Raw genomic sequence first — 112488 nt, forward strand, 5'->3', positions numbered from 1 at the left:
TCCTGTCGGTTAAATTGGTCCAGTGCTACTGAAATACTCGCCCAACAGGCTAAAAAGTCGTTAATGTGTTTACGCAAGCGCGTCAGTAAATTAGGCCCCTTGCCCTATGAACATTTCTTTAGAATTTTTGATAGTATGATTTCCCCTATTTTAACTTACGGGTCTGTAATTTTGGGTCACCAGGGTTACGAAACGCTTGACCGCGTCCAGCACTTTGCATGTAGAATGTTCTTGGGTGTTTCCAAAAATGCACCAAATTGTGCAGTATAAGGGGAGTGTGGGCGTTACAAAATCTTCCTTAACACGGCAAAAAGATGCGTTAAATATTGGGCCAAGTTACTGAGTATGTCAGCACATAGATATTCCCTGAAATGTTATGTTATGTTACTTCATCTAGATATGTCCCAGACGATTGGGTGACCAATGTTAATTTTTTTTATTTTCCTGTATTATGCATGAGGTATGGGAGTCGCAAGTGGTATCGAACACCAGTAATTTGGTTAACATTGTTGTTTCCAGACTAAAATATCGTTTATACTTAGATTGGCAAGGAGATGTCACAACTTTGGACAAACTTAATAATTATTGTAATTTTAAAACACGGCTTGAGCCCGAGTGTTATTTGTTTGCTGTTTCTATTCCCTATCATAGGTTTATGTTATCCCGTTTTCGTTGTTATTCTTATTGTCTTAGGATAGAAACCGACAGGAGAAATGATATCCCAAGAGATCAGAGAGATGAACGCCTCGGCTCACTTTGTGAAAACTTAGGAATTGAAGATGAATTACACTTTTTGTTGATTTATGTCTTCTTTGATGAATTTAGAAAAACATACACCTCTAGGTAGTATTTTACCCCGCCCTCATATGAGAAGTTTTTTAACGTTGTTATTGTCTGAAGACAATTGAAATCACTTGCAGCCTTTTTCTTCATTCTGTCATGAATTTGTTTTTGCGTATCTGTTAACCGACTTTATTAGCTGATTATTAGCGAATTGCTGTGTTATGTCTGTCATCGTTTAGGCCTATTTGAAGTTTTGGACGGAACTTGGCTCAGTGATTTGGAACTAATTACCAGATAACCGTCGCGATTCTGACAGTTTATATTCATAGTTATTAATGTAGTGAACGATTAATCAAAAGATATGACGTATTCAGTACTTAGTGTGATTGGCTTTATGATTGAAGGTTACGCCCTAGAGTCTTTTACTGTTTTGTAATTGGTTAGAGTTTTGAAAATGAATAAAGAGAGTTTGAGTTGGTCTTGGGGAGCACAGCACGATAGACGCAGTAGAGAGGGAGTGCAGTCCTGGGCAGTCGAGAGTCCAGTCCAGGGGCGAGCCTTGAGGCAGTCCAGTCTTGGGCGAGTCTTGGTTCAGCCTTGTGAGAGTCTTGGGGACTTTTCCCCAGGGCGCTGTGTCTTATAGAGTGCTCCAAAATATCGACTAAGACGAGAGTTGAAACGTATTTCGTAGTGTGTGCCTTATTTGACTGTAAAGTATAAGTGACATTCCCGATCCCGTACCTCAAGGGGACGAGATAGAGAGACGAGACGAGTTTCCCCCCTGACAAGTGTGGAGAACCCAGAGGGAGAAGATTTACCCCGTGATAATTCCCTTAAATTACGTTATGAAATTTATAAACACGGTGTGTGACATTACTGTTTTTGTTACTTTATATTTTATATATAGTTTATGTATTTTGGGCCACAGGCCTTTGATTGCAATAAATACCTTATATGTATGTAAACTTATTACAAAGATATCACTAACATCTGTAGAGCATGTCGAAAAACAGATGATGTTTAGATGATTTGGGAGTTTTGTTATTTCCCCCTAAATGAATTCATTGTTACATAAAATGTTCCAAACAGATTTTTTTCACCTGAAAATCTTAAATATCATAATAAATGGTCAAAATTGGATTAAAACTTGTTTCTATATGGCGAGATTCCTTCATCTTAGAATTTTGCTTGTGACGTGGGATGAAAAATTCGTAAATTATTAATATGAAACCTAATACTAACAAAAAATGACATAGATTTCTTTATAGTACTCAGTTTCTGTATGATAATATGTGTTTGATATGTAGAGTGGGAAGTTCTCTCCTTCATTGCAACCTGTTTTGTTTGTTGAACTTCAATTTCGCACTTCGCTATTATGATAAAATACACAGTAACACATACAATTTTAGTGAAATATACATTAGTTAAAATCAAGTCGGATAAGCTAATCTCATATGCGGTTAGACAACGAATATTATGAGGTTATTACGAGGATGCCTCAGATTAGTCTTTATACACGTATGAACACAGGAACAATTAAAACCATGCATTCATTAAACTCTGTTGCGCCGTTGTCAACTGATTGTGTGCATCCAAATGTGTTGGGTTCACATTCTCTGGCTTTCCTTTACACGTCGCCTCAAGCCCGAGGTACTTGACACGAGGAAAATATAAACAATTATATCAATAAAATGTATTTGTTGTTCATTTGTTCAGTTTACGGCCGATAATAAGTCATTACGAAATACATGCAGATATCAAATACGAGGTTAAATGTATATACATATATATATATATATGTACAAATGTATATATTATATGTATTTTAGTATACTTTTCCGTGCCAAGTGCCCGTGATGTCGGCTAACTGAATCTATGGAGGGCGCCCTTACCCGCACCAGGCCCGCACGACGGCCCGCACTATAAAGTACTGGCTCCTTCTATGTATGGACGCGATAAGCCATATCTTGTTCCACTTCGCTGGTTCCCGGCGTCCTTTGCGAATGGCAGGTCGGACGCAGGTAACTAGTAATCGCCATATTGTTCCATTAGGGCCGGTTTTCCGGCCGGAAGGAACGCGACTGGGTGACGTAATTTGAAAACATTCCAAGTTCCGATTTGCGTAAACGTGTCTGTAATGCTACAATAAAGCCATGCTCATACATACTGCCTGCTTAGATTTACAGATTTGATATGTTCTGTGCAAATTTATAACAAAAGAAACAATTATTTTTATTCGCCCAACTTTCGAAAGCAAAAGGAAACCCCTGAACGGCCACAAGCGTAAGCGCTGACGTCAGGTAACTAAGGGAAATGGAACAAGCAACAAGAAAGTGATGTACCAATCAGAATGCCAGAACCGTTACTAGTTACCGGCCTCTTGTGGCTTGGTACGCCATGACACTTGAGGCGGGAACCAGCCAATTGTTCCACAAGCTCAGAGATCACGCGTGACCACGATTCACATACCTTGGCAACCAGTTACGTGATACAGGTCAAGCTTTGAGTTCAATATGGTGGCAACCACATTGCCCCGCGTGTAGTAAACCTCATCATGACAAAATATCTGGGATACTTGAAGCTATAATGGTAGTTAAAGCGGGGGAGTCGTCACCTACGAATGCGTCAGTTGGCCATAGCGTGTCATTGCGTTGTGTCGTCACAGGAAGCGCTGTCCCGCTTTTCCTTGCAGAGTCTTCTTGACCTAGGAAGCTAAAGTGAGCCGCAACAGTTGGACGTTCCCTGGCGACTACCTAGCTTAGTGATAAAAGACCAATAGTCTCAGCGACGTAGAATGGCGCTGTCCCAGCACAGACAAGGACGCCGACCTGCAGCGTCAACGGTGTCATTGTTTACAAACAAGCGCCTACCCATGAGCCTTTGCGTTCTTAACGTGTGTTGTTATAGTCGCTTGGAACTCAATTCCCGCTCGTGCACAGGTGACAACCCATTCTCTACCATCGGCCCCACGGACCTCTGTAACCACAACTTGTGCGCACAGTCACTGCGCATCTTCCTCCGCGCACTGAACCCTGAACTACATTTACATAAACACAGAAATGCAAACAAGCGGAGGCACGATCGTCATTCACTGTTTTAGTTTTTCGACTGCTGGATTATCATTTTATATCAAGCTCGGAAGCCGTAAAGCCGAAGCTGATAATATAACGACCATCTTAGAATCGTATTTAGATAAGATTTCCTTATTTTGTTTTTAATAGTATTTTGTTATGCAATCGGCGGAGCAATATTAGGAAATGTTATATCTGAACTCATGATTGCGGATAATTTGTTGGTTTTCGTAAAAACCGTGAAACTTTTAATTTAATTAATAATTATTTTTGTTGCATTGTCAAACACTAAATTTCTTTGTTGTTCGTATTTTTACATGATTTGAGACAGAAGTATGGAGTGTGTAATATCAAGACGTTAATCCACCGGCTAGGCCCAAATAAAGTTACACAAGCCATAGGTCGTGAAACAGGGTCAGCAGATGCAGTATGTCGTTCTGTGTCAATTTTAATGAAGCACTTTTCATCCACTGTAAATCCAGTAGACACACGTATGTAGTTCCGGAAGAAGTTTTACTTCGAGGTACACAAGTACTACAAAAGTTAAGGATATTTATGAAAACCCTTGGACAATCATGTAATGGATTGAAAGGAATTAATTCATCGCCATTTCAGAAATTCAACAAATATGACCTACTAACTAGAGTGGCATTACTCGTGTCAAGATTGAAAACTGGACTCTCAAGTGATAGTGATTCTGATACAAGTACAAAATTCATAACGATCAATATCTCGCGTTTTACCATTTTTTTTTTCAAACCATAGGTTGGTAATACTGCAAGTCTTGCAATGTCACTTTTATACAAATTATTTCTTTCTCTGCATGATAATGAAATTTAAAGCTAGGGTGCTAAATTGTTTTTTTTTAGAGATATGGTTACTGTACAAAGTCACCTGTGTAGCTTTATAATACTAATGCATGTCCAGTCAGTAAGCATTTATGGTAAAACATCTATAACTAGAGGATGTCTGAAATCTTACTTTTTCAGTAATAAAGTTGTAAATATTTGGAGCACTTTACAACGAATAAGCTTTAAGTGGCCTCAAACATTGTATTATATTAGTATAAGTAAAAAACAAATCATAACACAATGAAAATTTTCACATAGGATTCCAATCTTTATTAATTACCATCATTATAATAAAAATACAGTTCAATTACAACTTGTAACCTTGGGATTATAAATAATTTTTTTGATATTTGGGGACTAATAAAGGTTACCAGGGGCCATGGATATACAGATCTCTTCCATGTTGAGAAAACATCTTTAAATTGACATGTGTACATGCACTTATTTATATATTTTCTGTATAGAAGAAATTGTTGTATTAATTGGAATACTAACATGTTCATAAGTTAATGCTAATCTGATTATAAAGTAAAGGCACATCGATTGATGCAAATGTGTGGTATTATTAATTTATTATTGAATGGATAATGGACGTATATATATATATGTATAGCAAACATTCTTGTGATATACATGTATACATATAATTTTATAATAATTTTTTAATAAATTGTACTTCTAGGCAATATATTGACTTAAAAAAAGTTGGGGGTCACCAGGTTAATTTTCAAGAAAATCATGGTTGTATTTTAGTGGATAGTGGCTATTTTGGCAGTATTATAGTGCTTTTACCATAGATTCCTATGGCAGAGATATTATGCCATATGTCAAATTGTAGGCTGGTGACATAGGCTGAAAAAAATATATATTTTTAATGAGGGGTACTTTTTGTTTTCCTGAATTTTTTTAAAAACCTTGGTTTTAAAAATGTTGAAAAATGCAATTTTTGCTTAACATTGCGCTCTATGGAATTGTTCTAAAAATAGCGATTTTTGAAAAATATTAGGACAAGTTTCTCAAAATACGGCACTGTTCACACAAAAGAATGCTATTTTATGGGGCAATAGCTCCACGATTTTACATAATAAACCAATGAACACTGTCATGCAATTTATGACCAACTTTCTCAAAAAATGCTGAGTAGGCTTCTACCTTAAATCAATACTTGTACCATTATTGGTCATGTGACCTTTGTTCTGGTTGTAACTGCACTTGTGTTGATATGCAAAGTGTAGTTAATACAGATGACAATACATAACATGTAAACCACTATTGAAATTCAGCCTTACACCAATGCAGACAAATATCTGTTGAAAATTAAAAAAATATTTGTTCACAGACTGAAAATTACTAGTACTACCCTTTAAATTGGTCTTATCTTACTTGACCTACTAATTGTGAACCACATTTACTGTATTAGCTCTGTCAATAGACAAAACACTTATTTATTTACACATATATATGTGCTTCTAATAGAGCAAATATGGTATTGGATTTGAATTATCAGGAGTTTTTCATGGGGCAAAGTACCCAGGTAAAAGAGGTGTTACAAATTTAACGCAGGTATGATTATATTGGAGGTGCACTTAAATTGTGGCAGTTGACTTAAAGACAATTAGTGCAGCACATCCCTGGGGAGCACTGCTCTTTTGTGAATCCAAACACAGACAACATATATTGTTGTGCAATACATTATTATATTCTCTTGCATGCCAGGAACATTCTCAGCAATATTTTGTAACTGTGGTAACTGGTCCAGCTGTACAGCAGTCAGAGTGCCACTCAATGCCATGAAAAGAGCCATAATAAAAAAAGACAGTTGTGTGTTCAGCTCTTTGTAGGTTTTACAAAATGTTTTTACTCTGCGAAAAAAAAAATGTACATGTTTAGTCAAAATAGAATATATGAAAAATGGTACTTGTAACAGAAATACTTGAAAATGAAATACAACAACAACCAGAAACTGTGAAAGTTATTTTGCCCACTAAAATTAGAATGACATACACGTAGCAGCTATAGTGCGCATTGTGACTGAATCTATTTCAACAATAGCAGAAGCCAAGATAAAAATAAATCTAAATTAGTATCTTATTATAATTTTAATCCTTATAATATTTACATGATCAATGTCAAATTTATATTGTCAAGCAGCACACTTAGACATGCTGCATTGACAGTGGGTACATTTTGTATAGGACAAATAAAATAGTATTGTTTATGGAAACACTGAAATTAATGTAGGTAGGTATAACTTTTATTTTGATTAAAGTGTTAATAGCTGTAACTATCTTTTTTTCTCTTATTTTTGTTTTTAATAAAACATTTCCTGTGTCATTAGTGTCAATTTGTAGCGGCCATCGCCAAAATGTGGACTTTGAAAGCATAGCATATACACTATGTATATCAATGTAGTATATTATTAAAATAAATTGTAAAAAAATGAGATCTAATTGTTTATATTAGCTTATTTAAAAGACATAATCTAAAATGCACTTTGTCCAATACTTCTGAGAAACAAATTATTTATTCACCCACGGTTACTAAAAACCGTGATTCACCGACCACCACGAGTAATTTGTTTTCCTTGTATAAAAATTTTATTATATAAGGGGGCATTCCATAACCACAGAACAGTGAGCAGAAAAACAACGGTGACGATTAATATTTTACTACACTAGCAACCGATGATAAACCTCAGACAACAAATAAATGTATTAGTTATCTAAGGATAAACACACACAATTTACGGCTTGTTCCCTGAATAGTCTCTGTGGTGAATAAACAATGGTAAAGTTCTCCAAATTAACACTTACCTACATGTTGGGATTCAAGGCATCATTGCATGATTTCACAATCGGATCGGAGGCTGCCATTTTAAAATCTCCCGGGAAAATATTTACGCCTTGTAATCAATCCATAAAAATGTAGTCCTTTATCAAAATAGCCATTTACGTCCACAAAGCACGGTAAAACATAATACTTTTACTATATTTATTTAAACCAACTACTTTATGAAGTATTTGAATCATTTTGATACATTTTCCAGTTCAATTAATGCAAGAACGTATTTATTTATCACGATTCTTGATAAAATCACCGCTTGTGGTGGCAAGGGTTACCGGAGGATGGCGCGTGACCCTTGTTACGCAGGATGGTGACAACCCTGCCGCGTTAAACGGTACGCTTACGACGAATGTAAGAGTGATTCTCGCATTCAACATAAATATTCTATGAAAGGTGTTTTACGATTTCCTAAGCCAAAACAGTCTGGAAAGTGCGATCGATGAATCAGTGCCTGCTCTCGGGCAAACAATTTCGTTTGGCACCAAACAGTCGTACTAGACAGTTTATACTATAGTAGTCGGATCTATAACACATTAAAACGCGGTAGTTGTCGCGCTGCGCATGTGCGAGATATATGGGTCTCATATACCAAAGATGCAAGTCACGCCCAGGTCAAACCTCATACTTGTGATTTCCATTTGAAGAGCGCATTGGATTATGTGAAAATCAACTACCGCGCTTTAATTAACACTTTTAGCGCTAGGTAATGGCAATCATTAACCATCGTGTGACAACTACATGTAGTATGTTATGTCATGTTATTTGCCACATTAAGTTATCATATGAGTTGTAATACTTACATCTTGCTATAGAATATAGTTATTGTGTCTATAACAGTTAGTATACTAATATGCATGGTGCTATATAGCTCCATGGTACCGGTATATGCCAATGTTAGTGATGGAGAGTGCTAACGTCAAATAGTTGAAAATATCGGAGAAGCCGAATTCTGGAACATTAATTAAATCCCACTAGAGTAACCAGGCAATTTCAAAAGGTCGGTGAAATTACAACCAGGTTTTGCTAAGTCTTGTAGCGACGTCGTTTTTTAGGATCGTTGCGTAACAAATCAGGATCATCCTCGAGTTCCAAATCGTGCACTGAAAAAATATTCTTTTTATAGTTAGACGATGAAACGCGTAATTTAAGGATAAAGTCTTTGAGCTGTGGCACCGTTGTTCTTTCGAAGTCATCCATGGTCGAAAAACGTGAAACAGATACAAAAATTCACTCGAAAATTCAACGCACGACACTAGACACAGTCACGATTTAGGGTTATTTTGAATCAAATTGGTTGCTAGGCAAATCTCTAACAGTCCCGGAAAATAGGTTATTGTGTCTAGCCGATAGGCAAACATATGAGATTAGCCCGTACTTAGTGTAGCCTAACACGACTTATGCGATTGTTTTGATAATGCTATAAGCTATAATGCTATTAATCTTTCTGTCAATCTCCTCCAATTTTTATGTTGAACCGTATTTTTATTAACCACGGAGAAGCATGCCAAAATCGTCCAATACTTTACCATAGGAATTCTCGCATTTCAACTGGTTTAACGAATTTCGTCTTCGGGGCCCATGTTGATTATAAGGAATTTGCTTTATCTGTAAAGTGTGAAAACCTATTTTTTACTGCAAATAGAACTTTCATTTTATTTTTCTGTAAAAACGTAAAATGCATTTTTTTATTTTCTGTAACCTGTTCCATATAACCCCCCACTTGCCCCACTTCTCATTAGGCCAGTCTTTTTTTTGTTAAACGTTTTAACATTGCGTTAACCCCATATTCTGCTTCCCGGGCTCCAATATTAGAAAGCCCCCCCCCCTCCCCATTTCAATTCAAGAAAGGGTCTGATTTGTAATAAAAATACACATAAAATTTTTTTCATTGTGACGGAATCTTTCTCTAGTGTAAAGTTTACTTATTGTTTTGTTTGATCACGTCACAAACCGGCGTGACACCATTTACCGACCCAAATGCCGCAAGGACGATAACTGAGCACAATGTTACATAGCCCTGCGTACAGTGCCGTGTGTACAGGGACGCGGTCGGTTGACAGATGTCCCCACCACAGCCCTGCGAACTTCCATAGACAAAGTCCGGGAGCGCACCGTAATTGGTGCGCAAGTTAAAAATAAGTAGTTTCCCAGATGAAATCGGCTGAAATGACGATAGTCATCCGTAACAACCATTACAAAGTTATCTGAAACTGAAATGTCTTTAAATAACAATTAGTAAAGACGGACAAATTGTAAACGCGTAGGTACCAGAGGAATTATCCACCAAACGCCGCCATTTTTAATGTCATTCACGCGAGAGAATGCGTTTGTTTTTAGGGCAAAGTAGCCGATTTAATCCACAATTGGACTCCGAACTGGGAGTTCTGGATATACCTGGTAATCGATCATCATTTTTGGTACCTGGGCATGTTATTTCATTAAAAAAAGTTATATTTTTCAAAGTCCCGAACGTTGTCTATGGAAGTTCGCAGGGCCGTGGTGGGGACATCTATCAACCGAACGCGTCCCCGTACACACAGCACTGTACGCAGGGCTAAGTGTTACAATACTCAATGCTCGATGCTCGGTGTCATACGGTGGCCCATATATACAATTAGTCCGCTACATGAAAATCCGTCGGCTATTTGAAAATCGCTCTGCTACTTGAAAAAAAGTCGGCCAGCTACTTGAAAATTGCTCCGCTATATGAAAATTGGTCGGCTACATGAAAATCGGTCGGCTACATGAAAATCAGTCGGCTATATGAAAATCGGTCGGCTACTTGAAAATTGTTCCGCTACATGAAAATCGGTCAGCTACATGAAAATCGGTCGGCTATATGAAAATCGGTCGGCTACATGAAAATCGGTCGGCTACATGAAAATCGGTCGGCTACATGAAAATCAGTCGGCTATATGAAAATCGGTCGGCTACATGAAAATCAGTCGGCTATATGAAAATCGGTCGGTTACATGAAAATCGGTCGGCTATATGAAAATCGGTCGGCTACATGAAAATCAGTCGGCTATATGAAAATCGGTCGGTTACATGAAAATCGGCCGGCTACATAAAAATCGGTCGGCTACATGAAAATCGGTCAGCTACATGAAAATCGGTCAGCTACATGAAAATCACGGTAACACAAATTATTAATTTTAAAAAAAAAAAACAAGCGGGAAACTAAATGCACCCCAATGAGCTAAAGATGATGTATTTGTGTCTCGTATTGTTTAATTATTTTCAAATCTATATAACGGCATAGTGTAAAACTCGTATGTATATTTACTAAAATCTTGCTACACGTGACGTACGATGAAGAGTTTAAATTTAAATCGAGAGCAATGAATTGACATAAACACGTAGCTCTTTAACCAAATTTGCGAAGAAATACTACGCGTGATAATTTACGCATGTTTTGCAATAACTTGCATTATACTAGCATATATTTTTCGCTGTTATTGTAATTAACATTATTGTTGTTTAGGAGTTAAAATGGTATAGAAATCCATTTATGTATTATTATCACCACGTGTTCACGTGGTTTTGAATCGTCACCTGGTTTGTTTCTACTATTATAATACTACGTCGTACAACTTCATCTATCTAGTACTCAAATACCAATTTGATCTACGCATATATCCGTTTTGGCAATTGAGATTCTGTCATCGTTTTTAATATCCAAAGTACATGATTATTTTTTGTCCATTCTTGAGTATTACAAATCATTATTATAGTTCATATAGAAATATTTTATTTATATCACATAGTGTTTATTGGTAAATATTGCGTCATGTAACTACGACTCGTCTCAATTGGGCGTGTTGTACCGGAGCACCGAGTTACTGACGTTATAGGACATATTTTTATAGCTCCATTGGTAAGGCTGTTTTAAACAAATCTATGCCTCGTCATAGATCATTTGAAGGTGACCAAATTATGGTTGAGTATACCTCATTATAGACCAAACATCAGCCATGATATGTGCATGGGCTTTATGAGCGAGATTTTTTCTTGTCGGTTTTCGCTTTCTTTTAAATTTTAGAAATCATGTGTGCACGATATATTCACAACATGATGGTAGACCAAATTGTTGAAAATGTCCTCATAGCATGTAGGTAAGCTTTGTAAGTCGCGCCAAAATTGCAAACATTTCAATTATTTCAGATAACATATTGTTTGTTTGTGCAATTAGTTTGGTTGACCGTTCTATCACCTCAGCTTTGACAATCACACCGATTTTTTAAATAAGTCATAAACATTAGTGTGCCCGATTTACAACCCGTAGTTGCGAATCATGTGATATGACGGTCGCCAGGGGGTATTTTCGTAAGCTGTAATCAATTGTTTTTATTTTTCGTAATAATGCAATTTAAATAAATAAAAAAAACGTAATTTCGTAGACATGAGCAAGGTGTAAAACGTAATCAGCTATCCTATTCTTCCGTAATTCGTACACAAATCTTATTTTTTGTAAGTGTATAAACCATTTTCTACATTAAATGTTGTAATTCGTACGAAATTACAATCTTGTAATTCCTCATTTGAAGCCCGGTGTCATGCGAAGAATTTTCCGTGCGCTAAAACTTCCGGGTGAGGTCGTTGCACAAGCGCAATGCAGTTCTTGAATTTTCTTCGCGGTGTAGTGGATTCTCGTAAATAATGTGCATTGTTCAATGAAAATAAACGTTCTGCTGTTGATGCATCGACGGCAGATGGCTAAGTTGTTACGTATATCTCGAATGTAGGTAGTTTCGGCCACACACATGTTTTATATCTTGTTGATTGAATCTATGCAGTTCTATATATTTAGTAATCCAAAATCTAAATAAATGTATATAACAGCAAAGACTGTGTTTGAAACTATTTCCGTAAAACTATCAGTAAATACAAATAGTACATTTATAAACAAAATACAACAACCTAGCGAGCACCTCTGCTTGTGTAAACACCAGATGTATTATTTACTTAAGGATTATAAATGATTAATATTATTTTGCCTGGCGTTGTACATAATACGTGTCGCATTGTTTTTGTAATTCAACTATTCTATTGTTTTACTAAAATAAATTTGAAAAAGTTTTCTCTTCTAGTTCCCTTTTATTGATGATTCCACCTACATATCAAGCATGCTCACGTATAATTTTATTTTTCCAAACATGGAAAAATAATTGCTAAGAATTGAGAATAGTTGATATCGTCACAAAAAGAAATATCTAATAGAGATTAACACAAGATACCTACATAACATGTATCAAATGAATTGAGCTGGTAGTTTTCAAGAAATCGTCGGAAATAGCAGTTTTGACATAAATGACCCAAAATATTAAAAAAAATACAATATTGACACAAAATCTGAGAGGTAGTAGTATATTATTATTAGTATTCAGTATAAATTATTAGTATTCAAGTCGCAAATACAAAACTTGTTATAATTTATAGTTATTTCGCCAATAACATAATGAAATTAAACAATTGTTAAGTTTAAGAGCTAATCCTTACAACAGACAATGATGATCATTGTTTCGCCTCGTATATTATATTTCTGATGTTTTGTCTGGCATCAAATTTTTATTTGTCACTATAATATTATTGTAATAACTTGTCAAAAGATCCATTTCTTACCTCTGTATCTGTACAGATTATATCATGATCATTGTTTTATACGACTATAGAATTTGAACAACTCCCTGTAGTTTGTTTAGTGTTGAATTATTATTATTATTATTATTATATGCATATTTAATTTGTATGCTCATTTGCTAAAACAATGAGCGATTTAGCGTGACGTTCGAAGTTAACACGATGTTCTAAATATTCTGACTTTTACAATGACATGTACGCAATGTTATCTACACTTTATTTAATGCGGTGTGCAAGTGTACTCGTCAAGCAATGTTCTTAGTAGAACACCGGAAAATATATCAAACCGGAACTAATATCGCACGTTAACGTTCGACATTAATTCCTGGCCTGATTCGGGCATATGCGTCACACAAACCCATGAGATTTGTCACAGCAGAACGCGTTCACCGGAGGTTATTCTATGTGTGATATTCTTTGGCTCTTAAATCAAACCTATGAAAATAACTGTAAAATGTAATTATGAATTTTTATCTGTGTAAAGTGTAAAAACCCATTTTTACTATATATGGAATTTTCATTTTATTTCTTGTAAAAACGTAAAATGCCTTTTTAATTTTCTGTTAGCTGTATCAGTTATCCCCCTCGCCCACCCTCTGATATATGTTGACAGCATGAAGACGCTCGTTTTATAGGTGAACAAGCCATGCATGGCACAGTCTCCGTTAGTTATCAAATTTAAGATATGTAGTTTTGTTTATAGTAATATAGCTGGAATATAACCATGTCAGGAATATGATTTTTTAACATTAAAATGATTGACATTTGTATCTGATCGTCAAACATGTACTTGTCCATATTGAGAGATATTGCTGTGGAACAGCAATCAAAATCAACCATTTTGCATACATGTATATATATAACATGATGTATAACGAACATATAAAATTTAAATATAATAAGTCACAGAATTTAAGAGAAATGGCTCTAGAAGCCCAATCATTAAAACAAAATGACCACCAGTCAGCCATTTTGAATCCAATCTGAAAAATAAAATGACGAGCATCAGGAACCCGTAATGTCTAATGTATGTACCAAGTTTGAACGAAATCCACCCATAAATGCTTGATATTTGATGATTTTTTAGCACAAAAATGACCACCATTCGGCCATTTTGAATAGGATCATCAAACCAATATATCTGTTTATCTATGACATAATGTATAATGAATATTTAAAATTTGAACATAGTCAGTGAAAGCAAGTCAGAGATATGGCACGAGAACCACGTTCATTAATACAAAATGGCTGCCAGTCGGCCATTTTGAATCTTATCTGAAAAACAAAATTATTTACATTAAAGTCCCATAATTCTAATGCATATACCAAGTTTGAACAAAATCCATCTGTAAACAGCCGAGAAATGCTTGATTTTGATGATTTTTAGCACACAAATGGCCGCCATTCGGCCATCTTGAATCAGATCGTGAAACAAATTGACGTGCATATGTATACTATCATGTATGATGTATGTGTGAAGTTTGATTGTAATTGGTCCAAGCATTTCTAAGATACAGGTCCGGACGCACGCACAGACGCACGCACGTCCGAACGGGGACTAATAGAAGCTAAACTTAGTAGTAGTAAGGCCATGAAACTGATTTGTAGTTATGTGAACGTGACACGGTACAGTAGATTTTGGTAACGAGTCGTAACAATTTGTGGTTGTATAGGGTTAGAATGGCGCACTGACTTGTAACCTGTTTACATTCAAAGCCTAGAGTCATCATGCCAATACAATCAACACATGCAAATATGATGTTTCAAGTATACAGGTTGGTTGACTTCATTTTATTTAACAAACAGATGAATACGTTGTTTACCCGACTTCGTAAGCATACACAAGCAATGGTATACCCAATCTCCTTCCCAGAGGCCTTTGCGCTTTACGCAATAGTGCCTCTGCCACCGGCAGCCTTCAATTTTGTGGTCAATCACCTCACTACGCACGGCCATTTTCCTGTAGCTGTTACATCTGAAAACGTACTACAAAAATCATCAATAAAAGGGAACTAGAAGAGAAAACTTTTTCAAATTTTATTTTAGTAAAACAATAGAATAGTTGAATTACAAAAACAATGCAACACGTATTATGTACAACGCCAGGCAAAATAATATTAATCATTTATAATCCTTAAGTAAATAACACATCTGATGTTTACACAAGCAGAGATGCTCGCTAGGTTGTTGTATTTTGTTTATAAATGTACTATTTGTATTTACTGATAGTTTTACGGAAATAGTTTCAAACACAGTCTTTGCTGTTATATACATTTATTTAGATTTTGGATTACTAAATATATAGAACTGCATAGATTCAATCAACAAGATATAAGACATGTGTGTGGCCGAAACTACCTACATTCGAGATATACGTAACAACTTAGCCATCTGCCGTCGATGCATCAACAGCAGAACGTTTATTTTCATTGAACAATGCACATTATTTACGAGAATCCACTACACCGCGAAGAAAATTCAAGAACTGCATTGCGCTTGTGCAACGACCTCACCCGGAAGTTTTAGCGCACGGAAAATTCTTCGCATGACACCGGGCTTCAAATGAGGAATTACAAGTTTGTAATTTCGTACGAATTACAACATTTAATGTAGAAAATGGTTTATACACTTACAAAAAATAAGATTTGTGTACGAATTACGGAAGAATAGGATAGCTGATTACGTTTTACACCTTGCTCATGTCTACGAAATTACGTTTTTTTTATTTATTTAAATTACATTATTACGAAAAATAAAAACAATTGATTACAGCTTACGAAAATACCCCCTGGCGACCGTCATATCACATGATTCGCAACTACGGGTTGTAAATCGGGCACACTAATGTTTATGACTTATTTAAAAAATCGGTATGATTGTCAAAGCTGAGGTGATATAACGGTCAACCAAACTAATTGCACAAACAAACAATATGTTATCTGAAATAATTGAAATGTTTGCAATTTTGGCGCGACTTACAAAGCTTACCTACATGCTATGAGGACATTTTCAACAATTTGGACTACCATCATGATTGTTGTGAATATATCGTGCACACATGATTTCTAAAATTTAAGAAAAAATCTCGCTCATAAAGCCCATGCACATATCATGGCTGATGTTTGGTCTATAATGAGGTATACTCAACCATAATTTGATCACCTTCAAATGATCTATGACGAGGTATAGATTTGTTTAAAACAGCCTTACCAATGGAGCTATAAAAATATGTCCTATAACGTCAGTAACTCGGTGCTCCGGTACAACACGCCCAATTGAGATGAGTCGTAGTTACATGACGCAATATTTACCAATAAACACTATGTGATATAAATAAAATATTTCTATATGAACTATAATAATGATTTGTAATACTCAAGAATGGACAAAAACTAATCATGTACTTTGGATATTGAAAACGATGACAGAATCTCAATTGCCAAAACGGATTTATGCGTAGATCAAATTGGTATTTGAGTACTAGGTAGATGAAGTTGTACGACGTAGTATTATAATAGTAGAAACAAACCAGGTGACGATTCAAAACCACGTGAACACGTGGTGATAATAATACATAAATGGATTTCTATACCATTTTAACTCCTAAACAACAATAATGTTAATTACAATAACAACGAAAAATATATGCTAGTATAATGCAAGTTATTGCAAAACATGCGTAAATTATCACGCGTAGTATTTCTTCGCAAATTTAAATTTAAACTCTTCACCATACGTCACGTGTAGCAAGATTTTAGTAAATATACATACGCGTTTTATACTATGCCGTTATATAGATTTAAAAATAATTAAACAATACGAGACACAAATATATCATCTTTAGCTCATTGGGGTGCATGTAGTTTCCCGCTTGTTTTTTTTTTAAATTAATAATTTGTGTTACCGTGATTTTCATGTAACCGACCGATTTTCATGTAGCTGACCGATTTTCATGTAGCCGACCGATTTTTATATAGCCGACCGATTTTCATGTAACTGACCGATTTTCATATAGCCGACTGATTTTCATGTAGCCGACCGATTTTCATATAGCCGACTGATTTTCATGTAGCCGACCGATTTTCATATAGCCGACCGATTTTCATGTAACCGACCGATTTTCATATAGCCGACTGATTTTCATGTAGCCGACCGATTTTCATATAGCTGACCGATTTTCATGTAGCTGACCGATTTTCATGTAGCCGACCGATTTTCATGTAGCCGAGCGATTTTCATATAGCCGGCCGATTTTCATGTAGCCGACCGATTTTCATATAGCCGACCGATTTTCATGCAGCCGACCGATTTTCATGTAGCCGACCGATTTTCAAGTAGCCGACCGATTTTCATGTAGCGGAGCAATTTTCAAGTAGCCGACCGATTTTCATATAGCTGACCGATTTTCATGTAGCCGACAGATTTTCATGTAGCCGGCCGATTTTCATATAGCGGAGCAATTTTCATGTAGCTGACCAACTTTTTTTCAAGTAGCAGAGCGATTTTCAAATAGCCGACGGATTTTCATGTAGCGGACTAATTGTATACATGGGCCACCGTAGTGTCATGATAGTTTTCATGCCACGAATAAGATATCAGAGATAACTTGTCATGCATAATAGCAAATAGCTGAGTCAGCATTACAGAAGTCGATGGTCGAAACTTCGCCGTGGTATGTTGAATCCACCTGATTCATTAAAAGGATTGTTACTTTCACATGTACGTTTGGATAAACACGTACACACACACATTAACATACATGTGTGATACTTTTGGTAATTTCTTGAAATAAAACATCAGCCTTCTTTAATAAACATTGACTGCCGTAGTCAGTAGTCACAAATAAATGTGTACATATCTGTATATACCATCTGTACACCTGCCGATTCTAATTAAAGGCCAACTTAACCTAGATATCAATTAGTACCAGTGAGTTTAAGGAGTTGTCAACAACTACATATACGTAATACGTATGCACACATCTAAGGCCAGGCACCACCAACCTGTACCATCCGTACACCTGCCGATTCTAGTGTAAGTCAACATAACCCATATACCAGCCTAATTAACAATTATGTAAATGACACACTACTTAGATAATATGCTGTGTATATAATATAGTGCACTGCGACCCAATTACACAGATATCTATTATAAAGGAGTTAGGGGTGTTCACATGACTAACATACTGTAGGAGTATTACCTACATATCTATAATACATGAAACCAGTTGAGAGTCACTGTTGCGTGTATATTAAAGATAATTTGTGAATAAATAAAGGATTTGAATAAACAAACAAACATGTATATATGTATAAGACTTGGTAAAATCGATAGACGTAATACTTTTTGTGGTGTGGCCTTATTGGCATGGTTCGTAGTACGAACTAGGGCACGAGACCATTATCATTATGGGCATAATCAAATGGCCTGTCTTGATCTGGTTCAGGATGTGATAAGGTCGCCTTGGTTGTGTAATTCCGCCTTTATGCACCTGCACAAAAATGTCTTAAGATTTTGTTTTGAGCATTTTTTATTCGTACCATGCTGTGATAAGATACGGTTATTTTTTTGATTGAAGACTGTTATATTGGATATACGAAAATACAATCAAATATAAATGATCTTTTGTGCTACACACCCCCTATTTATAATGGAATCTTCTGTGTCTTTTCTTACTTCGAGCTTGTGTAATGAAATACTGTGAACTACTTTAGAATACTTTATTTTCGCTTGGAATTAATTTTCGCTGTTTTCGCTGAAGGAATGATTCGGTGAAAATAAAATCTAGCAAATATACCTTTTTTCCTATATTTTACATTCAACTCGTCAAAAATCAGTGAAAATAAATTCCATACAAAACACCCAAAATGTCTTTTCAGCGAAAATTAATTCCAGCTAAAATAAAGTATTCTACAGTATTCATTTAGTCATGACCTTATATGCTCGAACACAATTGGTTTACATTCTCCATGTTGCTATACAGTAGCTACGTTATATTCAAAAAAACTTATAATACAGTTACGTTAGTATTTGTACCATAATTGTTTTGTTTTTGTTTGCTATTTTTACCTTGTCCGTATCATCATACGTGAAGGTCAAGTTATATAAGAGTTAAATATCTGTCTCCGTTGTTGATGGCGATGTTGTTGTTGATGATGATGATGATGATGATGATGCCATTGTTGGTTGCTGTCCGTCGTAAAACTTCTCCTTGTAGTTAAAATAACTCAAATAGTTGTTACCAAATTTATTTCAAACACGGATAGTATAGTTTGGCATGACAATCAAGTCCCCTACAATAACGTTGAAATTAACATGCAATTTGAAGATGTACATGTAGGTTTCTAGGGAGAGAGGGTTTGACATTTTTGTTGTTCTATTTATACACACTGTCAAACTTTTGAGACTATATCACAACGTACCTTTACGTTGACATAAATACGTCACAAGAAGTTCACAGTACGAGTCGATAAGGGGCCGTATAAATATGTGGTCAAAAAACACGGATTTAAGCAAAGGTGGGACACTGACGAGTAGTAGTCCAGACAACCAAGTCAACTCATAAGGTACGTTATAACATTTTTTTCAAACATATCCATGTGTATCGTGGATGACATGAATCTTTTCATGTTTTGCACACAATTTGGTATGATTTCCGCTTGTATATCTTTTGTTTGTTTAATTGTCCCAATGATTATAATATATTTAAGATCCAACCAGTATTTACGATGCGGTGTGTACATTGAATGAACTCAATCTGGCGTAATGCGGAAAAAAAAACTTTCATCTGGTGTTCATCAACCGTCGGTGCGTGGAAGACGTCTCAAATCGCGATAATGTTTTTATCAAAGACACTAGAGGATACAGGGACATGTTGCTGCCTGCCGCCTCTTAGAATTTCGAGATTACTTTCGAATATTCCACAACAAGTTGCATCACTCACTCAAAATCCGTGAAAATATATTAATGACTATTTTCGATGGACGATTTTCAAAACAAAAACGTGCCTACGCAACGCACTGTTAACAGTAGGACATAGTTTAGTGGAATTTGAACGAGTTATACATCTTAGTTTCGAAAACACGTTAAAGAACGACTTAGATGCTAAAGTAACTGTTGACAGGGAAATTTTCGTGAGACTGACAGAAAAATTGTGCAAAATATGTTATTTGTTCGCTTAGTTTTGCGCTATTTTTTCCCCATGGTCAATTTGCTGTAAGTTTGCTCCCACTGTGTGAAATAGGCGACAGTTTTTTGTTGTTATTGATCCGGATTTGTTGCGCGCGTTCAGACGCTTCCGTAAATAAGACCAAGAAACGTCGCAGGAAACACCATTTCATTTTTGTATGTTTCCTACAGTTGCCTGTTCCTTAATTCTCTAGCGTATTTGGTTTGATATAGTTGTTGGTATGCGTATTGTTTTAGGTGTGCTGTTGGGTTTTTGTCAATGGTACATCATACACATTGCCAAAGACGTCATGAATTCGAAACGTCAGTTCAACTATAAACCTTGACGCGTTTTGAAGATTTAACCCGGGCATTTGGCCCGCCGGCGGCATATACAGAAGTGAACCAATGTCGTACAATTGTTTATGGTGACAGCGTTCGTATTTTTATAATTGCGCCGAAATCAAAAAAAGTTCTACGCTGTTTCTGTTGAACTGTTTAATTAAAGCGCGGTAGTCGTCGTGCTGTGCATGTACGAGATATATGGGTCTCATATAAACAAAGATGGCGACTTTGACTGTTGCGCAGATCAACGAGTATGAACTGAGACGTTTCCAAGCTTTAATTGGGTAATTTTCATGTTATTCGAAGGTATCAAGGAGTCACCGGCGGTAATCAGTGCAAGTCGCGCTCAGGTCAAACCTCATACTTGTGATTTCCATTTGAAGAGCGCATTGGATTGTGGGAAAATCAATGTTTATCAACACAAATGTCGCACATGCGCAGCGCGACGACTACCGCGCTTTATGCGACGATCGGTCACTTTATTTGTAAACGCTACGTTCTGTTGAAGATATGGGGCTTCGCTTTGCGAGTTATTACTGAAGATGATGTACAGGATATTTAGTGCCACCCATATCGATAACCGTTCATTACATAATTTTTCTACTTTGAATATTGATCGTAGGGGTCATTTGTCCTCATGTTGATAAATACAGAATTAATTGGGTATTAGTACATGTACATTATTTTATAATGAATTGTTTTTATTGGGTTTCGCGTGATAGCTGGTCTAGCCACACGTGACGGAAGAACTGTGGTCTAGCAATGTAACACATCAGTACAAATAGGAAGTTCAAGTCATGGACAACGCTGTCTCTAAGATAAGGAGTGAAGCACTATTCTGTAAAAATCAACTGTGTCACAGCTCACTTATCATTTTATTCTTTCCTGCTGCTCTGACAACATATTTCGGCACCACCTACAAAGTATATGTTAAAGGGCGGTGGTCGTCGCGCTGCGCATGTGCGATATTTGTGTTGATAAACATTGATTTTCTCATAATCCAGTGCCCTTTTCTAGTTAAATCACGGATACGAGTTTTTCCCTGGCCGCCATTTGCACTGATTACCGCCAGTGACTCCTTCGATGCCTTCCAAACACCAATAAAAAAATAATTGAAGTATGGTAATCTCAGTCAAAATCGCCATCTTTGTTTATATGAGACCCATATATCTCGCCCGCCCTTTAAAGTAAAATCTACCATTCAGTCGTTGGAGCGGCCAATATAGTTTACCATAAGTATTATAAAAAGTAATTCGAAATTATAGTAAGATTTGTAACGAATTTCATTTTCATTCATTTGTCATTAGACCTTTTAAAGTGAAACGAATCAGTTGAAAGTGTCGATGTGTTGACACTCCTGTCATTAAATCATCAATAGCACAATCCAACTAGTCCAAATGGTGGACTTCGAACTCAAGATTGTGGTCTTTCAACTGTTACTGTTATGTTAATGGATTTTAGTTATCGTATTAAAACAAAAGTATCGAAAGAACACGCTTTTTTGGGAATATCCTTGCCCTCCGAACGTACTAGTACGCGCAGATACGCGTTTTAGGTGCCCCGTAGTTGATATCTGTCTCGCAATCGTACTACGTATCTTATCGACATGTTGCGTGGTACGAAACTTATCATACTTACTGTTGTAAGGCGTTTCCTTCATTATATCAGACTTTAAAACACCGATAAGAAATCAGATTGATGTTCATATTGTCAGTTGTTTTGGCGTGTAGTCTGATCCAGTAGCGGCGTCACGGGGGATAGGTGGGAGATGGTGAGCAGATCACGCCCCATGCAAAACGTCGTGCCTCCGCCGCCTCTGTTATGTGATTTTGTTTCATGATCCAACACGATTAATTTAAAAGGAAGTTGTTTTTGTTTTTTTACTTTCTTCATGAACTCTTTTTCATAATTGTTTAAATTCCTTACAAATAATGTTGGACCAATGTCAGCCGCTATTTAAGGAACTTCGAACCAAATTCTAATGTTGCACCACTGCGCATGCTACTGTACATATATACAATGAATTTTGGAAGAAAACATAAACTCCTGGAAACTGGCTGAATTATGTCAATAGTTAGAATTTTAACAGTATTATGATTCACATCAATAATATGCGGACTTTTCATTCTATGTCACCGAGAAAAAAGTTGAAAAATAATCACAGCATAATATATATTATTATACATCTGTCACCGTAACGCCATAAGTTACAGCGTGCCGTAATTTTGCGTTATTTTACGGGGTATTTTCATCCTACCATATTAGGAAATGCGAATTACGCGCGTAAGCGTCCTCTTATAATTAAAAAAAAACATGGCTGCCACCTTGGTTTGACCAGACTCTATACAAAGAAGTTCGCTGATTCTGTCCTAAAACTTTTTAGATTTCGGCATTCCCATGATGTATCCTTTGTAGGAAAAGATGTATAATAGTAAGGTTACGAAGATACCTCAAAGTATGCACTCAGACAGTACGCTGTCGCATCCACAGTCACTGGCGCACAAATGATAATAAAATAAATGCGATATTTACTATATGGGGGCCGCCATCTTGAATGCGGCATAAAACTAAATAAGAGACAAGTTGTAAAACGCATTTTTCTGATTCCTACAAATTAGGACAAAAATGCCAATCTTTCATAGAATTACGATTAAGCAAACCGATAACAAAATTCGGCCGAATTCGTCGTTTTTGTGTGGAAAAATCCCCTAAATACGAACACCCAATCGCACGAAGATCATAGAACACTTTCCTGGGGTATTTGAAACCAAAAATTGTCATTCCAGCTCAGCAACCAATCAGCGACGGCCTTACAGTTAGATGACAATTGTTTAGGCGGCGGGCAGGACAAAACTTATTTTATCTTGTCTCTCTTAAATCGTAATGTTTTACTGATCATCTTCCTGTCTCAAGTATCAGTGGAGATGTCGAGTTGGTCAGATTCTACTATGAATGACAAGTCGTAAGATTAGTTTTAGTATATTTTATTATATGCGGGTCGATGACCTCTAATGCATTTGGATCGACTAATGGAGTTAGGCAGGGGAAGGTATATTTTACCATGGAAGGTACTAACGTTAGTACCTTCCATGATTTTACCCATTACTTTGTTATCTTTGTGTTGATAGTTTAAGTGTTAATTTCATGAAGATATCCGACATATAAGTTCAAAAATATGTTTACCAACAATTCATTATATGTTGATAATCGTAGCACGTGTGTTTGATATGGGCCCATAGCGACGCATACCAACGCGTATTTACATGAAATTCGAACACACGCGGCGCTGCGCGACGGCCACCGTCTTTTAATTGCTCCCTCAATCAAGGGTTTGAACCTGTTACTTGATTCATGTCAACAATATTCAGCTACTCATGATATATTTAACCTACCAAATGCAACATTCAATGTGTACCTATTGTTCCCCTTAATGACCGAGTCTCTCAGTCTGTCAGGTCCATGTACGAGTACCGCTACGTAGGTTATTCTTTCGTTCAAGGTGGCGTTGATAGTGATGCTGTAAAAAAAAACAGTTATGCAGACTCTTTGCTCGGGCAAATTGTTTGATTCGTAAATTTAGTAAATGTTCCCGAGATGTCTTGTAGTTGTGACCTTCTTTTGCCGAGAATGATTTTAATCACATTTATGTTTGTTTGTTTTTTGGAATTATGTGTAGGAGTTCGTAAGTTGTCTTTGTCGTCACTCATCTGGCAGCGTTCTGTGAATTTACGCGTGAATCAAATAACAATACAAAGGCATGATACGATGAAAAGATACTAGTTTCCAAATACAGGACATTATGACATAATAATATCGATTTAAAATAGTGAATAGATAGGCCAAACAAATAGACACAAAGAAACAAAAGTTAGAAGGCACATTTTATTCTTCCATACAACGAGAATATTTATCCCTGTAAATGTAATTTTTTTTATTCTCCATGTTAACACTGACCATAACAATGCCTTTTTCCGTAGGTACAACCATGGGACCAACGCAGCAACAAGCCGAAGCTGTATTAAATGATCGCGACCTTGTATTGAAACTAGTTGTCAAGATGAAAGAATATCTGGCCGACGATACCCAAGAAATCAGCGACAAACTCATGAAACATGATACAACTTTTATAAGACCATATATGGGAGCTTGGGAAAAGGCATTTGTGTACTATAACGTCAAGTTCAGTCAATCAGCGGATCCAATAATGCGAAAAATAATGCGTAAATATAACTCTGATCAAGAGGTATGTAATAAACATTGTACATTCTCTGATTGTGTTATATGTCCGCCCATCCTCCATTTGTTCAGTTATTTTTCATATTTCTGTTCTAATTACCAGTTTGGTACCGCTTATGTGTATTTTATATATAAAATATTTTTTTCTATTTTTTAATTCGAGCTGAAAGTTTAAAATACAGAAAGTGTAATTATACCATATTCAGAAGTAAACATATTACGTAATGACGTCAAACTTATGAAAGCTGCAAAAATAAAATATTTTGATAAATATTATATCAAATGGCGACTTGCAATATCATATGTTTTAAATTCGTGTAATTATTTAAGGGCTCGAAAATTACACCACTCGTTCAATAATTCCAAAATTGTAGCCTCACTCATTTATATTCATTTCTAACATGTATTTCTTGTTCCATCACGTGACATGTTTCCCCATTGCCTGGTCGCTCATCCCCGCTTGTGAAGAAATCACGTCGCCCATTTCTATAAACAGACATAGACCACTTTCCCGGAAGTAGCGAGACTGTACCCTGTTTTGTCATAGCTGAAAATATAAACATGTGAGTTTGTTGATAGTCGATAGAAGAGAATTTTATTTTTGTGACAACGATTGGAGCATCAAGAAGCATAATATCACGCATGCAAGTTTACGTTGTACCCCAAAACGACATGCGCGCGCATGAGAAACGCCGTGTCTCCGACTTCCGGGAAAATTGTCTATACAGGTTGCAACAGTTCACACACACCCAATGCCATATGGCTGTCAGTCTCCGAACATTCTACATCATACAAAAAATAATTAGTATTAAAGCGTGGGAGTCGTCACCTGCGCATGCGTCAGATGGCCATAGCGTGTTACTGTTTACAAACAAGCGTCTACCATGAGCCTATGCGTTCATATCGCCGTGTTGTCATCCTCGCTTGGGACTCAATTCCCGCGCGTGCGCAGGTGACGACCCTCCCGCTTTAAACATTTGCTAAATTAGCATACTGTAGTGATAAAGTAACATTATGTAAATATGTGCCCTCAGATCATGGACCAATTTGCAGTAAAAGGATGGTCACACTCAAAGCCTCCACTGAACGTTGGTGATGAGGCCCCAGATGTTCAAGTGCATTCGCTGGATGATGAGCAAAAGTATAGTCTCATTTCAGAATGCAACATACAAAAAACAAAACCACTGGTAATATTTTCCTCATCTTGGAGCTGACCCTTCTTGTCGGTAGGTAGTCGACGAGAAACAAACACATACTAAGTGAACACGATCACGCCGACTTTTATTCCAGTGCGAATAAATATTGACAACCACACAATTACAAATTCGTTCATATTTTGTCATAATTAAATGTACCAATCAAAATTTGATAAAATTTGAATTCTATTTTAAGAGGCAATAAAGCAAACAATGCAATTCGTGTGGTATATTTCATATCTGCTACTGAAAAATCTGTTTTGATTGTGATAAATTTCAACCAAAAGTTTCTTTGCTGATTGGCCAATTCCTGATTGTTCAAAAAGTACTGCATCGACCCTTGGACATATATTCAAGATTTTGTTATTGAATATATATTCTACAACTAATGTGTCCTCATTTATATATGTATTCCAGTTTTGTAATTTCATTTCAACTTCTATTTATACTAATTAATTTTTGAACAATTTGTAAAGCTGTTTGTTCAGCAGGGTCGACTCGCGTCGCTTTATGATACTTATAAGGAGAAGGCAGAGTTTATGATTGTGTACCAGCTAGAGGCTCACCCATCAGACGGGATAACTTTAGGTGAAAACCAAAGTACAACACCTCAGCACAAAACCATTGTTGAGAAGATAGACGCTGCAAAGCTATTGGTGGATGCTATCAATACAGAAACCGAAGACATCGCTACTACGGACATTGATTGTGCTGATAAGGTAAATTGAATTATTGTATTTATTTTATTTTATTTCCAACCGAATTTTATCATTGACAACCAATGAAACATGGTACCTACGTATATGCTCTGGGATATTGTACAGACCTGATTAGTTTTTGGTTGAAATCCGCGCGTATACAATAGACTGATACATGGTCGAGAAAAACCCAGCTGGATTAACATAATTTGTGTCATTCATAATAACCTTTCATTATGTAATTCAATTAATCTCCACAGATCCGCGTCGTCAGCGATGATATGAAACATACATTTGCTGGAACCTATGACTGTTACCTAGAAGATGTTTTCATCGTAAAAGACGGGAAAATATCAATGATTGGAAGCAGAATGGTTGAAGCTACAAGAGATCCAAATTTGATATTCTGGATGGCTGACGTAGTGGAGAAGTGGATGTCTTCAAATTAGAAACTGTTACTGTAGTATAACTGATGATAACGTCTCTGATGAATATCTTTATAATATCTGCATGCCAAATGACAAAGAAACTATACAACGCAGAAATTCAAACTTTCAAATACAGCAAGCAACTTTTACTAAAATACAATTGTTGCCTAGTTTATCTTTTAAACAACTTACACTGTCGCATGTGAACAATGTCCTATGACGTCATATGGTTAAAACAAATGAAATTCTATATGACCGAGAAAGAAATACATATGTTCTATGCGTAAATTACTTGTTATTAGATAAACAAGGGTTTCAACCATGTCTTTTATGAACAATACTGCAAACAAGCGTAGTCGCAGTAAAACATGAATTCTTTGAGTTAGTTCGGCCATTTTGCAATCAAATGATTTGATTTAATCTAGCATAGTAAATGACGGTCCAGCTTTTCTGAATAGAGCGTGCGTCTGTTATTTGACATTTAAAATGCTAGCACTCTGACTACGAATGCCAAATACAACTTTATTTAAGGTAGCAGGATAGTTTTTTTGCCTGAAAAATGTAAACACCTATAATCGGAATAAATTTTACAAGAAACCATACAATCTATATATGTTTAGAAAGCTCTTGATTTGTATTGTCCTATTATTAGTATTTTGTGAACATTGTGTTTGTTTTAGCGTCACGTGATTCTGAAGATCAGCGGGGCTGATAATTTAACTTACGTGAATAAAATTGTAATTGTCATCTCTACAGTTATTCATGCGATCAAAAACTTTACACTGTTTTGAAGCAAAAGTCATGAAGTTTAAATCTGTATTTCTATTTTTTGCATTAAGTTTTTTTTTTCTTTCCGAAAATCACAAATTTCAAGCACGTTTTTTGGTGTTAAAGTTAGAGTATACCGGTGGTTTGCGCGAGGTTTGTGAAAAAACGCAATAGAATTTTGCAAATATGTAAATACGGATATGAAGCCAACATATCCAAGAGTAAGAAAAGCTAAAAGGCGACATCGTAGAGCTATTCACTGAAACGCCATTTAAAATTAGGTCAACGGTAATTGCCAGAAACCGAACACCGAGAAATCGGCACTTTTATGATTTCAAACTTCAATCAACGTTAACTCCCGTTTTAGCAGCAAAATTTACATGGGCTAATTGTAAATGAAATGCTTTGAAAGTTGTTTTCGAGAAAAATCATGAACCGACATTTATATCTGTGACAAACTTTGTTTTTTGGCCGTTTTCTTTCACGCTATGAAGTTTTGTGACAGTCTGTGCTGATAACGAACGATGACGTCATTCATTAAAGCTTGGATTATGCAAAGTAGTACGCATGTAGTTTTACTAGTCTTTAGACCGACCCATTTCACGATTCGCAATTTAGTATATTTCAGTTTTTTGTTCTGTTGTGTGTTTTTCCCGAATGCGGCTTTCACACTCTGAGTCGAAGTATTGTACTTTAAATATCACACTGCTGAGTTAGGTCATCCAATCAGCAAGCGCTTCATTATGAATAAGTGGACGATCGAAGTTGCTAGTATGCCACTAGAATCATGCGCGCGCATCATGGGCGTTGACAATGTTGGCCTCCTTTTAATAAAGGCAATCGCTATTGGATATTTGAATGGAAGCTGGAGATCTGTATTTACAATTATTTTATAAACTAAAAGATACAGCTTCCCGACGTTCACATTTATAGTTGTGTATGGTGATAATTTGTGTCAGTGTTTGTGATTACAGTGTTCAAAGATGTTAGGTGATATATTTGTCTTTATGTCACTCGAAAAAGTGCTTCACCGATAAACATGTTGTGCACAGAGGATTAGATGGCGGGTCAGTTTTATGTGCGACGTTGGTCTGGTGACTAATGTAACATGTGTGTTATCAACACTGTCCCCGTGTTTTGTTATTTGCCGCCCTGTCTCATCTCGGTGAAAACGCTTTCTATTTTCGCGCGCTTCCTAAGTGTACGGCGCCGACCATGGTGCGTTGACAGCGCGCACAACAAACTATCTTATCCTCTATTTTAACCGTATATTACCAGTTCAAAAAGTGATGTCACTAGACCAATGGGGTAATGTCATGTAATTTAGGGTTGATGAACATAAAATAAATCTTCATGAATGCAAAAATGAACAACGTTTTTGTTTTAATCAACTTTTTTTTGTACGAATAAAGAAATATCTTCCAAACTCGACAAATGTAGCCAATACAACTTATAAGCGCAAAGGACTGCCGAGATCTCGCCAAGAACGAAGGAGCCGCGAGACTTGTATTCCCCCACAAATAGCGTTCAATTCTCGTTCGCCATCACGTTTAAAAGCGGGGGAGTCGTCACCTGCGCATGCGTCAGATGGCCATAGCGTGTCATTGTTTACAAACAAGCGTCTGCCCATGAGCCTTTGCGTTTTTGGTGAGTGTTGTTATCGTCGCTTGGGACTCAATTCCCGCGCGTGCGCAGGTGACGACCCTCCCGCTTTAATACCAGCGTACATAAGTTAGCTGAAATTATATTAAAATTTGCCTAAATTTATATGCCTGTATAGCTTATAAACTTGGCATGCTTGAAAATATATCAACCATACCTGTTAAGTATCATACTCAGTGGAAACCAAGTGGTGTGCCACCGAACCAATCGTAGTCGTTTTCAGTTTCAGTAAACTGGCACGTGAAGCTACATACTAGTTCAGGGGTTGACCATTAAAAAACTCTGGGAGCAATGGCAAAATTGAAAAAAAAAAATCCAGCATAATAGTTGTTCTGCCATACCCCCAGAGTTTCTGTTGGGTCACCCCTTAGTGGAAAAGATTGACAGTAAACTTGACATATAATATAAATCGTTCGAGGCATTTTATTTTATGAAAACAAAAGTCTCTGAGTCAGTGTTATGTTGAGTTAGGTGCAAGACTGGGAAATACGATATCAATGTGTGCACTGTATAACGGGGTGGTCACGGGTTGTACGGCTGGCTGTCAATCAGACGGTGGTCGTCGTGTAACCGTAACGCATGCGCGAGATATGGGTCTCATATAACAGTGGCGGCGGCACGGGGTCGGTACAGAGGTCGTTAGTAAGGTCGATGAGGCAGATGAGCAGATCTTGACCCCCCCCCCCCCATGCAACATTTCGTGCCGCCACCTCTGTATAAACAAAGAGAGGAGAGCTGAGAGGTTATCAAGCTTTGCCTTGCTTTACGCTCAGGCAACTAATATTTATTGTCCGAGGTTTACAATGAGCTCTTCGGGTCGCTAAAACTGTCGGGGTGAACATTTGTATAGTGCTTCCCCCTTTCTTTAGCGTGGTCTCCTTTGCTAACGTTATAGCGACACGGTCGCCGCTTCTCGTCGCGTTGTGGTCGATATTCGTCCCATGTAACGTAGACAAGGCGTGTAAAGTACAAAAGCAAGAATGTCAGACGAATTGTTTTTCGTGTAATAATAATAATGCCATTACTGAAATCATATCCTGTTCAGGATCTGGATTTTTAAAATACAATATAGTGTTAGATACATACAAAATAGCAAACACATGTGTATGTGCCATAGTATGGCGTAAACCACCGTTTGTCTGAACTACTAACAGTTTTCTACTCTGACGGCGCTAGGTCGTATTCAGATTTATATACACATATTCTTACTAGTAAATGCAACATTTCAATTATACGGACATCTTTGTATTGGTTGTTACGGTATAAATCACGCGGGTATAAATGAGTGTGGTAATTTAGTGCTTATCTCTGAAATAGCGCCACGTGCGACAGCTTTCAAAAATGCTGTACACATAGCATGTGTACATAAGGTATCTTGCAATAAACGCTCAGAATTAAATCATTAAGCGATTTCATTTAGCAATGTTTCGCGAGTATGCGACGATTCATCTATCTATTGTCTTTTAGTAATTCGCTCCTGTATACAGTACTCGGTGTGAACTACAACGACAGACGGGCGAACCTTCGACGCATGCGCAAAGCTAGATCTTCGGACACATAATACAATTCTGTTCTTCGCTTCTCCACAATTTCTTTGTCAGGCAGTCGGTATTTCTGTCGACATCGCAAGGCGAATTTTTCAAAATCACGACGCGCCGTAGAAAGTACATTTGTGTGTGCACTGGAGATGGTGCGAGACAGTGCTTTAGCGACCTGATTCGGCATCGAGGTAGCGGTAAGTATATATCAATACACGTTCTTGAAATCAACTAGAGCATCTACAGCGTCACGAGAAATCCGTTCGTCGGTGTGTCGTCTCCATGTTGAGTAGATAGATATTAGTTGATGATTGGGGAATTGTAAATATCGCGGCCATGCAAATATTATTAACGTGTCCTTTGGTACGCATTCACGGTATTAATGCATGCACTGATCTCTAAAAATAACGCAATGACAACAGCAGGGTTAATTTGGAACAATGCCTACTCAACGAAAATGACTCAAATCGTTTTGTCCTGATGACGTCATATTAACATCTGCGGAGAGAGTGGATTCACACGTTAAACAGACTCTCTGTTACGTTGCTTTCTAGATGTTTCAGTTATACCCACGATGTGATATTTCTAACCCTACATTAACCCTGCATGCTTTTCTCTCAAATTATTATAATCATATTGATCGAGTCATATTAATATCTGGGGAACAGTGTTTTTCGATCTGCTGCTGACGTCATATCTTAAGACACAGGATTGCTGCTTGCGTGACGTTAGTAACTGAGACGATCAGCGAAAGGAACAAATTCCGTTGTTATTTCATTTTCAAAATGGTGGAAATTGTTTATTTATTTATATATATATATATATATATATATATATATATATATATATATATATATATATATATATATATATATATATATATATATATATATATATATATATATATATATATATATATATATATATATATATATATATATATATATATATATATATATAAATAATACATATACATTATAAATACAGAATTGAAAACAATCAATCATAATATACAGAGTATCGATCAGCCAAGTATATTTTAACTCTTTGGCTCAGCATACCAACTGCAATTAGAGCGTAGTGTCAATGAACTGTTACAGTACTGCATTGGGGCGAAACCGAGTATTATCCGCGAGTGTCATACTATGAATATTTTATTTAGAATTAAACACGTCTATTCCTCGGGGCCTCGAGTTTGAAAACATGATGCTGCGTAGCAACGACAGTACGATTGTTGTTAATTAGGTATTCAAATGAACTCATCTAATTGGGTGCACGCTTAATATCAGCGCGTGATTGCATTACGATAATTCGTTGCCAAGGTAGCACTTGGTGAGCATGGTGTCACCCGCAGCTCTTGTACATCACGCGCAATTACGTGAGCGCTCACTGAAATGTTATTCAAACACATGTAAAAGAAACTGTGTTCATGAAATTTTAATTTCCCGACCATTTTAAATGCCTGCAGTTTTCTCGGGAATAAGCCAGAATTCGCATATCGCAATTCAGGTTGTTTCCAAGCCACTAGCAGCTAAATCACTATAATCGAATTAGTATACCATGATAATGATATGAGTTTCAGGTACGATTCGTGGATTAGCCTGTCCGTTCAGCACCTGGGAGAATGCGAATTCGACTCCAGTAGTCGGCGTCATTCTCACCGGAGAAACGTCGGGGAAAACATGCACTACTTGTAAACAAAATGTGAGACTAGAACGAAAATACTCGAACGAGAAATCCTGTCATTCCCGCAGCTTAATTGGCGAGAATATAAAATCTTTTTGGCAAAAATACAAATCACCGACTTTATTGGTGAGAATAGGCAGCGAGAGTTTGTATTGGCGAGAAGTGTGAGAAACTGACACTCCGTTCTACCGATAGTGCGCGTGTATTCTGCCAACTTACAAAGGTCTCTCGTTTAAAGGGCGATGGTCGCTGTGCTGCGCATGTGCGACGTTTGTGTTGATAAACATTGATGTTCCCACAATCAAATGCGCTCTTCTAATGGAATCACAAATATAAGGTTTGACCTGGGCGCGACTTGCACTAATTACCATCGGTGACTTCTTCGCAACCTTCCAATCATCTAAACAAATACCTAATTAAAGCATTGTAACGTCCCAGTTTGTACTCGTTGATCTGCGCTCAGACTAGTAATACATATTACAACAGTTGCGCAACAGTCAAAGTCGTCATCTTTGTTTACTTAAGATCAATATATCTCGCGCATGCGTGGCGCGACAACTACCGCACAAATTACTAAGTACCCTTGTAGCAACGACAAACGAATCAACGTGAGGTGACCGCTATCCTCATTCCATAGATCAGTAAACAGGTTTACCCATTGATATGCGTAATAGAAAGAGTCGATAAGGTTCTTACAACTAAACAGCTTTTATAGGTGGGTCTGCATGTTTTATACTAATCATGGCATACGTATTTTGTTGAACTATTTTTTTATTTTAAAGCGGGAGTCGTCACCTACGCATGCGTCTCGTGGCCAAAGCGTATCATTGTTTACGAACAAACGTCGACCCATGAGCCTTTGTGTTCTTAGCGTGCGTTGTTATCATCGCTTGGGACTCAATTCCCGGGCGTGCGCAGGTGACGACCCTCTCGCGTTAATATGCTCATTTTGGATTACCCCTGGATGTACTAGTAGTTTTTGGTTATTAATTTATGAATATTCAAAACGGGGAGGTCTGTCACCTGCGCATGCGCGGGAATTGAATCCTAAGCAATGAAAACAACGTATCCTAAAAAACGCAAAAGCTCACGGGTAAAAGTTTGTTTGTAAACAACCACATGCTATGGCCCCTACTTTAAATAAACTTCATAATTTGTTGAAAAACAGTCGGCCAATCACATTACTTGAGGGATATAGATATCTGTAGATTATTTTGAAGGATAGTAGCTCAATTATTGTTTTAACAATAATATAAAAATGCTTCATACTACAATTATTCTTTTCATTTTGAAGAGAAACAAAAAGATACAACTCTTTGTTTTTAAACTGTTTTATTTAACATGATATCAGAAAAACCAACCCCTAAATATGTGAATGGAATTTTAGCGAAAACCAACCCATTTTGAAGAGGTGGACTTTTTGATGGCCTTCTCGCGGTTTCTAAACGCGTCAAATGCTGCCGTACGAGAAGTATATTTTCAGTGGCAACATCTGACACCTTCAAAATAGACGATTTGCTAAATTTTGAAACCTGGATTCGAAAATAGCACTATTTCACACGTTTAATCGCAAGAAAGCGATAGTATAATCGTAGCACTATGTCAGTTACAGAGATGAAAAATGCCTCAAAATGCAAACAACTCTGCTAAAACAAACTGAAATTATATTGACTCAGTCGAACACGTACACACGCTCAGTATAACACTCCATTAAACTTGACACCAATATTAATTCCCCGGACTCTACTTCGTTTTAGTCTCAAGCTGAAACCGGATATGATGCAAAACCAATAATAGTTAATGGACCTTAGACGTAAATCATGGCCGCCGAGATCATGAGCGCGGGCGGAGCGAGTCACGTGTCTTGGCATTGGCTATCAAATAGTGTATCTAGTCTTTAATACGTTGATTTATGTGACCAAGGTATGTAACCTCTGCAGGTGGAAAAATAGTGCCCATTATTTATTATCGAATAGTATATATATTATACTTGTTCGTCGCAAATGTATCACTGTGATTGGATGAAAGGCAAATTTATGCAAATCAGTATTGAATAACGTGATATATGGATCACGGCATGAACTGACGTTGAATTTGAATATCATACAATTGGTCTAGAATGTAAATCAATATATTTCAATAATGTTAAAACAAAACTCTTTCACCTAATTCATCGCTTGTCACTAACGCATCAATCAGTGTACAACATATCATACATAATATCAAGAACAGTAGATGCGTTTTCTATTCTTTCTTTTTAAATTTCTTCTTTTAAAAAAAATCTAGGTCAGACGCGAAATTAACACGAGGTATTTTTGCGTCAGGACCAGATATTTTACAGTTTCATTCGTAAAAGCAGTTGTCATATAAATCAATACAATTGTCACGACTGGGCCGGTCCTAAGCTCTGTGTTTCTAATTTAAAAACAGAATCCGCGTCCGAGTCTGTCACGCAACACAGGCGGTCGCCATGGGTCCATATCCAATATGTCCATGGAAGCCTCGTGCCAACTACATTATACGATTTGTTGATTGGTTCTTCGCGCATGACTTAACGCGCTCCCCGCATGACGTCATTGGGTGCAATATCGCTTTCATCAGATTGACTCAACGAGATAACCCTGACTACAAATGCCGTCTTATGATCACATATAATTGGCTTTGACAGTTTCCTGTCTACAGTCATTATACTTTCAAATTGTTTTCAATGGTTCCGGGTGAAACATAATTACATAGTGAAAGTATAATCTGGCTTCGTGTAGAGTACGAAATAACCAAGACGGAACAATTTTCATGGGGAAAACATAGCATTAAGAGACGGCCTTTATTTCTGAAAGGTATTCCCGGAAACATTTTTAGGGGGGCTGGAATTAATAGTATGTATATAAATCATACTTCGGAGGCCTTATACTGGGGAATCAGAAAGGACAGCTACTCAGCCAAGAACAGTCAGTTGTAAATTAAATTCCATTTCATGTCCCTCTACGCCATTTCCATGTCACATAATTCCTGTGTAGCTAGAGGGCGCTGCTTGACGAAAAAGTCATTGCATTTACGAGTCATTTGAATGTTCATGTATCTACCACTGTGCGACGGGATTCGTATCAAAACATTTCATCAGAATCCAAGTCGTCATGACAACAAACACGGATCTCTCATTTAGGGTCAATGAACCAACGTGTATTGGTTAGGATATGGAGTTACTCTCTGGTTGAATGTTATTAAAAAGGATTGTTTGAAGGATTTGGGGAATAATTAACTGTAATAGGAAGAATGTGCACAATGACTATATAATGTAAAAACATGGAGAAATTGGGAACACATTATTTTTTCTTTGTCGTAATGTGAAAAAAAAATGATATGTACAATTTTCTTTCATTCTCTAGTTTTCAAATTGATATCGCAAAACAAGAATTTACACTAGAAACTGGGCCACTGTTCACATGGATTTGTATCCTCAATCTGATTAAGAATATGATCGTCGTTTGGGTTTGTTTGTTTGTTTTACTTTTTTACTTTATTTTAATTTATCATTTATTTGCTTGCTATTGTTTAAGAGTTTTGATAACCAAGAAACCCACAATAGTTAAAGTAATACAAAATAAAATGTATCACGGTAATAATAATAAAAACAATTACAAAATAATAAAAAATATCTAGTAAAAATAAAATAAAATTCACGCCATACAAGTCAGATTGCTTAATCCTATCAAGTTTATTATGACATTTTTATAGTCACTTTGATTGACTTTGTTAGATATCATATGAGCAGTGGAGTAAAATCATTTAATGAATTTGAATATTTTAGTCATGCGTACCAGGAGACTTCACCACCTTTTGTGTCCCAGGTTGTATTGCGAACGATGCTGCCACCTAGTGATGGAAAATCGGTACATGACGAGAACACGCTCGGCGAAACGCTCCAATAATACAGCAGCATTAAAAGGCGGTGGTCGTCGCGCCACGCATGCGCTAGATATGGGTCTCATATATGAGCGAAGATGGCGACTTTGAATGTTGCTCAGAACAACGAGTAGAAACTGATACGTTACCAAGCTTTAATTAGGTAATTTCTAAATTAGTGATTGGAAGGTTTCGAAGGGTCACCGGCGGTAATTAGTTCACGCAACGCCCAGGTCAAAACTCGTACATGTGATTTCCACTAGCAGAGCGCATTGGATTGTGGGGGAAATCAATGTTTATCAACACTAATGCCGCACATGCGCGTCACGAGGACTACCGCCCCTTTAATTACCCGTATAATAAATTTGTTAGTTAACATAGTTAGAGCATGGACGTACTAGAGACGTCTAGTACATCCATGGTTAGAGTCATTGGGTTTTGAGCATTTCTCGACGGTTTCAAAAATAAGGTTGTACAAAGTATATAGTCGATAACGAGGTATCTAAGTGTATTTTACTTCATTTCACATACTTTCTCATGAACGTCAATTCGCTGGCTGGAGACCTGATAGCAAACCTTAGACACTTTTCTTCGGCGAAAAACGCATTTTTTTTCTAGTCAAAAAGCGCCCGCAACGTCGGTCTTTTTGAATCCAGTTTTCAACGGGCTGCGGAGCACCTTATTTTGATTAAAATCTGGTGTATTATATATTTTATTTTATTTTTACTATATATTTTTATTATTGTTTTTATTGTTATTACGTACATCTTATTTTGTGGGCTTTCGCGATTACCAAAACTTCTAAAAAAATAAAATAAAATGAAGTAAAAAAAAAGTGTATGATGAAAATAAATAATTAGTAACATATTTTAAACAATGAGAAAAAATAAAGCCCAAACCAGGATCTTATTTTAATCATATTGCGGGGCGCCCCTCCCGGGTTCATAGATAAATGGCATAAGCAGGAATTTATGAATCGTTGACATAACATTTTAAGAGTTCTCAGTTGCGTCACGTGATGACGCACTATCAACTTGATGGAACTTTTCAGTTGAAAATGTGTTTCAGAAAACATAATTTCCTTTTTCAAGAACCTAAATTACGTGCCATTACTCCACCATGTTCATAGGACACTTGACGCAACAGAAAATATATCCTGCCAGCAATTTAGATCTGGTTTAATATCAATTTAGTGTCGGACTTTTTCTATCAAATCCATCGATTGGATGTTGAAATTTTAAAATGAAGAAGAGATTTCACGTTTTTGGATGTGTTCCGATCTCTCAATGATATATCTAAAAGGTTGGTGGTAGTCGCGCCGCGTCCTGTTCGATATGGGTCTCGTAAAATATATTGTTTGTTTACATGAAATTCGATCACACGCTGCGCGACGACCACCGCCCTTTAAAAACATTAAAACTAAAAAACGGAGCTGTAATTCATGTAATGGTTTCAGTTCTCCAAATCATTGTGTTGTTTGTTGTTGTTATTTCAGAGGCTGTTCGACGGAGATTGATGTCACACACGTCAGTCGTTGCAATATTTGAATTATCTGCGTTTCTGTGACATTCAAGGAAGTCGCCAAGTGCCAACTGCTTTCAAACATGGTGGATTCCTCAAAGTCCAGTGAGTTCCTGGTGGGCGTAGCCCAAGAACCGTGAGTATGGGAGGTGTGCCGGCCAGTCATCGTGGTGGTTGTCGAATGTATGGACCACGAAAGCGACGACCACGATGATAAAGAAGTACCACATTTTCCCCCAAAGGGCGGTGGTCGTTGCGCCGCATCCTGTTCGATATGGGATTCATAAAGACGCATATAACCACAGGGAGCCCAGGAACTATAATCAACTGTAATACGCAGTCTCTATGAGCGGGGGGGGGGGGGTATCGGCTGGTATCTTGTGTAAGAAATAGACTATTTCTATTTCTTACACTGGATACCAGTCGATACCCCCCCCCCCCGCTCATAGAGACTGCGTATTACAGTTGATTATAGTTCCTGGGCTCCCTGTGATATAACGCATGTGAAATACAATGTTTGTCCTCATGAAAATCGAACACGTTCTGCGCGACGACATCCGCCTTTTAAAGGGCGGTAGTCGTCGTGCCGCGTCCTGTTCGATATGGGACTCATAGCGACGTATACAACGCGTGTAAAATACATTGTTTATTTACACGAAATTCGAACACGCGCTGTGCGACGACTACCGCGCTTTAATTTTGAAATTAACTGAAATTTTAATGTGATGACATTTTATCGTTTCACTATAGTTAATTATATATAACAAATTTAATATGCGATAGGAATCACGTCCCGTCCTGTTCGATATGGGACTCACAGCAACGTACACAGCGCGTTTAAATACGTTTGTTTACAGATAAGATAAGATAACTTTATTGACATTATTCTTTCTATAGAAGATGAACATAGTCAAGTGAAATAAAAAAAAAGTAAAAAGGATAATCAAAAAATTACAATAACAGATTAATTAAAAGGCAATTACAAGGTAGTGCAGAATCAGGTATTTTATTAATACACACCTGTTTGCATTATAAACATACCAAGCTTAATGTGGCAGTTTGTCATAATGTAAATAAATTTATCGGGATGATCCATTGAAGTAAAATTAGGATTATCCTTATGTAAGTCTGTAAAAAGTATCTGCCTCATTTTATTGTGCTGTGGGCAGTCCATAATGTAATGGTACTCATCCTCAACTGAGTCATTGTCACATCTTGTGTAGATTCTGTGTTCCAGTTTGGTTTTTGGTCTAGTATACCTTCCTTTCTCAATCATAAGCTGATGGTCACTAATTCTTAATTTACAAATATATTTTCTATATTTGAATTATTCACATCCATCAAATACTTTTCCATTTTGAAGTTTGTTTTAAACTTCCTGTAGGTGCGAAGTTTGTTGAGCTCTCCTGAATCAGATTTTTCTAAATTAATGTCACTCTTCCACTTTTTTGAATAATCATCTTCTATTTTTTCTAAAACTCCCTTCATTAATCATTAATATTATCAACACCAGTTATTTGACTGATTGTTGTTGCCCACTTTGTTTTGTTGTCGATATTGTAAGACATTGCCTCGTGAATTAGAGTGTTTTCTTTCACAGTGCATGATCTATGCCAGTATTTTATAATCATTTTATTAATAAATACTGACAGTGGATGTCTACCCAGCTCTCCTCTTACAGCCAAATTTGTTGCAGACTGGTTAACTTGGAGGAGTAGTTTGCACAATTTTATGTTAATTTTGTCGATGACTGTTTTGTCTGTATACTTTTCTATCCCCCAAATCTCACAGCCATATGTTAATATAGGTCTAATAACATGATCAAAGACATTCAGCCAAGTTTTTATATTAATTTTGGTAGACCCACTAAGAGATTTTTTAATAAAGAAAATGCTTTGACTGCCTTTTTATATAAATTTTCTTTTGCCAAATCAAACTTTCCATTTGGCTTAAACTCCATACCTAAATATTTATAACTACTCACAATATCAATTTCTATATTATTATAATAAAAATTGTATTTATGATTGAGCAACCTGCCATTTTTGTTAAAGACGATTACTTTGGTTTTGGAAGTGTTTACTTCCAAATTCCAATCAGTGCAATAGGAATGTAGCTTAGTAAAACAATTTTGTAACCCTTCCTCTGTTTCAGAGAGTAATACTAAGTCATCTGCATAAAGTAGGCTACTTATTGACGATTTTCCAATTTTAACAGGCTGACATGTCTCATCCAATTTATCTGGGAAATCATTTAAGAAAAGATTGAACAATATGGGGCTAATGTTACAACCTTGTCTGACACCTCTGAGTGATTTAAACTGTTCGGTAATACCATTATTTAGTTTTATGTCATAGTTGACATCTTCATACATATTTTTAATTACATTATATAATTTACCATTGATATTGTTTTTCAGCATTTTATAATAAAACCCTTTATGCCATACATCAAAGGCTTTTTTAAGATCTACAAAACCAACAAATAGTTTACCACCCTTTTTTTTATTCTCAGTATTGTTGATATATTTGTCAATGGCAGTTTTAAGAATAAACATGTTATCAGTTGTTCTGTACCCAGGTCTAAATCCAGTTTGACAAGGGCTCAGAATATTGTTTGCCTCCACATATTTATGTAAACGTTTGTTTAGTACAGATGTAAATAATTTTGCTAAACAGCTCGAAAGAGCTATCCCTCTATAATTATTTGGGTTATTTTTATCACCCGATTTAAAAATAGGCTTAATGGTACTAGTATACCAACTATCCGGAAACTTGTTTGCATTAAAAATATCATTGAACAATTTTTTAATTGGCTCTAACAGAACTGATTGACCATAAATAATCATTTCATTTATGATTTTATCTTTACCAGCGGATTTTTTCTTTTTAAGCTGTTTAATAGCCTTAATAATTTCACCTGTACTAATATTATTATTTAATTCATTGACAGTTGCATTATTTTCCAACTCATTTATTTCTGTATCTAATGAGCTGTCATTGCAGTACTTAACATTTTGATTTGAGAAATGTTTCACCCATTCTTCTACACAAATACTATTACTGATATCACTATTGGAGGGTAATGCACTATTAGTTTTTAACTCCTTGATTGTATTCCAAAATTCCTCAAGATCATTTTTCTCTACTTCTATAATTTTATTTAGAAGTTCCTCTTTATAATCCCTTTTTTGCGTTTAACTAATTTTTTATAATCTTTCTTCAACTGGAAATATCTATTTCTAACATAGGGTTCCCTGGGGTACTTAGTTAGAAGCTTACCCATACCAATAACTTCACGTCTTAAAATATAACATGACTTGTCATACCACTTTTTATTTTCTGACCTTTTTTTAATTTTTTTCATATTTTTCTTATTATTGGGACCCGTTTTTAATGATAGGTTAGCTGCACTGTAAATAATCTCATTCAACCCCAAGACAGCATCATCAATATCATCCGTCATGTAATTCATGTGCAAGTATTGGGTTATTCTTGAGCTGATAGATAGATTTTGTAGAGCTGTTTTATATTTTTCAGTTGAGGATGAGTCCCACATATATTTGTCTTGAAATGGTTTTAACCCTGTGTTTAAATCAACATTATTGATTTTATCCTTCACTGTCAGTGAAAATGACAATGGACAATGATCAGACAAATGGGTCATTGAATGCACTCTCAGGTACTGGATTTTAGGAAACAGGTTTGTTTGTGCGATTACATAATCAACCAGACTGGAGCCATTGTATGCATGGCAAGTGAAATTCCCATATAAATCTCCTATTTTTCTTCCATTCACTATTTTCATATCAGTTGACAAACAAAGATCAATAAGCTTTTTACCATATGAATTAGTTGTGTTATCTTGTTATATGAATTAGTTGTGTTATTAGTTGTGCTGTGTTGTGTTTACATGAAGTTCGAACATGCTTTGCGCGATGACCCCCCGCCCTTTAATAACCTTTCAACTGAAATAGAATTTAAAAAAAAAAACAGCCCAGTGGTTTAGCCACATTTATTTCCGTATCATCAATGCGTTATATGCAACACCGGAATTGCAAGCATTTTGAAGATTTTGCTAAAATCCGGAATGCGGACGGACATCATGCAGCATAATGCGTAACTTGTGAAAAGCGCCACCCAGCGTGCAAAATGGTGGCACGAAATTTAAATATGCAAATATTATTTCGTTCAATGTATTGTATAGACTGATCTGGCTGCTGATGGTATATCAATTCGCCGATCAATGATCTTGCAGTCCCAAATTGTGATTTGTTTTTGCCGCTGTGCCATATTGACACACCATGGACGTATTTCTCAACAGGTTTGTGAAATTCAGACGGTTTCGCGACGAGGAAGTTAGCCCTTACGAACACTTGGGAGGTGATGACCATGTCGAAATCGGCGACAGTAGCAGAGACGAGGAAATCCGGAAGCGAGTCGTTGAAACGTTGGACGAAGGTAATCATGTGTTGTTTATTACTCTAACAGCTTGCACAGTTCCCAGATTAAACTGACTTTGCCGTTGAATTCATCGTGTTTACCTGCAGGTCTATGCGTTAGGATTATGGGCGTATGGAGCTAGGTGGCAGTGACCAGAGAGCGGACACGCCGCGACCTTTTGATGGGACCCGGGCACTATCTGTCAAAAAGAGGTGTGCATCGCACAACGTTCGGAGATTTTTACTAGATTGCAAACATCGACCTCATTCCTACACACAATCCGCTGACGAGCACGTCCAGTTTATGGCACAGAATTTGCCGTTATTGGATTATGTAAAACATTGGTATATGCGCAATTTGTTTAAACAATTCGTGTCTCTGGAGTTTATTAAAATATTCAACTGTGTTACGTGTCACGCGTTCCATGGTCTGCCATTATGAGCTGTGTTTTTTTAATGTTAATTGACTGATTGGTATTCGTCATCAAAAACAATGAACAGTCTGCATTATTAAAATACTATTTAAAACAAAATTGAGAGCATTTGAAGTTTTGTATCATATATATATATATATATATATATATATATATATATATATGATATCACAATTTATTTAAATAATTCAAAAGCCAATGGAAATATGTGTTTACTTAATAATAATAACTTTATGACTATGCATGTAACATCTGAGGGTACTGTATAGTCTAATATAAATAGGTTACAAATACATTGTATATATAAACTGAAAGAATTATACAATTATTTTAATATGATACAAGTTTTCTAAAAAACATAAATGTATAGCAAAATTGTTGATTCCAAATTTTTTTCATATTTTTTTTTTGTTATATTTTTTTGACTACAGAGGTTCAAGTCAAATTGAAGAATATATGTCATATTCTTCATGCTTATATTGTATGGGTTAAAAAACAAAAAAATAAAATATCATAACCTCTACCTGATAATTTCTTGAAAAATAAAATGAAATGTTTTGTGCTTGTTTAAATGATGAAATTAATTTTTCACATCTCAACAGTTTCCAGGGTGATCATAGTTGTCTATTCAATGGGAAGTTCTTTCCCACAATGCATTGCATACATATGTGCAGTAACATGCTCAGTAGTGTAAATTTTGACTTCAGTGCCGCTATACTGGTGATAGAGACTGTGGTTATATATTGTAAAACATGTTGAAAAAGCGACATACTATTTTAGTGAATTTTGGTAAAATGACGTAATAACGAAATGTTGATTTAGCGAATCTCCCCTGTTTTGTTGATTTCCTGTTTTCACAATACTTGTTTGTCGCCTGCTAAAACAAATGCGCAGTTATCACCTCCATAAAAACGAAGAAAAACTGTTAAGTGTAATAAGGAAGCGCTCCAGATTATTACGTTTTCTGTGTTGTTTTCAAAGTGTGTGTGTGGAGAAAAAGACGTTGTTTGGCCGCCATTTTGAATTTATAATGAGTCATTAGCGACATCTTAAATTAGCGAATTAGTCTCTTGCTAAATTCGCTAATAAACATGCTCGCAAAAAAGACATGCTCGCAGTATATTCATGTGGGTACCTAAGTAAGTGTAATATACAGTGTATGTTGTAAAGCCACATGCAATTTTAGTGAATTTGGCAGAATCTTAATTTAGCTAAAGTCTAATTGTGAGAATTTATTTTATTTGAAATCACCTAGAATTGTAGAATGACAGACAGATTTGCTAATTAGCCAAAATATCATGCTATCTAAAAAGTATTTTAAATTGTGAATAGTTATACCACAATAAAATTACTGTTGTGCACCAGACATGCATCATAGACCCAGGGATTTTTCTAGAAAAAAACTGCAAGAGGGAGCACTGCAATTCAGCGGAGCTACCAAGTGGGTGAGATAGGGTTCTCCCTACCAGGGTGTGGATTTTTGGATAATTCTAAGTTAAAATGGAGCTTTCTATGGCTTCCTTAGGGCCAAATTTACTATCAGACAGGTCACAGTTGAAGACTGTGGCCACATGTGATTCCTGGAATTTTATGGTTGCCAGAGAATCTGCTCCCCAGGGTAAGGTGGCGCATGACCATGGCATGAGGGCGCTGCACACCTTTTTCCTTGTTTATAAAAATCCTTGACAGACCAATTATATAGTTTGAATTTGCATATTACTATATAAATAAAATGTAAAAAAAATGTCCATATTTACTGATAGTTAAATCTTATAAACGACTACGAAAATGCTAACAGTACTTAACGGCCCTTGATTTTCGAGTCTGCAAGGATTAATTACTAGAGTCAAGACACAGTTAACTACATTAGTATCCAAGTTTCTGTACTTTAATACTGTAAATTTAGGAAGTTTTAGGTTTTTCTGCAGCTGCATTGCCAGTTGTGTGTTGTCAACATCGTACGCGTGTAACGTTACTCCTTTCCTATAGAAAGGCACTGTGCGAAGGACCTATAGAAATTGCATCCTATTCCTGTACATATCAAAGTGACTTACTAGTACACGCTGCTTTCAAATACAAACCACCTTTTTAACTCATTTTTATCACTGTTTTGATTTCAGGGTGTTGCTTCTCAAAAAAAAATGTCTCATTTTTAAATAGTGAAAGTTGCACTCTCCACAGTTTTTTCCTAGTAATCGTTTATTGCTATGAGCAAAGAACCTAGTAAACTGGTACTGTTTGGAATGCAAAAAGATTACTATCATAGTAATAATACTGAACAAAAACTGTTGGTCATCAAAGGTTACTGGATAGTTAGAACAGTAGAGACGAGCCAAAAGTAGTATCACAATATTAATATTCTGGTAAATAATAATTATAGGAGAGTGGTCATTGCCCTGCGTCGTGTTAGTAGACCGTTCGTGTGTATAAAAAAAAAATCAATACTCACTGCATGGCGTTAACTGTACTTTTATTATCCGCATTTAAAGCATTTGCATTTCTGTTCAAATCAATGCAAAAATACATAGGTCTAGCAGGATAAGGGTTAAGGTCTGGGTTATTTCAGTAATCCATATGGTTTGAGAGTAATTTTCATGCAGCATTTTTTATTTGATTATTGAGCAAAAAAAATTTTTTTTTTTTTAATAATTACAACAATAGATTTATAAATAAGAGATTCTGTATTTATGTATCATGTATATAATTTACATAAAGGATGACTAAAAACTAAATATTATGATGACAATATATCCATAACAATGGCAATTTTGCAATATTTTATCAGATACATTGTATATCATTTTTTTTTTTTATCTGACATTCAGTTCTGCTGGTAGTGAGTGGAAATGCTGTTATGTTGTGACAGCTGTATAGAATTATATATATCCACACCCTGTATAAAACTCACGCATAGAAGTGCGGCGAGATCTACCATCAGCTTACACTGGTTATGAAGCTTATTTGACAAATTATGATTCTATGGATTAAAAGTCTAGGATTGATGTTTTGACGAGATGAAATCAAAAATTTCAAAAGAATTAAATGTATAACATTGCCGTTTACCGTATTGCATCTAGAATATGGTTGCCATTATAATACTGTCTGACCTATTTTGAATTTATTAAAATTTGACTATTTGCAGTTGACTATTTTTATTTCACTAACAATCTTGATCTGGGCTGATCTCTATAATTTTCTTCAAAAAAACTTAGTGGAATCAAATTATATTTAATATTACAACTGTATTCAGAACTGCCAGGTCCTTGATCCCTCATAATAATTCATCAACCAATTTGTTATCCCTTAGGTCAAAGTTCAATGATACACATTTTAATATTAATAATAGCTGTTTTTGTTTAATTGTTCTGATTTAAATGTATTGTATTGGTGCATCTGTTGCCGTATCCATAGTAACCATATTTTCATTTCACCTTCATATTGATTGACATCATTTGATATTTCCTGCGATAATGTTAAAAATAATGTTTTAGGAAGTGAATAATTAATTAATGATAAGTAATTATTTATTTTTTATTTTGTATGTTGAAAATATAAGATAATGTGACAACTAGTTAGGTTTAAATAATTATAATTAATACCAAATAATAATAATTATTACCTAATTTGCATAATAGTTTTCAGCTTTTCCACCATTTTAATTAATCATGACATTGTAAACAATGACAATCATAAAACTTGGTTCATACATGCCCCGAAATAATGCACAGCCATGATTACCGGTAGTTTTGAATTGAAATCCATGCATATTAATTACCTAATTTGCATAATAATCACATGTCTAAAGTCAAACCTGATTAGTTTTGGTTTGAAATTTGAGCATATTGATTACTTGTTACATCACATCACATTGCATTAAAATTTGGTACAATATACATGCATGTAGATGTTCTGGGGTAATTCACAGATGTGATTAGTTTAATTTTAAAAAACTTATTGATTATCTAATTTTTATTAGCCAGTTTTTAAATTGAGCGTTTGGTAAAGATGCTCTGGAATAAATAAGACAAGAACCACATAGTTTCCTATGGCAGGGATATTATGCCATATCTCAAATGGTAGGCTGGTAACATATATTGGAAATGATGGGTTACTTATTGTTGTCCTGATTTATTTCAAAAATCTGGGTTTTGAAAAGTGTTGAAAAATGCAATTTTTTATTATTATTGTGTTCTATGGAATGGTTCTAAAAATAGCGATTTTTGAAAAAATAGGACAAGTTTCTCAAAAAAAACGTCACTGTAACTCACACAAAAATTGCAATTTTATTGTGTCAGGACACACAAGCTAATGATTGTACATAATAAACCAATAAACATGGTCATGTGATTTATTTCTTAAAAATTATATGTAACCTTTCACCTTTAACCCGTCAGAGGTGTGAACAGTGACCAAGCTAGTAAAAACTTAATATTTGAAGGCATTTCATGTACCATTAGATGTAAAGGTATATGAACGGCAAACAAACTCTAAATATTATGCATTTTAGATGTACAAATGATTGTGTATTTGTGCATTTCTATTTCTGCTCCCTGTATAGTGATGTTTGTTTCATTCTGAACATCTGTAAATAATTACTAGAATCTCATGTGTTTGCATTATTCTGAAACCAATTTGAATGTCCCTAATTTAATTTAATTTTTTTTTCATAATATGAAAAAAATGTACATGTCAACACAAACGTGTTTTAACATAGAGAATGAACTCATTCTTATTCACGAATTTGCGATATTAATTGTTAAATTTTGTTTTCTCCCAGATACATTTACTGTGGAGGATGCAGTGGAAGCAATTGGATTTGGAAAGTTTCAGATTAAACTATCACTGCTTGCAGGATTATGCTGGGTAATTATCTTGTTTATTAAAGGGGAACTTTCCAAGCCCAGGGATTGCACCAAAGAATCATGGGACACTGTTGTTTACAAAGTTAATCTTTTGTTATCCATTGTAATTTTAATCCAGAAAGTAAATTTGTTGTGAGATTAGGCTTAACTGAAGTGCCTCTTTAAAGCAGCATTAGCTGTAACTATCGATTTTTTTCTCTGATTTTTATTTTAAATAAAACATTTTCTGTGTCATTAGCCAATTTATAATGGTCATCGCCAAAATGTGACATTGTACATTAAATCCTTTGCAAAAGAAATAAGTTGGCCATGATAGTGTGTCATAATTTTTTTTTGTCCCCACCATAGGATCAATTTCAATGAAGTGGTGACTGCTTGACCCTTAGTTTTTACGTCGCATTTTATGTGATGTTTACCTTGTGTAGGATTTACCCATGTAATTGTGTCTAAAATGATATTTTGATTTTTAAACAGAAAATTTTGAAAATCACAACTATTGTCACTTTAATAATAATTATAATCTGTTATTAAAGCATAATTGTAGACACCGGTAAAATTCATATATAATCAATCCAGATTTGTTTTGTTTTGTTTGCATACATTTATATACTATTTCCATATTTGCTTGCTTTGAATCATATTTGATAAACCCAACAGTGATCGTTTCTGCTTCCCATAACAAATTTGTAATAATAATTAACACATGGAATGTCAAAACAACAACAGTTAATGTGAGAACTCGTTAGCTTGCCATCTGCAATATTCTCATCTCCCAACATGTAGCACTGATGACTATAGCGGTTATTGGCATGCATACAGAGTCCATATAACTAAAGAACGTCCACACTTATCATTTTTGTAATGGTTGCTATAGAACCGAAAAGTGAATCGCTTGCTCATTTGCATATTACACAACTCTGAAATCGGTTGATGCATCGTTTACATGATATCTGCTGTATCTTTGATTACGTCTCAAAAATAGTACATATATATAATATAAATTTTGCGAGAAACAAAGAATCATGAATATAATGAGTCAGTGAAACTTTGTAGCAAGTCAAATGGTAATGGTGTTTAGCTAATTTCATTTTTTTGTGTAATAATTTGTTTTAAATTATTTCTCATAGATGGCTGATGCCATGGAGATGATGATACTCAGTATTCTCTCACCTGAGCTACATTGCATATGGAAATTGAAAAGTTGGCAAGAAGCTCTCATCACAACAGTAGTTTTTATCGGCATGTTCATGAGCTCAACAATATGGGGATCAATTTGCGACAAATATGGCCGCCGCGTGGTAAGAAAAATCAAGTTTTTTGCTGAAAGTGGAAATTTAGAAATAAATTAGTTTTCAGGAGTGATTAATCTGCTGCTACAGAGGAATATAACTGTCCTGGATTGAATTGTTATTATATTTTTTTTTCTGTTTCAGTATCCTTTTTGTGGATTAATTGTTTCAACTAATTTTCTTCTCCTTTGCAGCTTAATTTGAAACTTTGTTATCCAGAGTTGATAACGATCCATTCTTTAGACCATGGACAATGCATATGAGCTGCATTTCACTTTTTGACTATTAAAATTTGCGTATTATTTGTTTATTATTATAATCATATTATTTATTATTTATGATATAGATTTTGTTACAAATCGGGTCACTCAGGTTGGGGTCTGACTTTAAGAGATTAGGATCCGAGTAAGTCAGTTTGTCCAGGGTCATATCTCAGACACTCATGGACTGATCATATTCAACAGGCAGCCATACTTGAAACTTGTCCAGAGCTGTTTCTTGGAGATGACTTGGAAGATTTTGATCAAAGCTAGTGTGATATTATACATATTGGGTTACAGGTTCTCGTCATCAAATGATATATGGCCAACTGGTGGCCATTTTCTTTTTTATGGGTTCAATGCCTGTTTCTTTTGAATACAATCTTTTCTGTTTAATCTTAGTACAGAATATCAAGAGGTACATCTTTTCCCAACTTGTTTTTGTCATTTGATTCAATATGGCCAACGCATGGTTTTTTTTTAATAGGTGTTAGCCATTTGAAATGCGTTATTCACATGTTTACTAATTCTTTCCCATCATCCAGTTGTTTTAGGAATTGTGTTACCGGTAGTTTCTTTTCACTCTCAAAAATTTGTTGAGAAAATACTGCATCTTCCCATGCTTGAACTCAGTGACCTTTTATACAGGTTTAGTACCTAACTTGATTCACAGTGAGTGAACTGATTTGCATATGCATATTCTAATTTTTTTTCAATCAGTACTATTGGGAAATAACACCTTTGTGGAAAATTCAGAATTGTTACTAGATTTACCCCATGCGTCTTAGTTTTAACGTAAAATATGTAAAGACATTAACAAAAATTAGTGGATATAAAATATATGTTAATTAATTTTTAATTGATTAACTGAAATTGATTGAGTAATTTGATACTGAAGTGAATTTTTTCACCAACACTTGTTAATATTCATATTCAGTTTTTTTAGTAACTAATTAAAAAATGGTAATGATTTCAAAAAAATAAGTCATGTCTATAATGATATAATTATTGCAATTAACATTTGTAATGCTGTTTTTTGCTTTAAAATTTTTTTATAGATCTGCAATAATTATATTTAATTTTTGTATTTTTTTTTCAACTTTTTTGATTCATATTGTACTCTTAAGCAAATAAAAAAAAAAACAGCTGTCTAAATGTGAATAATAGACATACTACTGTAAAATACATTATTTTAGCTGGAATCAATTTTTGCTGAAAATTTTTTTCTAGTGTCTTGTATAGAATTTATTTTCCCTGATTTTTGACGAGTTGAATGTAAAATATGGGGGGGAAAAAGGTATATTTACTGGATTTTATTTTCACTGAATCATTCCTTCAATGAAATTTAATTCCAAGCAAAAATAAAGTATTTTACAGTATGTATTTTTTATTTGCCACCTCAAAGGTGATTCTGTCTCAGTATTACATACTAAAATTAAAAAACAAAAGGGCAAAAGTGCAGCTGGTGCTCTCCAGTATAAAGTACCTGTAGTTTTAATTTACCCAGTAGTTTGTACATGTACATTGCATGTTTGATAGTCAACAATCAGATTTCCAATATGGAGCAGTTTATTTTAGCTAGCCATATAACAAGTTATGTGACCTTTCCGCTGCACATATGCTACAATAGTCGAGATACAACGCTATACTGTTCTATATTCTCAGGGCTTCGTGCAAATACATGCAATCTGTGCAGTAGTGTCGCTCATGCAACCGAGGTGTGCACTCAGCTTGCCTCAACCACCAGGAAGCCTAATTTATATACCCCTGGTAATACATCAGCCTCGGCATCCCATGACAGATCTGGCCGAAAACGTGTTTTCTACCAAGGAAAGGAATTTGCAACAACTTTAATGCACCTTTCGGCTGCAAAAAGAGCAATTGTGTCTTTTCTCATTTATGCCATAATTGCCATTCATCTGAACACAATTTTAGTCAAGGGAAATGTGCTCCTAAAGGTCAGCAAAGCAGAGCCTGACTTCCTAAGAAAGCCTCCACTCCAATTAACATTGATATTCTTAGTCAGCAGTTATCCACCCATCCAGACTCAGCATTTGTGAACTACCTCATTTCAGGCTTACAGGAAGGCTTTGACACTGGGATTAATAACCCACCTTTATCTACCTTAATTTGCCGTAATTTGCTATCTGCTCGCAAACAACCAGAAGTTGTTACAGAAAAAATTGCATCAGAAGTCAAAAAAGGATATTTGATTGGCCCCTTTTCTTCACCACCCTTTGCCAATTACCGTTGTAGTCCAATTGGCGTGGCAGAAAAGAAATACTCTGACAAGAAACGTTTAATCGTGGACTTATCATCACCCCATGATAATGCAGATACTCCCAGTATAAATGACCTAATCGACAAAGTACAGTTTTCACTCTCTTACGTGAAAATTGATGATGCAATTTTAGCCATTCAGACCATGGGTAGAGGCGCATTGTTGTGCAAAACCGACATCACTGATGCTTTTAAACTAATCCCAATTCATCCTTCTTTATGGCATCTGTATGGTATCCAGTGGGATAGTCAATTTTACTTCTTTGTTCGCCTGGCATTCGGGTCACGCTCTAGTCCAAAGATCTTTGACCACCTGTCTACTGCTGTCTCCTGGATTGCTCACCACATATATGGCATTAGCACTATCTTTCATTTACTGGATGATTTTCTAACAGTTGACCCACCATCATTTGATGCCGATCGTACAATGGCTCTACTGACTCTGTTGTTCCGTCGCCTAAATATCCCTTTGGCACCACATAAAACAGTGGGTCCAACCACATGTTTAGAATATCTGGGGATTGAACTTGATACTCTTGCTATGGAGGCACGCCTACCAGAGAATAAACTTAATAGGATGCTTAGTTTGGTTGCTTCATTCCTTGCCCGTAAATCCTGCACAAAGCGAGAATTACTAAGCCTCCTGGGACACCTGAATTTCGCATGCAGGGTGGTCACTCCAGGCCGGACATTTATTTCACGCTTAATTGAAATTTCCAAGGGAGTGAAGAGTTTAAACTACCATGTGACATTATCGCAAGAAAGTAAACAAGACCTGCTGATGTGGCACCAACTCCTCTCTAATTGGAATGGTGTTTCTATGTTTCTGGAGGCCGAAACAACCCTAGCGTCGGATATGCAGCTATTCACAGATGCCAGCGGCATAGGGCATGGCGGCTATTTTCGCGGTCATTGGTTTAACGAACGCTGGCAGCACGGACTTACCCTTGACTCTGATCCAGCACTGTCCATCGCATTCCAAGAACTGTACCCAATCGTGGTAGCATCAGTGTTATGGGGTCATTTTTGGGGACGCAGGCGAATTATGTTCAATTGTGACAACATGGCGACCGTTCACATTATCAATAAAGGCCGCTCTAAGTCACCTGTCATTATGAAGCTAATGCGACGACTAGTAATCATGGCAGCATCCCACAGTTTCATGTTTCAAGCTCAACATATCCCTGGGAAGCTTAACACAATTGCTGATTCTTTGTCTCGTTTCCAGATACAACGTTTTCGGGAAGTGGCTCCACTCGCAGACAAATCCCCGTGCCTGATTCCCTCCGAAGTAATGTTCAGCTGAACCAAGCGCTGGTCACCTTCCAAAGAGCGGCTCTCAGTGCACGTACAATTGGATCATATTCAACAGGAGTACGCGCATGGTTACGTTTCACAGCTTTGTCAGAAATCCCAGGGCAGTCAACTTCGCATCCCCGTATCTCAGAAGACATCCTGATATATTTTGTGACGCATTGCGCTACGAACTTGCATCTTAAATACACCACTATTAAGGTATATCTGGCAGGCATACGGAATTACTACATATTAGGTGGCTACCCTAATCCACTGCTTACTCTACAAGGTCAGTCACCTCTTCGCCTTAATTATGTACTCCGGGGAATTCTACGTCTCCAAGGAACTGAAACCCGACCACGTTTGCCCATAACGGTAGATATACTACAACGTTTGTGCAACCTACTCCGTCAGGGGGTATTTGGTCCCTATTTCGATCTCATGCTGGAATCAGTATTTTTGTTAGCCTTTTATGGTTTCCTCCGCTGCAGCGAGTTTACTTGCCCCACTTCAACTTTCAATATGCAGTACAATTTATGCTTGGCTGATATCAGTGTACCAGATCATGCAGCCCATATAACTATTCATATCAAGGCATCCAAAACAGATCAATTCCGGAAAGGTTTCGACTTGCGGCTTTTCCCAACAGGCACGCCTTTTTGTCCAGTTACAATACTGCAGCAATTTTTATCCGTGCGGCATAAGATGTTTCCCCTTGCAACCGAACCACTGTTTCTGCTTCCCGAACGAACACCCCTTAATCGTCGTATCTTCACAGAGTCTCTTCGTATATTGCTCGCAAGGATTGGACTACAACCGCATTTGTTTGCAGGACACTCCTTCCGCATCGGAGCAGCTACCACCGCAGCAAGTGCTCACGTTCCTGATCACCTCATCCAAACATTAGGCAGATGGTCCAGCAACTGTTATCGCACCTACATCAGAACACCAGAGAGTCTTCTACAACATGCCTTTCAAAAAATGGCAACATCGTAAATAGCATCTGACATTTACAGTATTAAGAACTTTCACTGCATCCAATATTCACAGTATTCAGAACATTGTTATTAAATCATGTACAGCATCCGACATTTACAGTATTCAGTACTTTTCTATTTCTTCATTTACAGCATCCAATATTTACAGTATTCAGTACTTTTCTATTTCCTCTTGTTCAGCATCTGTCGGAACCTTCCTATTGCATCATGTTACCGCATCCAATATCTGCAGTTTTCAGAACTATACTATTGCATCATGTACAGCATCCGACATTTACAGGGTATCGGAGGAGTCAATTTGTAATTTCCAGTCTGTTCGCTTTTTTGTAATTGCTTCTTTTTGTCATTCCTACATCTAACCACATCCACCTGGGTCGTTCATGCGCACATGTCACCCAGGACCCCGCTCCCCAAGCCGTGCATATATCATATGCCCCTTGGGCTGGAGCACCCTAGCATTACTCATCACCACCTGGGTCGTACTTGTTCAATGTAACCTCAAGCTTACTCCCCAAGCCGTGCATATTTCATATGCCCCTTGGGCTGGAGTAACCTACCATATACACCTGGCATGCACATGCACACACGTCACCCAGGATCCTGCTCCCCAAGCCGCGCATATTTCATATGCCCCTTGGGCTGGAGCATCCTGCCATATACTAATTTCCATATGGGTTATGCACGCTCATATGGAACCCTGGTGCCTACTCCCCAAGCCGTGCATATTTCATTTGCCCCTTGGGCTGGAGTACCCTGCCATATCCACCTGGGTCGCACATGCGCACATGTCACCCAGGATCCTGCTTCCCAAGCCGCGCATATTTCATATGCCCCTTGGGCCAGAGCATCCTTCCATCAACTAACTCAACCCTCTACCCAATCCTTATTTCATGGGGGTCACTTCAGTCATGACATACTTGCCATTCCCTCAGTCTGGGCCAGGGATTTCATCCTGCCCCCCATTCAGTTTCTCAGTAGCCACTCTCCAGGCTACCCCTCACTTGATCGGTCACCTTCACGGTCACGCACGACCTTGGTGGCACGGTGACCTTCATCCCCTGGGCAGCATAGTGACCTTCAGCTACAAGGTCACTTCGTGGCCTTGACGTTGATCTCACTTATGCCCTTGGCCTGGTAAGTTAGACTGAAGGGACCCCTTGCCCAATTTATAGTTTTATTAGAAATATGATTTTTTGTTTTTTGTAGAGTTAACTGTTTTTTATTATTGCATAATTAGTAAGTTTTTTGGTTTGTATGTGTTGATTTTGTATGTGCCTTTTTATTAAATGTAATTCAATTTATATCTTCTGTGTGCGGTGTGTCTTTACAAAGTGAGATCTGTGTTGTCACAGATATATTTTGTAGGGACACTTAGCTCACTGCTAGGAGGATTTGCTTAGCACCCCTTAGATAGTCTTTGCAACCCTGTTTAATTAAGCGCTTAATTTAATTTGGCAGCCAATCAGTTCTCACTTGCACACGACACTTAGCGTCACCTAAATTTCTTTTGTCTCTTTGTTACCACTCATTCATTCAGTTGTTTTTTTTATCACGCTACAGTGCACAGTGCATTATCGTCAATCCCACCACCATCCCCATCTTCCGCCTTTTGGCCCCTTCATTCTGACTTACTGGGCCAGGGATTTCATCCTGCCCCCCATTCAGTTTCTCAGTAGCCACTCTCCAGGCTACCCCTCACTTGATCGGTCACCTTCACGGTCACGCACGACCTTGGTGGCACGGTGACCTTCATCCCCTGGGCAGCATAGTGACCTTCAGCTACAAGGTCACTTCGTGGCCTTGACGTTGATCTCACTTATGCCCTTGGCCTGGTAAGTTAGACTGAAGGGACCCCTTGCCCAATTTATAGTTTTATTAGAAATATGATTTTTTGTTTTTTGTAGAGTTAACTGTTTTTTATTATTGCATAATTAGTAAGTTTTTTGGTTTGTATGTGTTGATTTTGTATGTGCCTTTTTATTAAATGTAATTCAATTTATATCTTCTGTGTGCGGTGTGTCTTTACAAATAGTCAATAAAAAGAGGCTGTTGTGTAGACATTGCAATAACAGCATTAATGGTTGTTGAAACACTTTTTTTTTATACATGACATGTAAGTTCTTGAATCGCATTATTGTTTTTAGTAAATATTACCAGTAATTTGTTACAAAGAGATGTTAAATAATGTTACCAGCACCTAAACAATTGTTTAATTTCTGTCACATTTTAGTTTTTTTATTTATTTATAATTGGATTGTTAGGTCTCATCGGATTATCATTGACAGATATCCAGAGCTATTGTATATACCAGCCTGATTTCTGCATAATTTTTTTTTTTTTTTTAAATCTTTTTTTTTGACACTCAGAGATCATAAAGGTACAAAGAGGTCAGCAGGTCAGCATCCTTTGAGCACCGACGTGACGCATATCGTGCAAGGTGTGCTGGGAGTTTGTTCGAAATTTTGAACGTTTCAAAGACAATCGTCAACCGGCACGTATTTTACGGATATCATAAATAATTTCAGTGATTTCTTTACAAAATAATACTAAAAGAAATTAGAAATATTTTTGAAATAAACTGGCCCCAAAATTGCATAAATCCGCAATCAGCTTACGCTGCTAGTTCCTGGTTTGGAAAGTGATCTGTCTGTGATTTTGAGCTAGTTGTAACCTGAAATTACGCGAGAAATTTCAAACTCAAATTTTATTATCGTTATTGTGTGTAAGTTTGTTCCAAAAGATTGAATTATGTATGACATTAATATTTCACTCACTAAACAATATTTCACTAAAAAATGTGATTAATAAGCAACTTAAACTGTAAAAAGAAGTACCAAGTTCAGTGGAGCGCTATTTTAGCCAAAATTGGCTAGTAAGGCCTCATACAAATACCAGGATGTGTGACCTTCAGAGGTCATACAACTACCAGGATGTGTGACCTTCAGAAAAACAAGTACCAGGATGTGTGACCTCCAGATGTCATACAACTACCAGGATGTGTGACCTTCAGAGGTCATACAAGTACCAGGATGTGTGATCTCCAGAGGTCATACAACTACCAGGATGTGTGACCTCCAGAGGTCATACAAGTACCAGGATGTGTGACCTTCAGAGGTCATACTATAATGTGTTAGGTGGGTTCTAAAACCATCAAATATTGTCATCTGATAACAAACTTTTGTAATAATCAAATATACTTCTCGAAATAATGTAATTGACGTAGAAGTTATAAATTACTCTATTTAAAATAACATTACCATATTTAAATTGTCATGAAATATAAGGGTATTGCTGTCATCGCATATTATCATAAATGCTTTGTAAAGTACAATAGTGTTGTTTTTTTGTGGGAATGGTGGGAAATCATAAAATTGGAGGTCAAAAGATCGGCTCAACTGTAAAAATTGGTGTAAAAACAACAGCGCATCCCTGTATACACTTCAACTATAGGAGTAGTGGGATTGTAGTATATGATTTTTAATATATGTGTAGCCATGCATTTCAGTTTCACTTACATGTAGTGTTCACCTTGTAATGTACGTGAAGCAGTTGTTTTTTCAACATTAAGCAGGAAGCTGTTCAATAACATGTGTAAATCAAAATAAAACAATTTGTTGAGCTGAAACATATATGTGTAATGTGAACATTTTGTAACAAGAAATATGTAAACTGAATACTTTGTTAACCAGAAACATTCTGTAAACGAGACACCTTTTACAGAAAATTTGTGGACCAAGCACTTCAACCTGAAACATGTGTGAACAAAACTTGTGTAAGTAAAATGTGCGAACAAAATGCTTTTAACAGAAAATGTGTAAACCATATGCATTGTTAACTCAAAATATGTGTAAACAGGACACTTTTTGGCAACTGAACAGTTTTTCTCATTTCTTTAGGTTTCAAGTAACACATATTTATATTTAAAAACAAAGAGATGTGTTTTTTTTTCAGGTGTTGTTCTTTCACTCTCAAATACCAGTATATTGTCACTTTTGAACTTTCAAATACTAGTTTTTGTAATTTTCACAAAAGAAACCTGCCTACCGGTAATTGTTTTCATACTTTTTTAGCATTGTGTCTTTTTGGTTTGACAAAGAAATCAAAGAAAAATACCTAAAAATGTGTCAAAATATTGCATCAATATGACAGGGTGACGAATAGTGTTCAAAGGATTAATATGATATTGATAATTAAAGGGTGGTGGTCATCGTCATGCCGCGACATGGGACTCGTAGCGACATAGACGATGCATTTGTCTACTTGAAACACATGCTGCGTGACAACCATCGCCCCTTTAATATAAGTCTTTTTTAGCTTGTTTGAAATCACAATCTCTTCCCCATCTCACGATTCTAATTTCCAGTTTTGTTTTCTTAGGGACTTATAATGAGTTCTCTGTGGGTTTTCTACTTTGGACTTCTCAGTGCTTTCTCTCCAGTTATCTACTGGCTGTTGTTTCTCCGCTCGCTTGTTGGCTTCGGTGTGGGTGGATCCCCTCAGGCGTAAGTTGACAACAGCTTGAATACAAATTTCCGGGATGTTTACAGCTACAGGCGAAGTTTTTCTATACCTCTTAGTTGATGGATTGATCCAGTGTACCACACAAAAAATTGGAAATTGTCTTTAGATCAAATAAAAGTACAGTACAGTCAAGGCATAACTTAACTTCTTAAAAGCTGGCTTTGCTGTTCCATTCAGATACTTATAATGAGTATCATCATCATCATTTTGTTCAACTTATTCTTTGCAGTGTTTACCTATGTTACTAATAGGATACATATAAATAGAAAGATTACTCTACACAATTCAGATACTGTAAAATACTTTATTTTCACTTGGAATTAATTTTCGCTGAAGAAATGATTCAGTGAAAATAAAATCCAGCGAATATACCCTATATTTTACATTCAACTGGTCAAAAATCAGTGAAAATAAATTCTATACAAAACACCCCAAAATTCTTTTCAGCGAAAATTTATTCCAGCTAAAATAAAGTATTATACAGTATGCAGAAGTTTTGAAAGCAAGCTTAGCAACTAGTTAGGTGTTAAATCATGCTTTGACTGTACTATACTTATTCAATGTTTCTCAGATTATGGAGGGATGTTGTCACATATCTGTTGTATCTTATCCATTTCTCATTTTACATATAAATGTAACTAAATACGCTAATATAATTTTAACTTCCATTTCTTTCTAGACATTAAAAGTGCTCATAGAATGCTGCTATAATAATTTTAAAGATTAAGCAAAGTTAAGCTAACAATCAAATATTATCATCTTTTGCAAAGATTCAAGGAACGTTGTTACAGATCATTCATTTCAATCAAAGCTGTTCAGAGTGTAGATTCATCAGAGAATATCTCATCAGAAATGGGAAGTCAACAGTGTCTGTTAAATAAATAACAATTTTAATTTGTAATGAATGCCATAGAGTTGAATCCAGGCCTGTCTGACATACCTAAAATGCAACAACAGCTACTTCTCTATAGTACAAAGCAAAAACTCTGGTCACTTTTTCCCACCAAAAAAGAAAGTAATTGCATATAACCTATTATTTTTGGTAAAATTTTGGCAAAACAAGTTTATAATTGGGCATCAAAAAAATCAGCTCATCACTGAAAATAAGGGTAAAAACAACTGCGCAACCCTGTATACATTTCAACTATGGGAGTGTACCCACCTGGGAGGTGATTTGAGTGCCGGGATTGTACTATATGGTTTTCAATATATGTTTAGTCATGCATTTCATTTGCATGTACAATATTTATTTAACCTTAACAGAAAAAAAAACAATTCCATAGCACTAATAGAAGCTTTTTCATGATATGGAAGTTGGAGCTGCTGAATTTGCTTTATACTAGAATAAAATGGCTTTATTAAAAGCATCCATAGTAAATGTCTAACATGTAATTTTTGTCTATAACAGGTATGTTCAAAAATTCCCCTATGTTACCGATATATAACTGCTGTATTTTAATCAAATTTTGTCATCAATGTAAAACTTTACCTTCAAATTATTGGTTGGATAGTGACTGAATTGAGTCAATTGAAATGTGTATCCATGTTATCAACAAGTTTTATCCACCATTCTTTCACTCAGTTTAGCATCTAGTTTTAAAATTAATTTTCATTTTCCTCCTCATTTTCAGCATTTTCAATCATTTCCTTGTTCTTTACAGATTCATTCACATTCAAATCAACGTTGCTAAGATATATAAGATTTCTGACATGCCAGGTTATTTTGTTTTGTTGGCTGTCATGAAAATGTCACCCTCTAGTGGGTTGAATTTGTATTGGTGTGAGAAGCGTTTGAAATTATTGCTTTCCCGTTTGTCCGGCATGGGCAACTATTCGGTCGGGCTGGTGAAAAGTTACTAGCCTGTGGTCATGTCGATTTTTTTAAAATAATAAATAAAATATTACTTTTTACAAAATTCACAAAATTTCTGCAGATGTATGATTGTTGTCAAAATTATGTACCTAGAGGTCTGATGTGACTGGTTTGACACATGCATCATGTAAAACAGGTATAAACAACAACAACCATGAATAATGCGTGATTTAGCATACTCTCATACTATGTGTGATTTCAGTGAACTCTTGCACTATGCGTGATTTCAATGAACTCTCGCACTATGTGTGATTTCAATGAACTCTCACACTATGCGTGAGTTCATTGAACTCTCACACTATGCGGGAGTTCTATTTGACCCAAACTTTTCAGAGCAGGACTATGAATCAGATTTTTCTTACTTGAATGAAAGTCACTGCAGTGACACTGATTGAATGAAAAATAGTGAAACGATTAATAGTAAATCAAATATTGAAAACATAAACCGGGCTTGTAAATTTTTAGACAAATTACTGGTGTGAGCACCCTCTAGTGATGAAAACAAATTTTCTCATTCATTTTCTCATTTTCTTTTCTATAATTGATACTAATAACAAAAATTTGTTCTCATTATTCAAGTTGTACAAGAGATACGGGAAAGTTAGAATTACAAATATGAAGTTTCAAAAACACCAAGTTACCAAAATGACCATCGTACCCATAGTTTAGAAACAACACCCACAAATTTGTACTTAAAAATTAACCTTTTCACCAGACTTTTTCTCTGCAACATTTTCTAATATTCTTCAATATTTCTGGGGATGCACTCTAATTTTGAAGCCAACAAATTTGAGTCAATTTTCTGTTTTTACTCAAAAAATTACCCGAACCTTGATTTACAGGCAACATGAAGTCTTGTTGTTTAATGCTCTCATTTAGTAACTCAAACTTTTATCAACTTGATGTTTTCATGACCTCAAATAATTCACCATCTTGTTCTGCATATTTTGGAGTATTGTATAACACATAGTATTTAATACTGCTTTAATTGTATTTCATTTTCATTTTTCATGCATCCATACTGTGTGCGTCACCACAACCCACGACTGATCCACCATCACCATAGGGTCTCATCATGTGTTCTATATGGTTATTTTATTATGGCGTGCTCACCGCATTCTCACCAACGCTTTTGTGGATGCTTTTGTTGCGAGGACTTGTTGGATTTGGGATTGGAGGGGTGCCTCAGTCGTAAGTCAAACAATAAGTACATTTTTACTTATATCATATTCATATCTGACATTTTTCTTTCTGAAAACTGGTGCATTGTTGCTTGCAATTTTAATGAATTCTGTTTCATTTTGTTTCTTGCAGTGTAACTTTATACGCTGAGTTTCTTCCATCGACTGCAAGAGCTAGATGTGTTGTTTTTATTGAGGTAAGCAGTTTTAATAAATAGCAAACTTCATGCACTGACATAGAAAATCATCTAGTGTGTTTTACACATAGAATTACTAAATTTATTTTTAAGGTGATGCAAATATTGCTTGATTATTCAGTCATGATTATAACCACACAAAACATGTCAAGCTTGTTATAAATAAAATTCAACTTTTATCATCAACATATATTTTCAGTCACTTCGGCAGACACCCTGTACCAAGCAATAATCGCCATGTTACTGACCAATCAGAAGGTCTAATTCTACCAACTGCGTTTTAAATTGTTTGAATATGTGATTTTAACAATGTTGAAAATGCTGCAATTACGAGAGAATATGAGGTTATTATGAGGATACCTCAAAGTATGAACGAAGACAGTACAGCAAGAGTATTGACCAACACGCAGCTGAGGTCGATGCAACAGCGTACTGTCTGAGTGCGTACTTTGAGGTATCCTTATTATTATACATCTTTGCCTTCCAAAGATACATCATGATGGGAATGCCGAAATCCAAAAAGTTTAGAACAGAATGAGCGAACTTCTTTGTGTGGAGTGCGGTCACACCCTGGTGGCAGTCATGTTTGTTTTTATTATTAAAGGACGCTTACGCACGTAATCGTTCCATATTTAGAATTCGCATTTCCTAATATGGTAGGATGAAAATACCCCGTAATATGTAAAATTACGACACACTGTAACTTATGGTGTTACGATGACAGATGTATAATAATAGTGTTTATAATGAGACTAAAGATGTTTGTATCATGACGTCTATTCACTTCACCTTCCTATTTCAGTGTTCCAATATATAAACTTATACCTATGTTATTTATTACAGGTATTCTGGGCAATTGGGACATGTTTTGAAGTGGCACTGGCACTGGTTGTCATGCCGACCTTGGGATGGAGATGGCTGCTGGCATTCTCTGCTATTCCTGTTCTAATATTCGCTGTCTCCTGCTGGGTATCTATCAATTTCAATCATTAACCAATTCTCTTTTTCTAAATTATAAGCCATTCTTAGTTTGAAAAGAATTAAAATGAACAGAGAAAATAATTTCATTTTTTTTTTTTTTTTTACATGTGTGTCATTTGATGTCTTTAGGTGGACCTCACCATATGTAATGAGTAGTCTGGACTCAACCCCTGGAATGTTCTAATTTTTCCCTGCAAAATTTTGACTTTTTTCATATTTTTATGTATTTTTCTAAGAATGTTTTGTTAATTTTGTACCGTATGGATATCATATCCCATTGGGTACAGGGCTTTATCAAGTTAAAAAAAAATATAGAAAATTACACTGTTTATTTTCTGAAAGGTGACAATTAAAAGTTGACGTTGTCGTTCAAAGGGTTAAGATAAAGGACTTTTAGTCACATTTTGCACATACAACTTTGTTTTTCTTACCTAATTATCAACCTGTTCAGCCACTTCACAAATGAGGAGAAATGAACAAACATGAAATCTATCAGATTAATGTCAGAAATTGAAATACACATCTTACTTTATCACCTTTACTCTCTACTGGAGCATGAAGCACCAATGTAACTTCTCCAGCCTTCATGATCATGAGCAAACCAGTGGATCTCCTCCACAACAAACACTTTATATTATGCAATATGATTTAATTTATGTGCGTGCTGACATACTTTTAATTGATGGCCATTTCATCAGAATCATTCATGGTTTAAAAGTAGTCTTAAACATTGGTGGCGAAAGTGACATAATTTATTGTAGCAAATATGATTGAATTTTGGTAAAGAGTTTTGTTATTCGCGACAGGTGAAGACTTAGCTAAAGCCTATGGTAGTGCTGAATTTTATATTTAATCCAGATGTTCAATTTAAACATCTCTGTTTGTTTACAGTGGTTACCAGAAAGTGCCCGTTACCAGGTGGCATGTGGGAAACAAGAAGCGGCTTTTGCTACCTTAAAAAGAATAGCATTAGAGAATAATAAACCAATGCCACTTGGTAAGCTTGTGATCAGAGATAAAACAGTAAGTTATCACCATGGTTTCATTATACTATATCTGCTAGAGGGTGACTTGTATACAATTCAAAAAGTTTATCAAAAGTGGCCTGCAATGCTAGTGTTCTCGTATATGTGACACCACACGTATCAAAAACAATCCCTTGCACGGCACCAGTTGCCCACATTTGACAAATTCTCAAAGCATTTCACTCCATTTTCATTGTGAAGCTGTACTAGTTGTATAATTAATAAGCAAGAAAAGTGTGTGGAATGTGACATTAAAGTTGGCCATAGAGGGTGCACTTTAATTTGAAAGTTTGATTTTGAATGCACAAAGTCAACATTGCTAACATTTTTTCTTAAATTTCATTAAATTGTTCTATTTTACAATGAGTTGCATAATCTTATGACAGTGCCATCCGATGTATTTAATTATTCACTTTTGTGATTTTTTTTTCACTTTCTCAGGAAAAACGAGGAAAATTCAGTGATTTATTTGTACCTCAACTAAGAATGACAACTATAGTATTGATGTTTATCTGGTAAGTTTTGCTGAAATAAGGTTTTCTTTAAATTATCTTAAAGTTGGCTTCCTAATTTTTGCAAACTTGTGAAGTACCCTCATCAGGTCGTTATAATATACCCCATCTAATGGACAGATTGTAAAGCAAGCTGCTTGAAGGTGAACTGCTCAATCCCATGGATTTCACCTAGTGCTCATGGGTAATTAATTCCGTCTCTGTCCACTAAGTAAATTAATGCTTATTATGTTCGCTTACTCAAACTGTGATTGACAGGCATTTTGCATACATTAGCCACCATTTTAAACTTCTTTTTACTTGTCGCGGCACATTTCAACCGAAAACAACAACATTTATTCATCAAAAGCCAAACCAGATGACTGTAATCGCTAGCGTACATATATATTCATAACCCCGTAGAAATGTATTCGGAATCACAGCTTGATCTCTAAACATCGTAAATGGCACATTTCTCTGAGCTTCCGCCACGATGTAAGCGGCTTGGTTCGGATTAGCATACTAATTGCGGTCTTGCCCCTATTTATAGTATCGGTTCCCCTTTAAATTAAGCTACATTTGTAAACAATTGACACTGAGTTAAAGGGCTTTGTTTTGTCCTTGAAGGTCTGTTACATTTAGCAGTCAGCTAGCGTACATGTAATAATAAAATAAATTTTATCAATTTACCAATATTTACTATGAAACTAAATAAAAACACAAGTTGAAAAACTGTTTTTTTCAGATTCTTACAAATTAGAAATAAAATATAAAACTTTCACAGTCAAATGATCTGTTGGTGCAACACTATGCCAACAACCTCTAATAAAATTTGGCCAAATTCATCATTTTTGTGTGCAAAAATCCCTTGCATATGAACACCTAATTACAAGAAGAACATAGAACACTTTCCTGGGGTTTTTGAAACTGAAATCTTCATCCAACTCAGGAGCCAATCAGTGAGAACCTTACAACTAGATGATGGCTTTGGTTACAAGATGGCTGCCCCCATATACTAAATATTGATAGATTAATCAAATTTATTTTATAATCACCTAGGCCAGTTGACTGTGCATTGTAGTTTCATCTATTACAGGGATTAGACACTCTAGTAATCTCAAAATGAAATGCACAGGAAAGTGAGGGGTGAATATTTATTTTTAATAAACTGTATTTTTTTTAGCTAAAATAGCATCATTTTTTGTTTTTATCTTGTTCTGGGAATGATGTTTCCACATTTTTCACTTTTGCCAAATGGGAATACAACTTCAAGGTGGAATAATTCTTGATTTGTAGAATATTTAATGATGATGTTGGCATCTATCATTTTATTACAGGTTTGCCAATGCATTCTCTTATTATGGTATTGTGTTGATGACCACAGAATTATTCCAGTCTGGTAGCTCTTGTCCAGGTAATTAACATATCACTCAATCATAGACTGGATTGACCCTATGGTCTATAAATATGTGCTCACAGAAAATCCAACGTACAATATTCCCAATCTAAAGGAATTCCAGGTCACAGGATGCACTTCTACTGTAATGAATCACTAAACCAGAAAGACAGCTGCATCAAGTTGTGTCACAAATTTTCAAATGTGATTACCAGTATTGATTTTTTGAAGAAAAAAAGAATGTTTAAAATGTTTTTTGTAAAAAGATAAATGTAAACTTTAACTTTGTATATTCATAAGAAAATGTTTTAGAACAGTCAATACCGTACAAATCTGGTTATGGTAAAACAGATATTGAAAGAGTTTTTCTTTCATGATGATAACAGATGAAATCTACCACTGCAATAAACTACAAATTGTTTCCATGGCAATTACTTAGTGGTAAGTTGATATGAAAAGTAACAAAAGATTGTCTTTTGACAAAAATGTAGCTTTCTGAAGAAATGTGACGCTTTAGAGAGATTCTGGAGCCAGCAACAAATTGTGACGCATCCACCCAGGCATGTTATCGAACAAATACTGTAACTGATTAATGACTCATGGTCTTGTTTACTTTTGCGTTGACAGCTACGAATGCTGCTAATACAGCTGGGTCACCAGAGATATGTTACACCGACTGTAGAGGCTTGTCTACCAAAGACTATGTAGATTTACTATGGACCTCAATTGCTGAATTCCCAGGTATGTAAAAACTTTCTTTCTTTCACCATAGAGGGTGTAATTCTTCCACTACTGTTGAATATTTTATTTTCGCTTGGAATTTATTTTCGCTATTTTCGCTGAAGGGATGTTTCCGTGAAAATAAAATCCAGCGAATATACTTTTTTTCCTATACTTCACATTAAACTCATCAAAAATCAGTGAAAATAAATTCCACACAAAACGCCCAAAAAGCCTTTTCAGTGAAAATTAATTCCAGCGAAAATAAAGTATTCCACAGTATTCCTCTAAAATCTGTTGTAATCCCCAACATTATTTAATGTCTCGTGTTCTTTCCTATTTTTTGTCAGGTCTGGTTATTACATTTTTTATTATTGAATGGATTGGTCGCAAGAAAACCATGGCAGTAGAATTTTTAGTTTTCTCATTATTTACTTTTCTTATATGTATATGTACAACCAGGTGAGTAGATTGTTATTAATACTCAGTGTTGATTGGCTGATTTGAATACGTACACCTGGTTATTGCCCAATTATATTGGAGCAATCTTGTGTCATGTATCAAGCATTATTATTTACATATTAAAGCGAGAGGGTCGTCACCTGCGCACGCACGGGAATCGAGTCCCAAGCGACTATATCAACACATGCTAAAAACGCAAAGGCTCATGGGTAGACACTTGTTTATAAACAATGACATGCTATGGCCATCTTGCGCATGTGCAGGTAACGACTCCCCCGCTTTAAATGGATATATCATTTTAGTTAAGAATGAATTTCAGGAAGGAATATTTTACCGTCTCAGTGTATCTAAACATTTAATTTCACTAGATTAAAGCGAGCTCAAAGCCACGGTTTATTCCAACTGTACTACATAATCTGCCGAAATTACTGTACTATTACCAATAGTCTTGTATTAGTAACATAGATGCATTTCACAAGGTATACATGTTGGAATTATGAATGAAAATAATTTTATTAAAATTTAGTAAAAAGTTTTTTTTTTTTTTTAAATAGAAAAGCCAACTGGGGGAGAGCCAATATGGAGATTACATTATATGACTGCGATTGTATATTGCCTTTAATACTCAGTGTTGATATCTTTTTCTTCCAGAACGGTTTTGACGATATTTTTATTTATAGCCAGGGCTTTTATTTCTGGTGCATTCCAGGCAGCATACGTCTACACTCCAGAGGTTAGTACAGTTGGAAATTAGGGATTGGCCATTGGAAACTTGGGGGGAGGGCAACTTCCCAGTTTGGGGAGGGATTGTTTGTATTTAGATAATGAAACTGCTGAATATTATTTTATTTTTGATAGTTTTTTCCCAGGACTGCACTAAATTTGTTGTTGTTTTGAAAATTGTCACACACACACACACACACACACCCCTCCGAGATATTCTAATGGTTCAACCCACATTCCCAGTCTTTTCATCATATATCTGCTTCTTCTTGTAAATTGTTTCCTCAATTTAAACACTCAAAAACATGTAATTCAGAAAGTTGGGCATCATCCAAAGCTTCCTTTATATATTTTATTGTTCCAAGCAAATTCATTTTGCAAATTATAATTGCTTTCTTGCTTCTACAGAGAAATATGCAAGTCATATTTATTTGTTTTTGACTGAGAGTTATAGTATAACTTCAATAACCTAATATTTTGTTCGAGATAAAGTATATTTTTCATGTTACATAAGTGAAATATGATCCTTATTGTTTTTTTCCCAGGTTTATCCAACCACGGTCAGAGCAATAGGTCTTGGTGCGTGTAGTGGAATGGCGAGGGTTGGTGCGTTACTGACACCGTTCGTAGCTCAGGTATGTCAATACCATTATTCCTTTATTTGCTTAACTTCTCAATCATAATTCCTATGTCTGATTCCACAGGGAATATGGAATTGCCATACTGTGGCTCTAGAGGGTGTATATTTATTAGTTCAAAGTTAAAAACATTTTGTGATCATATTTGTATCTTGTTGTTCTAGGTCATGTTGAGGATATCCGAATATTTAGCTATCTCCATATATGGAAGTGTATGCATACTTGCTGCAATCGCGTCAATGATGTTGCCGATAGAAACCAAAGGAAGGGCTATGCACGTAAGAAATGTCATACATACTTGAAAACATTGGGGATAATTGTATTGTTTAGTATAGTGTTTATTATTATTATTTTAATGACATGTGGTATCTACCACGACAGTCTTCTTGGACTTTAATATAGGGCTGTTTTTTTGGCTCGATTAGAAGTTTGACCAGAAGTTTATTTAATTTTTTGAACCATTTATATTGACTTCATCAAATCCAAAGACAAGTCATTGATGTGACACAGGCCGTGTGTCATGCAATAGTAAACAAAACTGAAACTAAGTTTGAAAGAAAGCTTTTGCTATACAATCAAGTTCTGGTTTCAGAATAACAGAAATCTTGATTTGGATGAAACACTAAAATGGCTGCCATTCAGTCATCTTGAATCAGATGATGACATAAATACATGCATCTCTGTAAGGCATATGTGTGAAGGTTGAATGTGATTGGTCCGGGCATGTTCATAGTACAGGTGTGAACTGCATATAACTGTGCAATTATTGTAATGTCTGGGTGAATACACAGTCATACCATTATCGTAGTTGCCCGACTGTAAACCCCTCTGGGAAAACGACAAATAAAAGTTAAAACTTCTCCTGAGCGATAATTTATGCTAATTTATTCATAAACAAATCGCCGTGTGTACAATACTAGAGTGTCTCCATCAACTAGCACCGTCCAAATTAACTTGAGAATGGGTCGTTACGCCCCAGGGTCACTAATCACTTTTGGGTGCGTTTACTAAATGGAACAGCATTCGACCCTGCGTTTCACATGGATATTGGTCTGTACATTTTGGGGACCAAATGTGCACTGTTCAATTTTCACATTTTAAAAATGACCAAATTTTGTTTACTCATTCATGTGAACGCTAGTTAGAACATGCCGAGTACACAAAACATACAGTTGTTGATGAGTGGTCATAAACATTTGTGAGAACACCACTGAAACACTCTGTGGTCGAGTTGGTAACATGTGTAGCAATTACAAATAGTTACGGCTGTACAAAAAAAATAAACAGAATTAGTTTTTACTGTTGAATCGATGAGGCCGTATGATAAATAGGAATACCCTGTATTAGAATTTAAATAAATGATATTTCTATATATATAGATATCATGTATCGATTGGTAATCAAGTAGAAATTAACATTATGAAATATGAATATCATTCAATCGAATAATTATTTTTCCCATCTGTAGGAAACTCATTCGGACAGTCGTAAAAGTGGTGCGGAAGAAGGCGCTCCAAACAACTAAGAAGAATACTGCCCGATTTAAAAGTATACACTCAACTTTTTTTTAAATGACTTTATTTTATATATGTTCATTATACTGACTTACTCGTTACTAATTTATTGTCTTTTACTGATATGTTCTGTTTTGGCAAGATAAACGTCACTTTGTCTTAAATTGCAATTCTCAACATTCTTGGTTCAAAAAGAACTTGGAAAATTGAAAATGAGAAATAATCTGCTTTCGCAGACATCATCAGGAAGTGCTGATAAGCAAAGGCTGACCCACTCATGGTTTTAATGAACAAGTATATTGTTGTCAAGTTTTTGTCAAGAGATGAGTTTATAGATAGTTTATGTTTTATTTTAACTACAATTTTAAAGCATCATTTTTGTCACGCTGATCGCATTCTAATTACATATAAACAATTGATTTATCTTGCATGATGTCGCATTGGGGTCGCATGAAACATACTATGATATACGACCGGATTGAGCATGCCACGGTGTTGTCTCCATGGATCAAGGTGTTGGGCTATATCAAATACAACTAGTTTTGATCGGTATCAAACACGTCATGGTGTGAGCCCCTATCGAATATGCCTTGGTGTAGTTCAATATCAAAGACGCTGTGGTGTGGCCCAAATTGTACAAGACATAGTACAACGACAATGGTGCTTTACTATTCACTGTAAATAGTAATTTATTGTATCATGTATGTAATTTATTGATTTATAGCAAATGCAATGCATTAGAGATACTTCCATTAGGCATTGTTTTTGCTGATTTCACCAGGTAGCAAAAATAAACTCCAAGTGAGAAGTCATCGCTGCAGTGGTTTTAGAAAGTAAAAAAAGAAAACTTAAAAATTATGTTATCAATAATGCAATATGGCGATACTCCCATAACGCATTCCACTTTAAAGATTTGTAATTGCTGCTCAATAGTCCACGCTGTAGACACATTTACTTTTGCAGAATTTTGTCCTTGGAGATGCTTACAAATTTTGAAAATTCTGAAAGTGTAAATTCAATGAAATGTAATTATATATTAAATTACCGTACATCTTCAGGGTTCGTCTACCTACACGATTGCACAAACATTGCTGCAGCATACACCCCCCCCCCCCGAAAAAGTAGGTGATAGAATTATATTTACAATTGTGAAGTGGTAAGCTATTGTTACTTATCGAAAGAAAAGCAATGTTCATTTCAACATTCCAATGTTATCGTTTTAATAGTGTTGTAATCAAAAATCAAAAATGTCTTCTCTTTAATATAGAAAGTTTACAAATACAAGATTATACAAACCAAATTGGATTTGAATTAACTTCAACAGTGAATAGCAGACAGAGAAACAATATTAAATTTGAGTTGATAACTCAGCATTGTTCCTATAGTAATTTGAATTGAATAACCAGAATTGTTTTGGGGAAATTTTATGTTAGGACGGAATAATCTTGTATGTAAGAAAAGAATACCCTCTTCAAAAGGAAAAAAAAAAAACTTGCACTAACCTACCAGGCTGATTGTATGATATCTCAAGTAGCGTATAGTATTCATGTGCAAATTAAGAATTGTTAGAAAAATATGTATATATTGATAAATTTCATTTACCAGTTTACAGCTACCGGTACATCCGGTTTCCAAATACTTAAAAGTATATTATATTATATTTATGAAATTAATTTTTCAGTCAGCAAAAACAGGGTTTATTTGTGCTACTTATAATAGTTCCAAAAGTTTTGCCGTCACTATCATTATATAATGTCAATATTTATTTTGTTCAGTTAAAAATTAAATTATAATTGTAGCTCAGTTAAGTTGAGTCAAGTCGAGTCAGTACGAAATGACTTTTGAACTGTTCGTAGAGCAACAAGATATAAATTTACTGTACATAGCCTGATATATAAAGAATGATTTCAGTTTGTCCATTGATTTATGATCATTATATTTAAATTTCATTTAAAACCTCAAAATAACAGTCGAGAATCTTATTGCAGCAACCAATTATCTTACCGTCGTCCATTTAGTGATTAGCCTTGCGCAAAGAGGGCGGCACAAACTAACGTCCCAGTAGTAGAATCACAACCTTTCATTTAAATCTACATTTATGCCGATAAAATATTGAAGTGCGGTGGTCGTCGTGCAGTGTGTGTTCGAAATTCATGCAAACAAATACTGCGTTGGTAATCTGAAATGAATGTATAATGATAATGCATTACTATAATAATTAATTTTGTTAGACATAAATTAAAAAAAAAAAACTGTGTACGGTAGTTTTTATTTTTATTTTATACCGGTACATTCCTATCTCCATGTGAATCTATCTTCCTCAGATCATCCCTGTTGTGTTTTCAGTATCTTGGCAGGAAAGACCGATTATGGTTTGATTTCAGGGTGACTTGCATAGTCTACCAAAGGACAGGCGCCCTCTATGGCACTTACCTTATGCAAATTTCTCTTATGTCAGACAATTCTAGGTATATTTCATAATCAACCAATCAGTTGTTGCTTTGTAACAAACAGATAATAGGAAATGTGTTTTTGTATTGTAAACAGTTTGATTTCACAAGAGTTTTTCCGATTCAATAATAATTCTGCTAGCAATAATTATTTAAAATACTACGTAGCAAAATGTACAGGAATTTGTACTGTAGAGAGTGCTTACCTACCCTAACAATTCAACTTAAACAGAACTCCACTTACAACATACTATGAAATATATTTGCCATTGAACAAGAGTATCAGCTTTTTCAAAACCATGTGTAATCCCACTTTTTATCTGGACTATCATCAAAACCAGCACCATTGCCAGCTATTGTTACTGACTAGTTTGCCATGCAATCCTCTAGATCATTAATATGTTGTTGAATCAGAACTGTTCAGTAAAGTGCGTGCAGTTTACAAGTAATCAGGTTTTTTTTTTAAACGAGGGAACAGGGGCGCAGTGTCTTCATGCTATGGCCATGCGCCCCCTTACCCTGGGGAGCAGATTCTTATTGACCAGGGATCACATGTGGCCACAGTCTTCAACTGTGACCTGTCTTATAGTAATTTTGGCCCCCAAGGAAGCCATAGAATGCTCCATTTTAACTTAGAATTATCAAAAACTCCACCCTGGTATAGAGAGAACCCTATCTCCCCAACTTGGTTGCGTCGCTGAATTTCAGTGCTCCCTCTTGCAGTTTTTTTCTAGAAAAACCTCCGAGTAATTCAAATTTGATTTACTAGTTTATGTAACACACTAGAGACTGCGTCCCCGCACACTCTATTTAATTATTTGGGAGAGGGTTCATTTGTCATATATCTCAATTTACACAATATGAAATAAATTGAAGATGAATTGTATCTTTTATTGATATTCAACCTGTCCTTTAGTATTAGTTTGACGTTTCCAGTTAATTGGGGTCATTATCAAGTCGAGCTCATGTGTTCCAATCTGCATATTGATTGGATGTAAAGTATCTCTTAATATAATGAAACAGTTTGACTCTACTAGTTTTAATCATATACTGATCTCAAGTGGTATATACTAATGTTGCTGTTTCGGTGTTCAAAACAATATAGTGATGGCGGTTATTAAAGTGAAATTCAAATGGAGAGACATTTGCATAATAATATGCATTTTTTTTATTTTTAATGCAATGTTATGACTATTAAATGTAGTCATGTTTTGTTATGTATGTACATGTATTATTGTTTTGTACAGTCAGAATAAAATATATATTGTACAACCAGTTCCACGTGTCAGAGTTTTATTTATTTATTATTTTATTTTAATTAATTTCAACATTCACTGGTAACAAAGATGGTGTAATCAGACTGATGCTATTTCTTTAAGCTGCACGTGTTTAGGCCACAGCTGCTTTTCCTAACCAAGGTTTTGCAGAGTGTTTTCACAGAAAATTGGCTAAATTTAACATTTATTTTAATTTACAATGAAAATATAACAATGTTTGCATGAAACTTAATGGGAGGGGGGTGTTAAAATTGACAACGACTACAAAAAAGTTTACCTTGCAGTGTTTACCTCATTATTTTCATACATTGTATACATTTTTGACAGTATCAATTTACTTTCATGAATAATTTATGGCAATATATTTTCTTAAATTAAAATACATGTACACTGAACAAATTTGACATATGAAGTATTATATTATACCAGTTGCATCAATACATGGGGCATTATGCAACGTTATCCATGGGATATGATTTCTAAGTTACGCCCTAGAATATGAATACCAAATATTGATACTAAATCTTTTGAAAATTGGTTTTGATTCTGTTTTATGCTGATAAAAACAACCATGAACATTATGATATACAGAAAGTTTGTTAAATGAGAAAGTCACTTGGCCGAAAAGGAGTAAGCAAAACCAGTATTAATAGTCTGATGTTTGCACTAGTTCTCTCATACAAGCATCGCTGCTTTTGACCAATTCATCCAGCCTAGCTGTGCAAAGTTGTCAAAGCATACAGTGCTATTCGCAACTAATATTTTTTCAAAAATAGGTTTATTATGACGACATCAAATCTATTAAAATCTCCGCAAAGAAATATGATTTTAAGATGAACTTAATTTCAACTACAGCATGTTAGAATTTATGTTATCGAAAATGGAAAAATGCTTGTTCCAGGGCCTACTGTTTTTTCTTGTTCTTTATCACTTCATTGTTGTTTCGATCACTAAAAGCTATGGGGAAAATAATACTGTTATAATAGCAATAATCCCTGCCAAAGCACAATTTACTCCACATATGCACTCGCGTACATGTACGCCCCAGCTTGTGTATATACACATATAGAGGAAGGGAGGGGGTATTGCTTAAAAATATGCTATATACCAAATGCAAAGAAGATGGTATTCACAAGATATCTTGAGTTCTTTGAAATACTGAACTAGGGAGGAGATTGGAGATCTTTGAAATACTGAACTAGAGAGGAGATTAGAGAGGTCTTTGAAATACTAAACTAGAGAGAGGATTAGAGAGATCTTTGAAATACTGAACTAGAGGGGGATTAGAGATTTTTATAACAAACTTAGAAATATTTAAAACAACAAAATAGTGGATTTAGAAATACTAGAAACATCAAACCAGATTAATTATAGTTGTGTGTATAAATGGCCAGCAAAGCTACACAATATATCACGATAACGATAACTTGTCAACAAGTTGTGTAAGAGAACAAAACAAACAAAAACTAGTAACAAATCTGAAAAGACTTTTTTGCTGGAATTTATAAAACATTCAAACATTTAAGAAGTTTCAGCTCAGCTCAATATTATAGAACTAAGTAACATCATAAAACTTATGACCATAGAGGGCGCTAGATAAGTACCGCTATCTTCAGAAGAAGTCTCATCAGAAGTGGATAGCCCCATGGCTGATGGCTCACTGGCGGTGACAGAGCGGCCATTGAGTTTCTGGACTGGTCTGAAGTTATTGATCAATTGACGAAGTATCATTTCTTTGCCATCTTCACCGTCATCAACTTCAGGTTCAGGGACGTAAGTGTCGTTATCAGCACTGCGTTTCTCTACTTGGATGGTTTCATTCATCTTTTCAAGTTCCTCCAGTAGTAAAGTGTCGTTCTGTGACGGGTCTGTAATATATTCATCTGGCCTGTTAAGCAGCATTTCACGGAAGAACTGCATCTGCAAAAACAAGTTAACAAATGAATATGTGTAAAAAACCTGGATTTATAAGGGTCACACTTACATGCATCAGAGCATATTAAAAAAACACACGGACACTAGCAAAAATCATCTTAACAATTCGTGAGAGAATTTGCAATCATAAACAATTTTCAAAAACAGATTGATTGTTTTATGCCCAAACTACTGGTAGTCAGTGATATGAAGATAAAACATAGTTAAAGGGTGACGGTCGTCGCGCTGTGCATATGTGACATTTGTGTTGATAACACATTGATTTTCCCACAATCCAATGCGCTCTTCTAATGGAAATCACAAGTATGAGGCTTGACCTGGGTGCAACTTGTACTAATTACCGCTGGTGACTTTTTCGATACCTTCCAATCACCTAAAAATACCTAATTAAAGCTTAGTAACGTCTCAGTTTGTACTCGTTGATCTGCCCATCTTTGATTATATGAGACCCATATATCTCGCGCATGCGTGGCACGACGACTACTGCCCTTTAAACTACACATGGCTTGCCCTGTATTTGTAGGGGGGGGGGGATCATAGCATAAGGTGTGAAATGGACTACAAAAAGTAGGGAAGATCATTGGTGTATACAGATTAACCCTATATATAAATTTTATAGCAATTACCTAATTAGAATGTAGAAAAACAAATTATGGAGTTACACATAATGTCTCTTTAAAAGTGTACAGTATAGTGTGCAGTTATGTACAGCAACACAAAAACAAAAGTGTTGTTATCCATGCTGTTAATTTAAGCTGAATGATCTGGACCTTATATTAACAAAGTCAACACTAAGCATTATTATGCAAAAAAATATACTGAGAATATAGTGGACAATGAATTTCAATCAAACAGGTTACCTGTCGTTGAGATATTCTGACTGGCTCTTTAAAGACTGTCCATAAGACGCTTTCGTAGCATGGAGGAGTCGTCAGCGATCCTTCGTATCTGTAGAAAACGTTCCTCTTATTTGACATTAATGGGTGTATAGGAAACGTTTTCTGGTAATCATAAACTTCACCTGCAGAAATAAACATAACTCCAAGTTATTGTTATAATAGCCAAATTTCAGGTTATAAATGACTGGTTATAGAATTGACACTGTGACAGGCATGTATTCAGTTACGTAAAAACCAGGAAACTATATTACATAATCATTTTTTTGTTTATTGTTTTGTTTATCTTAAAGCTAGAGGGTGGTCACCTGCGCACGCGCGGGAATTGAGTCCCAAGGAACGATAACAACACATGCTAAAAACGGCTCATGGGTAGATGCTTGTTTATAAACAATTACATGCTATGGCCATCTGACGCACGCGCAGGTGACAACTCCCCCGCTTTAATTTCCTGTGTATTTCACGTCTTACATCATCATTTCTTGTATATTTCTCATCTATGTCATTTTTTATTTCACATCTTACATCATAACCTCTTGTGTAGCTCACATCTTACATCATCATTTTTGTGTATTTCACATCCTACATCATAATCTCCTGTGTATTTCACATCTTACATCATCATTTCTTGTATATTTCTCATCTTATATCATTTTTTATTTCACATCTTACATCATAACTTCTTGTGTAGCTCACATCTTACATCATCAGTTTTTTGTGTATTTCACATTTTAAATCATAACATTTTGTGTATTTCACATGTTACATCATCATTTTATATCATTTTATATCAGGCTTGCATGCATGTCAGATCTACATACAGTAAGAAAAACAGAGACGTGACATTACAATTGAAGAAAAACACTTACCATTGAATTCCACTTCATCCATCCCATCTATAATTGCATTGTACCCATCATTATTTTTTTTACCAATCTGAAATTAAGATTTAATTATTGAGAAAAAAATCACTATGACCTACTGCGGTAACTGCAATTTGCTCTTTCACCAGTCGCTGTGATTGCAATAGCCTCATTCACAAGCTATGCAGAAATTGGCTTTTACCTATCAATGTGACTACAATTGTCTCCTTCACCAATCACTATGACTGCAATTGACTCTTTCACCAATCACTGTGACTGCAATTGTCTCTTTCACCAATCACTATGACTACAATTGTCTCCTTCACCAATCACTATATTACTACAATTGACTCTTTCACCAATCACTATGACTGCAATTGTCTCCTTCACCAATCACTATGACTACAATTGTCTCTTTCACCAACCACTATGACTGCAATTGACTCTTTCACCATTCACTATGACTGCAATTATCTCTTTCACCAATCACTATGACTACAATTGTCTCCTTCACCAATCACTATGACTACAATTGACTCTTTCACCAATCACTATGACTGCAATTGTCTCTTTCACAAATCACTATGACTACAATTGTCTCTTTCACCAATCACTATGACTACAATTGTCTCTTTCACCAATCACTATGACTACAATTGTCTCTTTCACCAATCACTATGACTACAATTGTCTCTTTCACCAATTACTATGACTACAATTGATTCTTTCGCCAATCACTATGACTACAATTGTCTCTTTCACCAATCACTATGACTACAATTGTCTCCTTCACCAATCACTATGACTACAATTGTCTCTTTCACCAATCACTATGACTACAATTGTCTCTTTCACCGATCACTATGACTACAATTGTCTCTTTCACCAATCACTATGACTACAATTGATTCTTTCACCAATCACTATGACTACAATTGTCTCTTTCACCAATCACTATGACTACAATTGATTCTTTCACCAATCACTATGACTACAATTGTCTCTTTCACCAATCACTATGACTAAAAATGTTTCTTTCACCAATGACTATGACTACAATTGTCTCTTTCACCAATCACTATGACTGCAATTGACTCTTTCACCATTCACTATGACTGCAATTATCTCTTTCACCAATCACTATGACTACAATTGTCTCTTTCACCAATCACTATGACTACAATTGTCTCTTTCACCAATCATTATGACTGCAATTGTCTCCTTCACCAATCACTATGACTACAATTGTCTCCATCACCAATCACTATGACTACAATTGTCTCCTTCACAAATCACTATGACTGCAATTGTCTCTTTCACCAATCACTATGACTACAATTGTCTCTTTCACCAATCACTATGACTACAATTGTCTCTTTCAACAATCACTATGACTACAATTGATTCTTTCACCAATCACTATGACTACAATTGTCTCTTTCAATCACTGTGACTGCAATTGTCTCTTTCACCAATCACTATGACTACAATTGTCTCCATCACCAATCACTATGACTACAATTGTCTCCTTCACAAATCACTATGACTGCAATTGTCTCGTTCACCAATCACTATGACCACAATTGTCTCTTTCACCAATCACTGTGACCACAATTGTCTCTTTCACCAATCACTATGACTACAATTGTCTCTTTCACCAATCACTCTGACTGCAATTGTCTCTTTCACCAATCACTATGACTGCAATTGTCTCTTTCACCAATCACTATGACTGCAATTGTCTCTTTCACCAATCACTGTGACTGCAATTGTCTCTTTCACCAATCACTATGACTGCAATTGTCTCCTTCACCAATCACTATGACTACAATTGTCTCTTTCACCAATCACTATGACTGCAATTGTCTCTTTCACCAATCACTGTGACTGCAATTGTCTCTTTCACCAATCACTATGACTACAATTGTCTCTTTCACCAATCACTATGACTGCAATTGTCTCTTTCACCAATCACTATGACTACAATTGTCTCTTTCACCAATCACTATGACTGCAATTGTCTCTTTCACCAATCACTGTGACTGCAATTGTCTCTTTCACCAATCACTATGACTACAATTGTCTCTTTCACCAATCACTATGACTGCAATTGTCTCTTTCACCAATCACTATGACTACAATTGTCTCTTTCACCAATCACTATATGACTACAATTGTCTTCTTCGCCAATCACTATGACTGCAATTGACTCCTTCACCAATCACTATGACTACAATTGTCTCTTTCACCAATCACTATGACTACAATGGTCTCTTTCACCAATTACTATGACTACAATGGTCTCTTTCACCAATCACTGTGACTGCAATTGACTCTTTCACCAATCACTATGACTACAATTGACTCTTTCACCAATCACTATGACTACAATGGTCTCTTTCACCAATTACTATGACTACAATTGACTCTTTCACCAATCACTATGACTACAATTGTCTCTTTCACCAATCACTATGACTACAATTGTCTCTTTCACCAATCACTATGACTACAATTGTCTCTTTCACCAATCACTATGACTACAATTGTCTCTTTCACCAATAACTATGACTACAATTGTCTCTTTCAACAATCACTATGACTACAATTGTCTTTTTCACCAATCACTGTGACTACAATTGTCTCCATCACCAATCACTATGACTGCAATTGTCTCCTTCACAAATCACTATGACTGCAATTGTCTCCTTCACAAATCACTATGACTGCAATTGTCTCCTTCACCAATCACTATGACTACAATTGGCTTTTTGCACCAATCACTATGACTACAATTGTCTCCTTCACCAATCATTATGACTGCTATTGGTTCCTTCATAGAGTTGCCAAACAAAACGAGCATCACAAACACATATGAAGCAACTAAGTTTTTCTAACATTCTACTTACATCAATAAATGTTGCAAAAACTGCAACACCAGTGGGATTCTGTAACGCCTCCTCCAGACTATTGAAACGTATGAAATCATAAGCGACAAGGTGCACCTACAAAGATCACAGGAAAGTATAATTTGTTTTGTGTTCTATTACATCATCAGAATTGATGATGAACATGAAATAAACAAAAAAATTATACTGAAAAATGGTCAATAAATGAGAAATGATGGTAATATCATTGTATTAAACAGAGATTATTACCTCTCCGGGATACTGTTTACCATTTAACTGATGCTCTGATCCACGTTTCTTATCTTCACCCCAATGAAAGTGAAGCTGCGTTGCCTTGTATCCACTTGGTAAGCCACCTCCTGATGCATAGTAGTCACCTTTAAGGTTCACTTGAACTGAGCAGAAACAAAGTTGGTATAATAAGGAAAAGCTACATGTACAAAGCAAATGTTTGGACATACACGTACACGATTGTGACATATTATCTGCAGAGATTGCATGCACTGCATTACAAATGGAAATAAGCCATGCATGGCAAAGTCCCCATTAGATATCAAATTTAAGATATATTGTTTTGTTTATAGTAATATATTTTGAACTAAACAAATGGATATATAGATATGGATCCAGAAGCTGATGCTTGATTATGATGATTTTTTAACTTAAATATATTTGAAATTCAGTAATCTTGTATCTGATTGTCAAACAAGTACTTGTCCATATTGAGAGATATTACTCTGGAACAGCATTAATTAAAAAAAAATGGACACTGGTCGGCCAACTTGCATCAGATCATCAAACCAATACATCTGCATATGTATGACATGATGTTTAATGAATTATAAAATTTTAATATAATTGGTCAAAGCATGTTAAAACAAAACAAAAAAAATAATGTCTAATGTATGTACCAAGTTGAATTCCATCTATAAACGATCGAGATCCGATTCCAGAATGTGAGAAATGCTTGATTTTTGATGATTTTTAGCACAAAAATAGCCACCATTCGGCCATTTTGGATTGGATCGTCAAACCAATAGGTCTGTATATTTATGAAATGATGTATAATGATTATATAAAATGTGAGTATAATCAGTCAAAGTATCTCAGAGCACCGTGTTGAGGGACGATGGTCAGAACTGCATTCATTAAAACAAAAAGGCTGTCAGTCAGCCATTTTTAAATCTGATCTGAAAGACAAAATGGCATGCATCAGGGACTCATAATGTATAATGTATGTACCAAGTTTGAACAAAATCCATCTGTAAACAGCAGAGACCTGTTTCCAGAAATGCTTGTTTTCAATGATTTTTCAGCACAAAAATGGCCGCTATACTGCCATCTTGAATCAGATCATGAAACAAAATGATACGCATATGTATAATATTATGTCCAGGGATGTCTAAGATATATGTCCAAATGCATGGCCACACAGAGGTCAATCCAGTTTTCGGACGGGGACTAATAACTTGCATCATGTTCTCTCACCTTCGAGCACAGTGACTTTTATCACATTCAAACTCAAAGAAACAATAGAAGTTATTTATATGCTATGTAGACCATTGAGAATAAAAATTATTTTCACAAGATTTCATTGTCACTGAAAATAAAATATTCTACAGTAATTCAGGGATTAAGTCAGCTCTATCCAAAATACAGTTACTTACATTGTACTACTACTACGTTGGTATGTAAAAAATGTAGTCTAGAAAAACATATGATAAATTAAGTGAGTTCAGATTATCTTGATAATTTAAAGCATGCTTTTTGATAAGTTACTGTCAATAGTTTTTGGCATTGTTCCAACTAAGCAGAGAACATGCTAGAAGTTTGAAAAACAAAAGATATTGGAACAGAGAACATGGCATTAGTTTTTTAAAAAAAGATATCAGAGGACAACAGCAACACTTAGAAACTGTCACCTTGCACAAAATATTTTTTTTTAAATAACATGAATATACAAGGCATAAAGTAAATAACATTACCTGCGTAACTTTCGATTTTGTTTTACGATCTGTGCATGTCAAGTATGAGAAAAATAAATTTTCACCCAATTTTGAAGACCAAAACTGATGCATTGTGAACAAAAAGACATTCAACATAGACTTTGATTGTGTATTTGTACCCATTATGGCATATGTGAAGTTTGAATGAAATTGATCAATGCATTGTCAATAACAGGCAATAACATAATTTTCACCCTATTCCTTTTGACCAAAAACTATATATTTTAACCCCAAAAATAACTTTCAATTCACTTTGATTGTGAAATTGTGTCTATCAACATATGATATATATTGCACATCACCTATATACAGGGTCCTGCCCAGCCTGATTTGAGTGCTGATCGCTAATTAATATTCATGAGCTACTTAATATTAATAATCTAACATTATTTGGCCATCCTACTAGTTACGATTAAATACCTTAAATAATTTAATTTTTATGAATGAAATGCAAATGCAATGCAGATGGGGCAAAATATCATTTCACCCTTTATTAGCTGCTTTCTTTACCAAAATTTGCATTTTGTGATCCAAAACCAGATTTAACATGCATAGATCCAAAAACAAAAAGGATGTGATCTGTAAGTTATACTGATACGTGTTTGTAGAAATTATTGTGAAAATCTAATATAATTAACATTAAGAGTTATGGTGTAGCACACATTTTTAACATTTTATTGACCGAAAAAAAGCCTTTTTTGATCATAAATGCCCCAAAATAACCGTTTAATATAAATACATAAAAAAAAAATTGTGTAATACTTAGTACATCACATGTGTACCAAGTTTGAATAAAATTTGTTCATGCATGGGAAGAGCACATCGACGCATGGAACCAAAACTATAAGCTCCTGTTTAGACAATTCCATGTTTGGCAGGGGCTAATGAAATGATTCAAAAGAATTCTATCAGTTCAGTTATACATTCATTGCTGGAATTATGAACAATTTCTAAATATTGGATATAAGAGACATTAATTCACAGCTTTCCGAAATGGTTTGTTTGGAAAAAAAATAGATCTATTGAAAGAAAGAATTTTGTAAATGGTGAAGTTGTGACATAGGGGTGATCCGTTTGAGGGGGTCTCTGGATATTTCTTTTTCTTACGGCATATATTTTATTATTATGCATCTGTCACCATAAGTTACAGCGTGCTGTTGGTCGATACTCTCGCTGTACTGTCTTAATGCATATTTTGAGGTACCTTCGTAATAATCTCATATTCATATCATTATCTACATTACATTTCTATACACAAATTCTTATGCTTTTACATGTACAATTCACAATCTTTATACATACAATCCTTTAGAACCACCCTCCCCTCCCCTCCCCTCCCTCCCCTTCCCTTCATTTTCAGGGGGACCTATAACATATATTTCAAAACACCATAGCTTGTATAGAATGTTCTTACCTGTATGTCCATTGTTAAGTATCTGCATAGCAGATGGTCTGGATTCATCTATAAGTTTGCCTTTCATACCTATCCATGTCAGAGGTCCAAGATCTTTTTTGATCACTTTAGTTGTGTCAATGTTTATCGGCGACTGTCTTTCCCCAGCGCAGTGTTTATAATTCATTGACCAGTGTTCAGGACCTGACAATAAGAATGCAGTATATGGTTTTTTTAATATCTGATAATTTCATGCAGTACCAGATTGAACCCAATTTATTTGAGTGGGAGTACCATACTGTAAAGGGGTCAATTATTCACTGGGTTTTAATTTTGCTTATTTCGCTGACTGGAAAATGCGCTAAATTAAAACCCAGTGAATATGTAAAATTTAGCATAGAACACATTAACTAAATGATAAAACCGTGAATTTAAAACGCACTGAATATGCCTGAAATGGTAAATCAGCGAAATTTAAACTCAGTAAAAATTAGTTATTTTACAGTATAATGGTTGTGCCATTAAATACTTTTAAAGATGTATATATTTCCGGTACTTAAACGGGATAATTTAATGGCTTTTATTTCGAAGGCAATAAACCCTTCCTAAAAATGTGAAAAAAAAACATTCATAAATTTTGTTGGTAATTTTGAAGAATCCTTCTAAAAATTACAGTTTCCATGACAACAAAGTCTAGCCCCCCTCTTAAAGTCCTAATCAATAGGTTATTGTTCAATCCCTCTTAAAAATGTCATGTAAATTCGTCCACAACTTTTTTAGTTATCTGCGTACAAACAAACACACCAACTACTTTGGCAGAGATTAACACACATAATCTGTTGATTATCATTGTTCAGACATACCTTACTATATGTACGGCTTACTTCATTATGGTTTGACATGGTGTACCTCTCCTCTTTCCAAAATGTATTTTTTTGCATGAATGAAACTTTAAAGTGGGAGAGTCATCATCTGTGCATGTATCAGATGGCCATAGGGTGTAATTGTTTACAAACAAGCGTCTACCCATGAGCCTTTGCATTTTAAGCGTGTGCTGATATCGTCGCTTGCGATTCAATTCTTACGCATGCGCAGGTGATGACTATCTCGCTTTAACATGAAAAATTTGTGCAACTTATATTCAAACCAATGCATGGTATATTACGTAAGAAGTTATCAAGAAAGCAGATCTTAAAAGCATGAATCAAACATTTGGCTTTTAGCCTTTTTTGGCCTTAAAATGGCTGCCATTCAGTCATCTTTAATGGGATCATGAAACATGCATGTGCGTATGTCTGATATGATGTATGTGTGAAGTTTAATGTCTGATACTGTGGATCCAAAACTGCATTCTTTAGACAAAATAGCCACCAGTTGGCCATTTTGAACCTAATCAAAAAATGAAATTTTATTACATCAAGGTCCCATTATGTTTAATGTATATATCATCCGTCTAGATCAAGTTCCAGAATTGTGAAAATGGATGATATCATCCATTTTTGCCCTCAAAATGGCTGCAATCAGCCATCTTCAATCAGATCATAAAAAACATGATAATCACCCCCCCCCCCCATATCTGATACTAGATAGTGCAGTTCTCCAAAAAGTTTGAACTTAGTCTGAAAACAGAGACTTATGGAATAAGCTCTGTGCATACATACATGGCTGTGTACACCTGTATATCCATAACTATTCAGTCGAAAGCACTTCTATGTCGAAAGTTACATCATATTCAAATACCCTGACCTTACGATTAGAATTGAGCTACTGTTTTGCTATACTGATGGCCAGAGGACCCCATACATATCCAGCAGCCTCTGCTTTAATGAGAGGAAAAAAACATAATCCCATGGTATTTAATAACCATATGCGCTAAGCTAAGGACAGGAACAGCTCACAGGTATGACTCAAGTTTTTAAATCATCCCCCTTCACTAGGACGTTATTCTTCAAAATCTACTAACATTTGGTGATGTGGCCGAATGTATATAAGTTTACACTGTTGAATGCAAGCAGTTGAATGAGGGAATTGAAACTACAACCAGTGTGCCCCCGATATGATGCTAATGTGACGCACAACTGAGACACAAAAATTTACTGTGACGCAACTAATTGTGATAATTCACTGGTATGTCATTGTCGCAACAGAAAATCATACATTTGACAGAATGATTTCAAAAAAAATCTTACTATACTTATTTGTTGTTAATTTGTTAATTTAAAAATAAAATTTACATTTTTTAAACAAATTAAGTGAAAAAAACAAAGGAAATCAGGAGACATAACATTTTCATTTGTGTCTCAAACCATCCATACAATCACATACAAATTTCTCCTCTCTCAACTAAGACCTCTCTCCTCAGAATTCAAACAAACTGGCTCAACTGAATTTTAAGAATTTCGTTTTGACTCTGGATCCCTACAAATTCTGTCATGTTAGAGGACACGCTGCATACCCTGACCTGAAGCGAAAACACGCCAATCACTGTACATACCACACACATGTATTTTGTTAGAATGACACACAACAAATAATGGTGGAAAAATTAATTACATGTAAAATGGAAAATAACATATTGTAACAGTTCTAAATCAGTTTAGCCTTTGTGGCTGTGATAAGGTATAAATTTGTATGGGGGTGGTTGACCTTTGACACAGCGACCTTCGCATCAGTGATGAAATTTTTAAACAAATATTTAAGTACATTGTACCATTATAGTACTAATTTCATCATCAATTAAATTACTGTCATTAATAATTTCCAATTTAATAAGAAGACAGTATTAATGAGTTCAGAGAGTGCTCGTTATGACATGACAAAATCGCAGTGAATGACTAATCGAGATGTGCAAAACAGATTGCAATGTACCTGAGTAATCTAGTTTTTCATGACAACGAAATGAAATGATTGAATTCTTTTATTTTAATAAATTTTTGATAATTTGTTTCTGCTTGGTAATAGTATGAATAGTCAATAAATCTTTTAAATTATTCAACATTATTAGTTGATACTCACCTGTATTGCCTTTATAACTCCATGCGTGCTCTGATAAAAAAAAAATAAAAAAAAATTTAAAAATTCCAGTTTTGTAAAATTTCCATCAAATTGCAATTGTAATGTCTTTTATATTTGTGGGTGTATGTATGCTGGAGAAAAGCAGTGATCGCTAATTTCAGTGTGATCTGCATATCGTTGGTGCTCATACGCTTTCCTTTGAGGAATAACAAAGTACAAATTTACGAACCCACAAAAGTTAAAACTTACCTCTTGCATATGCTTGTAGTACAAGAAATGAAACGAGTGTCAGCGAAAACATCATATTTTTTCGAGAAACTGGGATGATACTCAGAGACACAAGTCTGTGTACGCTTACGTGGATGAATAGACGTCCAAAAGGTCTGATTAATAATTAATTTACACTAAACACAGAGTGCACATGGGTACTTGATATGAACTTCGGCACAGAGTTTGAGACAAATGGAGTTAATTCAAGTGTTTACTTACACGTTCTCAACAGGTGGTTTGATTATAAACATAAGGGGAGGATCACTGATTTGTTTTTCAACATTTTGAATACTAAAGTCAACTTTTGCTACGTCTCACAAAATAAATCTGTGAAAATGTTTTCACATATTTTGAAAAATTTGTCGCTGATAGGATATGATGCATATTGGGTCCAAAATTAAAGAACAAATTATAGAAAAAATAAATGAAAATAAACAAAATCTTGTAATTTTTTAATGGCATTTAAAAGGTATAAAATGAAAATACTAGACACGTTGATTTATTCTTTTCTTGTGTCTTGTATGCCTATGTCACGTTTAGACCAGACAGTGATAAAAGCTTTTACGTAATAATTTAAAAAAAAAAAAAAATTAATGGACAAGAATTAACTTTGTAGTACTGTATGTCTGGTGAGAATTATGGAAAATCTTGCCAGACGCCAAATTTTACAATCTTACTGGTCTATCAAAAAAAAATTGTTTATCAAATACTAACTTTAACCTCATTTCGTCACACTGGGTAGTAAGTATCTCTGCAATGATTACAATCTATAAATAGACTGGCCTGACCTTTGACCCAGGTGTCAATAAGACGAAAGGTTGAACACTACACAAAGATTGTGGTAGCATTTTTAGTGTAGAGTCCTGATGAGAAAATACAGAAGAATGTATCTTTATCATTAATACGTATTTTTGTTACAAATTAAAGTCTCTTTCTATGATTTGGGGTCCAAGGAAGCAGAATTTGTGGTTAACGCAATCCTTGGAACGTGATTAAATACAAGAGTCTAAGAGTTCATTGTATTACATAAGAATATACAATTTTTTAACCCATGCTTGAATGAGGGTCAGCAAGGGGTATTTTCGTAAGCTGTAATTTAAATAAATGAAAAACGTAAATGTGTAAAGGTGTAAAATGTAATCAGCTATTTTATTCGTCCATAATTTGTACAAAGATCTTATTTTTTGTCAGCGTATAAAGCATTTTCAACATTAAATGTCGTAATTCGTACACAATTTCCAATTTTGATTCTAAAACACAAATTATCAAATATATTATAAAAAATGTAAAATGTAATTAGGAATTTGCTTTATCTGTAAAGTGTAAAAAACTATTTTTTACTGTAAATGGAACTTTCCTTTTTATTTCCTGTTAAAACGTAAAATGCATTTTATTTATTTCCTGTGACCTATACCAGCTATCCCCCCTTGCCCAAATAGTTGAATTAATGTAGCTTGCAGGTTTTAACAAGTTAAACCCATTCATTTCATTTGAATAAATATTTCTAATAAAAATTTGAATTTGCCACTTAAACAAGTCAAAACAAAACAAAATATATTTTTTTTCATGTTGCTATGGTAAAGGTGGCACAAACTCAAAAAAACGAAATAGTAATTTTAGGCACACACTCAAGAAAATTAGAATGAGATATGTTCTAGATTTTAATTGACTCAAAGATCTGTTACAAGGATACATTTTGTGCAAAGCTATGCCCAAAAATCAAGTTTTGGGCCATTGTCATGGCAACGGCAGGACAGAACTTTTTTTTTTTTCAAAGGGCATTCCTAGCATCTTTTCCAAATGACGTTGTTGTGCACTGTTCTTCTCCATTGGCTAGTTGGATTCAACTGCCAAAGAAACTTATAAAAATTTATAAAGATGACAAAAAACGGTTTGTTGTGCCACAAAAATAGTCAATCACGTCTGTTGAATAAATGAAAACAGGTTTGTTTAGCCGAGAGTACAGCAAAAATAGTCAATAACGTCTGTTGAATAAATGAAAACAGGTTTGTTTAGCCGAGAGTACAGCAAAAATAGTCAATAACATCTGTTAGATATATGAAAACAGATTTGTTGTGCTAAGAGTACCGCAAAAATGAGAAAAATATTTATTCATAATTCTCTTCGAATATCGTATTTCATATGATCCACAATCTATCACAATAAATGCAAGACTGAATCATGGTGATTTATTGTGATTATGCCTGGGAAGAAAACTACACGGTAACCTCATTATAACGAACATCTTTATAATGAACTTCTTGATACATGTATAATGAACACATTGCATGTATTATGCACTTCTCTATAGTGAACACTTCAATATAACAAACTAATTGTATGTCAGTAAAGAGTTCGTTATAACGAGGTTACAGTGTACTTTTAATAAAATATTGCTTTGACATTGATTTTTTATAGAAAACGTCACCAAAAGATATATTGTTGCAGAATTAATTGATTCAACAGAATCCAGTTTTCTGTGAGATATAAGAAACAAAGACGATTACTAACAAGTGTCATCTTTCCACGATCAATGATAATATAACACATTACAGTTGCCCAGAGATTATTTGTGACAATGCACACATGTTTGACTTGTATCGTGTTTTACAGAGAGCAATCCTCATTAATTGTGTATATGAGACATCATGTCAAAATTCAGAGTAGAACTCCATGGCAACCAGAAAATGATTGGAGGCGGATACAATAACGGAACAAATAATAGTTGTACTTTGGTTATATAATGTTCAAAGTTTTTTTGTGTTTTTTTAATTTTGTTGCCAGGCAACAGTTTCTAGGCATTACATGACAATTTGATAGTACTATATCATGCAGTTTATACAAATAATGGCAATATTCCTCTGCATGTCGGACGAACCACGCAAACACACCAACAGGTTCGGCAAGAGATTTTCAAAACCACAAGGAACTTTCACTTGTGGGGCACATGCAGCTAACAAAATTGCATCTACTCGAACCGCCAGTAACACAACACAAATGGAACGCAAAATTTGAATACATAAACAAACACGCAACCAAGTCGGCAGTGGAGTCGGCAGATGACTATATGACTTCCAAAATATTCTTGTCAATAAAGACGTTAAAAATATGATAAATACATCACTGGTACATCACTGTTGTTCCGCGTTGTTGGACGCAGCGTAGCAGTTCTTGCCGCTGAGACCATGGACATTCAAATCACCCATTATAACGATTTTTAACAAATAAACTCTTGAATTCAAAATGACAAAACAATCATTAACTGATACCTTTGGGGTATATTAGGATTTGTCTTCTCGATGAGTATCTCGGTAAATAATTGTCACATCAAGGAGATAAATCTTCATAAAACACTGTATACACTGTTCTCCTCAGTTGCAGTCAATAATTGTTTAGTATGTTCTAAAAATATAATTTGTCAAAGCATGAATGTGTGCATTACTGGTCCTGTACAACACAGACATGCATCCATTTTTTTTATAATTTTCATTCACAGACGGGGTATATTTAGAGCAGATGAAAATTTGAAATAACAAATAAAGATTTGTGCAAAATTCTTTATTTTTGAAACTGAAAAATCTGTACATAACTGATTATTTATTGAGTGTAAATAAGAATTGAAGATTTCTAGAAACATGTTAAGACTTTCTTTTTTTATAAAATGGCAGTGTTTTAAAATATATTTACATATTATTAAAATCGGTATTCATGTACATCACCTGTAATAATTACTGTATTTAATCTTACAAAAGCACAAGCATTGAAAGTTCCGAACCAACCTCCCTGCTAATTTTGTAATTAAGTAATTGATTTTTTTATTTGATTCTGTATTAAAATTTAACTTTTTCACATGCAACTTAAGGAGCGGTGTGTATTTATTTTACTGCAATATTAATACTATAAATTGAGATAATTTACATACATATTAAAATGCAGTACAAAAACTGGATTAAAATTTAGTAACAGCACAGTGGAAAATTTCATTCTAATGTACAGAAACAGCACAGTGGAAAATTTCACCAAAATTACAAAGCATTATAAATTCAGAGTTAGTTCCTTGGATTAATTAACATACAGTACATCAACAAATGGGTTTTCATAACTCTGTGAGCACCATCTTTTTTCGAAGACTTTTATTTTATTTTTTTCTATATAATTTTGGGCCAAATGCACATAATTTCTTATTGGCATCAGGTCTTGATTAAAATGTTAGTAAAAGAGAATAGTGATGAAAGTTGATGTTGGTGCTCAAAGTGGTAAAGTAATCTGAATTTTGATAGAATCTATATCTCATTTGATAAAAGTCCAATTTAGAGGTTAAAGAGATGTGGTCGTCACGCGGATGTGGATAAAAATTTTGATTTTCCCTCAACTTACTGCGATCTACTAATAATTGCATAAGGAGACAAGTACATAGTACACATGTAAGTTTAGATTTGGGTGAATCGGACACGATTATAAGGAACTTGCTATAGATCATAATTTATATTTGTATGAACTAATTGGAACCATCTCTTTTTTTTGTATACACTGATCTGTATAAGTTTTAATTGAGAGTTTGAATTGTAATAAATTTTATCAACAATCTTGTTGATAAGAAACTTGTATCTGATGCATGCGCTGTGTGACAATCACCGCTCTTACCGAATAACTTTAATTACATTGGTGCATTAGTGGTTCAAATAGAACACAGGACCAGAAATATTACTGGGCCTTGAAATTAACCAAATTTCTTTGAAATTGTTAAAAGCTTTATACAAACAAAAAAAGAAAGAATTCAATAATAATGGCCCAAGGAACTTGAATTTCAATCTGATTCACAAATGACAGTGTAACATAACCTGCCACACACAGGACAACTATAGGTGGATTTTTCCTCTAACTTACAATGAAGAAAAAAAAAAAAATTCCCTATTCAATCCATGCTTCATCACAGTAAATACACATACAGTGATACTAATCAATCCATGCATTACTGACAATACACACGTACTGACCTTTGAACCTGCATGCAACATGGGTAGATATGTTAAATTGATAATTCATTAAAAAATCTTGGTCACCAGAAAACATCTCCTCACTTGACTTGTAAATTACGGATTCATTCCGTTGTCAGGTATGCTCGGTTTAACACTACTTCTAATTGTTCATGACCACAGTTGTACAAATCTAAAACTACAACCATCCTTTGACCTTTGACCTCGTCTAACTGTTTTTGTATCTCATTTACACAACTTGAGGATGAATGGGGCCTTTTTGTTGCTTTCTCTGGTGCTTGCCTTGATTGTTTCTGTTTAGAACTTTTCTGCAATGTTTTTCTCGTCCCAGCACTAACTGCAGATACACTAGTAGTATTATCTTCAGAATCTGAAAATATAGTATGTATTGTATCGATGGTGCTCTTGTTAAAACACAAAAACCTTGCTAAAGCACATAGCTGTCAACCAAACACCTCTGTAAACCAAACACCTCTGTAAACCAAACACCTCTGTAAACCAAACACCTTTGTACAACAACTTTGTAAACCTAAGACCTCTGTAAGCCGTACCACTTTCAGTACCCCTGGTGTTCAGTTTAGACAGGTTTCCCTATACAGTAAAATAGAAGACAAAACTATGTATGTTTAATTTTGTAAACCAAGTCTGAAAAACACGATTTTGATCGCCGCCTCAGTTTCAGTAATGATGTCAAATTACAATTTTTCTTTTATGTTAAAGCTTTGCCCCAAAATTGAGAAATTATTGGATGTGATCGACACATATTTATAAAAATAGAAGAATAATTTACTTATACTGAAGTGCAAATGTAATAGGAATAACAGGTTGACACAATTATTGCTGTTACAATGCTAAACTGTCATTTATATTCACATACAGTATGTACCTGTGTTTGTACACCCAGAGGTAAGAAGATCCACGAACGACATATTGTTGTTATCACCCACACCGTGTTTCGGTATAAATGCAGCATTAACTGCACATGTTCGATTCAATCCTAATATGGTAATGATGTAGAATTCCTCAATGGAAGACATCAGCGGCACGTCTGCAACGAAACAATTGATATATCATGAGCAGTATTCCCCCAACATACTTTTAAACAGATCCCATGCCTGAACCTTCAAGTACAAGTTTTTAATCAACAAGACAACCACAAATGATATGTGAAGACGGAGCCATGCAAGTATCAAACGCTACATAGATAAGGTCGATGTGACCTTAATATAAACTTTCCCAATCAAACCACTCATTGTATGAAGCCAAGAGCTAAACAAGATGGCAGAAATTAGTTGCACTTTCTCGTTTCGTTATGAACTTTTTTTTTCAAGCATGTTTACCATCTTGGAAATATTCCGTAATTTTCCATATTTGGAATTTGCATCTCCTAATAAGGTAGGTTGTAGATACCCTGTTATAGTAATAAAGTGACAGAGGTACATGTATAATAATGCAATTACCATGCTGAGACATTTATCATGCGTTTTTCTCAATAAAAGTCTGAATGATCACAGTGAGTCCCACATAACAAAAAAAAGTCAGAATGAGAAATTAACTCACCAGCTAACTTTCCAGGTGGTATATTTGCTGGCAACACAGATGGCAGTAAACCCAAGTGATATAACAATAGCTCTTTTTTTGTCTCAGAGTATTGTCTTGGTAGGGTCTGTTCATGAATGTTATCCAATCCAATTACTGGTATTCTTTGTTGTAGAACCATCCATTGTGAGTCTAGGATATAAGACTTGATTTGCTGGTTTTCATTGATGGGTTCATCTTCGTCATCATCTGATGTAATCTGTGAAATATAACAATTACAGAATTGAGTTACCAACGACACTATTACTATTGTCGTCGTCGCTGCCACCGTTACAATCATTGTCATCATCATCACTGTCTTTGTTGTCATCATTGATTTAATTATCATGGCAATCATTATTATAATAATTATCAGGTGTATATCTCAGTTTTATATGCCTCTACTGGGTAGGAAGTATTTTAAGGGAAGTCATTAATATCAGAGGAAACGAGAACTTGAACATTATTTCATAGAGTAGGTAAAGGCAGCCATATTATGACTAGTAAATGTGTATAATATGGCTGCCTTTACTCAATCAGTGGACCAAAGAGGCAACCTAGCACACTGTAAAATAGAAAATCATTATAATTTCTTAGTCATAAATACAGATAATTTCTCAGTTATAAATTACTGGTAGTGATAGGTAACAGTAAAAGTAACAACATCTGCTATGATACACTTTGACTATTTGATTTTGTCAGTAGAATACATCATTTCCTATTTTTGCATCTCTGATATATTAGACCAAATAACAATTACACAGCATACTTGCTCTATTAGTAGACCATGTGTACTCCTATAAGAGCAAATATGATGAAATAAACACTAGGAGACATTTAATCTTTTCACCCCAAGTTCCCTCTTACAAAACAGTTTAAAGTCTGCACTTTCCATCAGAAGACTTGGACAAAAATAGCCAAACTTATTGGGTAAAGCTCAAAATTGACTCAAATTGTGTCTGTTGGCTTCAAAATTAGAGTTCATTTCCAGAAATGAAATTTCCAAAAATTTGAAGAATACAATAAAAAAGTACAGAAACATTTTGGCAAGGAAGTCTGGTAGTGGAAAGGTTAAAATAAACAGCAATAAATCTAAATACAAGATAAAAACTTCTAATCACCTGACTTGGTGTCTTTTTTTCGCCATATTTCTTTCTTCTCTTTGGATTAGATCGACCAGTTTCCTGAATGGTGGTTGTATTCTCAACATTGATCACCCTAGATCTGAAAGTTGATGTAGAATTCTTAATGCCTACTATAAACATGTACATTATGTCAAACAACATCATGTTTTCAATTTATTCATTATCAGATTCAATGATTCTGGAAAAATCTGCTTCTCAATACGAAGACATTGCCTGGTTTTCTTTAACCTTTTCACCACCAGTTCCTTCTTTTCACCACAAATTCACAAAATAGTCCCGATTATAGTCTGCACTATCCTTTAGAAGATTAAGACAAAAATTGCTCACTCTCAACAAGATCTCAGTGACTATTTTGAAGTAATTTTTCGCATATCTAATGTCCAGAATCAATCTGACATGGTGTTCAACATCCTATATTTACATCAGTTCTACTACTAGTAAATTAATGCAATAGTAACAAATGATATTACATGTGGCGCTAACTTACCGCAGTGACCTTCCTACAAGTTGCTGTCGTTGACTCGCCCGTGTGCGTACTGGTGAAATCATGTTATCTGCTTGAGGTGAAGATTTCGGCTTTGCTGCGTCTGATGGTACGCTACTTTGTGAATCTGTGCACATTGAGAGATAAACAAGTAAGGTACTCCTTAATTAGCTTGATAGTTAGACATTAAGGTTGTGTAGCCAAATAGGAGGCAAGCTTAAAAAGCCAGTACTAACATGTACAAAACTTAAGCAAGGTGTTCCCTGATTGGCTTGATAGTTAGGTATTAAGGTTTTGTAGCCAATGAGAGGCAAGCTTAAAAAGCCAGTACTAACATGTACAAAACTTAAGCAAGGTGTTCCCTGATTGGCTTGATAGTTAGGTATTAAGGTTTTGTAGCCAAATAGGAGGCAAGCTTAAAAAGCCAGTACTAACATGTACAAAACTTAAGCAAGGTGTTCCCTGATTGGCTTGATAGTTAGGTATTAAGGTTTTGTAGCCAATGAGAGGCAAGCTTAAAAAGCCAGTACTAACATGTACAAAACTTAAGCAAGGTGTTCCCTGATTGGCTTGATAGTTAGGTATTAGGGTTTTGTAGCCAATGAGAGGCAAGCTTAAAAAGCCAGTACTAACATGTACAAAACTTAAGCAAGGTGTTCCCTGATTGGCTTGATAGTTAGGTATTAGGGTTTTGTAGCCAATGAGAGGCAAGCTTAAAAAGCCAGTACTAACATGTACAAAACTTAAGCAAGGTGTTCCCTGATTGGCTTGATAGTTAGGTATTAGGGTTTTGTAGCCAATGAGAGGCAAGCTAAAAAAGCCAGTACTAACATGTACAAAACTTAAGCAAGGTGTTCCCTGATTGGCTTGATAGTTAGGTATTAGGGTTTTGTAGCCAATGAGAGGCAAGTTTCCATAAAGCACTCACAAGTACATACAAAGCAATGTATATGTTCCCCGATTGGCTTGACAGTTACATATTAGGGCTGGATGGATAATCAGGAGCCATCTTATCCAACTCACTTTCTGTAACCAATCATCATGAAATATAAACCAACTAATATATGTATGATATATATACCTCTACGTTGGTGCATGTGGTAGAGTTGTGATATCTTAACCGCTGCTATGTGTCCCTGTACAAGAACCCTCTTATGTTCTCTATAGTGTAAGTTTTCCAATTCCGACTGCACTTTATCCACTGGAAGAATCTATAGAAACAAAGTGTAATCAAAAAAAGTTCAGAAAGACTTGGTACATGTGTACTAGTGGGTAGTAGAAGAAATGATTAACCTTTTTACCACTAGACTTTCTCGCCCAAATTTTACTGCCCTCTTTTCTTTTTTCTATGTTTTTTTTTCAGTATTTCTGGAATTGAACCCTAATTTTGGAACCAACAGATAAAATCTGAGTAAATTTTCAGTTTTTACTCAAAAAATTTTGCTATTTTTTTCCATTGAAAGATATATAGGACTATTTTGTAAATTTGTGATGAATAAAGGAAACTGGTGGTAAAAAGGTTATTAAAGACATGATATAGACAAATACACAAACATGACACCAAATTTTATGGGCAGTGTGTTAATAACACAAATGCCTTTTGATCCTAACTAAAACCATTTAGGCAAACGGCTTTCGTAGTTGATGATCAGTATTATCATACATATAGCTTCAAAAGCATTAAAATTGGTCGTTCCATAAAAATCGGCGATTGTTTCAAAATGTCTCTGCACTCAATCCAAAATTTGAAATAGGTAAAATTCTTGTCACCAACGTTGAGCACATTATTGACGTTCCATTACAACCTTTTCTTTGTCTACATTTGAAGCAGAAGCATTAAATTGCATGCCATCATAGAAACATAATTCTGTCAGGAAAGCAAATATTCGAACAACGCAAAACATTTTTTTTCTTCGTCATATTTGGCTTTTATCTCTTATTAAATAATTCCTACAAACAGGAATATGTGACCTGATGGTTGAAATAGCTACGCTGTACTATAGAAATGTTGTGGTACTACATGTAAAGTCAAATAATGCACATCCAGAAAACAGTTAAAATACAGTTTAAAATAGATTCTTAAGAAGATAATTGAATTAATGATATCGTCACGAAACAAACAAATCTGACAGAGCTCCACTCCTACATACCATATATCAAAGCAATCAACTTAGTATGTGGAAAATGTGATTGTTGGTGAACGGACGATGACAGACAATCACCTACCGATACATATGACGCAAGTATGCACTCATAAAGTATGAAATCGCATTGATTTTCGCTAAATGTCAAAGTATGACAACACGGTAATGCATGAAGTTGAGCAAATAATTAAATTTTATTCATCAAAGCAAAGCGTATGCAAATGAGGCTTAGATGAAACACTTCTTACTGGTACATTCTTCTACTTCATCTCTTGATTTATTTATAAAAGACCTCTTTTGATTGGCTAGCATTAGTACAAAATTTAGTTTTATCCATTAGGCCAGACTTTTTTTATTCCTTGTTTCTCGAGCTTTTATAAATTAATTTTTTTGAGGAGGGCAGAAAAAAAATAAAATTATTTTTTTTTTCCCATTAGATTTGTGTGATTCACAAAGAATTGTAAGTGAGATCATTGATCGGAGAGAAGAAATGAAATAAAATGTTGTTCTATGTATAACCTTGTTTCTCATCTGCACGAGACTTCGATACTTTGATCATGATACTCCCACGAAAATGCAACTTGGGTTTGTAAGGTGGCGGGCGGAAAAAAATGAAGATAAAAATAATTTTTTTTAGCAATTTTTTTCACTTGCAAGTCTGCGGGCGCGAGAAATTACTCTGAAATAAAATTTTATTTTTATTTCATGTTCGGCTCTTGTTCATTCGGCGGGTTCGCGAAACAAGGGATAATAAAAAGTCTGGCCTTAAGACAACATTTTTCTCACCGATAGCTGACTGAATGGAGAGTATTTATCCTTATATTCATCTATGGTTGTTGGCAAGGGAGGGTAACTATAGTAACCACCCATCGAGGATGTATCCATCAATTTCTTGGCCATTTCTGAGTTCCTCCAGGACTGTACGCGTCCAACGTGAAATTCGGATTTGAATATATTATGGCAGTTTTCACTTGTATAGACCTGTATTGAGAGAAAAGCATCAACTCAAGTTATACTAGTAGCTGTCTCTGTAGAAACACATTGACCAATAAGAACATTTTTGCAATAAGTCTGAGACGTAACATGAGACTCAAAACTTTGCAAAAAGAAAATAGTTAACATTTTTAAACAATTTTGCATTGATACAGTAAAACTAAGAAAACTCATTGTCATTTTTAATATCTGTTGAACCAACTTTTTGTAATTATTCTGTAATATTCTTTGCACCTCGTAATTAATATATTCCATCTATGTGTACTTCTATTGGTGAGCCCCAGGACTTAACAGGGTTAAAAGAATGAATGAAATGATTACCTAATATTGGTTAGTTATACAGGGGTATATTGGTTAAATAGAGGTCAATATCGCACTCACCTGACTATCATTGGTTGTTGTGAGGTACACAAATCGTAATGACCTGGAGTTGTCACCACACTGATTCATCACCTTCATCTGCGTACATATCGCCACCATACCAGGCACCAATTCTCTGTGTACTGAGGGCTTTAATGTCAAAGAAAAAATAATGAAATTATTTCATATAACATGTAAATCTTATCGGTAATACAGGTTTATATTTCTAAAAGAGGTCACGCATGTTTTGCGTGCATGCATGGAGAGTAATTGGTTGAAAAACCAAATAAAATACTGACCCCTTTTTTGCTGCTGTTATTAAATATAAATAATAATAATAATAATAATAATAATAATAATAATAATAATAATAATAATAATAATAATATTTCCTCTTGAATGAACAAAACACTGCTTATAAGACATCATGTCCAGCAGCTCATTCATTTTGAAGCAAAATTAAAGTTTATTGTAAGATTAGTTTGGAATTAGTCACCATTCACATGCAATATATTTACCATACTGGCACATAAAAAGCTACGTAGTCACAATCCATATTTGGATTCAATGCTTATTCCAAAATACTGCGGGTCAAATTACTATGAATCTCTTGTGCATCAGTATTCCGAATGAATTTTATACAATCAATCAATCTATCGATCGATCAAATGAAAAAGCAAAATTATTGCCAACATTCGGATGTACAGATGATATATTAAACACTGAATACATAAACCTCACAATTTGTGCAAAATTCAGACCTGAATTGTTGCAAAAACCAAATAAAAGCTTTCAAACTTATTCCAGAAAACAACTTTAATTAATTCAGAAATTCTACCTGTGCTGTGCTGAATATCTGTAATATCATTGGCTGACTGCAGGATTGGTCCATTATATGAATCCATCTATAGGTCCAGAATGAGTCTTTACTTGCTCCTGTTAGTATATATTAGTAGACATTGATCAGTACTGTAAAATGATTAATTTTCACTAGGTTTAAATTTCACTGATTTACCATTTCAGGCATATTCAGTGGGTATTCACGGTTTTATCATTTAGATAATGTGTTCTACCCTAAATTTTACATATTCACTGGGTTTTATTTTAGCGCATTTTCCAGTCAGCTAAATAAGCAAAATAAAAACCCAGTTAATAATTAACACCTTTACAGTATATTGAGCATCATAATGAAAATAGAAATAAACAGTGTTCTCATCGGACATGAAACATTTGTCATTTGCCTCATGATACAATTTTTTTACGTCCATGAGACAAATTGTCTCACAAAAATGCAAGAAAATATGAGTGACAATTCATAAGTGTAGAATAAAAATTCAAACATAATAAAAATTTGAGTACATTGTCTAAACTGCAAGACGAATAAAATACTGTGGAATACTTTATTTTCGCTGGAATGAATTTTCGCTGAAAAGGCTTTTTGGGCGTTTTGTATGGAATTTATTTTCACTGATTTTTGATGTGTTTAATGGAAAATATCGGAAAAAAAGTATATTCGCTGGATTTTATTTTCACAGAATCATCCCTTCAGCGAAAATAAATTCCAAGCGAAAATAAAGTATTCTACAGTACTTCATTTCTGTCTCTAGATTGGCATAGATGGGTAATTGTCTCTTACTTTCTAAGCTGGTGGAGCAATTCCACCCAATGTACTTAATTCCCAATGAGAACACTGCATACTGAGGACACAAGGACAAAAAGCAGAAAGTATAAAAACAAAACAAAAGCTTTATCATTTATCTTTTTCACCACCAGACTTTCTTGCCCAAATGAACCCTAATTTTGGAGCCAACAGACAAAATTTGAGTAAATTTTAAATTTTTACTGAAAAAATTTGGCTACTTTTGTCCCAATCTTCTGAAAGAAAGTGCAGACTATAAACAGAACTATTTTGTGAAATTTTGATGAAAAAGGGGGAACTGGTGGTGAAAAGGTTAACATGTACTGGATGATGATGCAATTATTGTTTACTCTTCTTCTTCTTTCTTTCCACAAATAAGGTAATTACTGCCATGAGTGCAACTGTGTACTGACAGAGTGTATACTTTGCGATACACCTGTGATTATTATTGTATCCACCTAGGCCAATCTGATTAAATCCAATTTAGATATACCGGTAGGCTCCATTTTTATTTTCAATTGCCATATTTAGTTCATTCTTATTTTCATTGAGAACAACATTGGATGTGTCAATCCAAGAAATTAAATTGGAAGTCATATTATCGCCACCAATGATTTTGAGATACTCAAAAATTACCTTTTTTGACATTTCGTATTCTCTGCCATCTACTGATATATGTGACAACACCACACACGTCACAGATTAACTGGTCTGGTATGCCACTGAAAGAGAAAACATAAAAACCATGAAACGATAGATTCTATAGTTTTCTTTAGGCACCATCCACGAAATAGTTCCATTTATAGTCTGCTCATTTCCCAAATGTAATGTTGCGAACATTTTGAATTTTTTGATCAAAAAATTAGAGGCAATGTTGAATTTTGTCTGATTGATTCAAAATTAAGTTTGAATTTAGTGAAAATCACAGAAAATGTGAACAAATTTATCCAAAGGGTTAATAACCTTTTTTTGCTCATTGTTTAAAACAAGAATTTAATAATTTAACAAAAATCAATCGAAAAGAATTCAATATACTGAATGGCCATTGACTTGAGGTATGCCTTGTTGTATAATTACTGTACACCAGTTATAGCATATCGTAATTTTAACAGAATTGTTTGTTTTTTCTGTGAGGTTTTTTATGTATTTGTAAAACATAAAAAACTCTAGCCACTACATTTTTTAGTTCGTCACCAACAAATTCAACTTGGTTGCCAATTACCACTAGGAAAAAAATTAAACTTGTCCAACAAATCACAGTTACAATAGAGGATGAATATGGTGAGTATAAAATCCACTATTTTAATACTGTGAAAAAAGTAATATTCACTGGGTTTAATTATAATAAATTTGGTGTTGCAGCAAGTATATTCAAGGAAACAATAGATTCTATTATTTTTTTTCAATTTTCACTGGATTTCAAATTAATCGGTTTTTGAAGGAAACAATACCTTCTATTGGTAAATTTGAAAATACACTAGGTTGTCACTTAGCACGTTTATCTCCGTCAGCGAAATAAACAATTTTACCTTAATTGTCGTTTTGTTATAAATTTATTCGTAACTCTTGGTAAATCAGCGGTAACAGAGGATGAATGTAAAACTTGTATCACAGACCCCGGATGACTGGAATTCAAACTTAGTTCTACCTCGAGTTGTTTTATGTTTGGATTGTGTAATGCCGCTTTTCCTCGTAGACTGTACCTCTTTTTTATTTCATAGTCTTCAATCAGTAATATGTTACCTACGAAAATACTGAAAAAAAAAAGAAGTTATGGTTAATTGTGAAATTGGAAAGCATTCACAAAGAATCTTAAGAATAGTTTCACTTGAGCTTAATTTCTTGATAGGCAAATTTAATATGTCAATTGTTTTTTTTAATTTGGTTTAAAACTACGTCAATGGATCCAAAATTGAAGAAGAAATTACAGAAACTTATCATATAAGAAATGTGTGATCCCTTTGACTCCACAGCAAAATATGACTTTATGATTTTATTAAATATAGAATTATTTTTACTGTGCAGCTTGAACTATTTGCATGTTACCACTTTGGTCATTAAGACTCAATCATGACAAGTTTTGAACTTTTTACCACCAGTTGACTCTTTTCAACACAAATTCACAAAATAGTCCCATTTATAGTCTGCATGTTTCTTCAGAAGAGAAATAGCCTAATATTTTGAGTAAAAACTGAAAATTTACTCATGACAAATTTTGTCTGTTGGCTCCAAAATTAGGCTTCATTGCCAGAAATATTGCAGAATATAAAAAAAAAGTACAGAAAAATTTGAGCGAGAAAGTCTGGTGGTGAACAGGTTAATGTTAGTCGTACAACCATTTATGACCACTGATCAACAACTGTATATTTTGTGTACAATGGTAGACTGGGACAGAAGACATAAGTTTGTGGATGTTGAAATTTGAACAGTGCAAAATACCGTATCACGTTTACAACCTTGTGTCAATATGCATACACTTTCACCCAGTCATCCCATTATATGTACAGGTATACCAAAACAGCATATTGACTTGCTGACAGAAATTTTTTTTATAAATTTAAATCCTTATTAAAATAATTTACTAAACATCATGATCAACATTATTGTTTATTTTGAAGAGTTGTACCGGTAATCCCATACATGCCTGTACTAGCAGTTTAGATACAAAGATGATCCTTGAGAAATGACAGTATTGGCAGTATGGGGGCGCTATACCACTCTACTGGGGCACCACACAGGGAACAGCGCATACAAACCCCAGGATATATTAGTAGTAGATTATATACAAAGATACAAAAGATAGATCAGAATGACAGTATGGGGGGGGGGTTTATATCACTGCATAGAAGCACCACAACAGGAATATCTCCTGTTCACCTGTAGATACAACACAGATAAAAAGATTTCTGAGAATGACAGTAGGGGGCACTATACCACCAGACTTAGACAAAACAATACAAGAACACAACACAAATTTTAGTACTACTAACCTGTTGAAGTATTTCGGTGCAAGTTTAGTCCATAATATAACAGACACACAGCCTGTGTTGTCGGCTAATTCCAGGTACATCTAAGTTAAAGCACAATGAAATGAACGCTGAAATACACAAGTCAATGTGCTCTATTTGCTCTATCAGTGGCACAGAAACTATGAGGTGTTTGAGGTGTGATTATAACGGCCAAAATAACTTAGATTTTAATAATCCAGTATGTTTTCATCTTTAATGATCCAGTAGAGAATTTATGCAATTATTAGTTCATGGGCAACTCGTTATTGAGATATAATTAAATGAATCATCAAATAAATGAAACCGAATCACTAAGACAACAGACTGCTAGACTTGAAATAGCATCAGGTTTTAACGCCAAATCTGATAACATTTCCTCATGTAATGGTATAAGAAATGAAAGGGCACTGAGGCAAAATTGCATTCTATCACATAAGTGTCTTGGTGTGCACAGAAACTGATATATCATACTTGTAATGGTACTTATCATACCAGTAGTTTTGTTATATGCTGTATTTAAACATGTTCTTAACAGAATAGTTTATACACTGTTATTAAATAGACAGGTTCTAAGTTTGAAAACCAATGAAAAGAATTGTTATTTACAAGCATCAAGTCACAAAAAAATTGTCCATGTGTTGTGCAGAGTTTATTGGTCATTAAAAATCATATTTAATATTTTTTTTTATATTTTGTAAGTGTGCGTTGTAACTTGTCTTGCACGTCAAACATTCAAAGTGATAGTTGAATCCCAAGAGATGTTATAAAAAACCCATAGCTGTCTGTCCCTGTAGTCTCTAATGTCTTCACACAAATGAAGAAAATAAAACTGCACTCATAAAACTACACTAATCTATAATCTCTCCAGCTTTGCAATCTGGAAATCAAAAATTATGCTTGAAACGTTTGTACCGTAAACGCTTTAATTTCATATGACACATATTTTCATGAATTTTCGAGTCTGATTAAATTGTGCTACTTAGTAGCATTGACAATTTTTTATGGGGTCCTACAATTTATGTCAGCAATTTTAGGAAAATTTAATTTAGTCTTTATGAATGTCGCAAATTCATCAAATTACAAAAATTTCTAACAGTGCAATTTTTAATAATTAAGCAATTTACAGTACCCGGTATTGTTATGGCTTGGTAGGCTTTACCAATTTTACTTTTGGACACAAAACCACAACCCCAACTACTTGCCTTGGTACAAAACTACTGTAAAAGGATTAATTAAAAATGCGCTAAATTAAAACCTAGTGAATATGTAAAATTTAGCATAGAACACATTATCTAAATGATAAAACCGTGAATTTAAAACCCACTTAATATGCCTAAAATGGTAAATCAGCAAAATTTTAACCCAATGAAAATTAGTCATTTTACAGTATTTAAAAAATGTTGTTGTTACCTTACCTGGTATGGCCACTTTTCTCTAAATTTACTAACTCTACCATAATGATGCAACCTAGCTTTACTCAGAACACGACCAATGATTTTGGGAAATGGTTTGTACAGTCTTCCTCGCTGCCATCTATCAATTGCATTACCTATTTTCACCACAGAGGCCGGTGTTTTCAACAATCGTGTCGGTTTCACTGAAATTTAATCCAAAAATATTGTGTAAATACCTGCATAAAATGATTACAGGATTATTATAAAATTTTCACTCAAAATTGTAAGAATTGTCAAGTTATAGCACAAATTCTGAAAAATCTAATGATCTTTAGAACATCATCATATACTGTGGAATACTTTATTTTCGCTGGAATTAATTTTCGCTGAAAAGGTTTTTTGGGCATTTTGCTTAGAATTTATTTTCACTGATTTTTGATGAGTTTAGTGAAATATAGGAAAAAAAGTATATTCGCTGGATTTTATTTTCACGGAATCATCCCTTTAGTGAAATTAGCAAAAATAGCGAAAATAAAGTATTCTACAGTATTATTATTTATACAGTATGATGGTATTCATATTAGGATATACCCGGTAGTCCACATTGGTGCATACATTTTACATTCCTACTTTGCAACTATGTCAACTCCTAGAACTAAATAAAAACATAAAATGTGTTGAAATAATTCAGCTTCGGCACAAAGTCGGAATACAAATGTAATTAGGCTTTAAAAAAAAAAATTCAAAACAAAAAATGTTTCATGGAATATTCATTATGTCCAGAGCCCTAAGAAAATTTGTCTAAATATTGTTTTTTGCATAGTTTTGCTTGTCTGTGTTTGTATCACGTCTCACCTGTGTTGTGCCACTGTGGTCCGTATGGATCTTCATCATTCCACAGGGAGAGGTAATACTCCCGGCTTACGGCCAGCGGTTGATGAGATTTCTCATGTTCGGTTGCTCCCGGCCAAAATGGAATGGATCCTGAATGACATCGATAAATTAATTAACATAATGACAAATATTTGACTCTCAAAAAATGTCCGACATTTAGCACATTTCTGAATAGTTAAATATTATTTGCTGTCCAAGATTCAGCTTGTTTATTTCGATCATCTAGTCACTGTAGGCCATTCCGAGTTGACTTTTTGGGATCAGTTAGAATGGTCAGTGTGTCAACTGTAATGGCATGGTGCTACACAATGTGTGAATGTTACTGTGGTGAATGTTACAACGTCAATGTTCATTTGTTTGTTATTATTCACTCCAACACATTGCCTGTTGACACTGTTATTTATGAAGTGAGGAAGGGATGTTATGTTTTTCATTTCAGGTATCTGCAAAGAGTTATAAAAATGTTTTTGTGTCCAGTCCAAACATTATTTTCATACTGTAAAAGGGTTAATTATTCACTGGGTTTTAATTTAGCTTATTTCGCTGACTGGAAAGTGCGCTAAATTAAAACCCAGTGAATATGTAAAATTTAGCATAGAACACATTATCTAAATGACGAAACCGTGAATTTAAAACCCAATGGTAAATAAGTGAAATTTAAACCCAGTGAAAATTAGTCACTTTACAGTATCTTATTCACCGGCATGATTCATGGCTACTGTAAAATACATGTACTTTATTTTCGCTGACGGAACCGTCACGATTCAGTTATTATGTTACCATGCCTTTATGTAATGGTGTGCTCGATTTGTAATGAATGAAGTACCAATTCAACACACTGAAAACTTTACCTGTGTCTATTCTCAACATCTCACCACTATGTACACCATGTAATGTCCATTCCTTAATAATAAGATAACTTTCAGCGATAAGACTTGTCTCATTATAATGTACATAACAGTCCAGTAATCTCATAACGCATCCAACGTATACCTAGAAAAACATAAATCATTATTAAAGCGGAAAGGTCGTCACCCGTGTGTGCGCAGGAATTGAGTCTTAGGTGACGATAACAACGCATGCTAAAACGCAAAGGCACATGTGTATATGTTTGTTTGTAAACAAACGCCATGGATGTCTGTCGCATGCACAGGTGACGAATCCCTTGCTTTAATTGCTGAGTTTGTGCTAGCACGTGCCTAGTTTGTAAAGGTACGGCCCCTGACCTTGAAGCAATTCTAAGATTTACATCTCCTTGATTTAACCAATCAGAATGCATTAATTTTTACCATTCATATGGCTTCCTTTTGAGCCAATCACCGTCATTGCGTTAGTAAACGAAAAATTGTCTCATTCATTTGTTGATGCAACTCGTTTGCGTGAGCGATCTTCAAATCCTTATTGGTAAAACCATCATACTATTATTTATTAGAATGCAGTCATGTGATATAAAAAAAACAACTTTCTAAACCTTGCTTATTGGGATTTGTGATGAAATCTTTGTTTTACATCTGTGAATTAAAAACAGACGTTGCTGTAATACTCACCTGTCCCTTCTGTATATCCACGCTGAGATGTGATGCAAGTAAGCATTTGATTTTATACGTTGTGTCAGTCAATGTGATATCGTAGGCATAGTCTTGAAGACACTCCTCCTCATTCTGTCCAGATTCTGCATAAAAATGACCATCTATTTGGTATCTTTCAATTGCCACTACCTGAATGTTGGAGAAATATACACAAATTCAAATAAAAGATGGACTACAGTACAGTCCAAGCGTTACTTAACATCTAGCTAGCAGGTTCTCCCCAGCCTGATTTGAGTGTCGATTGCTAATATTCATAAGCTAATTAATATTCATGAGCTAATTGATATTCATTTTGCCATCTTACTAGTTACGATTTAATTTAACTTCTTAATTGCAATGTAAAATTAATCTGCTTTGATAAAAGTGAAAAAATATATTCACTTTATTTTTGCAATCATGTCGTAACCAGTTTGTTATGGCCAAAGTGGAATTACCGGGGTAATCTGTTTTCTTTTCTAATGGAACGCTGGTAATACACATTAATAGTGAGAAATAAGTATTCCCTGTTTCGCTGACTGAATATAGCTTATGAATTTAATTTTATGAATGAGTCATGAAGAGAAAAACATCAACGAAGCTTACAATATGAGCTTATTTACTACACTCGAGTGCAAGTGTAGATTAAACAAATGACAGCTTTACGCATCCCTGCCAGTGATGTGGAGATGCTGAATTGTTACAGACATAGAATTATGAAAACACCAAGTTACAAAAATGATCATGCCCATATTTCAGAAACCACAATCACCACAGCGAATCATGCTCAAATTATTCAATTAACAGAACTTCGAGTTTCGGGCAATCTATATTTTTGTTTTTGTTGAACGTTCAAATTTAATAACTTAAACTTTAATTTTCAGTTAACCGAACTTCGAATTACGGGAAATATACAATGCCAAACAAAACATAAATTCTATGTTGCCCGTAACTCAAAGTTCGGTTAACTGTTAATTGAACTTCAAGTCACAATATGGGCATAGTTTCGCAAAAGTGGGCATGGTTTTTGTAAATAAATGTTTTCGTAACTCGATGTTCATAACTTGATGTTCGTAACTCGAACAATTCAGCATCTCGGTGATGTGAGCAAGTTATTGTTCAACTTAACAAACCCTACATGAAATTAAACTGCAATGGTAAACCTTTCTTCTGTTTATTTATTTATCATTGCCTTCCCTTCCATTTTGATGTATGACTTATTCCCATCTAGTTTGTTTGTTAAAACTAACAGAATGTCAAACGGAGAAGATAGAAACAAAAATAAATTAGGTCGATGTCACAAGCGTACAATGATTTTGAACAGTGATGTCTTGTTTCATTAAAATTTTGTTCTGTGTTAATTTTTACATTGTGTTAAAGACAATAGTATGATGGATGGTTCAATGGCCAACATCCTGTGTTTATCATAAACAAGTAGCATAGTGCCGGTGACAACTTTTTGTCCTGGTCGGAAATTCTGAGTCCTGGACAGGGCTGTCCGGTGTGGGGAGAACCCTGAGCTAGCATAAACCACCATGTATCTAATTGTGCATTGTAATCTTCCTAAAATATCTCATATTAGTAACTTATGTACATCATGGAAGGTACAAGGACATAAAAAAGGACAGGTTTTAATCTAATTTATATCTTATTATATTTTTCCTTGAAACCTAGACTTGCTTACAGTCTGTTGCGATTTCGATGAAACATTCTTGAAAAATAAATATAAATTGTGTAAACGAGTGGTTGAACATGAAAGTCCTGAAACTGCGAAATCCCAACAGAGTTGCCGTTACCGACCAAGTCTACTTTCAACCCATAATCACCTCTAGATTCATGACTGCAACTTGCTATGCGCGTGAAAAAATAGGCGGCAGTATACATGCGCAGAATGGTTCACATGCCATCATAGGTCATTGGCAAGGCAAGCCACTCGAAACAAAATACTTTCAAAGTTACTTTCTAATGTCAGTAGACGATAGACTGCTTCTTTCCTGTAGTATAACAAAACAAAAATGCTCCCTGTTGTCTCCAGAAGTATTTGAAAGGTCTAAGTGGGGCTTTGTACAAGACACTTTCAGATAAGCTCAGTCGAATACCTGCGCACTGATGTGCGATGTTGAAAAAAAACATTTTGTTTCTGATCAATTCATAAGCAACTGACTTTTAAATACACAGTGTGTGTAAAATAGGATGCTAGAACACTGGTAGCATCATGGCAACTTGTTATTGGGATAGAATATTATTTTACAAGGATCCGTAATTTGGTCATGTTGTGTGACTTTGATGGCAATTTATCTCTGTAAAACCATGGAACTACAAACCCCAGTTCCATGTTAAAACTCTGACTGCTTCCAAGCTGACCTGAATGTTAATTATTCACGTAATCACATTATGGGAATGTTTAGCAAGTATATAAATCAAAGGGATCATGGAAGATGGGAAAACAATAGCGTTCTCTCTCCTGTACCTTCAAATGGTACATGTAAATACTACAAAGAGTGAGTTGAAAAAATCAACATGATTAAAAAGGCACAAGATTCACAGGCGCAGAACGGAAGACAATTTAAATTTAAGAAGACCCCTAAAATGCTACTACGTCATCGGTTTCACTCCACAAGCATAACGCATACTGTTACCAGTGATCAGGGGATTAACACCTTAGTAGAACAAAGGCGTTTACCAACCGGATGTTGAAGGACTGTGGGTTTACCATATTACAAATTTCACTACTGTAGTTAGATTGTGTGTGTTTTTTCAATATTACTATTTCAATATATGTTTGTTTGTTTTGTTTTTATATAATTGGCAGGTAATAGGCATAACTAGTTGCACCACAATTTATCACAAAACATTAACGCACACCAGTGACACATCGCACCAGCTCGACAGGCACACTGCACTGTACCATGGAGGTAGAAAAGAGAAGGAGTGATGACGCTATTGTTTCCGCTGGTTTCATGATGCTTTGGATTTGTTTACTCACATACACATACTCTTTTCTACCTCCATGACTGTACGAAGCAAAATTAGTTACACCTCAAAACATCTCTGTGTGCCAGTGACAATCAACTTAGCCTGGAATCCAGCCACTCAGAGTGCCCTTCCCATATTATTCGTAGATTGTTCAATATCTCGCGATAATAGACGACATCTAGTCTACACAGCATTATACGCGGGGCCAACAATCAGATTGATCATTATACTTTGCACTTTGTTGATCGTCGGAGATCGCAATCACAGTAAAGAGTAAAAACGTTGTCACTACACTTACCAGAAGATTTATTTGGTCAATTCTATTTCCAAGCGTCTGCAGATTTCGTGTCTTCTCTTTTAAGTCACGAACGGTACCATCAGAAATGCGATCGACGTATTTTGGACTCGGGTTGGTCGACGCCATCTTGTTTATTTTGATTTTCGAAATTAGCGCTACACAGCGCCCCCATGCGACTCTTTCGAAACACGGCGGATACTGTACAGTATGTCGTTTGATCCGAACTTTTTATTTTTATTTTTCCCTTTATTTTTCATGGAGCGACCTGTATTGAAGTCATTGACACCCTCCCTACTGATTCAAAAGCAAACAACCAATTTTGATTGAAAGAAATTGGTGACAACAAAGTTCTTGAAGTCGTTTTGTTTTCAAAGTCATAAAAGGATGGGTCAACGAACTTTATACATTTTCCTACTGGCGGTGTCCTAACCTAGTTCTTCTCCTTACAAAGTAAGCATTTATGCTCTGTTATCATCCTCACGATCAACGGAACGCCTATCCGTGGATGTATAAGATATCACAACTTTTAAGAAAAACAACCCTGTTGGCCCGGGTTCACCGTGATGTTTTTTTGTCAAACAAATTAATTGCGCGTTTATATATTATTAAATCGAACGCTAGGCAACAGTGAAAATATAAATGTAATTTTTTTTTGTTTTTACATGTGGAATATAAATATGAAGATCGCCGTACTCGGTTCAGGGAAAATTGTTGCACAAAATGTAATGAAATTAGCATGTTTTGTCAATTTTAGAGCATTTTACCATTGTTTCTTATAGCAAGTATATATCTTAACAATCTGATTAAAATAAGATCCTAGTTTGGGCTTTATTTTAACAAAAAAAAAAAACTAGGATCTTATTTTATTCAGATTGATATCTTAATAGAAAAGAAAAAGGTCTCAAAATGTTGGTCGCTGGTGAAAAAACGAGAAATTCTGTCTCACAGTGTGTTTATTCATGTCTAAAAGTATTACAAAATTGACATTTTTTAGAAAGTTTGCGTAATATTTGACAGGTTTTTTGCGAATAATAAATTAACACAATCTGATTAATATCTTATGTATTCTACATTTCATATAGTTTATTTTATTAGTACTATCTTTTTTATCATTTTGTATTTTGTTATTATTATTACAAGCATCTTATTTTGTATTATTTTAACTATACACATGTTTTCGCGATTACCAAAACTTTTGAAAAACACCAATAAAATAAATAATAGAATAAAATAAGATAAAAATAAATACATATTTTAAAAAAATAACAGAAAGGGCACAAAGTTGGGTCTTATTTAATTCGAACCAAGATTGGCAGTCAATTAAAAAATAATGATAGACAGATGTTCCCATATTGCTATGCGTTGTATACGTCAAACGTGGTCCATACTGAACACGGCGCGGAGCGATCACTGTGTCGCTCAAATTCCACTCGTTAAGAAGCCTCCTTATGACATTGTTGAGTCAAGTCTCAGCAAATTCGCCTGAACTGCAAATGACCGGATCAGCGTACTGGAAGTTGTTATGATCCTAATACGCAACTTGAAAATCGCCATCAAAAGACGACACAGCAACGTTATCAATCACCTCTAATCATTGCGATAAGCTACTTAGCGGTCATGGACACATGTAATCAACATACCACAGGGTCATCGGTACTACTCCATGATTTGTACTATCGCGGTGTACAACGTTCATTATTGGTCACATTATTTTATAAGCGAATCTATGTGTGTAAACACAAATGAGTTAGGTAATTCGTTGAATATTGCCGCTCGTTACATAGCGTTGAAATCGTGTTGTCACACATGGGCGTCAGTTATTTCCTTGAAGTATATTGATGATGCTTCACGTGGTATATTAATGAATTGAAAAGTAAAGTAAAATATAAACCCGACATTCTTTTATACATAGTGACATTTATATTGAAACAAAAATATCGAAAAATATAAATCCGAATTACTTGTATTTGTTTTCATTCACTTTTGTAACATTATTTGGGAGAGAGTTTACCCCACCCCGCCTTTCCCTATGTTATCAAAGCTTTCCCGAACACAATCTAGCTATAACGATTTGCAT

The 112488-nt window shown here is 35.1% G+C and overlaps 4 protein-coding genes and 1 pseudogene across 4 annotated transcripts; 3 read left to right on the forward strand and 2 right to left on the reverse strand.

The window, feature by feature from the left end:
• Positions 1-24665: 24665 nt before the first annotated feature.
• On the forward strand, positions 24666-27283 carry LOC144354079 (thyroxine 5-deiodinase-like; annotated as a pseudogene).
• A 15272-nt stretch (positions 27284-42555) lies between these two features.
• On the forward strand, positions 42556-73648 carry LOC100375275 (synaptic vesicle 2-related protein-like). Its single transcript, XM_006817850.3, has 15 exons — positions 42556-42800; positions 47993-48078; positions 49205-49375; positions 61661-61785; positions 61909-61972; positions 62816-62941; positions 63845-63976; positions 64420-64493; positions 65807-65883; positions 66493-66606; positions 66936-67047; positions 67699-67780; positions 68316-68405; positions 68573-68686; positions 69877-73648. The coding sequence occupies exons 1-15, from the start codon at positions 42644-42646 to the stop codon at positions 69931-69933; spliced, it is 1581 nt and encodes a 526-aa protein (XP_006817913.2). The 5' UTR covers positions 42556-42643; the 3' UTR covers positions 69934-73648.
• On the forward strand, positions 51470-54291 carry LOC146733709 (uncharacterized). Its single transcript, XM_085491139.1, has 2 exons — positions 51470-52865; positions 53135-54291. The coding sequence occupies exons 1-2, from the start codon at positions 52052-52054 to the stop codon at positions 54196-54198; spliced, it is 1878 nt and encodes a 625-aa protein (XP_085347265.1). The 5' UTR covers positions 51470-52051; the 3' UTR covers positions 54199-54291.
• Positions 73649-74922: 1274 nt separating the features above from the next.
• On the reverse strand, positions 74923-87039 carry LOC100375427 (carbonic anhydrase 7-like). The gene is made up of 8 exons (XM_002735803.3): positions 86916-87039; positions 86667-86696; positions 83673-83855; positions 80502-80647; positions 80253-80348; positions 77350-77416; positions 76445-76605; positions 74923-75569 (listed from the first exon to the last, which is right to left on the reverse strand). Exons 1-8 carry the CDS (start codon positions 86968-86970, stop codon positions 75186-75188), a joined length of 1122 nt encoding a protein of 373 aa, XP_002735849.1. The 5' UTR covers positions 86971-87039; the 3' UTR covers positions 74923-75185.
• Positions 87040-90478: 3439 nt separating this feature from the next.
• LOC100375578 (RPA-related protein RADX-like) lies at positions 90479-110537 on the reverse strand. Its single transcript, XM_002735804.2, has 17 exons — positions 110412-110537; positions 107120-107290; positions 106424-106565; positions 105534-105662; positions 104700-104881; positions 103267-103346; positions 101806-102030; positions 100913-100998; positions 99476-99573; positions 98659-98787; positions 98071-98265; positions 96222-96351; positions 95144-95267; positions 94633-94735; positions 93494-93731; positions 92820-92981; positions 90479-92303 (listed from the first exon to the last, which is right to left on the reverse strand). The coding sequence occupies exons 1-17, from the start codon at positions 110535-110537 to the stop codon at positions 92038-92040; spliced, it is 2586 nt and encodes an 861-aa protein (XP_002735850.1). The 3' UTR covers positions 90479-92037.
• Between the last annotated feature and the right edge of the window lie 1951 nt (positions 110538-112488).

The sequence above is a fragment of the Saccoglossus kowalevskii genome, chromosome 16 (assembly GCF_978046115.1).
Source record: "Saccoglossus kowalevskii chromosome 16, keSacKowa6.1, whole genome shotgun sequence".
NCBI lineage: Eukaryota > Metazoa > Hemichordata > Enteropneusta > Harrimaniidae > Saccoglossus > Saccoglossus kowalevskii.

Bases quoted from the DNA above. Each gene is read 5' to 3' on its own strand.
- LOC100375275 (XM_006817850.3), top strand. From the start codon at position 42,644: ATGGACGTATTTCTCAACAGGTTTGTGAAATTCAGACGGTTTCGCGAC. The intron at 61,973-62,815 runs GTAAGCAGTTTT...TATTTATTACAG, and splicing joins GATGTGTTGTTTTTATTGAG to GTATTCTGGGCAATTGGGAC. The intron at 62,942-63,844 runs GTATCTATCAAT...GTTTGTTTACAG, and splicing joins TATTCGCTGTCTCCTGCTGG to TGGTTACCAGAAAGTGCCCG.
- LOC146733709 (XM_085491139.1), top strand. From the start codon at position 52,052: ATGGGTAGAGGCGCATTGTTGTGCAAAACCGACATCACTGATGCTTTT. The intron at 52,866-53,134 runs CAGCACTGTCCA...TCTCGTTTCCAG, and splicing joins ACTTACCCTTGACTCTGATC to ATACAACGTTTTCGGGAAGT.
- LOC100375427 (XM_002735803.3), bottom strand. From the start codon at position 86,970: ATGATGTTTTCGCTGACACTCGTTTCATTTCTTGTACTACAAGCATAT. The intron at 83,856-86,666 runs GTGAGTATCAAC...TCTTATTGTCAG, and splicing joins GAGTTATAAAGGCAATACAG to GTCCTGAACACTGGTCAATG. The intron at 77,417-80,252 runs GTAAGTAGAATG...TCTTAATTTCAG, and splicing joins TTTTTGCAACATTTATTGAT to ATTGGTAAAAAAAATAATGA.
- LOC100375578 (XM_002735804.2), bottom strand. From the start codon at position 110,537: ATGGCGTCGACCAACCCGAGTCCAAAATACGTCGATCGCATTTCTGAT. The intron at 98,788-99,475 runs GTAGAATTTCTG...TTGACATTAAAG, and splicing joins AGATATTCAGCACAGCACAG to CCCTCAGTACACAGAGAATT. The intron at 93,732-94,632 runs GTGATTAGAAGT...TATATTTCACAG, and splicing joins AAAAAAAGACACCAAGTCAG to ATTACATCAGATGATGACGA.